This window comes from Cupressus sempervirens, chromosome 9, assembly GCF_028749045.1.
Source record: "Cupressus sempervirens isolate cs-2001-9-10 chromosome 9, ASM2874904v1, whole genome shotgun sequence".
In the NCBI taxonomy this organism is placed as follows: Eukaryota; Viridiplantae; Streptophyta; class Pinopsida; order Cupressales; family Cupressaceae; genus Cupressus; species Cupressus sempervirens.
Window position 1 is genome coordinate 121043288 of NC_143126.1, and position 144179 is coordinate 121187466.

At 35.9% G+C, this 144179-nt stretch overlaps 1 pseudogene across 1 annotated transcript; it reads left to right on the top strand.

The window, feature by feature from the left end:
* Nucleotides 1-13238: 13238 nt before the first annotated feature.
* LOC149537829 (F-box protein SKIP31-like) lies at nucleotides 13239-110331 on the top strand (annotated as a pseudogene). The gene is made up of 9 exons (XR_016355909.1): nucleotides 13239-13515; nucleotides 33489-33796; nucleotides 33979-34057; nucleotides 85832-85942; nucleotides 86083-86257; nucleotides 86415-86533; nucleotides 86751-86817; nucleotides 109798-109858; nucleotides 110008-110331. The product of XR_016355909.1 is annotated as an F-box protein SKIP31-like (transcript).
* The last annotated feature ends 33848 nt before the right edge of the window (nucleotides 110332-144179 follow it).

Genomic DNA, 144179 nt, shown 5'->3' on the forward strand with positions numbered 1-144179 from the left:
AAGGAACATATTTGAAGCAAATAAAAGTACTTGAAAATGGGATTCATTTCATCGATTATCAACCTAACAATAAGGTATATCAATATAGTAACCATGTTACTGCCACTGGTCTAACTCTTCATCCAGTCAAAGGACCTAGAATACGTAAGTGGAGGCTCCATATTGATGATCATGAGAAAATATTAAATGTTATCCAAGAACAAGCTGATCCACTTGATATGAGATAGAAACAACTCCTAATTTGAAATGTAACTCAAGAACAATTTGAAATTTGGTTCAAACTATTTGAAATTTGGTTGAACAATCATTTGATCAATTTGAAATTTGGTGGAATAACTAATTTTCTAAATTGAACTTTTACTCTTTCATTTTGAATTTTCTAAAGTAACTACTTATAGAAATTATGAACTTATATGTATGTGTGTACACTAATTACCTGACATGTGCACCTTGAGGGAAAGAAATTCAAACACCACTTGTCTTAAGGGGATGAAATTAGGAGTTTGTAAAATTAATTATATTATATTGAACTTTCTATTTCACTTAACTTGTCAATTTTAGGACACATGTACGCTTTCAATTTAACTAATTAGGATACATGTGCTTTCAATTTTAGGGCATGTGAGCTTTCAATTTTAGGACATGTGAGCTTTCAAGTTCAAATTGCAATTTGTTTAACTAAATTTTGAACATGTACATGTTTTAAGTTGGACTTGAATTAGAACATTGGGCTTAAGGGGATAAAATTCTGGGATACATGTGTACTTGAATTAAAATTTCACTATCATTAAAATTTGAAATGTAACTTAAGAACAATTTGAAATTTGGTTCAAACTATTTGAAATTTGGTGGAATAACTAATTTTCTAAATTGAACTTTTACTCTTTCATTTTGAACTTTCTGTTTCATTTAACTCAAGTCAATTTTAGAGCACATGTACACTTTCAATTTAACTAATTAGGACATGTGCTTTAAATTAAATTAGGACATGTGAGCTTTAGATTTAACTAATTACTTGACATGTGAGCTTTCAAGTTCAAATTGCAATTTGTTTAAACTAAATTTTGAACATGTACACATGTTTTAAGTTGGACTTGAATTTTAGAACATTGGGCTTAAGGGGATAAAATTCTAGGATATGTGTACAAATAAAATGGATGAGTTCTATAGATTTACTCGAGTTAGGAATTATGTACAACTAATTACCTGATACTTGAACATTTAATACATGCACGATATATTACCAGACATTTAAATTACATGAACTAGTTATATTTATATATATATCTAAATTTAATCAATATATTAAACATGCATGTACATATCTAAATAAATTACTTACATATCTTAGATAGAAACAATTTATAATATACTAGATCTAGATCTAGTATATATGTACATTAGATTCCACAACATAATGTAACATGTATCAATCATCTCGAGAACAAATAACAAAAACATGTATCTATCTAGAGATCTATCAGAAGCTAATATCAAATATAAATAGCGTGCACACATATAGACATGTAAATCCAAGTACATCTATATCAAATCAAATATAAATATAACATGCATCATGTGTGTATATAAAGTGTCTATCTAATATATATGAATGTCTCTCTAGATGAAAGTCTACAACAAATCATCTAGATTAAAAAAACTATAGATCATCAGGTGCAGGACTATCATCACCACGCCTCCTCACAACGCGCTCTAAAGATTGACTAGTATCAAGGTGCTCACTAGGATGTGCTGACCCCTATATATAAATTCAAGAGAAAGTGATATCAATACATGCATACATTTAATCAAGAGAAAGTGATATTGAAATTTACATGTACACATAATCAAAACATAAATAAACATTACCTATCCACTACTGACATCATCCAATGAGTCTCGACGACGTACACGATCTGGCATCAAAGCTGGAGTAAAAAGAGGCATGTCCCCCTACATTGTACATGTGCACATGCAACAAATCAAATTAAAATTTTTCTACATGTGATTACATTTGAATCTACGTGCATGATATACATACATGTGCACACATGCACATGTCTAAATTAAATTAGTTTGAAATGATTGAAATTTTAATAGGAACAAAAACAAATTTACCTGTGTAGATGGTGGCATCTGATAATACTCGGACTGCCTAGCATCAATCATGTCCACTAATGCATCCAGATTTCGCTGCGTTGCATCAAGGTCAATCTTTGGATCTACGCGGGCCCATGATTGGTGACTGGCACATGTCCTAATAATGACGAGCCAAGTGGACTATGTAGATGAGATGGCATAGAAGTAGACTCATCACGTGTCAACAAGTCCATCCATCCTGTGGTCGACAAGCTCAAATCAACATCATCAAGGCCCACACTTGAACTCTGAGCCTGCACTGTAACACTAGTTGAAGGGTCTATGGTATGTATATGTCTCTCTAGAGCGAAAGAGTGGTCAGTAGATGGATCATCACATGCACTACCACCATGACCACTACCTGATCGATGAGAGGAATATGGCTAAGGATGTGTCCTAGTACTGCCATGGACACGACCTTGAACATCTGATATGGGTATGCTAAGATGCTCTGATACAAATCTATATGTATCTAATAGATCCTCAACCAGACCAATCATAGTATCTCGTGCCAACACTCCAGTGAGACCCTCTAAGCTAGCCACTGAAGGGATGCCTGCTGCACTGTACAAGTCTCCTAAAGATGAAGCATAGGGTGATGATCTGGAACGCTGACGAGACATCAAATACTGACCAATCTCATCACTCGAAATAGATCTGACAACTATTGCAATCTCTCCAACTCCTTGAAGGACCCCACGTAACTGAGTGCTATGCATGGCCTCATCAGTTGATGGACCTAACACTAGGGAAATAATAGGAGCCCTCTCTTCGACAATTGATCTATGTGCCAGTGGGGGATGACCTGGCTGCCTATCAGCCAATCTACCATGCCCCTGCCCTAAATGTCTTGGTAAATCTGTGTAGTTCATCGCCCTGTGTAAGCGAACCTCTGCATAAAGATGTCGAGAAAAATAGAGTGGAATTTGGTTGTTATTTGGATAACGACCATGGGTAGCAAGGAAGCGTGGGTATATCAATGCAGCCATCTATGGATCTGTACACTTAAGGGGAGAATACCCCTTCACATATTTTTGTGAAAGATAATGAGGGAAACATTCCCTCTTCAGGACATCTTTGGGCACCAAGCCCTGTACCTCATGGAGTGAAAAACTAGAGGAGACCTCTTGTCTCTTACTGTTGAGGACAGTCTGTATAGTATGTGCAGAATATGGGGCAACGCCATGAATCTCATCTTGAATAAATGTCAAGCTGTGTAAGATACTCTGGCATGTACCACTATAAACATTGGAGCATGTGCCACTAGTCATGGATTCCTGAAGTCTATGAATCTCCTGGTTAGTGCGATCATAGAGCTCCTCAGGTGGGATAGGTAGCTGATCACGAGGGACATGCTGCTACTCAGGGCCTGGGCTAGGCTGCTCGGGCTCGGGTATGGGCTGCTGCTCAGGGCCTAGGATAGGCTGCTGGGGCCCGGGTATAGGCTGCTCAAGGGGGACAGGCTGCTCGGGGGGGATAGAAGGCTATTGATCAGCCATGTCAATGTATGTAGGTGCGTGTATAATGTGTAAACCTGAAAATTTAAATTAAAATGTATGACAATTAATAAACTTGAAATTTATATTAACATATGTATGTACAATTTGACAAAATTAAAAAACTTACATATCTAAATTGTTTTAATAAAATTAAACATGCACGTACATGTCTACATATATATAAAAGTCCTAAAACATAAATGAACATATACCTTAAAAGAAAACTAAATTTTCAAAACACATGTTGTTATATATAATGTTTGTAACTCAAGGACCTTTTAAGAACTACATGTGTGCAAGTTATATTTCTATCTAAGTTAGATTGAATGTTCAAAGGTTTTAGACATACATGTGTGCACATAAACTTGTCAAGTGTACAATTTAGGTCCACGAAGTAAATATGTGTGCATATATATGTATATATATATATCTATATATGCGTATATGTGCATGATATGTATATTTGCACATATAACTATCATGCACGTGTGTATATATGTGCATACATGTGCATATATATATACACACACGTGCACATGATATGTGCAAATATACATATCATGACACATATGCATGTATATATATATAATGCACACTATATCATTTTGAGACCTTGATATCAATGTTTAATTAGTTTTAGGATTAGGGTTCAATTTGGTTTGTACTGTTTGATTAGGTTTACATGCTTAGGTTTCAATTAGGACAAGAGTTAATAAATTGAATTAAGTTTTAAAGTGCTAAATTTGGTTTTAGATATAGAATTATAGTTAGAGCTTTTAGATTAATTCAAAAAAGTTAGGTTTGAATTTTGTTTTAATAAAGTGTTGAATATATTATTGAGTTCTAGTTTACCTAGGTGATTTGGTTTAGTCTTAAGGTCAACGTTTAACTTGGTTAAATCTTAGGGTAACGGTTCAATTTGGTTAATGATTGGGGAAAGAATTTAAGGTTAAATTCAAGGTTTCTACTATTAAGTTGGGATATATAATTAGGTTTATGATCATGGTTTAATTCAATTTGGTTTATAAGTATAATATTAATTAGTTAAGGGCCAGGGTTACCTTTCAATCTAGTTTGATATATTCAATTTGGTTTAGGGTTAACCCAGGGGTTAGTTTATTTTAGTGTTAAATATTAAGATATAATGCTTTCATATCACTCATTTTTTGATATGACGAACATGTCGTAAATGACATTTCTATATGATTCTTTTGATATGATATGATATGATATATATATATATATATATATATATATATATATATATATATATATATATATATATATATATATATATATATATATATATATATATATATATATATATATATATATATATATATATATATATATATGAAAAATTTAAATCCTTCCTATGTAATAAATGATGTAATTAGATATGTACAAATATTTTTAGATTCACATGTACATGACATGTGGATGTAGATATGATGCTCCTCTAGGATAATTTAGTTTAAATCATAAATAAGGTTACAATTTTAGGGTTTGACATTTATAAAATTAGTACTTAAGGTAAGATATAAAAGTTATTTAATTATTTATATATTACCTGGTGTAGGTTTTAGCAAATTAAGATTAAGGTTAAGATGATAGTAAGGGTTATAATTAGAGTTAAATTCAATACAAATTGACATTATAGTTAATCCTAAATGATGCTCAGCCAAGGGATCCAAAGCACTAATCAAAAGTTTTACTAAGCAAGCAATAACATACATACAATTTGATTTACATTTATAAAAAACATAAGTGATTGCATTCCTTAATGAGCACATTTACATTTCATTTTTAAATAATTATAAGTACTAAAAGTAAAATAAATCACACATCCACATGAAAGAATATTAACTACTTCAATTCAATCCATTTAAATAATTTATATACATTTGTTCTGAATGCCACTTGGCAAATTAATTCGGAATGCACAATCATCCACTGTACATGTCACAGGGTATGAAAGGCTGAAAGAATATACATTTATAAAATAGTTTACATCATCCATTTTCAATCCATGAAACAAAGTACAATACAATTTAAGTAAAATCATTTTAAATACTAGAAGTTTTTTGTTTGGATCCCTTGGCGAGTTGTTATGTGATTAAGTACTTAGTTATATATGTTTAGAGTTTTATTGTACATAACTATATGGTTAGGTCGAGATTATAGTTTAAATAATGAATTTAGGTCGAGCTTATATGGTTCTAGGTGAAAGTTATATTTATTTATAAAATTATATGTTTAAACAATGAATTTACATCTAATCTAATCATTCAACATTGTAATAAATACATAAATTAAACACATTTCAAAACATCTAAATAAACTTTAAATTAAAAGATAATATTATATATTTAGATCTAATATGGATGAATAATGATCTTATTTGTGTATTTAGAGATTCACAATGACATTAGATGCTTAAGCATGAATAGTAAAATAAAATATACAAAAAAAACATATATTTAAATACTAAAAACATATAAATTTTAACTAAAACAATAGAAAAAGGGAAAAAATAAATATTTCATACCCTTTTCGACTGTCAATAAGGCAGATGCCGGTCTCTCTCCAACTTTCGATCGAAATAATGAGGAGAGAATCGGCTTCACCCATATATATATTAGCAGCTTAACGTTTCGATCGAAACTTGATTCAAGTTTTGATCCAAACTTTGAGACCCGTAGGCAAACCTGCTTTCATTGTTTCGATCGAAACTTGACTTAAGTTTCGATCGAAACTTTGACCGGTACATACTTTCGATCGCAAGTTACTTTCGATAGAAAGTAAAAAAATTTGATCGAAACTTTCATGATAAGTTTTGATCGAAATTGTACGGATAATTTTTCGAGTCTAGACTTTTTTGGAGGAATTTCTTCCTCCGAAAAAGTGTAACCCACTATTGTGGGTTCACCCTAAAAGGCATTAAATGATAATCCATAATATTCATCGGTTCTCCATGAGCAACCAGAAAATATCTCAAAATAGTATTGATCAAAGACTCCAAAATGGTCAAGTCAAACATGTCACAACATGACATCATCAAGATAAAAAACAAACACTTCAGTCCCATCAAGGCGACCGAAAAGTAATCCAAGTATAATTGATCGATGACTCAAAAATGGTTAAGTCATGTATCTCAAATACATACACCTTAGCTTCACACAAGAAGACTAGAAAGCAATAACAATCAGTAAATACAAACATCTCATAGAGCACACCATCACATTACCATGGTTGGGTTTAGAAAGATTGAGATCAAATAACATCAACATGCCATCACAAACACATAACCCCTGAGCCTTTGGTAACAACCTAAGACTGGTCAACAATCTAGTCAACCCCAAAATCTCAAAACACAAACAATATACATACCACAATGTAAGTTTCATGTTTGAGTTTAGCTCTGAACACACAATGTCAATTTACAGTAAAGTTCTAATTTTCACTTCAGTGTGAGCTTTCAAATTTAAAGAGGTACATCTTACTTGATATGGTTTAACTCATTCGATTGCTCAAATATAATACAAAATTACCCCATTCAATTTCCAAAGATAATCAAGATGCAAATACATGATTATGCCAAGTAAGAGGTTTCAATTTTCATTTCAAAGTATATTCTAGGTAAAAGTATTCTTCGTTCACCCCAATAATAAAACTCATCTGGATATTCAAATAACAAACATCATAGAGGAACAAACACATGTTTTAGTTTGCTTTTGCAATCACATGGTTAAGCCAAACATGAGGTTTTCAGATTTAATTTCAAGTATATTTCAAGCGTATAAGATTCCTCGTTTAATCTCCAAGTCAACCCATTTATCTTTTCGAATAAAACATAGAATTATCCCTCCATTATTTTAAACAATTGCCTACAATAGTCAAAAGATAATTATTTACTTATTTAAATCATTAAACTAATTCCCATTGACTTTTAATAAAATCATTGCATTATTTTACTAAAATCAATGTTACTAATAATTAAATGAAATTCCCTTAATTCCAAGAGCATCTCCCATTATTCAAATCTCTAGAATAATACTTATCCTCTTTTAAATAATTAATTTGCAAATTCCTTAAAACACTCCAAGGCAATCATTTATTTAAAATAATCTTCATTGATTTTAAGTAAAATCAATTTCATTAATAATTCAATTATTTAATTCCACTAAACACTTATTAATATCTCTTTTCTATTACTTTGCCCTCATTTAAAAATCCATTTATTTAAATTGACTAATAATTAATTACACTTCTTCTACTATTAACTAATCTTAATTAAATTAAATTTAATTAGATTAGTTAATAAATCATATAAAACTAATGCATAATAATAAGATTCTATTTTAATTCGAACACAAACCCGAATCAATTTCCAAATCTTGATTCTACTAGGGGAGATTGCAATAATATTTTAAATTCCTATAACTGAATGAAACAATATGCGTGCCCAAATTCCAAATTACAAAATTAAAGATTCATTCATAGAGAATTATTTAGACACACATAACAGACACGATGAAGACAGGAAGAGAAAGAGTGTAGTAAAATATGAGAAATAATCACGAGTGCCTACTTGGACACTGATGTTAATTTGCTATGCCTCAGAAAATTGTAGAGAGGCTCCTCCTCTTAGAACCTTCTCCTTTCTGAAAATTCCTTCCTTCTCCAACATTCGCAATTCTTCCAAGAACCAAAACCTCACATGCTTCACCAAATTGGCACTCCAACAATATTTTTCACCTTAAATGCAACATATATGCAATGGCCTGATCTACATGCTCTCATGCCCAAAACATGCCCAACCAATACGCGAGAAGCTCAAAATTGGAGAAAACAAAATGTTATCAACTATCCTCATATAGTTGCACATTACATGCATTTAAGACATACAATATTTAGAAAAAAAATTCTAGAAAATGGAATGGATGTCAAAGATTTTTGGTGTAGGTATGAATGGCAACATAAAGGTTCTCCACATGTGCATGGATTTTTATGGATCAATGGTGCTCCCAATATGGACATTATTGATTGGTCAAATGAGAAGGAACGAAGAACAATTGAGCAATATTTTCATTGCATTATTCATGCATGGAATCCTAGAGAAGATCCACATCAAATAAATATATAGGTGTTTTTAAATTGTTTTTCTGTAAAAATATCTTGTTATTATATTACATATTGTTTCAAAACTATATTTATATAATGCACATATGTCTACTATGTTTATTTTCTTGTAGGCATTCCAAAATTTTGGTCAACATCTGTGTCTCAAAAATACAACACAACTTATTGATATGGATATTGATAATGACTATGAACAAATACTAAACTATGTTGAGCATCACACAGTTTGTAGAGAGGGTGCATGTCTACACAAAAAACAAGGAAAGATGGTTTGCATGTAACTATTATAGTTATTAATATTTTTATTGTAAAACATATAATTTATTTAATGAAATAATTATTCATTCACCTTCTTATAATATTTTTAGATATAATGCTCCTTGGCCATTGAATCCTACTGGATCTAAATGATACGAAGACATAGGAACAAGTGAAAAAAAAATTGAGACAACAAGAAATGATGATAGAGTTAACTCACATAATTGTCACATATTGCAATTATGGAGAGAAAATATGGATTGGCAACCTGTTTTGTCCAAACATGTAGTCATTAAGTACATAGCAAAGTATACATCAAAAGATGAGAAGAGCTCTAAAACATACCACTAGATGTTGATGTGTTTGTCAAACATGGAAAACCTTGATGATTTAGCTGCACATGCATATATAAGACTTCTAACAAAAACTATGATAGAAAGGGACATTGGAGCTCAAGAAACATGTCACATGTTGTTAGAGATTTCGCTCATGGAGAGTAGTAGAAGATTTGTCAATCTAAATGTCTTACATGAAGTGTTCAAATCTATAACTCTGAATAATGAGGAGAATAGTGATGACAATACAAAATGGTTCATTGATGGATATAAAGAAAGGCCTCTTTCTGTTGAAGGCATCACACTAATTGATGCAACAAAATCATGGATATACAATTCTAAAAGAAAAAGAGAAAATAAATGGGAGCCAAGGGAAAAAGCAACTATAGTTAGAGTTTTTCCAAGATTTACATCCATTCCTCCACGTGCTTCACAAAAATGGGCAGAATTCTATTTTACAGAGTTATTACTATACAAACCATTTCGTGACATAGAAGGGGATATTGGTGTGAATATTGACTCAATAATAAAAAAGTGGGACTCATTCAATTATAATGCTTGGCTTGTACAAAGAGAAACAATTATAGAGGAAAATAAAAATAGTAATGGTTCAGATATTGGAGAAGATGAAGTTGTTGAAAGTAATACTATAGAGAATGAATGGGAAATCATATCTAGACTTCATAATGGTCAAAATATGCAACTATCAAAAATAGATATGTTGAGAAGAAGAGACATTGATAACCATACAAATTGGTCTACTAAATATCAAGGTGAGGAGTGTACAATGGGAGCAGTTAATTTCATAAAAAATATGAAGGAAAATGGATGTCTCATATATGATGATATTCCTCAATGCTTCAATTATACGACCCTTAGCAATAAACAACAAAAGGCAATGAACATAATTATGACACACTACCATACCAATGAAGATAGAGGCCCATTGTTCATTATAATTCAAGGAACAACAGGAATATGAAAGTCATATTTGATTGGTGCCATTTGTGAAGCCCTTCAAAATGCATGTTTGTCGGGTCCTTCTCCCCTTCTTTTACTAGCACCAACAAGAGTTGCAACATTTAATATTGGAGCTTTCATTATTCATTCAAAGCTAAGAATACTAGTAAAAGATTTTTCACAACTAGAAGGATCACATCTTACAAGTTTTCAAGAGGAAATGGAACATATCAAATACATATTGATTGATAAAATGAGCTTCATTGGTCAGACTATGTTGGAAAACATAGATCCAAGATTAAGGCAAGCATTTCCACAAAGTTCAAACCAAAGCTTTGCAGGTGTATTTTTACTTCTATTAGTACATGTTATCATATTATGTCATATTTAATACAATATATAAATATTAAACACATTATAAAATCTAATCAACTTATTAGTTTTTTTATTTTAAATTTGTTTAGGTATATCTATGATTTTTGTTGGAGACTTGGGTCAATTGCCTCTAGTGAGTGACAGACCTGCGTATGATAGCAAAAGATGAGCAAAATTATTGTGGGAGGAATTCAAAACTGTGGTAACTTTAGATAAGATTTTTAGACAAGAGGGGGAAAACATTGAACAAAAAAGATTCCGTCAACTTCTAACAAATCTTAGAGATGCTGACCCACAAATTAAAGACTAGAAATTACTTATGATGAGAACTATCAATCTAAATGCTACCACAAATGAAGAGTTTCAAAATTGTGTCCATTTGTTCTCCACAAATGAATAATCTTCTATTGAATTCAATAGAAGATTATTCAAATGGAGAGCTTGACCTTGAATTATTAATCAGTAACAATTCAAGAGTGATGATGACTACAAATCTTTAGGTAGAGGCAAGTCTTGTCAATGGAGCATTGGGGTATATTAGAAAGATTATCCACAAGCCAAAAAGTAAACCGCTAGAGCCACCAAAATATGTTTTGGTTGAATTTGATAATGACTCTGGATTACCTTTTCAAGATGATCAACCAAATATAGTCCCAATAATACCAATACAAAGGGGTAGAACTCTTCAACTACCTTTAAGATTGGCATGGGCATTGACCATTCATAAATCACAAGGACTAACTCTCTCAAAAGCTACAATTGATATAGGTCCAAGAGAGAGAACAAGTTTGACATTTGTGGCAATATCTCGTGTGAAGTATTTACAAAGTCTTAGAATAACACCACCATTCACATATGACCATTATGAGAAAATGAAAAATGACATACAACTTTCCAAAAGAAAAGCTGAAGAAAATAGACTCAAATGTTTAGAAGAATATTGAAGTAATCATTTTATTTTCAAAATTGCTTCAATTATAGTATATTGGTACATTATATAATTTCAAAATATAATGACTTTAAAATGGTTGCATCCATATAAACTTGCATGTATATATATAAGTACACAAAATTGAAAAACTACAAATTGTTTTATCCTATTGATGTTCAAATTTATTATCTTAAATTATATATACTAACATTGATTTGATTTTGTTTGATTCTTAGCTAACACTTTTTTCTATGGATCTATCAGACAACATGAATCTGAAATTATTGATGCAAGTTCAAACATCTCAGCCAACTCTACTCTATATGATGAAACACTTATTGATAAGTGCACAACATCAATTTTACAGTGTTGCTCTAAAATTCTTTAGGATATTGAAAACACTGCATTGTCCATTGACTACGTTGAAGAGCTAGAAATAATGAGGATGAAAGATGTTGCACATAAGGTTAAGGAGACATATACAAAGGTTTTTGCCTTCACAAGTTTTATGGATCAAGTATATCGTGATCACTTGCATAATAAAGGTCATAATACTATTCTAATCACTGAAGAATATGTAATGTATTTGCACCATTACAATGAGGTGCTCTTTATGTAATTTCCACTTTGTTAGCACAAAACTTTTAAATAAGAGTTATTTGAGCAATTTATAAACTCTTCAATTGTGATATAAACTACAAGGTTTGACCTATGTTTTGTTATGCTCTATAATTTACATGCTACTGGTTGTAGAACTTTTTCAACTATTTTAAATTGAATAATTAGTTTGCCTTAAACTCCAAGCTTTGTGTAATGGTTTAGATTGATGATTGTGACTTGTAATATCACAAACTTTTAAATAACAATTATTTGAAACATTTATAAACTCTTGAATTGTATCAATACACTACATGGTTTGACGTATTAAATTTGTTATGGTTTATAATTGATATGATACCAATTATATGACTATTCCAAATTTTTTGTATCAAACAATTCATAAAAAAAAAAATGTATTCATATGTATTTCTTTTTACCGATGTCCAAAAAATGACAAAAAATAAATATTGTTTAATATACATTCTTTTTAAAATATGTACTTGTATTTAGTAATGACCAAAATATTGTAATAAATCTTATATATATAAATTATAGTTATCATACATGTATATCATGTGCGTGGTTGCTACTAGCTTATTTATATTTATTCAAATAATATCTATATTAAATACATCGATTGATATCTTTCCGAATGACCTATATTAAAATGAGATATCAATTCACGTATTTAATATAGATATTATCTGAATAAATATAAATAAACTAGTATTATGATTACCTATTAGATACGGCATTCCATTCTCTCCCCAAAAAACTACAAACCATAAAAAAAACTTAAAAAAACAAAACACCTAACCACCTTTCCTCCAAAATGGCTAATTAAACCATTTCCCCGTTAAATTTATAAGTATACCCATTAATTTTTCCCTCTCCCCATACTTTCAGAACCTAGGCAACTGACGACCACACCAGGTATTTTTATTATACAATCGAAACCCTCTCCAGAAAAGCATTCATCTTTACTTTGATTATGGGGTCTTAAAAATCATAAAATTACGATGAAATATCCCTAATCAAGCCAGCAATAAGAAAACAAGTGATGGTTGTCTTGCGCTCAGTCCACTCTCTATTTGCGGATCATTAGACGTCCACTTATACACGCTATCCTCGTATTGGGTATTTACAATGTCCTCGCTAGAAATTGATAAATATTATGTCGGAGGGCAGTGAAGATGATGAAGAATTACTTGCCCAGTTCCTCGAAGCTGAGGTGCTTGCCGAAGATGTCTGTGAAAGTTCTCAAGATTTAAACCAGGTTGGTATTTACATTCTTTTTAGTCACATAGTTTTCAGCCATAACGACATCTCGTTTGGTTTTCTTTTTATTTGCATTTAGAGTGTACATGAACAAAAATTTCGTTTCAGGAATTTCCACTTGCTTAAGCTATGGATGAACTAATTTTAACCCAATTTTGAATTACAGAAGTTTATCTATACTCCATTGTATTTTTCTTGTTTTCAGTTTGCATTGAGATTCTACTGAAACAAAAGTTAAAACGTTCTTTTCAGTAGTACTCACATGCTTGTACAGATCCAAGTTTCAGTGAAACCCACATTTTTGTACAGGCCCATACAGTAGGCTCTTAAGCTTCTGTCAAATTATAGTTTCAGTCTAAGTCACAAGGTTCGAGTTCGAGTTCGAGTTTGACAAGGATGAAGTTCGGATGAAGTTCGACAAGTCAAAAAACTTGAAAAAAAATTCGACATTAAATTCGCCTCATGTAATTCTCAAAAAAATATGTTATTTATCATTATTATTATATGTTTGAGTTTAATGCAAGGAACTTTTTAATTCATAACTACAATAGAAAACATCTCTTCATGTCTACCAATATATCCAACATATAATTAGAATAGTTTGAGATTACAAAATAGATTTGAAATCATTACAACAAAAGATATCACATTTATAAGATATAACCCATAAGGAACATGTGAAATCATGATTACAAAGTTCTTTTACTATTCAAAAGATAGATCAGCGTTTTATACTTTAAAGTTTAGAACTTCAAATAGCTCAAAGTTAGCAAAAGTACGAAGGTAGTTCTTGTCAAAATATTATAGTCAAAAGTCAATACTATTAAACTTCAAAAAAGCTCCAAGTTATTGAGAGCACTTGGTTGATCTACTGTAGAATCATCATCAATGTCACTACTTAGCTCATCATCCAAGAAGTCTGGTTCCTCTAGAGGTCCAGTTGCCATGTCTTCGGAAATTCCCTTTTGTGAAGAAGATGTGGAGTCCTTTGCTGATTGGTTCATGAGCAATTTCAAATTGCTGTGAACATAGACAAGATCTCCCAACTTTCCGGACAGCAGCTTGTTCCTCTTTTTAGAATGAATGTGGTCAAAACAACTCCAGTTCCTCTCACATGCTGATGAACTTGCTCCCTGACTCAATACTCTAATGGCAAAGCGCTGTAGTTCAGGAGTTTGCGCCCCATAGCTCATCCACCATCTATACCCAGTTACCTCAACTCGTGCCATGTCATATTGTGCTGCTTGCATTCCAAACATCCCTTCTACTTTCTTGTATCTCCAACATTGGTCCCTGATCAAAGCTGCAATGCTTTGATCCGGCTCATACTTGCTAATGGCATCATAAAGGCCTGCCATAATTTCACTATCACTTTGTCTATCGATACGAAATAACTTGGGCTCCAAATAGCAAGCTGCTGCATGTAGAGGTGTGTGCATCATTTTCCACCTGAAATCAACTGCCTCCCATATCTTCATGTACTCTGCTTCCACATTTTTCAATGCTCTCTGAATGGATTTTTTACAACGGTCCATGCTTTCATAAAGCATGCCAAGGCAAGGAGCGTCACCATCCACCATACGAAGAACATCAACAATTGGACCACATATGTTCAAAACCTTTGATCCACTTTCCCAAAAATTGCTGTTTAAAATGATTTGCTCTATGTTCTTCCCCTTAGCACTTTTAGAAAGTGCTGAACTTTCCCACTCATTAGAACAAATCACAGATCTCAAAGCTGCTTTTTCTTCAGTTACTCTCCTCAATGTGATATAGAATGAAGCAAACCTTGTGTCACAAGACTTCAACAACTCTCTCGATGCATGTTTCCTGTAAAGACTCAAGGTGAGACGATGGTTTCTAATGAAATTTGCAACTGATCTCCCCCTATAAATTGCTTCATATATCCATGGGAACTTGGCCAAGTCATGAAGCAACAAATCCAAACAATGGGCTGCACATGGGCTCCAATAAATCTGTGGGTACTTCTCTACAATCAGCTTCCCAGCTCCCACACAATTTGCTGCACTATCAATGACCACCTGAACCACATTTTCTACCCCCACTTCAATAATAGCTTCTTCTAATATTTGGAAAATATATGCTGAAGTTTTCTTTTGATTGGTTGTGTCAATCACTTTCAAGAACACAACGTCTTCAGGGGAAGCCACTAAAACATTAATCAAAGGCCTCTGACATATATCTAACCACCCATCACTCAATATAGTACAACCTGTTGCCTTCCAAGAAGCTTTAATCACATCTAACTTTCCTGTCACTCTGCCTTTGGACCTCTCTAAAAGAGTTGTTCTTAAAGCTTCTGAAGATGGAGGTGTGTAGCCTTTACCGAACTCTGTTGTTTTCACAACTGCATTACGAAAATGGAGATTCCTTGCCGTATTGAATGGGACAGCACTCGTAAAAAAAAAATCAGCCCATGCATCATCCACCTCTTGTCTCTCTATTGGTTTCCAAAAGCTATTTAATGTTCCACTCTGTTTTATTGCACCTGTGGATGAAGACTTGAGAACACTAGAGGATGACACAGATGTGAACCTAGACACATCCTCTTGAATTCTTTGTTTTTTTTGTATCTTTTTTTTGTCAGCTTCATTCATAAGGGCTAGTTCTCTCTCTATATTAGCTACCATTGCATCCGTCACTTTTGGACATGCTCTAACACCTCCTCCTGTACCCCCACTAATACCAAGTAAGTGGTCTCTTGCCCTTGTTAGGCTTCCTGTAAAATCTTTCTTACAATTAGTACAATAGAGTTTAGCACCATCTTTTGTCACATATTTCCATACTTCAAACTTTGATTTTTTGGCAGCCATTCAATTACAACCTGCATGATGCAAAAGAAAATTAATATTAAAAAGCATTCGATATTTTTTTGAAGACATTAAAAGGAAATATAAGAAGTAATTAATTCAAACTCTATAATGAAACATGAACAAATACGAAACTTCATTTTAATTAACTAGATACATAAAATAATCTTTTTAAACTCTTATAAAAAAATAAAAATATTCTAAAATTAAAAAATATTAAACTTTTAACAACTAAGTAAAATCTAAATCTAACAAAACAAAACCACTTGAGTAATCTATTTGTTTTAAAATATAAAGTAAGTACATAATACTTTTTCTATGTTTTAATATACATTAGTTTTTTATTTTATATACAAATAATAAATAATAAATAAAAATTACATAGTATAAATAAATAAATAATATTTATTATTAAAAATAAATAATGATATTAAGTCAAATTATTTTGCACTTTGCTTTAAAAATAAATAATACATACAAAATTAAATAATTATACAAAGGAAATATTAAAAGCTTATGAAAATAAATATAATATTTTAATTTAAATATTTATATAACAGTTTAATATATATAAAATCCTATTGTTTATTATTGTTTTATGATAAATATTGTTATATTAAAATATAAATCTAATATTACGTGATGTTTAAAATCTTAATATTTTATATTAAAATAATCTATTATTGTTTTACTTTTAATATTTATAGCTTAACTTTATGTATTATGATATTTTTAGAACTTTTAATAATAAAAAAAGTTGAAAACATAACATTATAAAATAATAATAATAAAAAACAATATTTTTAAAACATAACTTTAAAACTTTATAAGTAAAATCATACCATTTATAAAACTTAAAAAAGTTTAGCGAAAGGAGGCATAAAACATTTATCAAACCTAAAATACTTTGCAAGTTTGCTGAACATGATGAACAATGAACATTATCCGTTGCAGGCAACAAGTTACAGAACAATGAACATTATGTGGATGCCTACCTCTGTCGTCCACGTGAACGTCCGTCTGCCGTCCGCGTGAGCCTCCGTCTAAAGTTTGAAAGGGTTTCGGTCAGTCGCTCCAGCCTGTAGCTAGCCCCCAGCGATCTTCCTCCAGCCTCCAACGGTTACAAACGATTTTTCAACAGTGTTTCTGCCCTCCACAGTGGATGATGCCCTCAGGAATTCGCCTCAGAACTTCAGAAGCCTCAAAAACTTCGAAAGCGAACACCAAAAACACTCGTGATGTAGTTACAACGACCGGCAGTGTTTATTTATTACATTTTAAAGTCGAAAACCCTAAAACGACCCCACAATAAAATATTATTTTTGAAAAATGACAACAGAATATCGGCCATACGAACTTGAGGCGAATTTTATGAATTTTTTAATTTTTTTTTAGAGTTCGCCGAATTTTGAATTTCAAGCCGAAAATTCGGCGAACCCTGTGACATAGATTTCAGTTATACCCACATTTGATTTTTGTTGTTTATAATTTTCAGTCAGATTTTATAGACCCAAGACTCTTTGAGTAGCATCCACATCTTGTTAGGACAGATTCATGGGGTATATTTTGAAGTTAGTTAAAGTTTAGCTGTACTGGTATTTTATTTCTTTCTCTAATTTGCATACAAACTTCACGGATATAAAATCTCATGTGAGTAATGCCATATGTTATAACAGATCCGTTTCCATTGATTGGCTCAATTTAATATTTATTACATGCCAATCTTTATAAATTCTTGTTATTGTTTGGGCTGATTTTATTTGGAACTGCATTTTCCCTTGTCCTGTTTAAACCTTATTTAAAATTTCAGTTGTTGATATGATTCTTAATTTGTGAACCTATATTTCTAGATAATTTAGGGCAGCAGTCTTATATGGTCAAATTAAATAGTTAGTGCATACAAATCTTGAATGTACACTACCTCTGCAATATTGAAATGGCTTCCAGTTCCACACCTCTCAAGTCCTGGTCAACAACTTTTGCCCTTTTCCAATTTAAAAATGTACAGAACTTCATCAAGCTGTTTTATATTTCATACATTAAGCTATCTTTCTTGATAATTCTAGGCCTTCGAATTGACTGAGTCAGGACACATAAATTCTCAATTATACAAACACAACAAATGGGGATTAGCACAACCACAAGCAACTAAACCAGATTTTGACTGCATCACTAGTTATCCACATTAATTTATTTTTGTTGAACAATGGAACAAATCTAGAGCTAAGCACAGCGAAACTTAAAATCAAAGCAGGACAGATTTAACATCTAAAGACTAACATACAATATATAAATTAGATAGCAAGATTTAACAACAAACTTCATTTTTATATGGGAAGAAGCCCTTCATTTTTTCAATTCTTTCTGAACTCACTTTATTAAAATTTCCTCCGTTTATTTTCATTTTGTTATTTTGCTCCATTTTCTGCATACTTTTCATCTGATAATGTTTTCTATAGTCGTACTACAGGCTCTTGTTCCTCCAGAATTCCAATACATTTTATGCTTCATCTTTCATTTTATCACTTCATACTTTTACAGTTTATCACTTGATTTTTTAACTATATTCGACTTTAATATTATACATATGTACATTATTTACATTATTTACAGATATCTTTTCTTCGTTCATTCTCTTGCGCACAGAGGATCCTTCCTTTCCCTATATATTTTCAACTTTGATCCATTTACGACATCTGGTATTTCTTTTCCGTCCAGTGTCCACAATTTAATTGCTCCGTTATATCCAACTTCTCGTATCTTATACGGTCCAACCCATTTAACTTTAAATTTTCCAGGCCTTATTTCATTTCGTCTATTATTCTTTAGTACTAACTGACCAGGTTGAAATCTGTTTAATTTTAAACGTTTCTGACGCCATACCTTCCACCTATTTTGTGCAACTTCCACGGCCCATGCTGCATAGTTCTTATTCCTTCGGTACGGTCACTTCCGTACGGGTACCGCACCTTCAATTAATGGTATTCGGTGGACACGTAGCTCTGTTGGTACTCCTTTTAAGTCCTTATATGTCCAAGCAAAAACATCCTTGTACTCCATAAATATTCTGAATGCTGCTGCCTTTAATACTGGGTTCCAATCGTCTCCTACAAAAATGTTCTTCGGATTTTTCTCATCACACAAGTTCATTGCTTTCACTGTTGGCTCTTCATACTTTATCGGTTTATCTTTACTGAACGTATGGGCCAGTGTTTCATCCACCTGCGCTTCTCCTTCCTTCAATTCACTGTACTCCTTTGGAAACTTATGGCCTTCTTTTCCTTCCTCGATACTCAAAATATTGCAGCTCGGAAAGACCTCATAATCTCCCATTTGCCAATATAGCAGTCCATTCATGGAATCTAAGTCATCATCAGTTGACCCTCCTTCCAATCTTAGCTCCCCTTCATCATCTGGTTCCATCCTTTTTTTTCCTTCGTCATCATTCTTGCCTTCGCCTTCTGAGTCCAACGGCACTGCTTCTTCTCCTACCATCTGTGTATGCAAATCGATTATAAATCTCCTACCTCCTTTCTCCATTGACAGAGTATTCCTTTTCCAATCATGCTTTACCTTAGCTTGCACCAACCACCCCCGTCCCAGGATGGCGTCGTACCCTCTTCTCTTTAATGGAATAACTACAAAATCCAGTAAAAATGGTTGTGTCCCAATTGTTACCGGCTGCGCCATTAGAGTGCCCAAGGGTTTTATCCCATGTTAATCTGCTGTAACTGAAAGGTGGGTGGCCATAGTGTTGGTTGTCCAAGTTTTTTTTAGATATCTTCCAGCATCACATTCACTTCCGATCCTCCATCTACTATTGTATCCGTTAGCACTGTGCCTAGAATGCCCATCTCCACCATTGTTGGGTGTCTACCTGTCGTAAGTGCTAATAACATCGGTTTGTTGCTGCTGCTGTGGTTGTTTTCGTACTATCCTTTGCTTCCTCCTTTACTCTCGGGGACGGTGTCATATTTATAATAGCTGTACGCAATTGTGGCATGGTGAGAAGAAGATCATTTAATTTAATTGGCACTTTCGTTTGCATTATCTGTTTCACCATGTCTTGTTCCGCCAAGTTTCTTTTCGAAGTTTTAGCAGTGTCATTTACTTGTGACTTCTCCGCTCTCATTTGCTTCTCTATCTCTGTTCGGGCTTTTTGTAACCTCTCCTTCTCTTCTTCTGCATTCAGATATTTTGCCTTCCTCGCTTGCTCCCGCGTGATCGCCAACACGTTTTCATCACATGTTTCAATACTTAATAAATTTACGCCTTGCTTTGGACATTTTGAATCTTCATGGTCCCCCGGACCACACCATCTGCACAGTAGCTGCGGCGTCTCTTTCGTAGTACAATCCCTCGCGAAGTGACCTCAAAGATTACATGCCTGACACTGTATCATCGACCGTCCACTCGCATCATATTGTATTCTACTTTGGCCTCCATTGTTATTGTTATTGTTTCCACCCCTTCCGCCTCTATTATTATATCGATATCCACCTGAAGTTGCATCATTGCCCGTGTTGTTGCTATTGTTGCCCGGAATATAATCTATTATCCATATTGTTGTTTATTTGTTAAGTGGGTTCGTACTCTAAGATTTACATTTAAAGGGAAAACGGAAAAAATCGGATTCAGGACAGTATGGTGTTGGTTGGGTTTATTATAGTACTGGTACGGGTCATTACATAATATACTGGCAAGTTTTCTCTATTGTTCATTGGTGTGTTTTTGCACAGTGAATGGTTGTGATCTTGTTTGGAGTATTACATGGTAATGTACATCCTCAAAATAGATTATATTTCATGTTGTTAAGTAGAATTTGCTTTGAGTAATTTAGTTGGATAAGAGTAATTGCAAATGTAATCAAACAACCAAACCACTAGTTGCTTATTGATTGGAAGTGCCTTGCATGGTTGAACGACATTTGAATGCTCTTAACTTCATTTTTTTACTTGTTCTTTGATTTGCATCTGTAGATGGGATTAAGGAAATGTTATTGATTTGAAATCCATTTGAACACACCGTAGAAGCTTGACCTAGTTGAATGGTGTCGATGACAAGACTGCATCTAGTAGAGTCCAAGGGTATGCATTCTTTCTTGCATCCTTAGGTAGAAGTAGAAATAGTTTAGCTTCATAAGTTCAAGTTCAGTTCAAGTTGCATTTCACTAGTTGAAAGCTAAGTATGTCTTCGTTGCACATTGTGAAGCCAAATCAATCGGATCAAGTTGACAAGTCTTAGAGAACAACGTAAGTCCTCTTGTGATATCAGCATATCAGATTATTTTCACTGAATATCCACATTAAGAAGGAACCTTGGAGTCTATCTTTTGTTGCAGTCTTAGCATAAGCGGTGTCCTTGTTCAGGAGAGGATTCAATATTTAGTTTTTCATCCTGAGATATTGAGTGTTCGATCTTGTATGTTGTAAGGGATTAAAACTCACATCAATAGGCCCAATCTAGCCTTTATGTGCATTACAATCCAAATGGTTGTTTCAAATGGTCATACATGGCAAGGGTGGTGGCACAATGGGTTTGTCTGAAAAACTGAGATGGATTCACAAATGGGCCCCTTGGATCATATGGTGTTCTCCAGTTTTTCTGAAAGGATCAACATTAAGAGTGATGCTCATAGCGAGGATGGGAAACATTTGCACAAAACTAACCACAATCATCAAGAAGAATTTGGCATTAGAAGTAGCAGTTTCTATTTTTTCTTATTGTTTACTCTTCATTTTTTCGGTGAAACAAAGGGGATTGATTTGCACGCCTCTTGCACATAAACTAGTACGGTAGAAAGCATAGACAACTTATTTAATCATGATCGCTTGTGGTCTTGATTACCAAACTAAGAGGATAAGAATAGTTTCTCCATCTTTTGTTTTCTTAACATAAATCCATGCTTAAGAAACTAGAAGCTTGCTCATGTTTTAAATAATATACTTCCACCATAATCCCTTCAATAGGTCCAGAAATACTAAATGCAAAATAACCAAAAAATTTAAAAGACTTACCCCTAAATAGAGTTGTAAGTTGCCTTGGTACATGTATTGACATACCTGGTATGGATATAGATATGGTACGACGTTGATATAGCGTGAATATCATGTTTTCTTGTGACTAAAATTTCTTTTTTTGCTGCACTCAATTCATTGAGATACAACATTTATGCCCTTTGTGCTGTATATGTTGAAGAGAAAAGTAAGATTATAAATCACCGGTGTTTCTGGGAAAGGGGTTTAGAGATGAAACATCTCTTTGCCTTGGGGTGCAACCACAGGACCTGTGCCTGTAAAACCCCTACAAAGCAGGAGATTTCTTCTTTGGGGTGGTGCTTTGTTGCCCTTGGGTGACCAGTGGATTCACAAATGTCTCTTGCTGTAACATCAGGATACTCTACAACTACAATTAGCTGAATTTAATATTCTAATTATTAGATGAGATAAAAGCTAATCGAAAATTCTGAATCTATTTTGATTACTGAATATCAAAATTTGTTCTAATAGTTGAGAATACTGAATTTTAACTCTAGTCTAAATAATTGCAAGAAAACCTCAGCTAATATACTTAAAAGAATCATTTTATGTTACTTCTAATTTACAAGAAAGTATCTTTCAGATTATATAAAGAAACTTAAATAAACAAAGATACGTACTGATTTTCTTGAGAGACTCTTCCAATTAATTGACCAAGCTCTGACTTTGGTGAGGGGAGAAGCATTAACATGGGCTTAACCTCCCAACCGTGGACCATTTTACTTATCCCCACAAGTTCTAATTAAATAGAACGACCCTCCTTACCTTGAGGTCAGGCTTGGGATGTTCATCGATCCAATCATCGGAGTACTCAGGGGGTTGAGGTCCCAACAGCTATTCGATTGAATAGCTGAAGTATCAGGACAACAACGCGATCATTTTGTTGTGGCATGAATGCTCTTCTATCGCCCTGGCTAGGGATTTCAGAGGTGGGTTTTTGTAACCCGATCTCCACCGCTCAACTTGACAATCAAAGTGGATTTACATGAGCTAATCAGATTATTTTGAATTAAATAGTTATTGATATCCTTCTTGTTTTTCTTGTGTCAGGTTCATCTACACATCTCACCATTAACAGATCTACAGATCGGTGATTAATCAGTGCCTGAACCTTTTATATCTTATTCATAAGATTATGGTTCTGCTTTCTCAGATTTTCCTTGGTTTTTTTCAGAGTTGATCTTCATTAATGATTTTGGTTAGATGAAACGGATTTGTGACACAGGTTGATAATGATGCAGTTCTATATTCAAGTATTGTGGATTGGAAATGGTGTATAACAAAAGAATGAGATCAGAAATCTTAACATATCAGAAGCATCATATACTACATTGCTAGACAATGTTTGCAACTCTATTGTTTCCTACAGTTATGATGAGCTTCAAGATTAATATTATGACTGAATCCTTTCACTTAACTCTTCCTCACTGTTACAACCCGACTCAAAAAGAAAGAAGTCATAGAAGATGAAGAAACAAAATGTGAGTAAGGGAATGAAGTACGTTTAAACACACTCTTGTCCACAGTCTGCTGAACGATTTGCTTGTGAGTCTTCAACGCAACTGACTCCTGGCTCTTAGAATGTGCAAGATCGTCTTCATGTATGCTGTGATGAAAGGTTTCGTGGTTAGACAAATCGGGATTGCAAGCGTGAATGTTTGGCAAGAAATTCGGGTATCAAAAGAACAATCTAAAATGGATAACCCATGGCAGAGAAAGAAGGAGGCTTTTCCTCATCACCAATTTCAAATCATTGATAGACAATTTCTCAGACCATGGCGAGAGTATCAGCAAGCGGAAGACATTGGTTACTGTCATTTGAAAATGACAAAGGCAGAATTTAAAAGATATGAATCAACTTTTCATCTCCTGCCATTACAAGATTGAAATACAATTGGAATTCCCATCAATTGGAAATATAAAACGTTGGAACAATGGGTGAAAAGTTTTATTAATATAATTTAATGTTATATTATTATTTTGGTTAGATTATAGTTAAGTATATTCAAAGTGACATTATTGTATTATAGATTATTTTATAATAGTGCCACTTTGCAAATATTTAATTGTGATTCTAATCAAAATAATGATATAATATTAAATGATATTACTTATTTTTTTTAAAGGTAAGAATTTTATTATTTAATTTAATAATCTTGTATTATTATTTTTTTAGCTCATGTAACTTTCCACTTTGAACTTTTATTGTCAAGCTTTAACAACCTTGCCATGGCGTCTTTTTGATCAAACCTGATATTCCTGATAACTAGGTCACATGATCGTCCCATTTCCGGATGACCTCATTTCGTAATGCTTCCCCTCCTTCTCGAGTCTTTATCCTGCAACCTTCAAAACAATCATTCTCGCCAAAAACATCAATTTCATAATTCATAATTTGCTTAAATAATACCGTTAGGAATTTCATCATACATAATAACTGATTAAACAATGGTTAAAGAGAAATTATAATCTTTTCACATGAACACAACGGCTATAAACTATATTCATTTCACATTAACACAACGGCTATAAACTATATTCATTTCACCTGAACACAACGGCTATAAATTATATTCATTTCACATGATCACAACGGCTATCTTTTAACTAAAGAGAAATTAGGGCAAAAATTGGGATGTAACACTTGCCTGTGCTGAGGATGGCAAGTTGTTCCCATGTTCTGCAAAAGGTAACAGTACGTAAATTGCCAATTGCCAAAAAAAAACTAAACCTAAAATCTTAATCCTAAACTTAAGAGGGTGACCCCTACTTTAAAAGCCTATGAATATACTAGATCATGCTTTCTTACACTAAAAGAAGAGAGGAAGAGGAAGACCTCTGCAAACTGTAGAAAACTGTCATTTAACATTAAAAACAAAAGAAAATGGCATGAGCACCATGAAAGTCCCCATGTGCATGAAGGCTTTAACTTGGGCTTGATGGTTGGGTTTGCCCCTAAACCCCTGGACAGGAGGTACCCTTAAACTCCATGAGAGATGCTGCCTCTTACCCTGCTATCATTGCCTCCTAGATCCACTATGGTTTTTTAAAAGAAAAAAAAAATGTCTTTGGCTGCATTGGACTAAATTCTGATTAAATTGAATTCCATTATACTTTTGGTTTCCTGAGTTAGTCTTGGTTTTAACTTTAAGTTGTGATCTATGGTTACAGTCAAATGATTTAGAAAATAAACTTAGCGATCTTAGTGAAAATGCTTGGATTTCACACATATACATTGTCACTAGAACTTGTTGTGGACCTCTTTGTCTAGTTTTTAATCCCTTGGGAACATGCTGAATCTCCTGGTTGATATTATATGTTCCATTCCAGGCATTGGTGTATCTAATGGCCATATACCCGATTTTATTTCCCTAATATTGAATATTATCTAATTTTTAATGTTTAATTAATTAATTATTTTTGCTATTCGTCAAGTGAAGGCTAGGGCCTGCTCCCATTTATATATATATATATATATATATATTTAATATTAAAAAGATTACATTGATTAACCATGTAGTGGTGATAGAATTGACTGGTTGAATAGACTGTCACAAGAGCAGAAACCAAAATAGACAACTCTAGAATACCCACAAAATCAAACAGGGCTAGAAACATGTGGAGCACCCACACCAACAGGAAAACCATAAGTTTTCCAGTTACAGAAGACACTAGAAACTATCAGGAAAACCCCCAAAAGATACCATCTTAGGACCCAACAAAGATAGAAATGACTGGAATACTCTAAGCCATAAGGCCCATCTTTCAATTTTATTCTAGCAGCCCCCTTAACTATAAATTTAGCTGATAGCAACATAGATATTTCCCTCGACTTTCATTAGCAATAGAAATATATTTGTGTGGCTTGCATATCCATTTTAATACCATCAAACCAGAATCTAACAAACCTAAGAAATACAATAATCGGATTGCTGGCCATCTGTTTGACAAAATTACAGTAAGTGGGAAACGGGACAAAAAGTGTGAATAAGGGCAGACCCTCACAGTGGTATCAGAGCAGTGTATCCTGCCATCTTGGTGGGTACAAATGATGATTAGACTGTGATATGACAGATTAGAGTATGCAACCGTGGACTTATCATTATACATAACTAAGATAAGGTTAGAAGGACAATGTTGATGTGAGTTTTGTTCCACTACCTACAGAATCAAATACTCAGTATTCCAGGATGAAATAACAAATCTCCAACAATCTCTTGAATAAGGATGCTCATATGTTAAACAACGTAGATGAATTGTGTGATCACAACCTCCAGGTTCCTTCTTAATGTGGACTTTCTCTTAGTTATAATGATGTGATATGATGGTTATCACAAATGGACTTAATCTATTCATTTTCAGCTTGACTTTTGCAACTCCATTCCAACCAAATAACATGGAAAGATAAGGGCTCAGGAACTCTATCTTACTCTATGAATGCAAGACAATTGTAATGTCCCATTTCAAAATGAAATTTAATAATAACTAAATTTAAAATTTATATTTAATTCCTCATACAAACAAATACATTAATCAATGTTATTAATAAATAATTAATATAATATAATGTTACTAATAATTATATAAATATTTATATCGTATAATATAACTAATGATGCAATAATTTATCATAATTCTTTAGCAATCTCGATTAGGAAAGAATTATACTGATCGACTTTATAAAAATGAAAGAGGAATACAAAAATTAAGGCACTTGCCTTGACAAGTACTAAGTCGTTCAATAGTCTCTGGATACATATGCATACTCTATTATAACAAGAAACAAATAATTTATATCTCTAAATTAATTTGTACTATAATAACAACTAATTAAGTGCATTGTAGAACCAGGGGAATTGAATCTTGTCCCATCATAGGAGGAGTGCTTAGGAAGATATATTAAGGGAGCGATATCTATTTATTGATCTAGAATAAGATGCAAACTAGAGTGAGCATGAATTGACAAAGATTGATCAATGTAAAAAGTCCAATGCCATTACAAAGATGGCCTTGACTCTTGTCTCTATGAGGGAAAAACATGAAAATTTTCATTGTATTGGATAACATCAGAGTCACACACCAAAAACTACCTTAATTGAAATATTTATGTAAAATTTGTCATTGCACAAGGTCAAGCAATTTTGGGGAGGGAACGATTGTAATGTCCCGTTTCGAAGTGAAATTTAATAATAACTAATAAAAATGTCCTGTTTCTGGAAAGCTCTCGACAAGGTGCTCCTAGTCCCACCCTGAAATGCCAAGAATGATGAGTCTGCTTGCTTACTAAAAATAGTAAACTTTTGGAAACCCCACTAAAACAATGCCAATTAGCCAGAGACTGAAATTGCCGAGGCCAAAAACTACTGTCTGTATAGAAAACCTGGTTTGCCCATGGGACCAATGCAAAATGAGCTAATGGCGCAACAAAACTCACTAGCTAGAAAATGGGACATGACAACCAGTATCAGGATTGGCAAGTTAGATTAGTTTGATAGCCATCTGTCCCTGCCCTGTCATTCTCTAATTTTGGGAAAAATGCTGTCCCCTTAACTTATGCCCTTGCCTCTGTATCCCTATTCCTGGATTTTCCATGGAACACTGAATTCAGACTGCAAAACTTCTAAAGTTTGAAAACCTGAAGAAACCTAAACTGTTATAAATACACAGCACATCTGCTTCTAAAATGTTAAAAAAAGACATTTTAAGTTTGTGAGTAGCAGAAATCGTTCATGAATAGGAACAGTTACAGTCAGAAATAGGAGTATTTAATCTGCAACAACCGTTGGAGATTGAGCAGAAACAATGGATGCTGTTTGGCAGCAAGACTTTATAATCAGCAGCAGACTTTGCTGACCGTTCTGGCCATGGCCAACACTTGTGAGCAGCAGTAGTGTTGGCCATCGGCAGGAGGAGTTTGTGAGAAAAATAGTCATCAGTGATGAGTTTTGGGAGTTTGTGATGAGTGACAGTGTTTGGTGATTGATCAGTACCATGAGTTTGTGAGTAGCAGCAGTTCTTGGCGATCAGTACCAGTTTGTAATCAGCAGGAGTCATTTGTGATTGATCCACAATAGGAGTTCGTAAGCAACAGAAATTGTTGGTGATCTTCTCTTATATAGCTTATACTTGATTTGTCGTGTTCTATATCTTTGATATCCCGTCTTATACAGCTTATAGTTTGTGAGCAGCAGCAGTTGGCAGTGTTTGGCAGGAGTTTGCAGTCGGCAGTAGAGATTGGTGATTGGTCTACAATAATAGTTTGTGAGCATCAGTGATTGTTGGTGATCAGTGGTTGGAGTTCGAATTATTTGTGTTGTATGTCTTTTGCTATATATTTATGTACGAGTTTTTTATAAATGCCATACCTGGTTGTATCACTGGTAGGGACCTTGAAAAATAGCCATATCCATAGTTGATTCTGATATGTTTCTTATGTGTACCTGTGTCTATGTAACTCTGCTTCTGACCAAACAAAACTTTTGTTTGAACAGTCTTGAAAAACAATCTGAAATAAATGTTCAAAAGCAATGTTGAGTGCAGGTTCAGAGGACCCTATTACTTCTCTGCCTGCTTGAACTTCCCAATATTTTTTAGAGTTGAAGATATATTGGAGTGTTTAAACATGCACACAGGCACATGCGCGCGCACACACACACACACACACACACACACACACGCACTTATTTCCTAATTAATGAAATTAATTAAGCATTAAAGAAGGTCTTCTCAAGAAACTCCTGTGTCACAGTTGATTGGTTCTGTAACTTGTTCTTGTTTTATTGCTTAAAGGGGGCTTAATTTATAGAGCTTCTGCTATCCAATAGAAGAAATATTTATACACTTTATAAGAACTAAAACCTGCTGTGGCCTTCTGAAAAATGTGCTGCTGTCCCATGCAATGAACAATGTGCTACTGTACTAACAGGCAGAGGCATACTTATCTCTAATCAATTCTAGTCAGACAAGGGTACTAGCGCTTAGCAATACCAACAGTGCTAATCATAACAGGCAGCAAAAATCCCACTCTTGTAATTAAAATTAAAACAATATGCCAACTACCAAGATCCTCTCAAGCCTTTTATATAGATACTACTTAATAGAAGATAGTTTGTCAAATCTGAAACTCATGATTGCTCTCAGTCAAATTCCTAGCTAGTAACCTTGTTGGGACTCAAATCTGTTATGTTAATCTGAAACTCATGATTGCTCTCAGTCAAATTCTTAGCTAGAAACCTTGTTGGGACTCAAATCTGTTGTGTTATCCTTATCTTGAGCTCCTTCAATTTTTAGCCTTTGGTGACACATGGTTTATGAAATTATAAGTGATTGGAGATAAATTAGGTTGGCCTTCATGTTAACTTGCCGCCTCCTCTTGTCTTGTATCACCTTTAGCCTCATGTCAAACATCTAAATTAGCAAAATCTCAAATTGGCCAAGTGTTATGTAGTTTATATTGTTTCTGAAACTTGTGTTGGGCATTGACAAGGTTTTCATAACCTTGCCATTTCTTTGTTTAGGTGAAAAGTTTGAGTTTTTGTCATTGGCACTTTACCAAGATTCTAAAATCTGTTGTGGGAGCCGACAAGGTTTTCTTTACCTTGTTAGGGCTCAACATTTGTTTTCTAATTTCTTTATTTTCTTTTGAAAGGCTTATGACTATCCATGTCTAAGTTTAGCTGATCTAATCTCCAACAAGGAAAAATGGAGCAAATGTAGTATGCGGAGGTTAGGGGTGGTCCTAGAATCAAGACAAGTTGCGGACACAAGTTTTCTCATGAAAACCAAGTATCAACAAAGAGGAGTTTCCTTCTAATGGTTGCAGAATATTTTGGGTTGTTCTGTAGCCTTCCTTAAATCTTGACTTATAAAGAGCTTAGTGAGAGAATAGGGAAAGGTTGTTGAACTAGAGTAAAGGCTTGAGGCATTTGTCAGGAATCCTGTTTGAGTTGTGAACCTTGTCCATATTGTTGATAGGCTCTCATGGCATCAATGTGCATGGGCCAAAGCTTGCAAAGTGAAAAAATACTTGCAAAAGGGCAACCTATGTTACTTCAAAAAGCATTTCAAAAGGGTTTTTAGAGCCAAATACAATGGTGTTAAGTGCTTCGTGCTCACCTACATGGTGGTGTCTTATATCAACAACCTCACAATGATTTCAAATGCTTATTTTACAAGTTGTGGCATGTATTTAGGCAATATGGCATCTTCATCGTTGTTTTCCAAGACGTTATATTGTAGTGACTAGGGTATGATTGTGGTATTTAAAGAATATTTTTGGTTTGTTTTGAGAGAGCTTGGTTATTGAGTGGTCTCTAGGTGTTAGAAAGTGAAGGCCACCAAGATAATTGAAGAAGGGGGAAGGTGGGGGGGGGCAGGTGAATCAATTATCTAATGAATACAACTTTTATCAACATTGTTAAACCTTAAACATGTGATCAATATAAACAACAACCATAAGAAGATACACATACACAATAACTCCTAACCCTATTAAGAGTTGTTGAAGGCAGAAGGATCCATTGTCCAAATAGCTTCAGGGACAAGACCACTGAATTCACTGTCCAACTGGTCTTTGTATCATTCCTTTCAGAATAATAGAAATGCAATTGATCTCAGTATCTCAAACTCTTGCTCTGTCCTCTTACTATGCCAATATCGCACCAAATACCTTTCAGATCTCAATACCAAATCTCTAACTTCACATTACAATGATCCCTTTGATCGCTTACTCGCATTTACCAAATTCACATATTACTTTCACACTTCACACTTTATCATAAGGAAATAGCTTTCCTTTATATCAAGTCCTCAAAATTATATGTTAAGAAGATATAGATACATAATAACCCTTGATCAGAGGGAAAACTCCAGTGGGATGGTACCCACAAAATGATGTACTAATATAAATGTTCCTTGTAAGAGGATGGACTTTGTTAGGAGTCAATGAAATACATTTAGTATACATCAGTGCGTGTTAGGAGACTTTGAATCCATGTGAGGAGATTCCAACACTGTTAGGAGTTGTGCCAACCCTGTTGGGAGTTGTCGAAGGCAGAAGGACCCATTGTCCAAACAACTTCAGGGGCAAGACCACCGAACTCACTGTCCAACTAGTCTTTGTATTATTCCATTTAGAATAATAGAAATGCAATTGATCTCAGTATCTTGAACTCTTGCTCTGTTCTCTTATTGTGCCAATATTGCACCAAATACCTTTTAGATCTCAATATCAAATCTCCAACTTCACATTACAATGATCCCTTTGATCGCTTACTCGCATCTACCAAATTCGCATATTACTTTCACACTTCACACTTTATCATAAGGAAATAGCTTTCCTTTATATCAAATCCTCAAAATAATTCATCAAGTCGGCCTTGAGGCTTTCCCAATTAATTACAATATGACCTCAATAAGATAATACAATTCATTACATCTTTTTATAATTACAAAACACCGTTAGCTATGGTTTTTACAACTTCTCACATGTGTGACCTCAGACTTCGCGCACTCACTGACGTTATCATCAAACTGTCTACTATCTCTGTCTAACTTCACTCATCTAGATTCTATCCCTGTCAGGAGATACAATCCAATTACTAGAAATGACTTCTTAGATACTTTGTTTGCACATTGTCTTATGTAAATCACAAATAACTCTCACATGTCTTTGACTTTCTGCACACACACTTATCCATGTCATCAAGACATAGTGTAGAACATGTCCCCAGCTGCGCTTGACCTCATCTTCAATACTTAATCCTTATGACCTCAATCTCTATATGTTACTCTGCCAATCTTCATAGTATGTTGACATCAATGACAAACATAGTCATGAATGCAACACACAATCGTGCTAATTGTCTCTCCACTGCTCTGTCAATGCTAGAATACTCCCATAGGAATATCATTAGCATTCATGCTAGCACTAGGTGCCAAAGAATTGTTAGTGTGTTGCAAAGTAACCAGAATTACAATTCCAATTCTTTTGGGTTGAGTACAAGCCTATGGAATCAAATGAGAATGCCTTCATGATGGCAGGTATAAATCCTAGAGGATTTCTTAGTCACACCGATTTTTTTCTTTTCCATATCTCTCGGATAAATGTAATTTTGAATTAGATAAAGGTGTCGACATTCTAAGAACATCACAAGCTTTGCGGTCATCTTTGTCTTGTTATGCTTGTATTTGTGTGACTTTTTTATGGATTAATAAGTATGCTCTGTTACTATTCTTGTGATCATTGTTGAATGCAAACACATAGCTCAGTTGTCTTTTGGTTTCAGTTGCCCAAGGAATAGGCACAGCTCTAGAACCATTTTACCAATCTCACACCATAAGGTTAAAACATTAATCAGTAATTTAGGCGGTGGAGTTGTTCTGTGCATCTATGATTGTCAATATATGCAAGGAAATTATCTTTAGAGAGTCTCAAGTCAGTTTATTTCATGTGAATCATGCTTGCACAAATTCATCTGCTATATAGAGGTGTTATGCAGTCAATCTTCTTTAACCTGGTGACATTACTTTGGGTTAAGCATTCAATTGGGTTTGGTTGTAGTAATTTCTGACAGTCTATTTTGTTTGATTCAAATACATTTTAAGGTCCTCTAGCCTCCCATGGACACCTTCTTAAGTGTGAGTGGAGCTCAAAGCGTAGGAGAGATAACTCACTGTTGTAGATTTGACCTTTATCTCTCCATATTCTGTTGATGAGCAGACTTCATATGCTTGACGATAACCATAGCCTTGAACAATATTTTTTCAAGTGGAGCAACTGACCCAACAAATGCAATCGTCTTTTTTTCAGTTTGATTTTGTAAACTCTTTTACATTGTAATTTTCTTTTAATGCAAAGTTCTTTGTTTGAGCAATTCTGCTGATCATACCACTTGTGCGATTATTGTAAATATGATCTTATTATTTATCAAAATAACTATCATTTCCTGATGGTTTTCATTCCCAAGTGATAAAAAAATAGTTACTCATATATTTAAATAATTATTATTTCATTGCATTATGATGGCTTTGGTTATGTTTAATGGCTTATGCTTTCCATCTGCACTAAATATGATGGTTTCTGGTTTGTATTTGGGTTCCAGGAAGATATAACTTTGAGGCCCTCTAAGCAGGTTTGTCTAGGGAAAGAATGGAAAAGGGAGGTTGATGCAACTGAATTTGCAGAGAACCTTGATTTTGCGGAAAAAAGGGAGAATGCAGAAGCCTTGAGAAACTACTGTGCAGATTTGATGCCAAAGCGTTGTATACAGAATTGCCAATTTAGTACTGTACCTGCGGAATTATATCCAAATATTTTCAAGTTTCTTTCTCCAGCAGATCTGGTTAATTGTTCACTGGTGTGTAAGTTCATGAGGGTTGCAGCATCGGATGAATCTCTTTGGCATCGGTTGTAAGTTATTTTCTCTTCTTGATATTGGATGTATATTTTAGTGGGCTTCAACAATTCATTGCTGGCCTTAGGCCTCTTAAGTACAGATGATTGTAGCTGGGGTTCACTTTATCAGAATTTATCAGAACTTTGTTCTCATTTGTTTTAACCCTTCTGAACTTTGACTGCCTAAACTGTTGTAGGTATTATATGAGATGGGGTTTCCCTGAGACAGATAGTGGGAAGTTGCAATCATGTTCGTGGAAGAATCTCTATATTGAGGTATATGACATTGCCATACTTGTTGTTATTGAATTGTTATTAATTATTTCCACTATTTGCTTGAGATAAAATGGGTTACTGACTTAACAGTTGTGTTAGCATTAAAAGAATTCACACGATATTGTCTAGAATGCTTTCCAATATTACATTGCTTGAAATTTTATGATATAGGAAACCTTATATTTTTGTATAAAAGAAAGGAATTGAAAATAAATGCTTCCCAAAAACTAAACAAGAGCTTCGTATGCAATTGTATCCAAACACATGCTAACCAGATCTTGGTCTTTGATAGTGCCATGGAATGTTTACCCAGATATACTGCTAGCATTTACCTGGGAAATTATTAAATAATAAAAACAGTGTTTGTTCCTATGAAATTGACCTGTCAATCATCTAGTATTGCTTGAGATTTTTTAAGAACTGATATCCAAGCGATCATGCAACTGTCTAATTTCTGAACCAAGACAGAGATAAGAAACCTTGACTCAAAGCAATTAGTCTTTATTATCTGCAGTAGTATTCTTTTCAGCACTGTCCCCCATATGTGAGTAACACTCGTGATACAGATGGAGGGACACACTCTGTCATGCCCTCCACCTAAATCACAGCCTTCACAAAAATAAGTGCAGCCTTAAATAACAATTAAACCTGGGCGGCAGCAATTAAATGAAGGAGGGCCAACTAGTATTAGGGGCAATCTAAATATTTGAAAGAGGGACAACTGTTATCACGGAGAAATTAATTACTTGGAAGAAGGTCAACTGAGAGTGGTCAAGGCCAAACTAGTTTAAACCTTAGATACCGATGCACTCAGGATTGCCCTGGATGCTGGTGTTGGTGTGCACCGATGCTCTCTTGATCCAAATGCTCTTCCCTCATTTCAGAATGCAAGTCGTTACTTTCATACTATTTTACTGGGATCCAAAAGCTTTCAATTTGCAGAATACAAGTCCTTCCTTTTATAATATTGACTGGGTGTTTCTAGGTGCTAACGCATGAACCCAAATTGAAATTTAACATTGGAAACTGCATTGCTTGTAAATGTCTGAGTTCCTAGATAACTCTGCAGTGCTCAGACTCGCAAAATCCAGCAGTTCGTTTTAAATTTCAGAAATAATAACAAGTCATTGGGGAGGACACATGTATTGCTATGCTAGAGCTTGCAGATAAATTCCAGCGAGCAAGTTTAAAAAATAATTTGAGTATGATAATTGAGATACTTATCTGAATAAGCATTGCGAGTGCGGCTGATTTCTAGAAATAATGTTTTAATCACACAGAATTATAGTAAATATATAGTTAAAAATAAAATAAAAATGATATATAAACGCATCTAAACGCATCCAAAATCTCTAAAAAAAAAAAAATCACACATCTGCTCATTGGAACCTCGCACCAGTATGAGAACCAGAACCAGAATTGTTAACTTAGGTTTAAATAATATATAATCACCTACTATTATTTAAGTTTACTCGAGGGCCACACTTTAAGAATGTATCCCTTACAAAGGAGACGATGCCAATGAAAATATGTAACCTTTCCACAAACAAAGATATAGAAGGGGAGACTCTTGATTTGTAGAGGGCATCTAATGATCAAGGAAAATAAGGAGAAAAATAAATGACATCAGAACTGTGTTGATGTCAGTTTTGTACCACTACATAACCTATAGCAATTGAATACTTGATATGGAATATCAAACACTCAACCCTCTCTTTAAAAGTAAATATGCATGAAGGACATGAGAAAACTCCAAGGTTCCTTACACTTGTGGATACTAACTCAGCTATATTAATGTGATTCGCTGGTTAATCACGTAGGTGGGCTTACATTATTCATTCGAAGATAACTTGGACTTTTGCTGTGATGGTGATGAATCTAGCTTTGCAATGTATACTAGCGTCAAATGATGTTGATGGTGATGATGGAGGGAATGTCCACCAACAATGCTCCGATTTTCTAACTTTCTTCAAGAATGAATTCCAACTACTACATTACTTGCTGCTTTACTTCTACTCCTATGAATGGAAAGATTAGCAAATGGATAGGGATCAAATCTGATGAAAGCTTACCAGCGGCTCTACCTCCATAGATGCAATGATTCAAGAGGAAAAGACTAGATTACCATGCAAGGCTTCCTAACAAGCCACTAGGTTGCTAGTGGCCTAGTTTATAGATCCCTATCAAACATCCACTAATATCACCATGCAACTATCCATCTATTCTTACTCTTGCTTAACAACTTTCTTGAAATAAAATCTACTTTAACAACTTCAATGGAAATTTAACTCTAACTATTGGAAGTAGAAACCATGCAATAACACCAAGTGTTCTTAATCACCATGCAAGTCACAATAATGATAAAGAGAAGCAATTTTGGTATTATCTTAAGCAACAATTTTCTTCAACCTTTTACAAATGAGAGCAAATGGCCTTATATAGAGGCCAAAATATACAACTAACAGTAGAGTTTAAGAGGCAAAATCAATGATCTAGATCAAATCCTAGAAACCCTAATTAGGGTTGCCACTGCATTGGCCAATGAGAAGATGCCACCTCATCAATGGACCAATGAAAAAAAAGAAAAGTGGCAACCAATGAGAAGGCACCAAAATGGTAGCCAATCAGAATCAGACACCTATCCTACCCAAGAAGAAAGAAGAATTTGCCACTTAATCAAATGATCCTCTAATATAATTCTACCATTTTCTTTCATCTTCTTAGCCAAGGCAATGAACTTCGCTAGCTTGTCGTTGACTTCCTTCATGGGAGGGCAAGGCGTGTGCTTCATCTTGAGCTCAATTGAATTCATAATGTTGCTTCCAGTCTTGCCAGTCCCCTTCAAATGTTCTGAATTTGTCTCTAATAGGCACCAATGACTTGAATGTCGAGATAAAGGAAGGCAAGAAATTTTGCCCATCTTGAATTATATCACTGATCCAATCTTTGATTTCGTGCAGCTGAGCTGATATTTCTTTTATGTTGCTCCCCCTGTCTTTGAGGAAGGGCTGCCTAATGCAATTGTCGGATAGGTTGGCAATCTCTCCAATACTTGTTTTCAGCCTCCAACCTTACAATCCTCTCGTTCGCCTTCCTCAACCTTTCTCTAATTGAAACCATGCCTTCTTGGATCTCCTCACACTCCATGTCATTCGTGATTCTTCCCAAGTTATGCTCTTCTATCTCATACTCCTGGGCTACAATCTCATCCACTGCCTTGCTAACCTTTGGTATAGCAATCTGAACTTTTCGATGTCCCTCATCATTGCTTCTGATTACCTTTGCCACTGTATTTACAATTTGTTTCTGTTTTCCACTATCTTCATTTTCCACTAACCCTTGAATATCTTCGATTGTTCGGACAGTCACCACCTCACTTCTTGGCATAAGCATTTTCCTTTACCTTAGTGGTGCAACGCATCTCACCAAATTTGGATTCGGTTCAACTAGCAAAGCATCACCAACAGCCTCAGGCACCCCTCAATATCAATTGGCTTATCCTCTTCTTCACTAGTGACTGTCACACCATCTCTGTGTTGATTCTCCGAGAGAGGAGAGTACTTGGTACTATCACTGTAACCACTTGATTCCGAATCAAAGTTCAACTCTACTATGACCCTTTGTCCACTTGTATTAACCTCTTGGTTCTTAGCCTCAATTATGCTCCCTATTGATGGTGCCGCATTTTGTCTCTTTGCTAGAGGCTCCTAATGTTCTTTACTTTTCTTAACCTCCAAATTTCTCTTCTTGCTCTTAACGGCTCTTTGTTGTTGGCTACTGCCCCCACCTTTCTGTTCGACTATCTTTGTTGGACCTTCTTCCTCGGGCTTCATCTTCTCATAAATAAGGTATGCCTTCCGACTTTGTAATTGTCTTAACTTCTCATTGTACCATCATTGTGTAGATCAACTGCCCTTGTAACTGCCTCTAAGGAAGGATCCCTGATGATCATTCCAATCCACTAGACTCAATTCTGTTCCATCCATTGTATCATAATCTTCTCGTAGCACATTTTCATCATCCTCTAGCTGATTGGGAATATCAAGGCCTCTCCATCTGATTGCCCTCATCACGCCCGCTAATAACCTTGAGAAAGCTAGCTTTCTCACATGAAATTCATCTTGTGCATTGGCCCAAAAATCTTCTATAGTAGAAATATGTTTGAATGTGTTTTCATGAGATGCCTTGATAAGACCATTAGGATCGAATCCCTGTCTTGCTCTATACCATCCTAGATGATATCGCTCTAACTCCTCCTCCGCAGTTGCAAAGGTGACAAGATTGGGGCAAGTATCATTGCCTATTCCAAATGAGAAGGTAATCCCCGTCTCACCTTTAAGTTTCATTATCTTGTCATAATGCTCAAATTGCCTAACCAACTCCATCAAAACTATCTTGTCGGGTGGGTACCTTGGAAGTCTCTTTGGGCAAATTGTACTTTCTGCCACTCTAATGTATGTAAATTGCGAAAATTGGATGAACCAACTCCCATACTTCTTAACTTTTGCTTCCACTTCCAATGAGAGCCTCCTAGCAGGTGTCCCTTGTTATATCCTTACTATCTTCATGGCAAAGGCATCATAAAACATCTTATAGTCTTTGGTGTTGTGCAAATGAAGTTCTGGATAGCACTTATGCACCAAACATTGCCCTGGCCCATTGCCAAGCACTCTTAAGGCCTTAAGTCTAGGATTTTCATATAGTTTCGCAATCGGATAGAAAAGGTAGGTCCCCATGTAGAATTGCTTTTGATTTTGCACAATCCTAAGTTGCAACTCTAAATTTTCACTTATGATTCTAGCCCAATCAGATTTTCTCTTTCCATTTTCAATTTCATCAATAAAATAGTACATCTAGTTCTCGAATTGCATACCTTGAGCCACGCCCATGATTCGGCTGAGAAGCACAATAAGATCGCCATACTTTGATTCGAAATCTGATTTGGTGAGCTTTGACGACTTGGTAACTCCCTTCTTGCCTTCGTGTAACCAATTCTGCTTTAGATGAATGAAGTAGGCCTTCTGATTATCCTGAAATAACTTGACCGCTTGATCCATCATTACTACTATCATGCCTTTATACTATGGAATATTAAATACATCTTCGACCACTTGTCCGCTGATGTTAGCCGACACTCTTCCCTTCATCAAAATGATGGACTTGGTAACAATATCAAACCGGGATGCACACTTCATTACCAATTTTAGACAAGGCAAGGTAGGAGGGAAAGCCGTTGTGTGCACAATTCCACTCTTGTAGATCTTCTGCACCATGGGGGATTGTCCTTCAATCTATCCTTCAACTGTACCATGTTCACCGTGCCAATATTGGTATCACTTATTCACCTCACTTTCGAGAAGAAGGTAGTCTTAGGTGTCATGTCTTCCTTGTCTTTTTGGTATTCGTTCCCTTTGGGTTCTTGCTGGCACTAACATCTACCATCTGCTGTGAGGTTCTCACACCATCATCCCAAAATTTTGGGGACCCCCTTTTGCGGTCGCCTTGGCAAATTTTTCGAAGTTGTCCAAAAAATTTTGATTTGATTTTTGAAAACTTTAAGTCTTGAACACCTTCAGGCTAGAAGGGAGAGGGTTAGATCTATTTTCACCCGATTTCAATTTGATTTTTCAGGATGACCAATTTCATCCTTAGGCCGGACAAATTTAAAAGAACAACACTCGGCAGGATAAGATTGTAAATTTTGTACTTAAACTATTTTTTTTTGAAAATTTGGATATAATTGTGTAAATTTGAATAATTTTCAAAAAATTAAATTTTGTTAATTTAAGTTTTTTTTGGAAAATCTTGAATTTCTTCGGTGAGAAAATTAATTTTGTGAATGATGAAATCAAATTGCAAAATCAATTTTAGACTCTAGAGAAATGATTTTATTTGTGTTAGAAAATTAAAATTGCTTAGCAAAATCAATTTGAATCTATGTTACCCCAGGTTTTCGGGACGTGGGGAAGAGGAAACGGGTTTCCGGGACCGTTTTTTTTTCCTCGGAGTAGGGGAAGGTAGGGGATGGTAGTGGGAATAGCTATATAGAAAGTAGGGAAAATTTAAAATATACGGGAAAATTTTAAATATTCATACAAAAACATGGATAACACATGCTTATATAAATTATAGAACTTTAACATATAATGTTTGTGTTAAATAATTTAACTTTAGAGTTCACATGAGAGTGGAAATCAAACAAATTATCAAAATTGAAACATTACTTTAATGGGACAGCGAAGGGAAAGGTTTCCGGAAGTTTATGAGTTTCTGGGACGAGGGGATGTGGTGACAGGGTCAAATTTTGCCAGAAACGCGTCCCCGAGTAACATATATTTGAATTGAATTACAAAAATTGGCATTAAATGGATTAAATTTGCCTTGAAATTTTTAAGTTTTTAATGAAATTAGTAATTTAATATTGAAAAAATGGCTTTTGGCTAGCCAAAATCTGATTTTAATGACATATTAATTACTAAATCATCATTAAATGGAAACATTTAACATCTCCAAGGCATTATTTACTTTATTTTTGCAATCTTAGTCTAATTGGCAATTTAAAAAAGTAAATTTCATCTTGGCAAAGTTAATTTTTGGCTAAGCATTTAATTGGGGGCCAGTTTTATGTGCTAATTAATATTTTTTTTGCTCCTAAGGTCCCAGTCGGCTAGCTAGGAGGGATAAGCAAGTGGGGTATAAGAGGAAGTCCTTTTCCCTTTTCTCCTCACTTCTCATCCCTCTTCTTCATGGTGATTGGCGATTTTTGACTTGGAGCAGCTCTATGTGCTTTGGCGAATTCTCTTGGAAGAGCAAATTTTCATTGCTAGGCGATTTTGCTTGCAATTGTGGACATTTTCAAGCCTTGGTGATTTTTGTGGAGGCAGATTTTTGCATTGTTGGGTGATTTTTCTCCTATTAGGGCTGCGATTTTATGCCCTAGGTGACTTGAGGGGGGCAGATCTGAAACTTTTCATTGCTAGGCGATTTTAGCAAAGTCTGATTTTTGCTTGGGAGCTGTGATTTCTGCCCTAATTGAGGCTATTTTATTTGGAGGAGGTTATTGTGATCAAAGGCCTGATTTTTCTTGGGCAAATAGTGGATAGTTTCAAGGGATTAAAATTCTGATTTTTTCGGCTAGGGCATCAAGATTTGCAAGGGATTTGGAATTTTTAAGTTTGATCCTAAATTTCAAAAAGAAGACTCGACTATTGGTAAAGGTAACTTCAAATCATTTAGAGTTGAAAGGGGTCCTTAAGCGGATTTCTCTCTTTCGTTCTTGTCTAGTTTTGTTTCCCTTGGTTCTTCTTGCATTCATCATCCACTACTTCATCATTCCATTCTAGGTTGAAGATTGGAGATTGATAAAGGTAGAATCCATGATAGGACATTTGAAGAGGCAAAAATAAGCTAAACCACCCTAGGTATTGGAGAGGGAGATATAAGTGTAGTCCATCCCAAGGTAACGGCGAGGTAGAAATAAGTGGTAGTCCCACCCCTAGGTTGAAGATTGGAGATTGATAAGTGTAGTGATAGGACATTTGGCAAGACAAAAATATGTGTAGAATCTATCGATAGAAAGAAGATTGGAGATCAATAAGGGTAGTCCATATCACTTAGAAGGAAGGGGCAGAAATAAGTGTTTAGGATGGTAGATGTTAGTGCAAGCAAGAACTTTAAGGGAACAAACACTAAGAAAGACAGAGGATATGATGCCCAAAAAAACTTTCTTCTTGAAAATGAGGCGAATAATCGATACAAATGTCGGTACGGTAAATATGCTATAGATAAAGGATAGACTAAAGGAAGGACAATCCCCCTTGGCAAAGAAGATATACAGAAGTGGAATTGTACACGCAACAACTTTTCCTCCTAAATTGCCTTGTCCAGAATTGGTTATGGAGTGAGCATCCAGGTTTGATCTGATCAATAAATCCATCATTTTTGATGAAGGGAAGAGGGTGTTGGCCAATATTGGCGGACAAACAATCGAAAAAGCATTTAACATTCTCCAGTACAAGAGCATAATAGTGGTGATGATGGATTAGGATAACCAGGAAGCTTATTTCACACATCTAAAACAGGATTGGCTTCACGAGGGAAAGAAAGGAGTAACCAAATCATCAAGGTTCACAGTGGCAGATTTCAAATCAGAATATGGTGATATCATCGTGCTTCTTAGTCGGGTCATGGGCCTAGCTCAAGGTATGCAATTCGAAAATTGGATGTACTTCTTTATTGATGAAATTGAAAAAGGAAAAAGAAGATTTGATTGGGCTAGGATCATAAGCGAGAACTTAGAGTTGCAACTTAGAACTGTACAAAACCAAAAGCAATTCTACATGGGATCCTATCTGTTTTACCTAATTGCTAGATTGTATAAGAGTTCGAAACTTAAGGCCTTAGGAGAAGTTGGCAATGGGCCGGGGCAATATTTGGTTCATGAATGCTATCCTCAACTTCATTTGCACAACAACAAGGATTACAAAATGTTTTATGATGCCTTCACCATGAAGACAGTAAGGGTACTACACGAGACACCTGCTAAGAGACTTTCACTGGAAGCAAAAGCAAAGATAAAGAAGTATGGGAGTTGGTTTATCCAATTTTCGCATTTCACCTACATTAGAGTAGCAGGGAGTACAGTTTGTCCCAAGAGGCTTCCAAGATACCCACCCGACAAGGTAGTTTTGATGGAATTGGCCAGGCAACTTGAGCATTATGATAGAATAATGAGAAACGAAGGTAAGACAGAGATTACCTTCTCATTCAGAATTGGCAATGATAGTTGCCCCAATCGGGTCGCCTTTGCAGCTGTGGAGAAGAAATTGGAATGGTATCATCTAGGATGGTACAAAGCAAGGCAAGGATTCGATCCTAATGGTCTTATCAAGGTATCTCATGGAAATGCGTTTAAACATGTTCCCACTATAGAGAACTTTTGGGCCAATGCCAAAGATGACTTTCATGTGAGAAAGCTAGCTTTCTCAAGATTGTCGGTGAACATGATGAGAGATATCAAATGGAGAGGCCTTGATATTCCCGATCAATTGAAAGATGATGGAAATGTGTTGAGAGAGGATTATGATATAGTAGAAGGAGAGAGTTGAATCTAGTAGATTAGGATGACCATCAGGATCCTTCCTTGGAAGCAATCACAAGAGCAGTTGATTTGCATACCGAGTTGTGGTGTAATGAAAGATTAAGGAAGCTACAAAGTCAACGGATTCCCCTTACTTATGAGAAGATGAAGCCAAAAGAAGGTCTAACAGAATCAGTCGGACAGAAGGGTGAAGGAAGTAGTTGGCAACAAGAAACAGTTAGAAGCAAGAAAAGGGCTTTGGAGGTTGAGAAGAGCAAAGAACATCCGAAACCTCCAACCAAAAGACAGCATACAACACCATCAAGAGAAAGCATAATTGAGGCTAGAAGCCAAGAGGTCAACTGAAGTGATCAAGGGGCCGCGGTAGAGTTAAGCTTTGATTCAGAATCAAGTGGTTATAGTGAGAGCACCGAGTACTCCCCTCTCTCAGAAAACCAACAAGGAGATGACATGGTAGTTACTAGTGAAGAAGGAGATGGGCCGATTGATATTGAGGCAATAAGTCAGGCACCCGAGGCCGTTGGTGATGCTCTGTTAGTTGAACCAAATCCAGATTTAGGGAGATGCACCACACCACTATGGTTAAGGCAAATGCTTATGCCAAGAGGCGAGGTAGTAACTGCCCAAACAATTGAAGACATCCAAGCACTAATAGAAAAGGGTGATAGCTACAACCAAAAACAAATGGAAAACACGGTGGCAAAGGTAATCAGGAGCGACAATGATGGTCACCGAAAGGTTCAAATTGCTATACCGACAGTCAACAAGGCATTGGATGAGATTGCGGCCCAAGAATATGAGATAGTGGAGCATAATTTGGGAAGAAACACAGATGACATTGAGTGTGAGGAGATCCAGGAGGGTATAGCTTTAATCAGAGAAAGGTTGAGGAAGCCGAATGAAAAGATCATAAAGTTGGAGGCCGAGAACAAATATTGGAGAGATTGTCAGCCTATCCAATAGCTGCACCAGGCAGCCCTTCCTCAAGACAGCGGGAGCAATACAGAAAAGATAACAACTCAGCTACAGGAAGTCAGGTCATTGTTGACTGTTAGAAACAAATTCAGAATATTTGAAGAGGAGTGGAAGGATTTCCTTCCAGTCAAGGATTTGGCTATTCCCAGGCTACAGGCATTCATCGGGCTATTAGAGGCATATTTGGAAAGGGCCAAGTTGGTTGATGAAGGAGGATTGAGTACAGTTGAGTCTTGGTTTGTTGCCTTGACTGCCAGATTGAGAACACTTGAGAAGATACAGAAGGCAGTTGCATATCATAGCCCAGGCGTCGACACTTCCATTTCAACCATGATGAGCGACGTTGGGGCGGCACTTGATTTTGAAGACATCAAAGAAGAGGACATTGATGAGACAAGACTTGGATCAAGATTGGATGAGTTAGGTAAGGTTGCTATCAAGAAGAAACATTTGGGCACCCTTTCCTCCCTCAATGCCTTTATCGGATTTGCAAAAGAGTATGAGAGAGACCATGAGAAGACACTACAAGCAACATGATGAAATTAGCTGAGCTCAAGATAAAGCATACACCTTGCCCTCCCATGGAGGAAGTCAACAAAAGGCTAGCTAGGTTCATTGCCTTAGCTAAAAAAATGAAAGAAAAAGAGAGATTTATATTAGATCATTTGATGTAAGGCCAAGTGGCAATTTCTCTTTCTTTTAGGGTAGGACAAGTGTCTAATTCTGGTTGGCCACCATTTTGGGGCCTTCTCATTGGTTGCTACTTTTCCACTTTTTTCATTGGTCCATTAACGAGGTAGCGTCTTCTTATTGGCCAATGGGGTGGCAACCCTAATTAGGGTTTCTAGGATTCAATCTGGATTGTCAATTTTGCCTTTTTATCTCTACCGTTGATTGTACATTTTGGCCTCTATATAAGGCCATTGGCTCTCATTTGTAATGGTCGGAGAAAATTGTTGCAAAGATAATGCCAAAATTTGCTATTTCTTTCTCATTATTGTGACTTGCATGGTGATTAAGAGCCTTTGGTATTATTGCATGGTTTCTACTTCCAAATAGTTAGAATAAAATTTCTTTTCAAGTTTTAAAAGTTGATTGCATTTCAAGTTGCTAAGTAAGAGTAAAATAGATGAATAGTGGCATGGTAGAATTAGTAGATGTTTGATAGGGATCAATACTAGGCCACTAGCATCCTAGCGGCTTGTTGGGAAGCCTTGTGTGGTAAACTAGTTCATTTTCCTTTGAATCATTGCATCTATGAAGGTGGAGCAGCTGGTTAGCTTTCATTAGATTCGATCCCCATCCGTTTGCTAATCTTCCATTCATAGGAGTAATAGTAGGATAACAAGTAGTTTAGGAGTTAGAGTCTTGAAGAAGAGAGTTAGAAAGACACCAGTCATAAGAGCATTCACCCTCCATCACCATCACCCTCTCCATCAACATTATCTAGCATCCACCCTCCATCACCATCATCATCATTCCACCAAAGTCCAAGTCATCCTCAAACAAACAGCATAAGGCTGCCTGCGTAATTACCAACGAATCACATCGATATACTGAGTTAGTATCCACAGGTGTAAGGAACATTGGAGTTATTGCTTATGTCCCATGAGTATTAACTTTTCAAAAGAGGAATTGTGTGTTTGATACTCCGTATCAAATATTCAATTGCTAATATGTTATATGGTGCAAAAACTGACATCGACACCATCCTAAACACTTATTTTTGCCCTTTTGCTTTAAATGATATGGACTACACTTATCAATCTTCAAACTTTTTTCTATTGATGAAATCTAGCTTATTTTTGTCTCTCCAAATCCTATCTCTACACTTACCAATCTCCAAACTTCAATCCTAGGGTTGAGACTACCACTTATTTCTGCCTTTTCATTACCTTAGGATGGACTACACTTATATCTCACAACTTCAATCCTAGGGTGGTTTAGCTTATTTATGCCTCTCCAAGTGTCCTATCATGAAATCTACATTTATATCTTCCAACTTCAGCCTATCAATGGAAATGATGAAGTGGTGGATGAATAGTGCAAGAAGAAAATAAGGGAAGCGAACCAAGCAAGAACAAGGAATAAAATCTGCCTTCAAAACCAATCTTCACCTCTAAAAAAGAATGAAAATTTTACCTTAAATCTACCTTTACCAATAATCGGGCCTCTTTAAGTTCAGATTTGATCTCTGAAAATTCAGTCCCTCTCCAAAATATGATGTCCTAGCGAAAATCAGAATTCACCAACCTTGCAAAAAATGCCCTTCTGCTCCTCCAAATCGCCTTAGGGCAAAAATTGCCCATCGAAGGAAGAAGAAATTGCTGCCAAAATGCAAAATCAGAGCCTCGAAAAATTGCTGCCAAGGAGGAATTTGCTGAGCTGGAGGAAAAAATCGCACAACCAAGCAAGAGGACATGAAATGAATGAGGAAATAAGAGGGGGAAGCCCCTTCTTATATCCTCCAATTGATCTCTAGAGTGGGCCGACTTGCTTGGAGGGAAACAAAAAAATTAAATTAAACCACCAAAGATGGCCCAATTTTAAATGAAACATTAAAATAACTAAGTCCTATAATGAAATTGACCCATTTCATTGCCAGTTTGATCCATAATTGCAAAATAGAAATAAGGTAAGCCTAGAAGATGTCAAAATTTTTATTTAACAACATTTTGGTAATTAAAATTTCATTAAAATTGAATCTAGCAAGCCAAAATCAATTTTCAATTCCAAATTACCAATTTTCTTTAACATTTCAACCAAATTAATGAGATTTTGCAATTCAATTCAATTTCAATTTCGTAATACAATTTCAGTTTTTAACAAAATAAATCCTTTTCCTAGCACTGGAAATTCAAACTCTAAATCCAATTTCACTATCAAAATTTCTTTTCATCAAAAAATTTCAAGATTTTCCAAAACGACCAAATCTAAAATTCAATTTGAAAATGTTCAAGCTTGTTCAATTAAATCAAATTTTCAAAATCCGTCTACATCAAAAATTTGCTAAATTTATCCTGCCAGATATTATTTTAACCATCGAAAAAATGTTGTTGAATTCTGCTTGGCCTAAGGACAAAATTACATGTTCCAAAAAATCAAGTTTAGCACCAGGTGAAAATAAACCGAATCCCTCGTAGAGACCAAGACGTCCAAGGTGTAAAATTACCAATTCAAAACCTCTGGACAACTCCGAAAATCCACTAAGGCAAACAAAGATTTGCAACACTTGCAAAAAGTGCCAAGGCTTGCCTGAAAAAGGGGGTCCCCAAAAGTTTTGGGGCGATGGTGTGAAAACTATTAGAATATTTCTAATAATGCTCTATCTATCGTGTGTAGATAGTTTCTATTTTTTGTATATACATTTTGTATATATGAGCTTGTAAGCTTGTTGTATTTCATTCATTGTTTATTCAATACAAAATAATCTTTCGATTATTTTATGGTATCAGAGTTAATACTTAAATTTTTCTCTAAAATCCGCCTAGGGTTTTCTGTCTAGAGAAATTTGAAAATCACGAACTAGTTTTTTTTAACGAATCATAACTATGCTTGTGAAAATCACGGATTTGTGACCAATATCTTCAAATCGTGATTTTTTTTCTTGACCGAACTTCTCTACAAATCGCGTTTGGAAGGAACTCACAGATATTTCTTGGTCTTGCATTTTTTTTCCCATTCGGAAATCGTGATCGACTGGTATTTTTGCAGCGCCAAATTGCAGATTTTCTTTGGTGGTCTGTATTTATGGTATCTGTCGAATTCTGCGTTTTTTCAGAAAGGTCACCACTTCATGTTTTTTCTGGTGTAGTAACCCTATTTTGTGCATAGAAACTGACAAATTCCAAGCCACCTTAGATCGACGCCTCTCTCTACTAAGGAAAACATCCAGTTTTTTTCCAAATCTACATTATTCTATAAATCCAAGCTTTCATTGCTATCGACTATATTTTTGCCTGAAACCCTAATTTTTGAGTTCGTTTTTTTTTTTTTGATTTCAAATTCTTGGTGGGTTTTTCGAGGGCTCAATTGGGTTGTCATCCATTTTTCTGGGTACCTCGTTTTTCGTGCCTCAATTTTTGAGTCAGCAGATCTAGAAAATGACAACAGATTCCTTTTGGGTTTTCCGTCTACTCTTCTAGGTACTTGTCATTTTTTTTGGGTTAGCCTCAACATTGCCTCGAACTTAGTGCAAATGGCATCCTTGACCAACCTGATGCTGGAAAGTAGTCAACGGTTTAATAGCAGCAATTCCAACTAGTGGAAGGACCGCATGTTAACTATCTTTGAGTATTGTCGTTTGGATGGACTTGTTCTGGGCACAGAGACTTGTCTTGCTCCCACTAGTGCGCCTGGTGGGACCTCTGTTACCACAGATCAAGATAAGTTTGATCATCAGAATTGCGAAGCTGTTATGCTTCTCAAGCTCTCTGTCACAGATGATCAGCTACCTCAGATTCCCTCTGGCAAGTCAGTTGCAGACATTTGGAAATATTTAAAGGAGCTGCATGAAACATTCGACAAGAGTCAAGCATTCTTTCTGAAGAACCAATTGTTTTCTATTATAATGGATGAACTTATGTCCTTATAGGAACATCTCACGAAGATTAAGGACATTCGTGATCAGCTTGAAGCCATTGGTCGGACAATGGAGGAAGAAGATATGATAGTTATTACCCTGAAAAAGCTTGCCAACATCTTATGAGCATTTCATAGAGAATCTCAACATTACCTCAACTAATGTTGATTTGAAATTCCCAGAGTTGTGCACCAAACTCCTCCAGCAGGATCGTTGGAAGCAACAGTTTGGCAGCTGTGCTTCCTCACCCTCATCAAAACAAGCCTTTGCAGCTAAGTTTCAGCCATCTCAGTCATCTCCATAGGGTAGTTCCCATCAATCCTTAGGCAGTTTTCAGCAGAAGAGTATTTAGTGTCATTATTGCTGTAAGTACGACCACATGAAGAAAGATTGTTGTCAGCAACTCGCTTTCGAACAAAAGAAGCTGGGAGGGTCCAATCAGCACACTGGTATGGGAGGGTCCAATCAACAGGCCAATGTTGCTGAACATTCTGAGACAAAGGAGTCTGTGTTATATGCTTTTATGGCTCAAAGCCCTTCCGATTCAGCCCGATCCTTTGCTTGGTATATTGACTCAGGTGCTTCACGTCATTTCTCTCATCGGCGTGACCGGTTTACGGATTTCTACCCATACAACGATTCAGTTGTGTTTGACAAAGGAGAGGAGTTCAAAGTTATTGGTAGAGGAAATGTTCAGATACAATCTGGTGGGTGTCAACTCATCTTTCTCAATGTCTGCTATGTTCCTGGTATGACACTCAATCTTCTCTCTGTGAGTTAGATCATGAGAAATTCTCCTCAGTTGGATGTGGTGTTCAGTGTCCACAAATGCTCCGTTTTTGATCAAGAGACTTGTCTTACTGTTGCTACTGGTCTAGAGGATCATGGCCTATATCAGCTTACTGACACTGGTGATTCTCCTGAAATAGCTATGGCAGCTCGTGATTTATCTCTCAACCTTTGTGGCATCAGAGATATTGACATCTCAACATCCAATATCTCTCTCAGCTATCTCAGGAGGAACTTGTTTCTGGACTACCTTCGATTCAACCGTAACATCTTGGAGTATGTGACGCCTGTCAAGCTGGCAAACAACATCAAACTCCCTTCAAAGATGAATATTCTTGGCGTGCCTCTTAGATACTTCAATTACTTCATGCTGATATTTGTGGTCCTATGAATACATCTTCAGTTACTGGTTGCCAATATTTTTTGCTTATTGTTGATGATTTTAGTAGAAAAATGTGGGTGTACTTTCTTAAACAAAAATAAGATGCACTTAGTACATTTCAGAATTTTAAGTTGTTGGTTGAAAACGAGTTTGGCTGCAGTATCGTTTCGCTTAGAACAAATAATGGGGGGGAATTTTGTTCTCATGCATTCTCCAGCTTTTGTGTTGAACATGGCATCAAGTGCCAATTCACCACACCTTACACTCCTCAGCAAAACAATGTTGTTGAGCGTCACAATAGTACGATTGTTGAGATGGCTTGTTCTATGTTACAACATAGGAGTGTTCCTAATAAGTATTGGGCAGAAGCAGTGTTTATTGTTGTCTACCTTCTGAATTGTTCCCCTAATCAGGTTGTCAAGAACAAAACTTCTGAAGAATTGTGGTTTGGTTGTAAGCCCAAGATCAACCACCTGAAGATTCTTGGCTCTCTTGCCTATGTCTGGATTCCTGATACTAAACGTTCCAAATTAGATTCCAAGACTTAGAGACTCATGATGACAGGGTATAGTGACAACCATAAGGCCTACAAATTGATAGATAGCGACACTGATCATCTTATCTTTAGTCGTGATGTTGTTTTTGATGAAATTCAAGGACCATTTCTGTCCTCTTCTGAGCAATGTTCTGAGGAACAGTCTTACAGTGTTCCCCTTTAGCACCTTCTAATGGGCAGAATGATACAGATAATGCCTGCCCTAGGACACTTGATGTTGATCCTATTGAGACTCCTGAGAATGATCCTCCTCCCGTTGATGCTCCTAAAAATCTTCCAGCTCCTCCAAAGGTCAGCTCTTCTACTCTCCGACCCAAATGATGGGTTAAAACTATTAGTGATCTAAGGGATGATGAGCTCATCGAAGGTAGAGTTTCTCGAAATAAGTGTAAACAAATAGTTAACTTTGCTCTTATGGCTAACATTCATAGTGTTTATGAGCTCCACACTTATTCCGAGGCTAAAGGTATTCCTGAATAGGAATAGGCTATGGAAGTTGAATTTCAGAGCATTTAGAAAAATCAAAGTTGGGTTCTTTCTGATCTTCCTACAGGTAAGAAGCTCGTTAGTTGCAAATGGATATACAAGGTCAAATATAAAGCTGATGGCACCTTAGACAAGTATAAGGGTCATCTTGTTGCTCGAGGGTTCTCAAAAAGGGAAGATATTGACTATGAGGAGACTTTTGCTCCTACAGCGAAAATGAGTACCATACGGCTTGTTCTTTCTTTAGCAGCTTAGTTCAGTTGGAAAGTTCATCAAATGGATGTCAAGAGTGCTTTTTTGAATGGTGACTTACAGGAAGAGGTCTACATGACGCAACCTTTTGGATTTAAGGTTGCTGGTCAGGAAGACAAAGTCTGTAAAATTGTAAAAGCTCTCTATGGTCTGAAACAAGCTCCTCGGGCTTGGTACATGAAAATTGATAAATATTTAACTAACCGTGGTTTTCAGCAGAGTCCATCGGATTCAAACCTATATATCAAACATGTAGGTGATGATGTCTTGTTTATTGTTGTTTATGTCGATGATTTGATCATCACTGGAAGTTCAACACATTTGATCGCGAAAATCAAATAGGATTTGTGCAACACTTTTGATATGACAGATTTGGGACTCTTGCACTATTGTCTCGGAATTGAGGTTTGGCAGACTAAACACAGTATCTTTCTTTCTCAATCCAACTATGCTAGAAGTCTTCTGGATAGGTTCAGAATGCAGGATTGCAAAACTGCTCTTACTCCTATGGGACCCGGGCTCAAATTATTCGCTCAATTTGATTCACCTGTTGTAGATGAATCCTCATTTAGACAACTTGTGGGTAGTGTCATTTTTCTTACTACCACCAGGCCTGACATTAGTTTTGCTGTAAGCTATGTCTCCCGCTTTATGACAGTGCCCAAGACTCATCATTGGACAACTGCAAAGCGTGTCTTGCGCTATGTGAGTGGTACTCTTGATTATGGTCTTCTATACACTCAGAAGTTTGATTCTACACTATGTGGCTACACAGATTTAGATTGGGCCTGTTCTATTGATGATCGTAAGTCTACTACCAGATATGTGTTTAATTTAGGATCTGCTGCTGTGACATGGACTAGTAAGAAGCAACAGGCGGTGGCCCTATCTTCGACTGAAGCAGAGTATCGGGGAGTAGCTAAGGCAACTTGTGAGGCAGTTTGGCTTCGGCGGATGCTTGCAGATATGCATGTTCCTTAGTCAAGACTGACTCCTATATTCTGTGATAATTAGGAAGTACTCAACTAGCAAAGAATCTAGTCTTCCATGAACGAACCAAGCATGTCGAAACACATTGTCATTACATTCGTTAGCTGGTTGAAGACAAATCTATTCAATTGCTGTATGTTCCCACCTTAGAGCAGTCTGTTGATATCTTCACCAAGTCTCTCGGTTCTGATAAATTTGTAAAATTTAGGGAGGCTATTGGTGTTATTGATAGATTAAGCATTATGGGATGGTATTAGAATATTTCTAATAATGCTCTATCTATTGTGTGTAGATAGTTTCTATTTTTTGTTAGTTTCTATATTTTGTATATACGTTTTGTATATATGAGCTTGTAAGCTCGTTGTATTTCATTCATTGTTTATTCAATACAAAATAAATTGAATCCCTCCTAGAGACCAAGACTTCCAAGGTGTAAAATTACCAATTCGAAACCTCTGGACAACTCCGAAAATTCACTAAGGCAAACAAAGACTTACAACACTTGCGAAAATTGCCTAGGCCTGCCCAAAAAAGGGGGTCCCCAAAAGTTTTGGGGTGATGGTGTGAAAACCTCACAACAAATTGGAATTAATATTAGCTGCAATACCAATTAAGAGATAGCTCTGATCAAGAAGTAGAATTTTAGATCTATGCATGTGTTCACGCATTAGAGTTGCTAGCAAAACTTATCAATCTTTATGAGTAATCTAGATGCTTCTTTTATTATAAATGTGTAATGGAGTTGGTGGATAACGAGTTGGTGGAGTTGATTGTTCCACCTCCAATCACTGGTCTCCCAAATAAGGGCAAATCTATTTGTATCCCCCTATAATGGTTTTGGATGACCTCTTTGTTCCTATCCATAACCTCATAAATATTTCCCATTGCATTTTTCTCACAATCCATTGAGCATAAAACCCTCACCAAAAGTGTAGTTAGCTACTAAGTGCACAATAGAAGCAAATTTAAATTATGATTTACATTGAAACAATAATTTTAAAGTTTATAAAGAAAATAATCAATTTGAAATGAAATAAAGCTGAAGCTACCTTGATAATTTCTATAGCTCTAGTTACAAAATCACCTTCAAAAACTATTTTTGGGATCCTTTTTGCATTATCCTCCTTTTTATATAGTCTGCTCACAGTTTACTCACAAACATCTGCTTTAAGGGAGTCCATAAACTAGACATACTTTGCAATGTTTGAAAATTAGTTGCAATCCTTGTAGCACCCGATCGCACAATCTCTTTCTTCTACAATTGGTCTCACCTAATCAATTTTTCCTATAGCCTCTGAAAGGTCAAGGCAATGAATTGGACAAGGGGTCCAAAACATTGTTTGATGCCTTTCTTGAAACATTCTTTTAATTGGCACATATGCTTTTGCATTGTTAGTAGCAACTTGGACAACATTTGCTATGCACACCTTTAAAAGAACCTCCGTCAACATTAGGCTTAATTTTTTTGCTTAGTTATTGTGCTGGAGGCATCAAGTTACTTTTGAAAATCCAACTCACCATTTGAGGCCACTAAATATTTGGTAGTGTGGTTCCTTCCATTTGTCCACCCAATTGAAAGAATTGTGTATTCAAGCTTTAGCCATTGATTCTTTTGATCTTCCACAATTTATTTTACATCTAAAATAGCTTCTTGGAGCCACTTGCCACTTATATCTTTTGGAGTGAGATCCTTGTACCCTTTCCTTGCAACTATCAATGTTGTTACCAAACACTTTCAATATGGACTCCTTGCCATGTTCAAGGGAAAGTTGTTCTAATACCAAAAATTTCCACAAGCCTTGTTTGTTTAAGTTTGTCATTTCAGGCTGTGACCAACTTGGTGCTGGAACAGGTTTATCTTTCTCTTGCTCATATTGAGGATGTATGTGGTTGTTATTCTCATTTACTTGATTGGGGATTGAAAAGAGATTGCACTCTCTCATAAAGTCCAAGGACATCCTTGAGCACATCTTCCTTCTAGCTCCAAATTCATCAATAAGGTTTGCTTAAGATTTCTTAGTAGTCTTCTAGATCAATTCTGTGCTTGTACCTTTTTCCTTCAGCTGCAGGGAACTTATAGAAAGGATCAAAATGTGTTCTAGAATTGTATGTTCCGAGCTGATAGGATTGCAATTCTGTATTAGCTTTTTATGATGCCAAGGTTGTAGGGCATATCTTTGACATCTTCCCAAGTGTAATGAAAGTTTACGCCAGGCCTATGTTCCTTCTTCTAGATGGAGTCAAATGCAGACAATTGTCTCAATACCTCAAGTAATACCAATTTGTTAGTTGGATATTTGGAAGTCTATAAGGATAGCATATGCATGTTTACCGTACAAGTAAAGAAAATGAACGCATATAGACAATGAACACGAACAGCAGAATAGCAGAATTATATTATTATTCGCAATAGTAGATGAATGATGCTTTACAATGATCCCAGACGGGATATAAATACTACTGCCGAACCTTCCCAAAGGAGTCCGTCGGCCACAATTATTCTATCCGTTACAAACTATTTACCGCCGGACCGTCGGCTACAGAATACCGAAACACCGCCAGACCGTCGGCTACAGAATACAGAAACACCGCCGGACCGTCGGCTACAGAAACACCGCCGGACCGTCGGCTACAGAAACATCGCCGGACCGTCGGCTACAGGAACACCGTTGGACTGTCGGCTAACACCATCCCTCCCAAAAAGAAAAGTCGTCTCCTGACGACTGACAAAATATCTGAGACAAATTAACAAACAAAATACATTAACAGAGTGACTACAACAAGAGAAATCTGCTTCTATCACATCACTTCCACATTCATCCCGTTACATCTGTAGCCTCTGCTAACACAATACTGTCTCCTCAAGCTGATCTTGATAGCCACCTGTGCTGCTTTCTCTGTTTGCAATTCCTCGGTACCCTAAGCCAAGTGTTGCTGCACTGCCTCCAACTGGATGATCAACTCCTCCCGAGCTCTCTACGCATCCACCAAGACAGCCTTACAGCCAACACCTGCTCCCACTCCCTCTGGTACACAGAAAGTCCATGCCTGCAGCAACTTCAACTCTTCTGAATTGGTCAGACTCCCACGACTGATATCCGCCACGATTGGGGGTCCAGGGGGCAATGCCCCCGGCGGGGTCTTGGGGCAGCGCCCCGGGTGCGCTCCCTGTCGCAGTACAGGGTGTGACAGGCGGGAATACTCACCACTATACTACAACGACCAAATGTTTACCATACAAGTAAAGAAAATGAATGCATATAGACAATGAACACGAACAACAGAATAGCAGAATTATATTATTATTCGCAATAGTAGATGAATGATGCTTTATAATGATCCCAGATGGGATATAAATACTACTGCCGAACCTTCCCGAAGGAGTCTGTCGGCCACAATTATTCTATCCGTTACAAACTATTTACTGTCGGACCGTCGGCTACAGAATACCGAAACACCGCCGGACCGTCGGCTACAGAATACAGAAACACCGCCGGACCGTCGGCTACAGAAACATCGCCGGACCGTCGGCTACAGGAACACCGCCGGACCGTCGGCTAACAATGCATCCTTGAATCCTTATATATGTGGATGTTGGGAATTGGATAAACCATGACTCGTACTTTTCTATGAATGCGATAACTTCCTTTCATAGTCTTTTGTGCAACACACGTAGTAAATGAGCGAGATACCTTCAGAATGCATTGATTACCCTTCTATACTGTCCTTTCTCATGTCGTTGCAACTGGGAATAACAATCATATACCCTGGGTTGAATTTTCTTATTTCTTACTCCTTTGCATGTTAACTCCTTATATTCCTAGCCAACATGTGTACCATATAGGAACTGATATAAAATGTCTTTGTCCTTTCCAAGTTCCCCAATTGTATATCCAAGTTGTCACTTATCATCTTCGCCCAATTTATCACATTAGCTTGTCTGAATACATTTGTAGCATCAAAACATTCTTCCAGCCATGACGACACTGAGCTAAAGACCAACACAACTGTGGCATTGTGAGAGTGACCTATTTGCCATTCCTAGTAAAGACATTTGAAATATTGATTTGATTGCACTCTGAATTTGATGGAAAACCCCCAAAAATTTGATACTTTGCACATACAAGAAACCGGAGACTAAAAACGGGGCAATGTGTGATAATCTCACAACACCCCTCTGTTAGTTTGTGGTGACTGATCAGGGAAGTACTGTACATACTTCATAAATTCTTTGGTTATCAAGTTGTTTGGCAAAATCTAGCAATTTTTTTTTGGTACTATTCGCCGATTCGCCACTAAAGTTGTGGCTAATATTTGCCAATTTATGGCCGATATGTTGCAACCCTAAAGTGGCAAAAATACTTGTATAAAAGGGCTTAGGGTTAGGGATTGTTTCAGTGTGAGTGATGTGAAAATTGGTTCTTGCGGCGGTATTGAGCTGTAAGGGATTACGGATTGTAATCAGGTTGTAATCACTGGATTGTAACAATATCAGACTTGCTGTTTGGTGGACGTAGCCTAGGGATTGGGTGAACCACGTTAAATCTTGGTGTCTTGTGTTCTTTTCTGTGATCTATTCTTTTCTGATATTGTTTATATTTGCATGTAATTGTTATTTTTGTCCCTGGTTTAATCCTAACACCCTCTTGTCCTTGATGAGCAAGAATTGGCCAAAATGGCAGAAAATACAACCTGCTGTTTGGGACGGCTAGTGGACGTCAGAAACCTCCCTTGGCCATTACTGAAGTGTGTGGCTGTCCCCAAACTGCAGGAAATGCTTCTAATGTTCAGAAACATAAGAAAACTTGTTATTAAAAGTTGCATGTTCAAACCGGGTTGGAACAAGTTTAACGAACCTGTAAACATTTTATTTTTGGTTAAATTTTCCAATGACCCAAATGTGTGAATCTCAAATATGAATCACACTTTGAACTTCTTCAGCAGACCTTGAACAGTTTTACTCAATAAAAGATGTTTTTCTATAAGTAATCATCAAGAAATGCTACTTTGTTAGTCAAAATCTAAAAAACCAACACGAGTTAATGTTTTTCTTTTTTTTCGATAGGCGCAAGGCAATTTTTTTTAAGACAGCAAAGTAGAAAGAAATCCAAGTGGGCTTTGACATTAATTAATGGTACTAAGCTGGCAAATAAGTTCAATCTATATTTCATGCATGCATCAAAGTGTTATTTATATTAATGATATATCTTCCACTATATGAGCTGCTATCTATTTCTTTGCAAGCTTGTGTGGCAGTGTAATTGCTAAAGCTCACTGTTTTGTCATGTTGGAATCAACTATTTGGTGATCAAAGCTGTCCTTGCTGAGAGGGAGTATCTGTTTAGAGAGAATCTCAGCCATTCTTATTAATGTTGCTAATGAGTTCTTCTCTGTGAAAGAGAAGTTCGAGCTGAAATCCCTCGTTAATGAGTTCTTTGTGAGAGAAATTCGAGGTAAAATCCCTTGTTTATGAGTTTTTATTTGTGAGACAATTTCGAGGTGAAATCCTTTGTTCCACCCTCTGCGATGAGGCATGGTGGAAATGCATTTTTCTCAGGGAGAAGACTGAGGTGAAAGCTCTCCTTCCACCCTTTACGATGATGCATGGTGGAAATGCGTTATTCTCAGGGAGAAGTCTGAGGTGAAAGCCCTTGTTCCACCTTTTGCGATGAGGCATGGTGGAAATATATTCTTATTAGAGAGAAGTTTGAGGTGAAATCCCTCGTTACACCCTTTGCGAGTAGGCATGATGGAAGACATGCATGTGACTCCAGAATTTTATTTTTATGCTACTATGATGAATTGTGTTATGTTGAGATAACATGTTTAAATGAGAATCTATGTGATGAGAATTTATAATTGACATCTTTGAAGATTGTAGCTGCAATAGAGATCTTTATATTTGATTTTTCTATATATATTGAAACTGAGATAATACCTTGGATTGTGTTTACAGCTAGAGAAGATATTTTTTCATAATATTTGAGATAATATTATATGAAGAGACATGTCATGCTTTGGAAACATGAAGAATCTTGTATTTGGAAATTGAAGAGACCTTTGGGTGTACTATTAAGAGTCTCTCATTTCAATTTATATGTGTGATTGCTTGTAATAGCACGATATCAAGTGGAAAACACTGTACTTGAACATTTTTATTAATAAAAGTGACTTTTTTCTGCTGTGGCTGCGTTATTCCCTCTAGATTGGAGGGTTTTCCCAGGATAAATGTCTTGCCACTTCTGTACTTTTTTTTGTTCTTCTTTATTGTTATTTTTCATTATTTCTAGGCAAACATTAGCAAGTGTAACTTCCTGTACTCGGCAGTTTGTGCACCATTTCTACGTATTTTGCATAGGGGAGAGTTGGTATCTGTTTTAAACTTGGATTGATTCCTAGAGCTAGAAGTACTTTCCATTCTATGAACAACATTCATAAGCATTGAACCACACACCAAAATGAAAGAATACAAAACTAGAGAGTTCATTTCAATCTGTAAAAAAGTGCAAGGAAAAATTAAAAACAAATCAATTCAATTATCTACCTCTTTTGTTGAAATTTTCCTCTTCAATGTCTTTGAGAAGTTCTCAACACTTTTAACCACATAGGAATAGCTAACAAATCGGCTTAGAACAGGCAACAATTAGTCTTTAACTGTCCTTGAGCAATGACAAGCAAAAAGAAAGCTCAATGATGGAAACAAATAGTTTGGTGTTTCATTAAGACTTGCATAAATGGAATAGGTTTCACATTCTTAAAGTTTTTAGTGATCAAAGTTAGGGTTGGGGGGTTGATTTGACCTTTTAGGCAAAAATGCAAAAACAACCTAGTTCTACCATGGACCTCCAAATTCTTCCTGGGTTCATCTCAGGTTTGGCAAGGTCAAATCAATAGTCTGTTGGCTAAACTCTGTCTGAATCCATAGAGAACTGGACCTGGACTTGGACTTGGTTCTGACCAGATTGGGACTCAGGATTCCAGGGGTGGACCTAGCTTTGTAGATGATGATCAAGCATAATTTTTAGTTGCTCTTTTTAAGTGTTTGGAATTTGATAAATCGGCAACCTTTTGTAAAAAAATCTTATTTTCAATGCTTACAATTTTTTTGTCACAATGAAAAGTTACACTTTAAAAATTTAGATTTTTTAAGTATTTTAAAAAAGGAAAAACAAAATCAAAACTTATATGGAAAAATTGTCATAAAAATCATTGAAAAATTCACCATGTGTTGAAGAGGGGTTGAATGCGAGTTTTTATGTTGGCCTCGGAATTGCGTCCGTCTCATATTTTAACTGCATTGTGCTTTTATAATGATTTTAAATTGCATTCTGACTTGGGTTTTTGCCTTTTTCAGGGGGATCATGTGATTTCCTAGAAGTTGGGCAAGTTCGATGAGTCATGGTGGGTTCCATGATGAGTTTTCTATTGTAGGTTCTGACAAGTTAATTCGTGAGTTATGGTTTTTCAAACCTGCGATTACTTTGCAACTTGGCAAGGGCTTATTGGGTTTTCCTTCCATGATCCACATGATCCAGCTGCCCAACATTTGCATTATTAGATTGGGTGAATGAATGACACAAGGTGTCCAAAATATATGACCATATCTTGTTGTAGTGAGCAGTCTTGCTAGTTTTCAATTTTCAGCATTGTTCATCTTGAATTGCACAATGTTTAAGGTCCCACCAACTCAATGTATTCTATGAGGATGTTAGTGATGACTAGTTCATCTTCCCACATTAAAATTTAAAACACAATGTTCTCTTAGGATACATCGAATTCACATAAATTATAGGCCTACTTTTGTAATTTTTGTATCCATCAGAAGTTATAGATATCCCTGATTTGACCTGAAAATCCCTGATGGGTTGCAAAGAATTATGCACATCTTTTTCTTTGGTTAATAATTTTCTGCACCTTTTTCATATCTAATGCCTGTATCGGGTAGTGGCTTCATTGATTTCCTTCATCATTTCTCACTAGTGTGGTAAACTTCAAGGTTGAGTGAGGTGCCTATTAGTGTAAATATGTTGGCCAAAGAGCTCATTAACATTATATCTCAACTGGTTTTCTAAGGCTCTTTCCAATGGGCCTGCATCTTTTGTTCTGTGGTAGGTAAGAGAGAGATCTTATTTTTTTTTAAAAAAGATGTGTGGTGACCACAATTGGAGAAAAGGTTGGCTCTATAGGTGACTTGCAGAATAGGGATCATTTCTTCGATGAAAGATTAGATTTGATTGCTTTGTTTCAGTAGCTTTTCTGCTTTCTGCTGTTCTTTTGCAGGCCCAAGAGTCAATGCTATTTTCAACACCTTTTTGGTTGGCCCATGCAAGCTTTGTTTCCTTGGCTAAGAGTTGTACACAATTGGCTGTCATGGGACTAGATGAACTCTTGCACTCTATATGGCACTTGCTGCAATGGACAACAAAACTGGATCTTCTTGGAACTCGTTCAAAAGTGTTCACCTCTTTAAAGCAGCAAAAGGGGATAATTTTTTGTTGTCGCCTTTTGATGCTTTGCCCACAAAGTCAGAGGAAATATCTGTAGCTACAAGTTTTAAAATAAACACGATATCAGGGTCAAAAGTAAATCCTGGGCAGCTATTGTTTATTGATTTTTTTTAATAAAAAGTAAAACATTAGGGGAAAAATTAACCCATGTGGAGGTTGAAAACAAAATAACAACCACAATTCAACCACAGATGAAAGATTATTCACTTTTGCAAGCTCGTGAGTTTTCTTGGCAGAAAATGAGCACTTGTAGACTTGTGGTGCATGAAAGGCATAATAATCAAGTATGAACTTTAGCCTGGTGAGGTTCAGACCCAAGTATCAATGAAAGATGAGTATAAAATGAGAGGCCATTTTGTATTTTCTTCTTGATTTTGTACCCATAGTGTTGTTAATTTTTGTTAGGCTTTAATTTTTCCTTATTTTTCTTCTTGATTTAATCTGCCAGGCCCTTTGCCAAAAGACCTGGAGACTTTGACACCTCTGAAATGCTTATCAGTGCCACTATGAGACTCTACGAGACAACTCTTGGTCGTATCAGGTCCCCTACTGGCTTCTTTGATTTCACTAGCAACACCATTGGGATTAAGTAGGGATGCCTGCTCTTCCCTAATTTGTTTGGGATCTATTGATGAGCTTGAGATTTTCATTCGTGATCGCCTTCCCAATGACGATGGTTGCTTTCTTCACCATGTTTTGGTTCAGATTTTGCTCTTTGCAGAGGACATGGTCCTTTTAGCTTCCTCCAGCGAGGGCTTACAAAGACAGCTGGACTACTTGGCCTCCTTTTGTGATTTGAGATGACTATTTGTGAACATGGGTAAGACTAAAGTAATGGTCTTTATTTTCCTTAAGACTTCCCATCTTTGCTTCACTTTTGATGGTTCTGAGATTTAGATTGTTTTTTCTTACACCTACTTTGGGTTCTTGTTCTGTGGTCCCCACTTCAGCTTGAGACCAGCTATTCAACCACACATATGCAAATGGTTTGGTTCCCTTGCTCTTCTCAAGAGACGGTGCTTTAGGCATCAATGCCAAGATACCCTGTCCAAGATGACACTTCTTGACATTCGTGTGTGTCCAATGGTTCTCTATGGGTCTGCGGTTTGGGGGCCTTCTCTTTTGGAGTCCGATTGGTCCTCTTTTGAGTGGGTTCATATCCTTCTCCTCCAACATTTTATTAGATGTAGATGTACCCACCCTTTTATGCTTGAGATAACTTTCAACCTTGTCTGGATCCTCCACCATCTCGGTTTTGTGGACTCCCGAGAGGGTTGTTAGAGAAATCCCTACCTCGCTTAGTGTTCATCTAAGTCTCTTGCAATTGTTCCCTCCAGTCGGTCTCATGGATGGCTTGTTGGGGTTTCTTCCCCTTTGAATACTTTCAAGATCTCGATTGACCATGTTCCCCTATTTCAATACTCTCTTGGTGCCCCTCCCCATCTTTTCCCCTCCAAACAAGATCTGAACAGATGTGTTAGAGATGATATTTACAAACGGTAAATTCACACTAGTTGGGTTAACACCCATAAGGGCTCTGACCAAAGATGGCTTTCTATGTTGAACACTTTTTAGAGATTTAGAATGACATTATCATTCGTCACTCGTACACATCTTGACACTAGCAACATTCTCTTAGAATTCCTCTTGGATTTTTTGTAGTGGGTTGCTACCAGCTCCGCTTCAAGATCGACCACTTTTTGGATAGGGACGACAGGATCTGCCAGTAGTGTACTCTTAAGAAGGTTGAGTCAGAGAGTCTCGCTCCATCTCGTACTTTTTCAAGTACATGGATCAGTGTTGTGTAGTACTATATCTTCAGGATGCAACTTGCTTACGTGACCACAGCTTCTAACGCCCCCAGCACCCCTTATCGAATCAGCTGATTACATCTTTCTTTTTTGGGATTGCTTTCTTTTTTAGGGATTGTTCTTGGCACCAAAAGGCGTTTGGAAATGCCGTTTCTACCCTAGATTCATGAGGTATAGGGGATCTTGAAGGTGAAGGTGAAGGTATTTTAATGTAGACCAACCAGCCTATGGGACCCTTTTCATGTTCTTTTCAATGTCAGCCCACCTGTTATGAATCTGCTTTAAGAATCTCGTTGTTTTATGTAGTCTTGTTTCCTCAAAAATCTGGTGTAACTGGCCCTCCTTCAAATTGTCCTCGAATTGCTCTCGGATATCTTGGTATGCTATACACTCAAAGATGAAGTGTAATTCCGTTTCAAAACATCCTTTACTATAGTAGATGCATTTTCCTTCTTTCAATCCTCCTTGGGCATTGTCCACCTCCCTGTCTCACATCGTAAATGATGGGATCCCGTCTGTAACTGCGCCACTAACAACCTATTTTTATCTTTCATATCTTCACGAAGGTAATCTTTAATCTCATGACACCACATGGGGTTGAGCTCTTTCACATAGTGGACCTTTTTCTTTTCTAAATGTTTTGTCCACATTACCGCTTTAAATTTTTCCAGCACAAACCTTTTTATCTCTTCATTGGTGTTGGGGCACATTTTAGTATGTTAATGTCCACTTAATTAACCATTTTTCATTTTGCTTCATCCATGTTTTCTTTCTTTGGGCTAGCCCCTCTTCAACCACCAGTTTGGGCCATCGCTGCTTGTCCATATTTTCCACCTTGTGTAAATAGCTCAATAGATGTATAACCGTAGAGGCTTCCATTAGGAACACCCTTGCTTCATCCAAGAGGGTCTCGTATGGTATGGTTGATTTGACTTTAAGGTTAGTAGTGATGAGGTTCTTTTGTATTCTTTCTATTTGCTTCCATTTGTAGTTGGATAAGGTGCTTCCCCAAACCTCGCACCCATATAACACAACAGGGGTGACCAGCAGTCCAAAAAGAATCTTTTTGGTTTTCCAATCCCAAAGCTCGACCTGTCTACATCCGTTTTGTAGCAAAACGGAAGCCCTCCAACCCCCTTGTATCCGCTTAGCTCTACAAGTTTCCCAATTGAGCTTGTTGTTAAAGTCTATGCCCAAGTATTTATACTCTTCCACAATTTCAAGTGTATTTCCTTCAAATTGGAAGTCAACTTGTTTTTTCCTTAGAGAGAACACCATAACTTTAGTCTTGCTAGCATTCACTTGCATCCCAACTTCGTGGAAAAAACTCTCGAAAGTTTTCAAGTGTTCTCTTAGATCCTTGGTTGTTTGCGCAATTAGAATAAGATCATTTGCATAAAGAAGCAACTTCATCACATATTTGGCAAGTTGGACTCCTCCGTCTGAAGTTTTATCTAACCATTCGTCCAATTTATCAATATATAATCCAAATAGGGTAGGCAAGAGAGGGCAGCCCTGCTTAACCCCAATGTCACTACCAAAACATTCTGGCATGCCATCTTTCGTTATGCTTCTAGCTCTAACATTCTCATAAAGTCTATGAACGACCGCTCTAAGCTTATTTGGAATTTTAAGTTCCTCCATCTGTTTCCAAAGTTTGTCTCTAGGGACAATGTCAAAAGATTTTTTGCAATGCACAAAACAACAAAAAGCCTCTTTGCCTTGGATATCCCAAACCTTCTCAATAAGGTATCTAAGAGTGATAGTGATGCAATGGTCAATCGTAGAATATTTAGGTCTAAACCCAGCCTGCCCTTTTGATCTCTTTTCTTCTTTCTCAGCCCAACAACTGGTTGTGCTCTTTGTCATGCCCCCAAATAATTTGCCAAGGAGGGGATTAACCATAATTGTGTGGTAGTTAGACGGATTGTTGATATCTCCACTCTTGTGTAGAGGTATGACCACACTGGTGGTCCAATTTGTCCAAAAGCCGTTTTGATTAACTTTGTTGAAAATATCTAGAATGTGCGGAGCGAGAAGTTCCATGCCCCATTTTAAATTTTCAGCTTGCAGCCCATCAATAGCCTTTGCTTTATTACTTGCTAGATTCTTTATTCCTTGCTTAATATCCTCTACCGAGAAAAGTTCAATAGAGGTGCTAATTCAGGGAGGTATATTTCTATCTTGGATTCTCTCATAAAGGAGTTTTGCATACTCAAACCATTGGCTGTCCGTAATATTGTTTCTAATTTGCTGCTTGTTTTGTTGTAGTTCTTTCCAAAACCTCCTAGGGTTGTGCTTTTCCAAAGAGATTAGCTCTTCTCTTCTTGATGTGACATATCTCCTTTTTAACTCTAATCAGCTTCTCATATGATATTTTCTTTTGCTTGTTTGATTCATCCTTTTTGAGTGCTTTTTTTGCAGCCTTGCACTCTTCATCATACCAAGGGTTGGAAGGGAGAGTGTTGTTGTTCCTCTTTTTTGACCGAGATCTTTTACATGTTTCTAAAGTGTTATGGATTACAGGGATGAGCTGGCTGTTGCAAATATGCTCCTTGTTTGCTTGTGAGATTCGAAGATGATGCTCCAATGCGGTCACAAATAGCTCTTGATTTTCCCTTAAGAATTATTGTTCTTATGCAAGATGTTATCTGCTTCCTGCAATCTCTGATTTTGAATATACAATTTCTCTAAGAGTGGCACGTGATCAGACTTCAACTCAATAGGACATGCTCCAACATTACATTCCAGCAGTCTAGAAATAGAAGTTTGAGAACAAAAGATGTAGCCCACCACGATGTGACCATTGTAGGTCTTACATGTGATACCTCCCGAGCTCGGCCACGTTGTCATCCCATTACAAATGGTTAATCCATGCAAGCTGCAAACTCCAAGTAGTTCAGCCCCAAAGTGGGACACAATACCCTGCCCATCTTTTGAGATCCTTTTCCATGTATGATCCCCATTTTCCCCTAACCAAATAGGGTTATTCTTTGCTCCCTCCCTGCTGTCCAGCTGAATGGCCTGATTGTTTGCAGTCCTTGCATTAAAATCACCCATTAGAACTATCTCTCCTGAAGAGCCGTAATTCAAGATGTCTTTTGTTGAAGTGGCATAAGGGTGTTCACTGTCAAGACCATTCTTCTTGTAGAAATTAGAATTTTTTGGGGCAAAATACCAAGTAGCCATCCATATTATAGTACCTTTTTCTACTAATTTGAGCCACATATATTGCTTGTTTGGTCCTTTTTCTACTTTTATGGTGCTCTCCCAATCTTTCTTGATTAACACTGCAATCCCCCCATGTACATTCCCTATTTCGAATCCTTGTTTCATACCGAGATTTTATTGTAGCCTTCAAAGTTTGGTATTTTGCAACCCTCATGTTCATGCGTCTCTGTGAGAATAATGATGTCTTTCCCTTCTGCTATGGGCCCCAAACCTGGTCCTTTCCTCCATGGGAAACCTCTACAATTCCAGCTCACCATATGTAGAAGATTCCAGGGGCCCCGCATCCCTATTTACTGAAAGTAGATCGTCGCTGATTTGAGCTTTGCCATTTCTCAGCCCAGCCCAAAGTCCCCTTTCTCTTGCAACCTTTACCTTCTCCCATTCTTTCCTCCGTTCTTCTTGTTGTGCTAACATAAGATCCTCGTCAAAGTAAAATTGTGTGCCTTAAAGCATTCCTCTCAGCTTTAAGATTGTGTTTTTGTCTTCGACATCTTTTAGTGTAACCCTTACGTGCCTAGATTTGTTATTATCCGGTTTCCTCCCTATCCTGACTACCTGTTGAATATTACCTGACCACCTTATTTGATCTTTCAAAAAGTCTCTTACTAAGATATCTATCCTTTCTTTTTCCCCAAATTTTTTTAAACCCTTGATTATAAAATTTGCTGCTTTACTTTGTCTTTTTCTTCTATTAATTGTTTCCTGATCTATTTTTCTATAGTTTCTATCTGTGCATTTAACAGGGTCCCATTCACAACTTGAACCCAAGATTTGGTTGCCTATATCTGCTCCCTTAAACTGTTTTCTCTCACTCTCAAGTCCTCCAATGCTGATTGTATTTCTTCTATTTGTTTTGTATCCCCCTTATCCAATTACTCTGCAGTCTCCTTTGCTGGTCTTTTTTTGTGTAACTCTTGTCTCAAAACGAGTAGCTCTTCTTGCCCTCTCTCCATATTGTTTTTCAACTTTGCAACTTCCTCTCTAAGCATCTTGTTTTCCTCTTCTAATCTCCTTTAGCTTTTGTGATTTCATTCATCCATGAATCTCTGATTTGATCTTTTGTTTCTATATTGTTGACTTGTTCTTTCAACAACATCAATTCGTTAACATACAACTTAGAGGACCAAAGAAGTGGGGAGGTTTTAGGGTTGTATGTGTGTTGATGGTCATGGTATCTAGTTCGTTCCTATCTTTAGAGATCAAGGTCCAACTCTCCCACCTCCTTGGGTGTGAGACACACACTCATCCAAAGATAGAGACAACAACAAAATCAACCTTGACATTGACATTACTCCATTATCACTTCTATGGATTATCATTTTGTTTAGGGGTTTTTCTCTGCCCCCTTGACTTTTCCTAGTCTAGTTTTGTTGGTGTGGTGGGGTTGCCTTTCCCCCCACCCCTAGCATTTCGGGGTCTTTGCTTGTTCTTTACTTCTCCCTTTTCTTTTTGTTTTTTGTCACTTTTTGGTGTTCTTGTTGTTGGGTTTCTCTCTTGTTGTCTTCTCAGTCCCTTTGATTCATTTTGTGGTCATTTCTTGGTCATTTGTAAATCAAATCTTATCCATAAGAAAACTATTTTTCAATCCAAATATTTCTCTAGATTTGACATAGCATGCAGAACTAGATGTACTTGGACATTTTCTAAATGCAATAAAGCCTGAGATCAAGACCAACTTTTGAACAAGCTCATTGGTAGAACCCAACAACCTAGGACTTAACCATCATATGCCTTTGGTTAGAAAGTCGAAGAGATTTCAATAGATTATGCTACTTGGAGACTCTTACACTTACCCTTGATATCCATCTTGCTGTAGTGGAAACACATCTTTGTTTAGAGACTCATGCCTCTAAACATCATAACACTCCAAGTGAAGCTTCTAAATCTATGTATGAGTCCTATAAGTTCCCTCGAATAATGGAGAATTTTGTAATGAGGATTATATATAACACACAAGCTAAATTGGGTTTTCCAAAAGTGTTAATATGTCATTGACAGAAACTAAAATAATTAAAGAAAAACACTAATAGGATTTGCAATTTGCAATTTTCATTTTTTTTCCATAAAAAATTACTAGTTCTTCATAGCAGAATGTAATGTCTCCACTAATAGGGTTAGTTAGGGACAAGTAATACCTGCAAAATAAATGTTAGAATCACAATAATAACAAAACTAACTATATTACTCTACCCTCTAATTTAACCTCAATCTTAAGGACGTCTCCAAGTCGGGCTTCTTAGCTCATAGCTACCTTGCTGTCTTCCTGGGAGCGCACCCCTTAAGATTTTTTTTGGACGGGCATCCTCTATCCAAGGCTACTCACATATGCATATGTTGATAACTTTAGAATATTTTGGTAGGTTGATTATTGACCATGGTGGACTATGGAGATCTTAAATATCTCACATACTCCATGCTACCATATCGACACTCGGCCATGGTAGACAATGGAGATCTTAAATATGTCACATGCTCCATGCTACAATATCGACAATCGGCCATGATAGACAATGGAGATCTTAAATATCTCTCATGCTCCATGTTACGAGTAACATTGGTAACCATGATATTAACCTCATAGGTTAACACAGTATTATCCACAAGTATGATTCATTAATATAAATAAATTCATAAGTATAATTAAACAAATATAATTCACATACATACCTTTCTTACCTTCTTCTTTTCCAAGAGTCACACCCTTTCATAATACAAATCCTTTGAAAATTCACAACACTTCATAATTATAATCCTTTTGAAAAGTCATGACACTTCATAACTAAAATCCTTTGGAAAAGTCCAAATACTTTATAATCAAAATATTTTTGAAGAGTCACAACTATTCATAATTATGACCCTTTCAAAGATTCACATCCTTTCAATACCATTGATACCTCTTTAGAAAGTCACTTCCTTATTTTCTTCATATTACTTTCCTCTTCCATTTTTCCTCTTTGAACTCCTCTCTTCTCCTCTTTTTTTTGTCCTCTCTAAATTAAACTCTCCTCCCTTTTATATCTTAATTTTAAAGGGTCATGTCTATTTGTTAAACATCTCTTGACTTTTTATTAGATTTAGTTAATTTATATTATTTTATGTTATATTATTTATTTACTTATTTATGTTTATTTTATTTATTATTAATTTTATTTAGAAAGTTAACATACTTTCTACAATATTGTCTCTTGTATTTAATTTTATTTATTTCTTTACTCATTGAAATTTTATTATTTTTTAATTATTTAAAATATCATATTGAATATTGTTTTATTAATAATATAGATTAAATAAATATTATTTTCTTGTTCTATATTTTAGTATTAGTTCTATATAACTTTATTATTTATTTAATAACATTGTATTATCTAATAATTATTAACTTTCTATTTTAAAATGGGGATATGATAATCCACCCTTCCTTAAATTGCTTGTCCTCAAGCAATTAGATAATTTCAGTTAAAATATACACTTATTTTAGTCCAAATTATTAGGTTGCTATCATAGATATATTTGAAGCAGTTCTAATAGTCATTAACTTTCTTCATTAGTCTTTCATATTAATTATTTTTCTAGATCCTCTTTAGCCCTACAGGATGGCAAGATCATGCTCTGATACCATTGTAATATCCCCACTAATAGGGTTAGTTAGGGACAAATAATACCTGCAAAATAAATGTTAGAATCACAATAATAACAAAACTAACTATATTATTCTACCCTCTAATTTAACCTCAATCTTAAGGACGTCTCCTAGTTGGGCTTCCTAGCTCATAGCTACCTTGCTGTCTTCCCAGGAGCGCACCCCTTAAGATTTTTCTTGGACGGGCATCCTCTATCCAAGGCTACTCACATATGCGTATGTTGACAACTTCAGAATATTCTGGTAGGTTGATTATCAGCCATGGCGGATTATGGAGATCTTAAATATCTCACATGCTCCATGCTACGATATTGACACTTGGCCATGGTAGACAATGAAGATTTTAAATATCTCACATACTCCATGCTACAGTATCGACAATCGGCCATGGTAGACAATGGAGATCTTAAATATCTCTCATGCTCCATGCTACGAGTAACATTGGTAACCATGATATTAACCTCATAGGTTAACAGAGTATTATCCACAAGTATGATTCATTAATATAATTAAACAAATATAATTCAAACATACCTTTTTTATTTTCTTCTTTTCCAAGAGTCACACCCTTTCATAATACAAATCCTTTGAAAAGTCACAACACTTCATAATTATAATCCTTTCGAAAAGTCATGACACTTCATAACTAAAATCCTTTGGAAAAGTCCAAATACTTTATAATCAAAACATTTTTGAAGAGTCACAACTATTCATAATTATGACCCTTTCAAAGATTCTCATCCTTTCAATACCATTGATACCTTTTTAGAAAGTCACTTCCTTATTTTCTTCATATTACTTTTCTCTTCCATTTTTTCTCTTTAAACCAAAGTAACAAGAATCGGAATCGGATCAAAATCGGCAAGGCTGAATCAAATCGTGAATTGGCCATGAATCGGAATCGAATCGGCCATGAATCGGAAAATTTAAAAAACCCTTGAAATTTAGTGAGTAACTTATTTCATAAACCCTTTATCGCTGATTCGATTCACCGATTCACAAAAAATCGTTTGGCTTGAATCGAATCGCGTGAATCGCATGAATCGCCGTGATTCTTGGAACTATGCTTTAAACTCCTCTCTTCTCGTCCTTTTTTCTCCTCTTTAAAATAAACTCTCATTCCTTTTATATCTTAATTTTAAGGAGTCATGTCTATTTGTTAAACATCTCTTGACTTTTTATTAGATTTAGTTAATTTATATTATTTTATGTTATATTATTTATTTACTTATTTATGTTTATTTTATTTATTATTAAATTCTATTTAGAAAGTTAACATACTTTCTACAATATTGTCTCTTGTATTTAATTTTATTTATTTCTTTACTCATTGAAATTTTATTAGTTTTTAATTATTTAAAATATCATATTGAATATTGTTTTATTAATAATATAGATTAAATAAATATTATTTTCTTGTTTTATATTTTAGTATTAGTTTTATGTAACTTTATTTTTTATTTAATAACATTATATTATCTAATAATTATTAAAATTCTATTTTAAAATGGGGATATGACACAGAAATCTCTTAACAATTTCCAAAGACGTAATTGTATGAAGAGCAACAATAATAAGGCTTAAGATTTACGTGCATTGAAGTTTTATGAATTGGTTGAAATTTTTGTCATCTTAGAGGATCTTGTACCATTCAAAAAATAAAATAATGGCATAACCTTCCTAGATTCTATATGCCATCTTCAGGTGATTATGGTTTACATTTAGGTGTTTTTATCATGATGGTGATTATAAAATATAAATGCAATTAAATTATTTATCTTTGCTTTAATCAAGTTCTATGATAAATTGTTAGTCCCTGCCTATATATAGGCAGGGTACTAATGTTTTTGTTTACCCCCCCTTGCTAATTTGTGCAACCCCAAAAAAATACTATGTTCTAAAGTTCAACAAACTTTATATTTTTAAATTAATTTATATTGATTTATTACCTTTTTCTAATTGGTCTGTTGCATTTTTGGTGGGGTTTATTTTATTTTCCCACTTCAAAAAATACAATATTTTCTAACATGCATTAATGAATTCATTAATTACAACTCTATCTTTTCCATATTTGTGACAAGTTCATTATTGATTACAACTTTATCTTTTGCATATTTGTCAAAAGTTCATTAAATTTCTAAAAAAGTCATGTTTTTATCTTCCACAACAAAAATAATGTCTTATCAATATTAATATCACAATTTTTAGTTTTCAAAATAGTTTTTAAAAATGTTAATGTATTTTAAATTATTTTAAAAATTAGTTTTATATAAATCAATAATTATTAAATTTAATTTTTTATTAAAATATATTATTGCTATTAAGAGTTGTATTGCTTTATATATATAGACTTTAGTATATATTAATTAAAAAAATTAAAAACAATTAATTTCTAAATTTAACTTATGTAATAAAATTCTAAATTTTTTAAATTTCTTGGTTAAAAATCTATTAATTCAAATCTCGTGATTTTACAATGCATTACATTAAGTTGTATATTTTTAGACAATGGCTAGTCGCCACATTATTCTATAAAACTAAAATTTAAAATATTAATTAAAAATCTAAATTAAATTTGCTAAAATTTGTAACTTCTCTTTTCAAAACCATAATTTTAAATATTACGTCCAATTTGTTTCCCTAGAGGCAGGGACTCTAGCTCTCAAAGAGCTCTTGTTATTTTTTATTTTTAAGCATTTTAGTATTTTACATTCTTTAGAGTTGTATGTCTGTTGTATAATTCTTTATTGTACAATTAAATTATGTATAATTTTTTGTTAATATTTCTCCATTTCCAAATACCCTTTTGTAAAATTTGTTGAAAATGGCAGACTGGTGCTCTTTTCCATCCATTGTACCAGTTCCATCCCTATCTCTAGGTAAATATTGATTATACTAATGTGCTACTTGTGTTTAAACCTTAATGTGTAAAATAAGTGTTTTGTATTATATTGCTTAACTAAGTATGGTTATTTTATGAAAATGTAGAAACCATATGATCCTAATGATAATAATGTTGTGAAAAAAGCTTATGAATTGGAATGTCTTTAACACTAAGTTATATTTAGCTGATAGGCTATATGGTGGGCATACTGGTTCTCTTACACCAACGAATTTTCTCTTGATGCATTTCCATTCTTGTATTTTTGCTGAATTCTTTTCATCATTGCATTTATATTTACACACCCGTTATCATTTAATAGCATAATGTTAGAGGTATGCTCCCATGATATTAAATGATTTCTATGTAATCCAACAAGGATATGTGCATAGTTTTACTTCGAAATTCCTATTTTTTTCCCTCTTAGGCATGGTGGATTATTATTATAATTGTATTTATAATATTTTTATACATAATAAATACATACTATAATATATAATTAATTTATAGTGTAATTTTTACTGTTATAAACTTTAAAATATATGTAATATAATTTTTGCTCGGTAATAATGAATTTTATTAAGATTAAAAAAGTAGTACATTGCATATAAACATTGATGTCATTTGAAGACCCCTTTACAAACTCTAATATCATACAATAACCCCTACAATGGTATTACTGCCTGGACCCTACTGTCCCAAACCACCCATTACATATTGTTCACCCGAAAACACTGCTTAACCAAAGATTTTTTCCTTTCTAACAAAATTTACCATTAGTTCTACTGGTGAATACATTTGAACAAAATCTAAAATCCATCTTGCCTTGGAGCGCATTTGCTTTTTCATGACCTCATAGAGCGAGGCAAAAATGACTTCACCATTCATGTCTATAGACGATCATTAGGCAAACTGCCCATTGACAAGTCACCATTCCTCTGCAATTTCAAGATGTAGGTGACCATATCCCTATCTGGCCACAAGCACACCACTAGCAAACCACACACCTATTCCACTCCATTTTTGATACCAACAACACACCTCACATCAACTCTCTCTAAGGCTTGTTGACTGTTGCTTATGTAGTACTACTAGATGAGCTAGATTACTTGTAATGTCCCCATTTTTTAGCAGGCTCCTACAGTTGGCTTGGTCAATTCACCATTGCGACCCCCGTGAGTTGATAGTGGGATTTGAGGGTCTCAGTTGTGGGGTTATAGGATTTTCAACAACTTATGATGTGTTTTGGTTTTGTTTGAGGGACTTACTATTTATAGTAAGTAAAACTATTGGTTTCGATGAGTTCAATTGAGTTAGAGGAGTTGAGTGATGCTCTTAGTTTTTATTTCGAGCTTCTGGTTTGGGCTTCAAGAATCTTGGAGGGAGTGTCTATTCGTAGTCACCCTGTCAGGTTCTTTCATCGTCTTTCTTCATTAGGATCACTCTGGTGTTGTTAGATTTCAATTCTAATGCTTCTTCAGTTGTTTTCACAAGACAGGTGAATTATTATTGTTATTCATCTAAATATGTTGAGGTTGTTATTTTTGTTGGTGTTGTCTATTGGTCACCTTTGTATCATAGCTCGATGGAACTGGGTTGAAAAGTTTTAAATCGTGGGCACACGAAACAGAAAGAGCACTATTGTGGAGCATTCTTCTTGAGAGGAAGATTGGTTTCTTGGCTAAGCAAGAAATTTGATTGCATTTCATAGAGTACAGCATAAGCAAAGTATGTAGCAGCAACAAACAATTGTAATCATATTATTTGGATGAAGCAAATGTTGAAAGACATTGGGATAGAGCTCACTGAACTTGTTATTGTACATTGTGACAACACATGTACAATAAGTTTGTCAAAGAATCCAGTATTACATTCAAAGGCAAAGCATATATCTACTAAGTATCACTTTTGGAGAGAGAAACTTGTAGAAAAAGAGATCAGATTGGAATATGTCAGCACAAAGGAGCATATAGAAGATATATTTACAAAACCTTTGGCAAAGGACACATTTGAGTATTTGAGAGGTATGCTTGGGATTATGCCCAACCTACATTAGAGTAGATGATGTAGAGATTGCGTCAGTCTAGATTCCAGTAGAGCACTATTTTCTTTACCTAGACTGGATGCTTGATGCTTCCTCTATGGGGGAGCATTTGTGTTTGAGTTGAGTTATTAAAGACTCTTTGTATTGGTATTCTATAGTGCCTTTGGAATTGGAGCTTATTGCAGATTGTTTTGGAAATGATTGAACTTAGAGAATTGGCACAATGATACCTTTTCTTGATGGGGGAGAGATGAGTACATGAAAAACATTACATGAGAAGAGATGAGTACATAAGAAATATAATATTTGATACATCCTTTAGGGAAGAGATGTGTATTTGGAAGCAAGATTGTTGATTGATGAAGAAGATTTATAGATAGATGCTGATGTATGAGGGAGATTAACACCTTCCTTATGCATGTTGGTTACTTGGTGACATGACATTCATGACCAGCATAAATGGGGTAGCAAAGGCAGATGAGGAACTTAGATGTTTTTCATATATGTTGCCATTAATGCCAAAGGGGGAGATTGTTAGCATGAATGTTGCTGGTATTCTAGTGGGGGAGTATATTAGCATTGTTGGACACAATTCAAAACTTATGTGTTACATTCATGATAGAGTTTGTCATTGATGTCAACATACTGGTTATTCTGTAAAGACTGGTAGAACAACAAAGAGAGATTGGCTTTGCGCGGTTCGAGTATTGAAGATCAGCTTATGCGCACTTGGAATTATGTTCTAGAGTATGTCTAGATGCCACAGTTAAGACCGTGTAAGAAAAGATGAAAATTGGATAGAATTATGTAGATTTTAGTGAAGACAACTTTAAGACAACGTTTCTAGAAAGCGGGTACTGTTGTTTGGATTTTATCTCCTAATAGAAATGGAATTTGGTTGAGTGAGCTGAGACTGAGGTTGAAGACATGTTGAAGATGATTTGGTTAAGTTAGCATGATCAAATGTTCATCTCATGGAAAGTTATAATGATTGTGAGCCAACAGATTGATTGTAATCTTGAAAAACTGTAATATTGTAATGTAACGTATATTGTAATATCTTAAGGTGGTCTTATATTATTATTGTAATTTGGGAAAGCCTCAAGGTCAACTCAATAATTTGTTTTAGGACTTGGTATAAAAGAAATATGTTTTCCTTGGTTGTAATCATTAGTGAGATCATTTTCATGTTATGCGAACTTGAGAGTGAGATCCAATTTGGATATTTTGTAATCAATGAGAATATCTTTGTAATATCTATTGTGTGAGCTTGGTATGTGAAGTTGTGAAGATCAGAGCAGAGTTTGTTGCAATTAAGGCACGATGAGCTGAAAAGGAACTGTATTTGACAAGATAAGTTGTTGCTTGGATAGTTGTTGTATCACACTGTATTATTCGGAAGGAATAGTACATAGACTATTTGGACAGTGGGTTCAGCGGTCTTCTTTTCAACTCGTAATAGGGTTGGAATCTCCTAACAGGGACTCATATGTACTGATTGTATTTCATTGACTTCTAACAGGGTCTATCCTTTTACAAGGAACTTTTATATTAGTACATCATTTTGTGGGTTCCATCCCCACCAGGGTTTTCCCTCTAATCAAGGGTTTCCCTTGTTAACAACTCTGGTGTCATTGTGCACGGTTATCTTTCTATGGTTGTTGCATCTACTGTTTACATGTTTTAGAATTAATAAAGATATTGAGAGTTTTTTTAATTGCATAACTGATTCACCCCCCTCCCTGTCCCCCCTTCCCCAATTATCTTGGTGAACTTTACTTTCTAACAATGCGTCTCCCCCAAAATCATCTTCTGAATCTCTAGATCCTTAGGTATATACATCCTACCTTTATATCTTAAGAGTCCATCTCTTTCCAGTTGGTATCCTTTATACTGGGGATCTTGACGATCCCTAAGGAGTGCTTGACGAACCTCATTGAAAAAGTCATCTCTTGGCAGACACCGCAATACTTGTTCTCTGAGCCCAATATTTATTGCTGCTATGGCTGAAATATGTCTTCACCGACTTTAGGCATCATCTACTCTATCCTCTTTTCCCTTGATGTAACTGATCTTAAAATTGTAATCTACTAAGAATTCTACCCACCTCCCCTGGCGAGCGTTGAGGTTGGGTTGAGTGAATAAGTACTTCAATCCATGATGGTCTGATCTGAGTTCAAATGGTTATCATTTCATAAAACATTATAATGACAATCCACCATTTCCCTTGCCATGAATTTATAACACGAGTAACCAACTTTTTATGATAACAAATAATCATAATAATATCATAATGATTAACTAACATGTCGTCTTCATATGAAATTATAACGAACAACCATATTTCTATTTCACATGATCATATTGTTTAACAAATTTTACTAGTCAACTGACTTTACATGAAATCTCAACAGCTATAAGAACATTTTTAAATTAGGCAAAATTTGGAATGTAACAAATTCCTCCCATGCCTCCCCGACTTTGGCAATATAGGCACCCTTGTTCAACGCCCTAGACCATTGAATTAAGGGTACAATGCCAAATTCCATTGCCAAAGTCTTTGATTCCTTCAGAGACATCAAAATCCACCCTTAGGACCAACCATTCGAACACATGGTCCAAACCTAGTTAAATATCGTTAGTCACAAGAACCCTTAGCATCCATTTCACCACTTCAACATCTTCTCCAATCTCTAGTGCCCAACATAGGACAATAGTGAGGATGTCCACATTAATTTGATATCGATGCTTTACGTTCATGAATTGCACCACCCGCCCCCCCCCCCCCTTAGGACCACCTTTAGTGCTTTCAAGTCTTTGCATCAACTCATCCTTTGCAGCCTCCTTAACTTCACCACCTCAAAAATCACTTGTCGTTGCCTTGTTGTCAATAAGATAAAATTGGCATCCATCGCGATAACATCAGAACTGAGACTCACAGGAAAAAATGTGTCTTCACTGATAGGCCTGCCAACTTTAAAGCCCACCACGCGTCTTCCTTAATACACTTGATTAAGCCTGATAAATTTTGTTTCATCAATTTCCAACATTAATGTGCCTTGAGGGAGCTAATGCAGTCATCACCAAATGCCAAATTCAAATTACAAAAATCTTGAAATCGTACTTCCCCCACTGGAAACACCACCTCCAACTTTGATATGATGTCCACTACCTCATTACCCTCTCTTTTGATGTGTGAAGTTTTAAAATGCTCAAAATTTGGTAAGTCATGTGTGATTGCATTGACATACTTCTGTAGGTCCTGTGCCTGACAAGCTCCAGCCATAATTGCCTTAGTCACAACAAGGGAGTTGCCTTCTAAGTGCAAAGTCCTTACTCCTAATCTTTTTCCCAATCTGTTAGCCTGTAATGCTGTCACTGACTCCTCTACATTATTCGTTCTGTCATTGATCCTCCTAGCTTCCAGACTTAGAATGTTTCCATCATAGTCTTTGGCCACACATTCGATCCCTGATGGTTTTGGGTTGCCCTTCGAGGCCCCATCAAAGTTAATCTTAAACCATCCTTCATCAAGTTTAGTCCAAGCCACCACCACCTTCTTCTTGGCGGATGGATGAACTCAAACCTGCCCATTAACGGGCCTGATTTTAATTCCTGGTCACTGCTCCTGAAAGTGTTTGTCCTGATCATTATACATTACTGTTGGCTAGAAGTACTTAGGTGCTGCAGAACCAAGTACTTCTATCGAGTGGTTAATCTTTTGGGACAATCTATCCATAGGTTCTCTTTTTTCTTGAAAAATCTGCCTGTCCTGCTCTTTCCAAATTTCCCAAATACTTAGTGCTGAACAGACCTTCCATATGCATGATAAAATTGATTTGTGCTGCATTTTTAGCCAGCATTTAAATGTACTTTGCAATCTGTTCAACATTTTGATGCCACTGCACAATTTTACTGTAAATGGTCAATGGAATCCTCATCTTGATTACACATAACACACCACGATGGCCCTATGACTCCCAATCTTTTTTTTCTTCCCCCCATCAGAATACACCCTGTAAAGGCTAACCATGCAATGGTACCCTCTTTCGTTGGACACTTCTTACTCCAAAAGAGAGTTGGACCAGCCACACTTCATCATTCCTTCTTGTGCCCAAGAGTTGGTACCCTAGCTTCACTGAATATTTTCCATTTGATGCCCCACACCATACTACTTTAACAGCTTTACTTGAAAGCATATTATGCTTGCTACCAAAGATTTCTTGCATGATTCTTTGTTGCTCTGAAGAAATACCTGTATTCTCCAAACTCTTCCAAGACCAAGTCTCTCCAGCCTCATTCTGCCTACACTCCACATAATCCCTGATTTTCCTACTCCACCTCTGTTTTAAAAGCAATCTAATATGCAAAAACTGATTATTTCTGTTAGTACCAGAAAGCCCTCCTAAGAGTCTTCCCAGAAATTTGCCAACCTCCCATCACCAACCTGCCAAGTAACATGATCCTTTATCACAGGCCTGCAATCAACTGCAAACTTCCAGATGGCCGAGCCTTGAGGAGGATCAGGAATTGTGAAGATCCTACGTGTCCCCTTTGAGTCCAAATACTTTGCCTTACAAATTTTCACCCAAAGGTGACCCAGACTTTCATAAATGCCCCATACAAGTTCTGCCACATTGCTGTATTCATCAGTTGCCAAACACTCTCACTCCGGTCTGTAGATCTTATCCCAGGCTAGCAACGATATTCTATATTACTTCCTGGTCCCATTCCGAAAAAAATTCCTCTTTTTTTGCCCAATAAAATTGACCACTTTCAATGGTAACCTAATACATATCATGGAAAAGTTTGGAATAGCAGAGATGACTGATTTTTCACAGCATTGTCCTACCAGCCACTTACTTTTCCTACCTTCCACCAGACAAAGGTGTACCCAAATATCTGCTAGAGGGGTGTTAAAAAAGATCTTAGATTTCTGCAAGTTAACAAACTGTCCTGATATCCTGCTATACTGATCAATGATTTGCTTCATCACTCGAGCTTCTCTTAGAGAAGCCTCTGCCAATGAAAGAGTGTCATATGCAAATTGTAGATTAGAGATTAGGTCAACACCTTTGGCCACTTTAATCCCTTTCCACTATCCTGCCCATTCGAAAATAGTCTTCCCAAAGCCTCCATGATTATAATGAAAAGGAAGGCAGAAACAGGATCTCACTGCCTAATACCTTTGTGTCTTTCAAAAAACCTCTGTGGACTACCATTAATGAAAATTGAAAATCTAGGTGGTTCAAAATAGCCAAGCCTGCTACCCAAGCAATCCACTTTCTCTGCAAAACCATACCTGCTAAGCATTTTTAAAAGGAAAGTGGTATCAACTTCATCATATGCTTTATGGATATCCTGTTTCACAATTATTTTTGGGTTTTAGCTAACCTTGCTGAGTGGATAGTTTCATGTGCATTTATAATGCCTTCAACAATATACCAGTTTGGACAAAATCCACTTTGTTCCTCAGATATTACAAAAGGTAAAACATTCATTAATCTACAAGCAATCACCTTTGATATGACTTTATACACAGTTTTGCAGAGAGAAATAGGGTGGAAATCAGCAAAAGAGCTTACCTCATTCTTTGTAGTTTGTACGGACCCAGGCAATAAATGTAATATTAAGGTCCTTCAAAACAAAGCCACCTACATGTGACTCAGCCACCCCCAACATATCAGCATCAAATATATCCCACAATTGCTGAAAGAAAACTGCAGGAAAGCCGCCTGGGTCCGGTGCTTTATCTACTCTAATGGAGAACAAAGCCTTCTTTACCTCCTCTATGGAAAGTGGTGCCATTAAATACTGATTTTGGTCCTCAGAGATACATTTAAGGATCACATTATGAAAGTCATCATCTTCATTCCTTGACTGTTGCATTTGAACATTTCCAGTGAAAAAATTAACAGCTTCCTTATTGATTGCCTCTGGTTACCTTCAGGCCACACCATCCTGAGTTGTTATGGGAAAAATTCTATTCCAGCTTCTCCTCTCTTTTATTGAATTATGAAAATATTCCATATTACAATCGCCTTCCATTAGACATGTTTCTCTAGATTTCTGACGCCAAAAGATTTCCACCTTTAATAAATCTGCATTCTCTTTATTCAGCACTTTTTCTTCCTCAAATCCATTGCAGTCATTCCATGTTCAATTACCCTAGAATGTAGCTTGCTCAGAGTTTCTCCACCCTTAGTTTTTCAACAAAAATATTTGACTTTTTCTCTATTTCACCATTTAAGGTCACTCCCTTAGATACTGTAACTTTTAAAAAATGATGAAAGCGTTATTCCCCCCTCTAACTGGGGCGAAATCCACAAGTTCTTCACCATATCTTTAAATCCATCAGCTGTGTGTCACATCTTTTCAAACTTGAACGGGCACCTAAGAGGAGTCCACATCTTTTCAAACTTGAAGGGGCACCTACGATGAGTTGCATCAACCTGAAAGATTAAGCTAATCAGACAGTGGTCTGATCCTGTCATTGGAAGAACTTCAGCCTCGTGTACCCAGTCCGAACTCCCCCAATCACCAGCTAGAAAACACCTATCCAGTTTCTCAGCAATATTCTAAAAATCACTGCACCTAGTAGTCCAGGTGAATTCCCACTGCTTAAAGAGAACTTCCATCAAACCACTATCCAACACAAAATCGCTAATTTTTTTTTTGTGATCTACTACCTCATCCTAAATCATCTGTCTTGTCGTTAGGATGTAGGATTGCATTAAAATCACCACCCAAAATGCACAAAGAATTGCTCTCGGAAATAAAATCTTTAAGATCTGCCAATAGCACTTTTTTACCATCAATACTATTAGGTCCATACACATATGTTGCCACAATGGAGGCATTAAGGATTTTAGAGAAAACTTTACACCCCTGCCAATTGTTTCCATTACGAACAACCTGCAAGTCCACTTTAGTCTCATCACATTGTACACGTAAACCACCGGAATCCTCTACTGCATCCACAAAAACCCATTTCCACCAGCTAGCATATTTTGTGAAGATCTGCGAATCATCATTTGAGCTTTGTTTCTTGCAACATCACATTGGGCCACATTTGATCAAGAACTCAAACACTTTTTGTTAGAGGCATTGCAACTCTTATCATTCCATGAAAGGAGCATCATCTCTCCTTTGAAAAGGCATAGTCTTTTCTCGACCTTAGTTTGCTCTGGCCTGCCACATAACCAACCATTTCAAGAAGCTTCCTAGCAGTTGTAGCACCCTTTCTTTTCTTTTCCTCCACTCTAACCTTTTCCATACAAGCAATAGACTTGCCAAGACATATCTTTTCCATGATCCTGATGGTAGCATTATCTTAAGTTGTATCCCCATCCTCAAATTCAGAGCTACTGTCTTCATCGCTATAATGCAAATCCCCTATTCCTGCCTTCTCAAAGGATTTTCCAAGTTTTTGATAGTGAGATTGGAATATCTTTGAAGACTACCGGTTCAGGTTCTATAACAGCAGCCCTGTAGTTGTCTGTTCTGTTAATACACTCATTCTGTCAAGCCTTACGAGAATCAAAATGTCTGCTATCTTGATTATCCACCTTTGCATTCATATTTACATCTTTCCCCCTGCTTACAATCCTTTGATGAGCTTTGTATGACATTACAACCCATATCCAAAACTGCAGCTTTCAAAGCCATCACATTCGCATTATCTCTATCATGGGGCTCATTACAGATAGCCCCAGACAGAGCACCATCGACCCCCTTACTGCCATCACTGTACTCATCTCCGAATAATGTATCAATAACCTCTTTTTGCCTCCTAGCATCAGTAAACACCTCCTTACTACCTCCCATCTTCAAAAAAGGCGACACATTTTCTTTCTGACCTTCCAGACTTGACTGGAGTCCATTCTCCATTTCCTTACTATGGGAGGGATTAATTTCTGTTAAGACATTTTGAACCTGACTTTTATCCTGAGGGTTTGGTGTTCATTCCTTATTTGCGTGGCTCCCACCTTTACACTGACTACAAACCTCATTCTAAAGAATCTAAACATCCATCTCAAATTTCTGTTGCCATAGACCTTTGCTGGTTTTTAGTTCAATCATCTCCACAAGAGGGTGTGCATCTTTGCACAAAATACGCATTCTAGCATACATACTAAAGTCTCCATATTCTAACACTTCATCCATCATTATAAAGGATCCTAGGCTATTTCCTATCCTCTTAAGGATTTCTATGTACATTCCTCATTTGCGTGGCTACCACCTTTACACTGACTACAAACCTCATTCGAAACCTCCACCTCAAGTTTTTGTTGCCATACACCTTTGCTGGTTTTTATTCAATCATCCCTGGAAGAGGGTGTGCATCTTTGCACAAAATACATATTCTAGCATACATGCTAAATTCTCCATATTCTAACACTTCATCCATCATTACAAAGGATCCCAGGCTATTTCCTATCCTCTTAAGGATTTCTATATACCGGCATTCATGCGGCAATTGTATAAACATATCCATAAGTGTACATCCTTAATAGACTCTTTATTTGGGTCAAAATTTGGGACCCATTCTTTCAGGTAAAACCCTTTATCTCCCATCATGTACGATCCACTGTTAGTATCGATTTGTTGTTTCGGGCTGATGGAAAATCAACCAGATAAAACCCATTTAGAAGTGTTTTTGAAAGAAAATCTTTTCCCCAATGTTTATCACACCACTCCACTTATGAAAAAGCAAGTAATCTTTCCCCCAATGTTTATCACACCACCCCTTCGCTTATGAAAAAGCAAGCCATTGCCCACACCATATCATGAAAAACACTTTCTCTTTAACAACATTAATTGATTCAAACCATTCCTTTTGGTCTACAACCACAATAACTGATGTTGTATGAGTCATGTTAGGGCTTACCTTCAATTCCTATGGGATTGTTAGCGGGTTTTTTGGCCTCCAGAACACTTTCCTTATCTTTTTGAAATCAAAGGGCTGTGCCAGACATAGAGGAGCATAACCCCATGTATTATGTTGTGTCTTCATTACATCTAGTTCACCATTTTTTTGAGCTAGACTATAATACATAGGCTTTGTCAGAGTCTTCCATGCACTAGTTGAGAGATATCCATTAGAGGATTGAGGTGGTTGACTGGCATATTTTGAAGAGGCACCATTAGAATCACTACTTCACACACCCCATGTTCACCTTCCTCTGAAAGCTAGTCTGAAAGCATCTGTTATATGGCCATTTTCGTTGTGCATCTCCATTGTATCACATACTAGAATGTTTGAGAAACCCTAGCCCCGCCGACTGTTGTCGCTTCACCATCCCACTATGGAGAACTACAACACTTATCATACATAATATAATTATATTTATGATTGCATTTGATAAATATAAATAATATTATTATATTTTTATTAAATCTAAATTAAAATTAAATGTGCTTCCAAAATTATTATAATAAAATTTATTGTTACATATTTTAGAATATATAATATTATTTTTTAAGTATAAATTAAGAAATATTAAGTAAATATTATGTTTATATTTAATTAATATAAATTTATGTTTGTAGTTTAAATTATATTATATAAGTTATATATTAAATTGTATTTATATTTAATAATATATCTTATATAGAGCATAATCTATATTAATTAATATACTATAGATATTAATAATATATAAAAGAAACACAATTAAATATTAAACATATAATATATCTAATATAAATAAAATATAATGTTCAATAAAATCTAAATCATTTAGACGGCCTACTATTTACCATGTTTGACTGCAATGTAATAAATATTCAGTTTGTATTGAGTTATATTAATAATCTAAATAGAAGCTACACATAAACTCATCCCTTTTTAATGCTTTGGTAGATATTAATCATGCTCATTGACCAAAAAAATGAACTTAGCTGTTAAGGACGAAAAAAACCTTTCCCCGTCTATTAAAAATATCAACAATAAAGAACAGCCATCTCTATCTCTGTTTCTATCTCTATTTTCCTCTATATCGCTTTCTCTCATCTCTATCTCCTCATTTATCTCTCAATCTTGCCCCATATATCCATCTTCCCATCTCATTATCTTTAGCCCTCTGCTATTTTCCATGTCTCTCCATATGTCTCTTCAAGAAACACATTCGCAGATATACTTTTAAATTTGGAGTTGTTTACTCATATTTTATGATACAATCTATTGCGAGTATTGTAGGTGAAATTCTGCCGGGAAAATACTCGTGTATATAATGGTATTAAAAAGCTGGAAACACTTATTTTCAATGAGTAATGGAGATGTTGGTAAAGTCTTTATTTTTGTAACCTTGTCACATCATTAGCTTTTTCCAGTTTGAGAAATTATGCTTTTAGGGTATAGTGGAATTATTAGATTTCTCAAAACTGAAATCTGAGAGTCAACATGTAAACTCATTAGGGTATCATATTATGTGTTAGGGTTGCATTCACTCAAAGTTTGATGTAGTGTGCATCTCAAAACAGAAATCAGAGGGTCAACATGTAAACAAGCATTGAGTTATTGTATGAGAGGAAATTTTCAAACTAGTAGGTTTGGGTCTTATAGATAAAGGCTTTCAGATATATTTTGGAAATTCTGCATGAGGTTGCAGAGCTATTTCAGGTCAAACAGCTCTATTTGTGTTGATATTTTTGTGAAATTTTGAATGCTACTTTCAAATTTGGGAGATGGTCTATATAAAATTAAAATCAACATAACCAATGCACCTTCAAAACTGTCAAGTTGTTAACCAAAGCAAATAGACCACTAAAAGCATAAAGAAAAATTCATACAGACAAATGATAGCTTGAAGACAAATCATTAGGCTAAATAAAGTCAAGATTGCATTTCAAAATCGTAGACAGTAAAAATAGTAAAGTTCATACAGAGAAATGATAGCTTGAAGACAAATCATGAGGCTAAGGTATCTTTTAGACATGTAAATTGTACTCTCTAACATATTAACTTAGATAATATTGGCACAACCCTTGCATCTCCTTCTGAAGCAAGTGACATACATCATCTGTTTGACATTGTCAGACTGAGATTGTAAATGAGGTTGATAATACTGATGTGCTTCTTGTTTTTTATTAGGTAAGCTATTTTTTTGGTATTATATTGCTTTAGCAAGTAGGACCATTTTTTAAAATGATGAAATAATATGATCCTCAGATATGGTGAATGATATTTTGAAAAATGTTATATTTATCATCTGTTTGCCATTGTCAAAGTGAGGTTGTAAATAAGTTCTAGAATTATATTTGCAATGTTTTCCCTTTGATATACAAAGCCAGTGGTTTAATTGGTGGCATCTTGTGGAATGAGATTGTCATACTACTAACCATACATCTGCAATGATGATCATTCACTGTCCTCTACGTATATGAGAAGCCAAATCTTTTCCCCTTACTAATTAAAGTCATAGCAGTCGGGAATTTTCTATATAGATGTAAAAGATAATTTGCATCCTTAAGGAAAAAATGATTTGTACACTTTTGAAGCAATTGTAGACTACCTAACATTTTAGCTTATTTTTCTTACAATCAGCGTGACAGTGCTGACATGAATGATTTTGTTCGGGATTCACCGATTGAGTATCAGAAGTATTATATACAAATTCAAGCTGCCAAGCGTAGTGAAGCTCCAAGTCCCACAAAGGTTTACAGAAAACTATTTTTTATTTATTTCAGTTTTCAAATTTTGAATAAGTTGACAAAATATCACAGCTGTTACTAGCTCTAAAATTAGGACCTTGTTTTTTCATTTTGGTAATATATTGTGTCATCATTACCTTGCAGCTAGAGGAAGATCTGTCACTTGCTGGTACAACAGTGGATGACCGAATAAGTCAATGGAAGCAGAGTCGTGGTTTTCCTGATGTTTTTACAGGCGATCATGTGTGCTCTGGTAGCACCTGTACATACTCTCAAACTGGCAATTTTTTCCTGTGTGAAAACACTGGATGTGTGCATGGTATGCCAGGGCCTTGCTTTTGAGTTGATTCATATTGCAGATTGTACTGATTTTTAAATAGTATTTTTGAATTGGGAGAGATGTCTGCTGTATTATTCAATGTGGTACATGCAAGTTGTTTTGGGGTTAAAAAATTTATCTATCTTTACTGCTGCAGTCTGTGACCACACTTGCCAAGAAACAGTGTACGATACATCAAATCAACTTCTAGTGTGCACCATATCTGGTCGTTGTTCACAACAGTGGATCTCTACATCAGAAGAGGAAGTGGACCCTGTAAGGAAATGAGTATTTGATTTTCTGTGATAATTTGACAAGTTGATTGGATGATTTCTTTACTATTAAGCTCTGTAAGTACAAGGGTCAAAGTAAAATTGATGAAGATTGCGAGGTGTAGCTCTGAAGGAAACATTATATTTTAAAGATTCAAATTGATATGCTCTTGTTGAATCTTTTTTTTAATTGGCTTATTGACTTGGTTTTTGAACGCCAGGGACACCATCAAGATGATATTGCTGCCAGTGATGAAGCAGAGCCTCTGACAACAGCTGCACAACTTAGTAAGACACACTTAACTAATATGTCAGTTGCTTGCATTGAGTTCAAAAACATTGGAATTTTTTATTACTATTATATGCTTTAGTCGTAGAAATATCAAATTTTATGCTATTATGTAAGTTTGAGCAAATTTATTTTCTTTACTTCTTTTTCTCAACTTTTTAAATTTCCTTTCTAACTTCAATCTGTATTTGAAAAATTATTGAATTGTTTTTAATCCATAAACCGCTGAAGGGAGTAATTTTATTTTAGCATTATAAAAGATTACCAAATTTACATAGTGCAGTCATCTATTTCTTCCCTAGCAGAAAATACAGTTCATCCATATTCCTGTACGTCGATATGCAAGATGAAGCTTGGACTTTCCAGGCCCATAGTACCCTAACCAGAGTGGGGCAAAAAGAGAGATTGCCATCCTCCAAAAATTGAATATATCACCCAATGAGGAACTGACGCAGGCAGAGCAAAATCTGACCAACTGAATACGTACAGTTTGAAGTTGAACCAGAGTCTGAGATTAAAGTTCAAAAAGTTCTTCGAAAAACCATAGGATCAACTGCCATCATGCAACTTCCCACTCATATGGCGAATTCACCCACAAAAACCTCTCAAGCCATGAGGTATCTGCTTCATTGTCGATTCCCACCAGACGTCAGAGGAAATCCCGACCAATTGCAGCCCAATGCCGGTGGCAGGTGAGGGCTGATGCATCAAGATTGAGCAGAAAAGGTTGTTTCTGCAGCTTCAACACTATGATGTTGATATCTTCCACTAAAAAGTCTCTCTTTGAGATTTCCTGGAGCAGCAACAGTATGTTAATCTTCAGCTCCCCCAAGTCAAAAAGTGAAGCCAGAAACCTCGATGAGATGCCCGTATTTACCCGGTAGCTGTGACCAATTTTAAAAAGTCTCTGCCTAAGACCATATGAATGGCCTACATCACCAAATACTAGGGTATTTACTGACCATATGAGATGGCATTTGTCTCTTCTCACATCTTAGCCTAATTGGAGTCCGATTTACCTGTTCTTCATTTCCATCATTTTTTCCTTTTAGTTTGATCCTCGTGATTCTTTTTTTCATGATTTTATGAACTCTTTTTAATTGCCCCTCGTGAATTTTCCTTTACTGATCATGAATTGTCATCCATGCATCAATTTTTCATGAATCTCAAATACCAATGACCATGAATTTTAATCAAATCAACCTTCATGATTTTTAAAAATTGCATTTATTTTTCTCCACAAAGGAGTGGAAATTTGAGGTTTATTAGGAAGGGTTGGAATTCTTAGTTGTAATGGACACCCCTGGATGTCCCATAAAACTAAACCAATTTGCTGAAATGAATTTTGTCAAACAGTTTGCATGCAACCTCTTAAAACCCCTTATAACTCTGGAAATCAAACGTTTATTTGTTTGTTGTGTTTCGTGCATGGAATTGGTATCATACAACATAAACAAGAGAGAAACTACAACAATATGCAAAGTGGAAATGAACTGCTGCTAATAAAATGTTATTTTCAGAATTCATAAAACCAAATACATGGCAGATTTATCAACTTACTAATTACTTCAGCAATATTGTCATAATACTCCAGCCCATGCTTACGAACTTTCTGCTACAATACTTTGTCCTCCAATCAGTCCACTACCTTCATAATACCATTCCCTCCAAGCGGCATAAGCGTCGGACAAGTAGTGAAGAAGATATGAGCAAAATATCAAATCTGCCCGTAGCCGGAAATGCAACTAAACTGCCTGATACTAAAGCCAATAAGAAAGAATTTCAAAGGCCAAACCCCAAGGGAATGACGTCTAGAATGTTACAAGAGAGGATAGACGTCCTCAAATGCCAAGAACAAAACTGTAACTCACACACCAATTTTTTCTCATATTCAACCTGTCTAATGAAGCCACAAATGCTTCCTTTTATTCTATTCCCACGGGTCCCCTCAACTCATATGGGCAATGTGGGATAAAAGATGTGTAATATAAAACATATATTAAAATACCCCTTATGTCTCCCTTGGGTACACATCACCATAAAATAAATATTAAAGTAACACTTTAATATTTTACAATTAAATTAGATGTTACTTTAATAAAACTTCAGGCATTAAAATGTATTAGCAATCGGACTCCGAATAATGCGAGTGATAGCTCATCGGAAAGCTCTCACCGAGGAGTATCGAATCCAATCCCCAAAATTGACCTGCACTGTGTCCTGCCGACTTACTAAAAATAGTAAGTATGCCTGAAACTGAGTAAATCAACTTCGTTTTGGCCCAAACTGGAAATGACTAGGCCAAAACACTCCAAGATCCCATTAAACCCTTCGTTAGCCCTCGGGACCATGTAGAACAAGGCTAATGCGCACACACTTGGTCAACTGCTAAAATGGGGACATTACAGTCCGCCCCCCTTGAAATTGCTTGTCCTCAAGCAATCTCAGTCCAGCCTGCTGAATAACCTGCTCACTCTCCCATGTAGAATCTTCCTCCGGCAGGTCTTTCCATTTGACCAAATACTCCTTCACTATCCTGTTTCTAAGCTTCCTCTCTCTGGTATCCACAATAGCCTCAGGTACTAACACAAGCTTCCCCTCCTCATCCAAAGGGGGTAAATCTGCAGAAGGCACTACACTCTGACCAATGGCTTTCTTAAGCCTAGACACATGAAACACATTGTGCACTCGATTGCCCTCTGGAAGCTCAAGCTCATAGGCGACTTTGCCCACTTTGCGAATCACCCTGTAGGGACCATAAAATCTAGGTTTCAACTTTTCAGCTCCACTCTTCTTGAGCGATGACTGTCTATATGGTTGTAGCCTCAAGTAAACCATATCCCCTACCTCGAAGCTAAGCTCTATTCGGTGCTGATCAGCATACAATTTCTGTTGATTCTGGGCCTGTTGTATATTCTCTTTGAGCACTTTCAGGATGTCCTGACTATCCTGCAATAAGTTTTTGGCTTTGGGCACTCTACTGTCCCCCAAAACTAAATCCATGAAGCTAGGTGCTTCATAACCATAGAGTGCCATGAAAGGAGTCATCTTGATGGACATATGATAAGTGGTGTTATAACAATACTCTCCCATATGCAACCATCTGATCCAAGCCTTTTGTTGTGTAGTTACATAGTTCCTCAAATATCCTTCCGCCCATTTATTCACAATCTCTGTTTGCCCATCTGTTTGCGGATGATAACTAGTGCTAGGTGTAAGATCTGTACCACACAACCTAAACAACTCTTGCCAAAAAACACTCATAAACTTACTATCCCGGTCGCTGACAATGAATCTGGGCAGCCCATGTAACCTGAATATCTCTTTAAAGAAAAGATCTGCCACCTGTGCTGCTGTGTAAGTGGACGGAATAGCAAAGAAGTGAGCAAACTTCGTCAAGCGGTCCACCACCACATAGATGCAATCCCTTCCCTGCACTCGTGGTAAACCAGTGATGAAGTCCATCGAAATACTTTCCCATTTCCTATCAGGAATGGGCAAGGGCTGTAATAAACCTGCAGGAAATGTGTGTTCTCCCTTATTCTGTTGACAAACCATACACTCCCTGACATACCTCTGAACATCATCCTTGAGCCCTTTCCATGAAAACCGCTCTCGGATCTGCCTGTAGGTCTTGAAGACCCCCGGATGTCCTGCTGTGGGTGCATCATGAAATGCCTTCAATATCGCCTCTCTCAAATGTGATGACGGAATCAAATAAACCCTGTCCTGAACTCTGATCAATCCATCTATCATCTCATAGCGATCATCCTGTATGGTACCTGAAATCAATCCAGAAGCCCAAGCATCTCCGACATACTCTGCTATAATCCGATCTCTCCAATCTCCTGAAATCTCTGCCAGAGCACATAAGTGAGGTCTCCGAGATAAGGCATCAGCCACCACATTTTTCTTACCTTTGACAAACTCTATGTCAAAGTCATAAGCCTGCAATTTAGTCACCCATTTTTGTTGCCGGTCATTAAGATCACGCTGGCTCATGAAGTATTTAATACTGTTGTGATCAGTCTTGATCACAAAACGTCCACCTACCAAATATGATCGAAATTTGGCCAATGCATGCATTATGGCCAACATCTCCCGGTCATAGACAGAATAACTTTTCTCAACTCCTCGGAGCTTCCTACTCTCGAATGCAATGGGATGCTTCTCCTGCATCAATACTGCTCCAATCCCATCACCTGATGCATCACAATGAAGCTCAAAAGGCTTTGTGAAATCCGGTAGAGCTAGAACTGGACATGAAGACATTACCTGCTTGAAATGCTCAAAACACCTCTGTGCTGCCCCTGTCCACACAAAGGCTCCTTTCCTGGTAAGATCTGTCAAGGGTGTAGCAATCTGTGAGAATCCCTTAACAAACCTTCTATAAAAACCACATAAACCAAAGAATCCCTTAAGCTGTGTAAGGTTTGTGGGAGTAGGCCACTCTACAATAGCTCTAATCTTTTCGAGATCAACCCGAACGCCATCTGCACTAATGATATGCCCCAGGTAAAGGAGCTCAGTCATGCCAAACTCACATTTAGATTCCTTGGCATACAATGACTCTCTCTCCAGAATAGATAACACCTCCTCCAGATGATGTAAGTGCTCCTCCCAGGTCTTACTGAAGACCAAGATGTCATCAAAGAAGATCAAGACAAATCTCCTCAGCTGCTTCCTGAATACCTGGTTCATACAACTTTGAAATGTAGCAGGTGCATTGGTTAGACCAAATGGCATAACCATGAACTCAAAGTGGCCATAGTGACATCGGAAGGCTGTTTTCTCAATGTCCTTTGCTCTCATCCTGATCTGATGGTATCCGGATCGCAAATCAATTTTGGTGAAGAAGCATGCCCCATGCAACTCATCAATCAGCTCATCAATCCTAGGAATGGGATACCTGTTTTTAATTGTTTTCTTATTCAGTGCCCTGTAATCGATGCACATGCGCATTGTCCCATCCTTCTTCTTTACCAATACTACTGCTGAAGCAAAAGGGCTCTTACTGGGCCTGATATGCCCCATCTCCAACAAATCCTTAATCGCCTTCTCTATCTCATCCTTGTGTTTCTTAGGATGACGATAGGGAGTAATCATAACTGGTTTGGCTCCCTCCTCGAGCTCAATAACATGTTCCATCCCTCTGTCAGGAGGAACCCCATGAGGAATATCGCTAAATACTTTAGCGTGTCTATCAAGTATCTTCTGGACATCTAGTGGATGACTCTTTTCTTGTGGCTCTGGTGAAGTTGGCATAATGTGGCACTCTGCTGCCCACTATATGTCATCATGACGAAAAAGTCTCTGCATTCTCCTCAAGGACACTATTCTGCAACCTCCATCTGAAAGCCCTCTAAGTACCACAGTTCTCCCCTCATGCTGGAATCTCATCTCCAATTTCGCTAGATTGAGTGTGAACTCAACTAGTGAAGCCATCCATGTCATGCCGAGGATGACATCATAATCTCCCATGTCCACAACATAGAACTCATCTTCCAACTCTTAGCCATCTCCAAACCTGATGCGAAGATTAGATATCTTCCGAGTGCATAATAACTTATCACCGTTAGCCACCATGACTCTAAACCCATCATGCTCCTCTGTCTGTAACCCTCTCCTGGCTACCAACTGTACATCTATGAAGTTATGTGTAGCCCCAGTGTCAATAAGAGATATCACTTTCTGCCCTTGGATAGTACCCCTGACCTTAAATGTGATTGCCTTTTGGGCCCCTGTCAAGCGTGCCAACGATCTATCATCCTTAGGAATGTTGCTCTCCTCTATAGTGTTACCCTCATCTGAATCGGAGTGCTGATCCTCCCCTTCTGACTCTGACTCTTCTGCTGAAAAATACTCCATTTGATTTGCCTTAGCCTTGAGAGAGCATTTATGAGATAAGTCCCAAGGCTCTCTACAATGGAAGCACAACTTCTTCTTTCGAAGTTCATTCAAGGTTTCATTGTCTAGTCCTTTTGATCCTTCTTTGGGTTTGCTATACTCTTTCTGAAATGATTTTTTGTCTTTGTCCTTGCGGTAGGAAGAATCTGTTGAATGGTTTTTTCCTTTGTATACCGAAGGGGCTAAATCTCGTGCCTTTTTAGTTGCTTCAGCTAACGTGAGTGGATCATGTCCCTTCACCCAACCTCGTAATGGATCAGCAAGACCATCACAAAATAACACCACCAATCTCCTAGGAGAGATATCAGTAACAAGTACAGACAAGCGCTGAAACTCGGCAATGTAAGCATCCACAGAACCTGACTGTTTTAACTGTGCTAGCTCCTTGAAATGTAACTCGGGATCCTTAGTGTCAAATCTCCCAATCAATGTTTCGGTGAATTCCTCATAGGATGTAATCTGATTATGCCCCAAAGTCACCATGCCATGATGCCACCATTCATGTGCAACGCCATCCAAGTGCATAGCCGCATACTTGATAGCCTCCTCCTCAGGCATAGGATTAAGCTGCAAGTATGTATCTACCTTCTGCACCCAAGCTCGTGCAGTCATCTTCCCTGAAGCATCATAATAAGGTAAAGAAAGTTTTCCAACTTTCTTCCTCAGCTCAAAGTTTTGATTCCTCCCTCCTGCTTTAGGCATGTGTCTCATCCTCAAGTCCATATAATCTCTAAGAGAAATATCTGCCTGAAACTCTAGTCCACTAGCCTCCCAGTCCCTCCTGAACTGATCCTGTAACTCGGTAATCTGCGGTTCGTTTACTGGATGAACCAGATCTCTGGGTGGAAAAGTGGGTAGAAGAGGTCTCGAGCTCACAGTCCGTGCTGGGCGTGCAACGTGTCTAAAGTTATCAGCCTCATTCCCATTGTTGCCGTGTCCATTATTACCATTAATGTTATTCTCAGGACCATTGTTGTTGCCTTGGCCTTCATGGTTATTGTTTCCCCCGTTGTTATTGTTTCCCTCGTTGTTATTGTTTCTGTTGTTGGCATCACCTGGATTAATATTGACACCCATCTGTCTAGCCATGAGCTGCAACATCATGTCCATTCGCCTATTCTGCTCCTGCTGCATACGCTGCCCCTGCTCTAATGTATCCAGTAACTGTCGGAACAGTACCTCCCCTTGATCTGGACCAGCATTTCTGCCTCCGCCTAATCCTGTATTCCTGTCATCTCGATCACCCATATTATTGTCCTGATCACAGAATATCTCCTCTGTGTCTGTATGGTTGAATTCAATGTCCCCCTGCACGGATGTACTAGACTGTTTGCTTTGCAAGTCTGAAATCCTATTTTGTCTTGCTCTGGTATCGCGGAAATTATAAGACCCCTGTCGCATGCTCAAACATAAATGCTTAGCCTGTGTTTTTTTTACTTACTTTTTCCCTCTATCCGGCTGTTCCAAATTCCCTATAAGACCTCCACAGGATGGCAGGACTTATAGCTCTGATACCACTGTAATGGACACCCCTGGATGTCCCATAAAACTAAACCAATTTGCTGAAATGAATTTTGTCAAACAGTTTGCATGCAACCTCTTAAAACCCCTTATAACTCTGGAAATCAAACGTTTATTTGTTTGTTGTGTTTCGTGCATGGAATTGGTATCATACAACATAAACAAGAGAGAAACTACAACAATATGCAAAGTGGAAATAAACTGCTGCTAATAAAATGTTATTTTCAGAATTCATAAAACCAAATACATGGCAGATTTATCAACTCACTAATTACTTCAGCAATATTGTCATAATACTCCAGCCCATGCTTACGAACTTGCTGCTACAATACTTTGTCCTCCAATCAGTCCACTACCTTCATAATACCATTCCCTCCAAGCGGCATAAGCGTCGGACAAGTAGTGAAGAAGATATGAGCAAAATATCAAATCTGCTTGTAGCCGGAAATGCAACTAAACTGCCTGATACTAAAGCCAATAAGAAAGAATTCCAAAGGCCAAACCCCAAGGGAATGACATCTAGAATGTTACAAGAGAGGATAGACGTCCTCAAATGCCAAGAACAAAACTGTAACTCACACACCAATTTCTTCTCATATTCAACCTGTCTAATGAAGCCACAAATGCTTCCTTTTATTCTATTCCCACGGGTCCCCTCAACTCATATGGGCAATGTGGGATAAAAGATGTGTAATATAAAACATATATTAAAATACCCCTTATGTCTCCCTTGGGTACACATCACCATAAAATAAATATTAAAGTAACACTTTAATATTTTACAATTAAATTAGACGTTACTTTAATAAAACTTCAGGCATTAAAATGTATTAGCAATCGGACTCCGAATAATGCGAGTGATAGCTCATCGGAAAGCTCTCACCGAGGAGTATCGAATCCAATCCCCAAAATTGACCTGCACTATGTCCTGCCGACTTACTAAAAATAGTAAGTATGCCTGAAACTGAGTAAATCAACTTCGTTTTGGCCCAAACTGGAAATGACTAGGCCAAAACACTCCAAGATCCCATTAAACCCTTCGTTAGCCCTCGGGACCATGTAGAACAAGGCTAACGCGCACACACTTGGTCAACTGCTAAAATGGGGACATTACATTAGTGGACAAGGAAGTTCCACACTTCCTTCATTATTTACTTTGCAAATTCTTCAAGAGTAGAGATTTGACCTCCACAAGGAAAATCTCAGTTTTACATGCTCGATATGGTGGTTTTGCTTTTCATTTCAAGACTTGCCCAAGATGGCAAATCAACTAGCACTAAGGAGAGTGGAAATTTGCACATAACAAGGAAGAGTGGAAAATTGCACCTTACAAGGAAGGGTGGAAATTCCTAGTAGACAAGGAAATTCCACTCTTTTATTTTTAACTTTGTGAATCTGATCTTGGAGCAGAAAATTGACCGCCACAAGGAAGGGTGGAAATTCGTAGTGGACAAGGGAATTTTTCTTTATCTTTCATTTTTCATCAACTTTCAATCTCTAGGAGTGGAAATTCAAGGGGTACAAAGAAGGGCGGAAATTCCTAGTGGATGAGGAAATTCAATTCTTCATTCATCTTTTCAATTTCACTTGACTTTCTCTCAGTTCAAAAGGGTGGAAAATCAATCATGGCAAGGAAATTTTCTTTCATTTTTCATCAACTTTTCAATCTCCAGGAGTGGAATTTTGAGGCTTTTAAGGAATATAATTTTCAAAGGGAGGAGATTCCTAGTGTACAATGTAATTCCACTGTTTTTTACAATTTTTCTTGCAAATTTTCCTCTAGGATTGGCAAATCAACCTTCACAAACGAGTGTGGAAATTCCTAGTGGACAAGGAAATTCCAGTCTTCATTTTCCTTTAATATTTGTGAGAACCCCAACAAGTTCTAACTTCACCCTTGGCAAAATGTGATCTTGTTGATTTCAGACTCAAGGAATATTGTCAAACACTTGCATACGTTCCGAATAACCAAGATTATACATAAATTCTCTTCAATTTTTTTATCAAAAACTTGCAAGACTATGACAATCAAATATAGATGCGAGTTCCTGGCAATAATATTTTGAAATTGATCATTCATTCTGTATTGGCATTATGACAAACACTTTGCATGAATTCAACATTCAGCTGCTGTCATTACATAGTAATAACATTTTTAAAAGACATTCAGCTGCTGTCATTACAAAGTCATACAGAAGTGTCATTTTTTCAAACGAATTGCCATGAAATATAAACTAGAAATAGCTATTTCATCAAACATTTGTCTTGCTGCTTGCATTCTTTACACAACCAAACACACTGAAATTATCTGCTAATCAATTGCAGATGTTCACGATCTAATTTTATGCATCAACTTTATTTGTAATCAAACTATGGATCCTGAAACTGATTTGTATGCAGTCATAGATGACCAAAATAATGTCAAAGTCCTCTGTTGATGCCCTTCAGTGACGTTGTAGCATGTAATTCAGTTTGGTCACATTCAATAGCACAAACATGCCCTGAGTCATACATATGCTGCCAAGAATTCAGGATGTCATATAACTCCTTTAAGGTATCAAACATCTCTTCAGCCGATTCTAAATTGGAGATGACTGGAATCAGATTATCTTTAACAAAATATGTCATGATCTTTCTGGCCAACACTTTGTTTTTCTTCCACTGAGCTTGAGTAGCCTCATCAGAAAGTTCCAAAACAGTAGAGTTAACATTCTCCAATAAATCATTTTCTTCAAGAGCAACTAGGATTCTTGGTTTCCAAGATGTAAAGTTTGAGGAACCTTCCAATCTCTCCCTTTAAGTCCATTCACCATCTTTAAATACTAAGAGGATTAAAGAGATAAAAGAAGAAAAAACTAGTTCAAAATCAGAACTTCAGCAACCTGGCTCTGATACCATGTTAAATTTTGAACCAGATTATGAAAAACAACAAAACTTAAACACACAAAGAACCTTTTTACCCTAGAAAAACCCTCATCTACGAGGCAAACAACCCAACCCCACAAAATGGTACCCTTTGTTGAGTAACATGGATCCTTTTCTGCAAATGTAATAATATGGCCATTGTAATTGATATGTTTCAAATGCAGATTTGGATCTCATATAAATATGAGAGGAGACATGTCTCATGAAGAGACATGTCTCTAAGGTTTAATCATCATTTAATTTATATAATTAATAATAAAAGTTGTATAATAAATATATAAATATATGTGTGGGTGTGTGTATTATATAATAATATAATATATATATTATATACTATAACATATATTATTATGACATGAATATGTATATATAGAATATGATGATTTACCAATAACAACAATGTATCTCAGATCGAATTTATCCGACTGAAGCTACAACTTTAACACTCCCTCTTAGCTAGGGAGGATTTGCAAAACACCTTGTGCTCTCAAGTATATGAAGAGATATCGTCTCAGTATGATATTCCTAGAATGACATATATAAGGATATCAACACACATGTATATTAACATATATTACATATGGAATTTGCTTCAATTCACTATGAGGCTAAATTTCTCAACGCTCCCTCTTTAGCAAGGAGAGAATTACAACAATTATAATACAAGATTTGAACACAACCGTAAGTGTGGTCTATGATAGATTTAAGCTATGGTGTTTGGAAAAGATCTGGCCCAAAGAACCATAAAAATTTGATTTTCATGGTGCTCGACAAAATCCAGCCTGAAGAACCATGATGAGTTGGTTATCAAGGTGTCTGGCAAAATCTGGCCTGAAGAACCATGATAACACTTGCTCCAACACATTTTGGTGTTAGGAGATAGGTCAACTATTGATAAGGTCATCACCTTACAATGGTTACCTTCTGGTTGATACACTTGTTATCATGACTTCCAACACTCTGGGACAACAACTAAATGAAGTTTGTTATGCTAACAGGTCCACCATTTATAAGATTGTCACCTTACAATGATTACCTTCTGTTTATATATGTCAATGAAAGATCATCACCTTTCATTACATATCATATGTGAAATAGTAACCACCATGAACCCAGTCAAAGGGTGGTGCAAAGGCTTTCACCTTAATTTTTTCTCACACAGAAGATTGCATTACAAGGAGTTTCTCTTAGAACTTCTCATAGAGAAGATATCATTCACAAAGGATTGCACCTAAAAAATTCTCCCTCTGGATAATGATCTGGGAAGTCAGGTCCTCTAGTTACTCCATTAGAAGCTCTCTTCACCCAAGGATGCCTTTCAAACTCCCTCTAAATCTAATATCAATCTTCCGAATTTCTAGTGATAAGTCAATACTTCCTCATGGTGCACTCAAGAGAAGGCCCATCAAAATCATGCAGTCACACGCATGTATTTCTAGACTCCCTCTGGGTATCAATCTTCTAAGCTCTTGCATTGCCTTCGAAGAAGTGTCATACTTCCTCTTAATATAGAAGGATACTCATAATCTCAATCATCAAGGGTATTTGCTTCAAGAGCCTCGTTGATCTTTAGACGACTAACGGATTCTAGATCACACCTTTTTTTGAGCTACTAGCATAAGATTGAATTTGCACAATATTTGGTAGCATGTGTAAGGTACCATCCTTCTTTTCTTGCAAGATCATCCCTACACATAAAGGAAAAGATCAAGGCAAATACTTATATAGAATGTATAGAATTACAAATAGGAGAGAGACTACGATGAGTAGACAACTGTAAAAGATAATAAATACTTATTTGCACATGAGGGTCCATAGACATTTGAGAATGAAACATCTCCTTTCTAAAGATGGTTCAAGTGGGAATGGAACATTGTTTATTATTCCCTCCCACAATGTAGAATTCCCTCTCTTATATTGTTTAACAACTTTGTGTTACATGGAATGCGTTTATATTTATGCTTCCTCTCTTTATTGAATAATCAAATTGACTCTCTTCATTTGTGAAGAGAGATAATTTGCTTGGTGATGATAGGCACTATGCCTCTTTTATGATTAAATGGAACTCCTTGTATTGGTTTTGTTTAATTCAGATGATTCTACCAACCTATAACCGTATGAAGTTTGCTTCAAGTAATATATGTGGAAATTGATGATTCTACTTGATAAACTGGAAAGTAGGGATCCTAGTTGATCATTACTTTCTTCTTATTAAAGGAAACTGCTCCCTGATAAGAGGGATCCTAGACACATCTGATACTCCAACCTTGGTGTCATCCTGATTGGACAGGAGATCATAAACACAGTTTGGAGCAAAACAACAGTGGATGAAGTTGTACTGTTGATTTTATGAACAGACAGATCAAGTTGCATTTAATATTATCATATTTCTGTCCATGCGATCTGTACGAACAATTTCCATTAACTGACTCATTCCAGTAATACTAAAGTCCAGACCAAATCTCCAACCACATGTCATAGCAAAATTCCAGACGGTATTAAACATTCAGAAGCAATCCACATGTACAAGTGTCTCTGATATCTGCTGGAAGTGATGTTTCTTTCAACAAGTGCCTTTGAAATTTCTTTAATAGCTTTCTCAAACTCTTAGTATCCTCATACCTTGCAGGATGAATCTGAAATAACAACTAATATCATGTTGCTGCAAATATGTCTCGGACTCTGTCAATACTTCTAGTTACAGGAGCATCAGCGGCCTCAGAAGAATACGACAGTGCTGATAATACTGATGTCTGGGAGATATTTGAGACTTAAGTCCAAAATCACACACAGTGTACCAATACAGGGACCCGTGCTGGAATTTTCACTATCTGGGGTGTTATCTCTGGTATTTGTTTTGTGCATGTAGGTTTGAGTAGTCACTGAACTCTGCTATATTACACTGAACTCTCCGCATGATTATGTACTATTTGAATCTTCTCTTCTAGCAATAATAGGAATAACACTTCTGATACAGTCCTGATTTGCAGGCTTACTTTGTATTAGCAACCTATGGAGAATTAATACCACAAACTGGAAATATCTACGTGTCTATCAAATGTAACACTGCACTCTAGAATGATCCAGTCATTTATTATCCACGTCGCATCAAATCATACCACCATAATGGACTTACAATTCTCTGTCACCAGTGAATACAAATACTGTGTTTTTGAGAATAATTTTTGCATGCACTAAAGAAGAATACAATGATACATACAAAAACAAAAGTCTATGACCCGAACACTCAACAGGTAGTCATTCGAATTGACAACACTTATGAGCAATGTAGCTTTGAATCCTCACAAGATGCAAACGGATGTGCTACACATACACAAGTCATTATGAACTGCACACAATCATCAACTCAACTGACTCCCATTCTAAGTAAGGCAACATGATAATATGATAAATTCAGCTCCTGCAAATTAATCTTTGGCAACAGAGTTTGTGAATGTTCAGGCCCATTCATACCCTCCAATTCAACCAAATCAACACACTCAATATGCAAATTCCATTTGGTCCATTTGTGCACCCTATCAGCGTGTTGGTTTTGTCAAGCTCATAACCATCAACATCTTGTGGGGAGCTTAAAAATTGTTCAGTCAGCCATTTCAATAGATACTGCAAACTACAACATCTTTATAATTCTCACTCTCTCATATATGATCACAAATGTCATGCGACTTCAAACTCCATGGTCAAGAAAAAAGAAACATTCAGCAATCAACACCGTAAATATAGTGCAACTCTTTCAATTTTATAGTATTACGTCTCCAAAGACTGCCATTATCAAAGCCACGGATTGTGTATGGCTCTCACACGACACGACCTCTAGATACTGTCAAGTATGGAGTGTTGGCGATGTGTCTTGAATTCATCTTGATTGGAACAAGATCATCTGTTTCTTGAGTTGAACATGGATATGAAGTATGTCAAAACAGTGACCTTGATATGAGATCCCTAGCCATCTGAAAGCATGAATATGGCTTATGCAAATTGCAAATTTCGTGTCCAGGACAATATACACTTGATATATAACTTGTATATTTTTATTTCGTTCTCCGCAGTTATTTTCTAATGACTTTGCACACCTATACATAGGCCCAATTTGGCTTCAGTTACTAACAGTTCTGAAAAATGAACATATTATTTTAAGAATTGTGCTTAAGTGCTTCAGTGGTTGTAGTGTAGAAGTCATGATGTTTGATTACACTGTTTCAAATTGTTTTTGACCGCTGAGTCATCTGGATCTGTTTGAGTGCCTACCTGTAAAAGACAAATTCAATATTATAATCAAAATTATTCCTGCGACGACATGTTTTTCACAGATTATCATCTGTACATCAACACTTCAGATTTTGCCCAAATATAATTAATGTTTGTAAAATATTCATGACTCCAGACGAGTGTCTTAACGGGTCCATTTTGTCTCATATACACACTTTAAAAAAAAATTATTTGTGACCTGCATGCTGGTCTGTCTGCCTCCCCTCCTGATAATCTCTTTGATGTCTGCACAAGAAAAACTTCAATACAAACAATTTATTCATTGCAGGCAGCGATATCGTGGCAATGCTTTCAAAAATCTGATGAAAAACATGTTTGTAGATGATCTGCATTAAATACAAAGTTGTCAACTTGGTAATATTAAATAGATATATGTGACCTCTAGAGTTATCGCACTCAACCCGTTCAAATTAACAGCAAAGAAATGGAATTGTGCTGCTGCTTCCGTACATTTGCCAGCCTTGCCTGCCGACACCTCTCCATACATTCTTGGAGTGCCTTCAAGTGGTTGTCCTGTCCATTGAAGATGGACCAATCATCCAAAAATGCTTCGAAGTTGCCTACTGACATTTTGTCAAAGATGTGTAAAATGATTCTCTACAACATGGCAAGTGCGTTACATAATCCGAAGGGCATCCGGTTGTAAGCATATACTCCATCCTCCACCACAAAGGTAGTTTTCAATTTATCTTCTTCAGCGATAGAGATCTAGTTATAGCCAGAGAATCCATCCATGAAGGAGTACATCTTGTGTCCTGCCACTTCTTCTAGAATTGTGTCCATGAACGGGATGGGGAAGGGATCTTTTATTGTGACAACATTCGGGCATTGGAAGTCCACACATATCCGGGTTTGGTTCCATTCCTTCATGGATATCACTATTGGTGACACCCACTCACTTATTTGTACTTTGAATATTATGTCGGCTTCCAATATTTGTTGTATTTCCTCATCTACGCATGCCGCGTAATTTTCATTCATTCTGTACGGTTGCTTCCACACAGGTATGGCTCCAAGCACCAAAGGTATGTGGTGAATGCACATCTCTGGCGGGACGCTTTTTAAATCCTTATAAGTCTAGGCAAATATATCCTTATACTCCATGAACATTTTAAATGCTGCAGCCTTCAGTACAGGGTTCTAGTCGTCCCCGACAAGTAGCTTCCTCGGGTTTTCCGTATCGTTAAGATTGATGGCCTCCACTGACGGCTCTTCGTATCTAATGGCTTTCCCTTCAAAGCAATGGGCAGGACTCTCGTTGATCTCTGCATTGCCTTTGTATTCCACAAACTCTGGTGGGAATACCTCCTTCTCATCTTTAGGTTCCTCAATGCCAAGCATGTAAGAATGGAAGAACTCATAGTCCTCCATCTGCCAATAGAAAAGTCTAATCATTGAACTAGTCTCATCTCTTGAACATTCCTCCAATTCCAAAATGCCCTCGTCGTTCAGATCCATGCGAGCTCTTCCCTCATCCATCTGATGTTCTCCATTTGACTCGGACTTTGACGACGATGCCATTTCTTCACTTACTATCTGTGTTCGGAAGTCAATGGCGAACTTCCACCCTCCACTTTCCATTGACAGAATATTCATTTTCCAATTGTGATTCACCTTGGTTGCCACCAACCATCCTCTTCCAAGATTGGTGTCATATCCCTTTTTCTTCAAGGGAATCATGATGAAATCAAGTACAAAGGGTTGTGTCCTGATGGTTACCTGTTGAGCCACTAGGGCCCCAATGATTTTATCCCCTGCTGGTCGGCGTTGTGCAGGTTGAATGCGGTCGGCCATAGAGTAGGTTTGCTGAGTTTCTTCCATGTCTCTTTGGGAAGGACGTTCACCCTAGACCCACCATCCACAATGGTGTCTGTCAGGATGGTTTTGAGGATTCCCATCTTGACCATTGCCGAGTGACGATCATTGCTTACTGTCAGCAATGTGGGGTTTGTGGTCGACCCTCCTGGTCAATTTGGTTGTTCATGCATCTTCGGTACCGTTGGTGGGTTTGTGTAAGTGTTTAATAATGTTGTCCTTAATTGTGGTTTTGTTTGTAAGAGGTCTTGAAGTGTGACGGGCACCTCCATTTGCAACATCTGGTCCAATAAGTTGTTCTCCCCCTTTGTTCATTCAGGAGTAGTTTCGTTGATATCTTTTTTACCCTTCATTGCCCTTTCTATTTCTTCTCGTGCCTCCTGCAGTCTCTGCTTCTCGGTGCGGGGATCTGGATATGTTGCCTGCTTGGCCTGGTTGTGGGTGAGGACCAAGACCTTCTCCTCATCAATGTTAAGGAGGTTTACTTGTTTTGGGCAGTTGGCATCTTCGTGGTTCCCTGGACCACACCATCAACACAATTTTTGAGGAGTGTCACCCTTTGGGCAATCTCTAGCAAAGTGGCCCCATTGGCTACATGCACGGCATTGGATGATGAGCCTTCCCTTGGAGTCATACTGTATCCTATTCTTGTTGTCATTTTCACCCCATCCCCCTTGGTGGTTGTTTCTGTAGCTGCCAGAGTTGGCATTGTTGTTGTTCCCCTGTGTCTCATTATTAATGCCAGAGGTGGATGGTTGTTCCTATGTGAAGAGTATTTGTTGGCTTCTTGTTTTCATGTTATAGGGGCACTCCTTTGTAGAATGGCCCAAACCTTACAAATATCGCACATTGCCTTCTTAGGACATTCTCCCTTTGTATGTCCTTTATCTTTACAATCGATACACCATATTTCTCCCTCTATACGGCTAGTGGTTCCCTTCATGGACTTGAACTCCTTCCTCATCCGCTCCATGTCCTTTTGGAGGGCCCGTACCTTCTTGTTAGGTTCTTCGTTGCTGTCGGCATTGCTTTCCTCTTTAGAGGACTCATTGCTCTCAAAGGAGGATGAGGATTTACTCTTCTTCTTTTTCTTTTTCTTTGTTGTCTTGCCCTCACTTTCCAAGTTCATGGCATGGTCGTAGGCGTTTGTGTACGATGTGGGTGGGACTATCTTCATCTTCCTTCTTAGTGCCTCACGGAGTCCTTCTATGAACTATAGTTTCTTTAATTCATCGGCGGGTTGAGTACCCATCCTGCTAAGAAGATCCTTGAGCCTTCGATTTTAGGCTCATATGGTTTCCTTTTTCCCTTGTTTGCAATTGTAGATCTTGCAACGACCTCATTGTCATCCTGTAGTAGTTGAAATTCTTTCTTTAGATCGTCCCATGTGATGATCTTTGCCTTGTCCATATCAGAAAACCAATCCACTGCCACTCCCCGTAGGTTGGTTGGAAACTGGTGCAACCACTCGTCTGCGTCTGTGACGGAGTTGGCGGTCCATATGAAGATCCGTTAGCCTTCGATTTTAGGCTCTTATGGTTTCCTTTTTCCCTTGTTTGCAATTGTAGATCTTGTCGACGAGCTCATTGTCATCCTATAGTAATCAAAATTGTGCTCGAAATTCTTTCTTTAGATCGTCCCATGTGATGATCTTTGCCTTGTCCATATCAGAAAACCAATCCATTGCCACTCCCTGTAGGCTGGTTGGAAACTGGTGCAACCACTCATCCGCTTCTGTGACGGAGTTGGTGGTCCATATGGTTTCACATGTACGACATTGCCGTATTGGGTCTTCCTTCCCGTTGCCTGTGAACTTAAAAAGTTTTTGTTTTTGAGACATTGTGTTTCTTGTCCTTTGATGACCAGTTGTGTGCGTACCACTTGATTGTGTCCCGAAATTGTTAGGAATTGGTCTCGACGGGTTACCTTGACCACCGTGCAGTGTTCCTTCGACACTTTCTTGTGCCCTAGTGTCCTTTGTTGGCCTCACCTCCTTTCCCACTTATTCACGGGTTCCCTCTCGTAGTGGTGTATGGGATGAATGTAGAAATTGTTCCCTTGTCTCCTCGAGCATAGTTAATCTATGTCGTGTTTCCTTGAACAACTCCTCGTTGCTCCGTGCCTGCCGTTCAAGCGAACTATGGCACCCTTCGATGGTTCCTGTGCCCCTGCGTAGTTGCCTTCTACCACACTTGGTGATTCTTCTGACTGCCCCACAGTTCGTTCTTCAGCAAGTTGTCTTTGTTGCCGCCTTCGTTCGGCTTGGATTAAATCTCCACGCACAAATTGTAATCCATCAATATCCTTCCTCAAGTTCCTATTTTTATTTAAGAGATTGGGCATTTGACATATACCACGATATTAAAAAATAAAACAAAACACTCTTTTATTTATTTAATCTACATACATCATGTGGTCGACTCATGCGACAGTTAGACTCTTGAGTGCTCTTGGTACCATGGCTCAAAAGCTCATGGTTCAGTTCTGCGACATCGTGCATCTCTCTCCTCATCGAAACGCTTCAGGGTTTGTTGACAATGTTCCTCTTGTTCCACTTCTTGCTGATGTCTCTTCTGGGACAGGAATGCTTGTGCAATTAAACGGGGGAGTTGGTCTAGGAACCTGTTCGTTGTTGGGCTTGCATGCATGGCATCCCACACAATATCCGGTGCAACCTCGTTTTTTGCGACTTCTCTCCGTATGAAGGTTTCAAGGCTTATGCGGTACAAGATGTGGAAGTTTTGGGTCGCCTTGTGCTTGCCTTCTAGGAGTTTTGTCTCATCCTCATTAGTTTTCTGGTCGCTTGGTATGGGTATTTCTATTTATTTTCGGCATTCCATTCGCGACCACTCCGGATTCGAACTGGCAATGATGCCAAATGTTCAACTCGTAGGTGAACAAGAAAGAAACATATAACTTAACAAAGTAAAATATTATTTATTCATCAAATGCTTCCGTACATAACAATAATGTTCAATACCGATGATCCAAATACATAAGTGTAAGCCACATTTATAACATGCAACATGGTGCCAATGAAATGACACAACCATGCCCGTACCGGTAACCATCTAACTACCCAGTTTGCCAAACAACATGTATATATATATGTATGTATGTATGTATGTATGTATAATATAATATATATATTATATACTATAATATATATTATTATGACATGAATACGTATATATAGAATATGATGATTTACCAATAACAACAATGTATCTCAGATCGAATTTATCTGACTGAAGCTACAACTTTAACACCTTTATTATGATTAAAAGTTAAAAGACAGTCTTCAATCTCTCAAACAATTCTTCACAATCTCAGATACAACTCAATGACATATGTCAAACACAATCTGCAACTAAGACACTCAACATAAAGTCTCCTCTGAGCATAACTGTATATACAACCAATACTGAAAACCAAAAGCTAGGCAGGCTGATCTGCAATTTACAATAACTTCACAGGCTAACTCACAATACTGCAACCTGATTGAGAAACATGATTTCTTACAGAAATATATATATGCATGAGAGTTGAAAACCACACAACCTCCTTTTGATAAACCGTGACCTCTTCCACATATATGAAAGCACGGAACTTCCAGATATGCAATAGATGACAAAATTCAGATATAAAGAAGCATCAGACTTGAAGAGATCTATAGAAACGATCTTCTTCAGATATAAATATGCATGGGACTCAAGAAGTCTATTTAAATGAACACCTCCAGACAAAGTAACAAGAATCGGAATCGGATCGGAATCGGCAAGGCCGAATCAAATCGTGAATCGGCCATGAATCGGAATCGAATCGGCCATGAATCGGAAAATTTAAAAAACCCTTGAAATTTAGTGAGTAACTTATTTCATAAACCCTTTATCGCTGATTCAATTCACCGATTCACAAAAAATCGTTTGGCTTGAATCGAATCGCCAAATCGCGTGAATCGCATGAATCGCCGTGATTCTTGGAACTATGCCTCCAGATATCAATATGCATTGGGCTTGAATCTCATTAGCTCTGTTTATTAAAAACGAACTCCTCAAATGATTAAATGCTGCAACCAATCTCTGAGCAACTAAAATGCTACACTCCGCCCTGTGTATCTCATATGCGTGAAGAACAGGCCTTTTACGGTGAGAAGCAACTGGAAAGACAACACCGTTTTCTTTGGATGGATGTGTGTAACCAAGAAGAGTCACTCCCAGCAAACAAAAGCCACCTGGAATTCCAAAAAGGTGGATGGCTTCTATATGCAAACAACATATAAGAATAACTAATATTTGCGGTAGAGGAGGAAAAAGTTCATAACTGCTGAGAGATAACTGTCGCACACTTTCTCTCAACTGACATTCAACAGTTGTCTTTAGCAGAGCACAACCAAAAACTGAAGCTCATCAACTGATGAAAAAAGCAAACATCCTGACAACCAGTGACTCAAGTGAGAGTGAAACAGTTGCACTTTTGAAGAAGTCAAATGACAAGATCTGATTGAAGAACTGCAACAAACAGAGAGAAGATCTTTCTTGAAGCTACACTAGAACGTCAACAAGTATCCTACTTGTTTTCTAGTTTTTCATTTTCTCTGTCTTCACACCTTGGAGTGTCTTCTTTCATTTCTTTGGCCATGAAGAGAACTTCTTCTCTTCCACTTTCCGAGAAGCTTTCTTCACTTTCAGGTGAGCTTTTACTTCCTTGGTCATATAGGGCCTTCTTGTGTCTTTGAAAACTCTTCTTGAATTTTCCTGGATTGCACTTTTTTTGCTACAAAGATTCTTCTTGTTTTTTCTTTTGTCATAATATACCTTATCTTCTTCTCTGCTCTCACTTCCAACCTGTGGACATTTTGTAACATAATGACCTATATCACCACAGTTGAAGCATATAAGTGTATACTTACCTTTGCACGTGTGGATCCTTATTGAACTCTGGGCTTCTTCCTCATTGCTTGAGCTTTCGCTCAATGTTGGAACTTTGTTCTTCTTCCTTGATGCCTTGAAGGTGACTTCTTGCTTTGATGTTGTTCCATTCTTTGTCCTCATTTCATATGCTTTAAGAATGCCATGAGACTCATCCATCTTTGAGGTATTTAAGTTCTTCATTTATTTGATAGCCAAAACCTTTGCATCAAATCTCATAGGAAGAGATCTTAATATCGTTTGCACAATATATAATAGCCAATGGGCTTAATTAGTTCACAATGAAGTCAGTCGAAAACCAAAAGGTTATATGTCAATCACTACAGGATAAAGCTAGAAGGCTAAGGAATCCTAGTAGTGTGGACATCATTTCATTTTAACTGGATATAATTATTAAGTTAATTAAGAGTATTGTTTACCTTTCAGAGTGGCAATAATTAAATGTTTGTAAGGTATCCATCTAATAGAGTAAAGCTTAATGGCAATCCTCACATTTTTCTCTTTTCTTTCCATGACCCATGCTATTTCATCCATAAATACACACTTAATCAAACATTCTACTGAATTCAAGGTTGTTTTATTCAAGAATGCTATCATAACAGAGGAGTAATACCTCACAACTCTCATGCTTCAGGTGCCTCTGCAAGGACCAAGGAATTCCTAACTTGTGTTATTGTATTCAAAAGGGTTGAAATGATGAGACTGTAATATGGTCAAATATAAAGTCAACATCATATCTGATTCCCATGTTTCCAATCAGGACATGTTCTAGAGCTCTATCCCTTCATAAATTTAAAACCTAGTTTTTGAAAGCTGGAGTCAGATACCACATCAATGAAAACACAATCATATATACAGCAAGTTAAGTATATAGTTGTAATAGTGATTCCCAACCTTAAAAATCATTTTCTGTAACACACAGCAAGGGAATTCAAAAGTAGATACTCTGACCTGGCAGTGAGCAAGTTACAGAGGCAAGCAAGCAAACTAAAGATTTTTGCCAATTCTCTAATCAAGCAATCAATCATTGGCATGTCATCTTCCACATTGTAAAGCCTTTTTTTATAAGAATTAGAGTGTCATCAGCCAATTCCAGTGGTGGATATGGAAGCTTCAGAATCCAGGAGTTTTCTTCTTCCATGCTATATCCATTTCTTCGCTAGGCCACTACCAGTCAGAGTTTTATCCTCCATTCTCTACAAAACATCTCTAGTCCCACGATGTTCGAAAATCAAAAAGAGAGTTGGTGTTTTGGGTGACAGAGAGATCCTCTCAAAATTTCTGTATGTAGTGGAATTACTCTCTTGGCATTCATTCACAAAAAAATTCTTTCAAATTTTTATCATCAATTTAAATTCAAAATTTTTGTTTTTGGATAGGCTGTATTCAAAACAAGTAGTCAAACAAATACTTGAGTGTATGTTCTTGATTAAGAGTTTCATACTTATTTGGAGAGTCAACCAAATTTCCTTTTATCATTGTTTATATTGTTCACTTGTGTTAATATTTGTAATGTTGCAGTTAACTCCTGTTGCTTTGTTGTTTTATTTTTTTTGGCTAATCACTTTTATTACTCCTGATATTGTGCAGCACGAGCATACTTGTTGGGATATAATTGTAATGATGAAGAAGAGCTTGAATTGGCATTAAGGTAAGGTTTTGTCTACTTTATCACATCTTTTTCTTCTTTTCTGAATGTTGTGACTACTGCCCAATTACTTTGTCAATGCTAGCCTTTATAGTGATTTTTTTAATTGGTTATGCACAAAGTTCAATGATTGATATGATTAACTTAATCAGGGAGGTGATATATCCCGGCTCAAACAAATTGTGAGGGATCATTAAGAAGTGAAAATTCACTAGCATGTAACATGGCTGGCGGAAATATCTTTGGCAAGATTTTTTCAATGCCAGTTATATTTATAAAGCTCAAGTTGTTTTTAGCTGCCTGAATTTAGGTTTGTATTATTACCTTGGATATCCAAGAGCAGTTCGATAAACCAGGTTGTAATCTATTGTCATCTGTTGATATTTCATAGCAGTTCTCTTTTTGAAAATTTAATTATGTATATTTCACCATATGGATGCTTTGTTAATACTTAAAAATGTTATAGTTGGAATGCATTTAGCCTTGCATGTTTTGACTAGTATCACACTTTTGTACTGTTGTTAGTTATCAAAGACTCTTCACTTTTTGTGCCATTAGAGCCTTTGAAATTCTAAGAAATAAAAATGACTTGAATTCCTATATATATATACTCACAATTTCTGCTGACTACACTTGTATAGAATATAGCCATCTCTTTATACATTTATTCACACATCCCACTGGTACCATTTCTCATGTCTTCTGGTAGCTATTTGCAGAATAGGTTTATTAAATTATTTTGATTATGCTTGATAATAGCTTTTCTGTATCTCCAATTATTTAAGGCTACACTAAATGACAAAACCATGGCCTTTGGTAATGCGGTTTCATTTTTTAATTTATTGTTAGAAACATTTAGAAGTAATCGGAAAAAGGCTTCAATGTGAGGTAAAAGAATCACCGGACCCTTGGTAAGGTTTATCTATTGAAATAATAAATGTAAAATAACATCATAGCAATTTATAGTTTTCAAACTTTAATAGGTTGGACTTACATAATAACAATGGTGTTGGAATAGTTGCTGATCCTTGTGCATATTCCCATGGAGTTGTATTGCATTATATGCACAGAGCACTTTGCAAAACTATTTATTTAGCTTTGACAAATTGTTAGTTACAATAGAATATTTTGTAATGATATTTTCAATGTTATTTATTTCATGAATCAGCTGGATCTCCCATTTGCTGTTGGGTGAGCTCTTCTGTAGAGGTATTTCTTTTTGGTGGCCAGTACATCTTTGGTTTGGGCGTGGTTCATTTTCCAACACCGCAACATGTAAAGGCGATTTTTTTTGGCAATAATGCAAGTCTTCTGTATTTTTTATGACATTAGCTCCGAGGGAAGTGATTGCAATAACTAATTAAAGGGTTGCTATTGTTGGCAGTTGTGGTCATTAATGACAATTCTTTGCTTGCTTGAAGATGAGAGCTTGCTGATATGTGTTGTGGTGTTGAGCTTTTATGTCAACCATTTGCTTGGTGTGATGTTGTAGTCACGGGACTATGAGATGTATTGACTTGTGTAACCATTTGGTTGAAAGTAGGGTGCATATTAGGTGTGTTGCTACTCTTGTATTGATATGAAGTAGAAGGTAAAACGTTGTGCTAATGATTGATGGTTGATGGTGACTGATCGTTGATGATATCTTCTTTTGTAGATATTCACCTATTTGATGTGTACACCATGTTGTGTTGCTATTCATAATAAAGATGTGTTAATGATGTTGCATGATGTGTGAGATTTTGCTATTGTGTTGATAAATAAAATTCTTAGTAAGATTGGATGTCAACCATCCTTTGTTGATAATGATTCATGTTAGTGATGAGGCTTGAAATTGAAAGATTATGTAGTGATGATATTATAAGGAGATGATAATTAGAAGCATGCCATTATCGAGATGAGGATTAGAAGCATGACACTATTGAGACGAGGATTAAAATATGGTATTGTTGAAATGTGGATTAGAAGCGTGACACTATTGAGATAAGGATTAATAACATGACATTGTTGAAATGAGGATTAGGAGTTTGACGTTATTATGAACAATTGTATGGTGTTACTGGCTATTGTAATAGTATCTCTTTTGTTGCTCTCAATAAGCAAGTGTTATCACCAAAGGTGTTGTGATCAATGAAGAATGTTGAGAAGTGATTTGGTAGTTGCCTAGAAGAATGCTCCACATTCTTTTGTGTTTGATGTTACGGCCTTGTGGCTTGAACTATAGATTGTGTGTTATGTGGATGTGCGCTTCTATCTTTTCAGGTCCTTGGTGTGGCTACATTGTGTTGGTGTTTTGGGTGTGTTAGGATAGTTCTAGAAAAAGCTTTGCATTTCTTTGCATTTATCTGTCATGTGTTGGGCCTTGGATGGAAGGCTTACAATGGTTGTGCAACATCTCCATTCATTTTTTTTGGTAAAGGTCTACTGCAAGCATATTTTTGATGATATGCTTCAACTTGTATTTTTTTTACCTTTTAGTGTTGGCAAGAGTGATCAACTGAGCATGGTTGTGAGCCAAAAAGTGTTGCAACTTCTATAAACCCTACCATCCTTTGTTGACAATGATTTGTGTTAGTGATGAGGCTTGAAATTGAAAGATTATGTAGTGATGATATTATAAGGAGATGATAATTAGAAGCATGCCATTATTGAGATGAGGATTAGAAGCATGACACTATTGAGACGAGGATTAAAAATATGGTATTGTTGAAATGAGGATTCGAAGCGTGACACTATTGAGATAAGGATTAATAACATGACATTGTTGAAATGAGTATTAGGAGCTTGACATTAGTATGAACAATTGTATGGTGTTACTGGTTGTTGTAATAGTATCTATTTTGCGCTCTCAATATGCAATTGTTATCACCAAAGGTGTTGTGATTAGTGAAGAATGTTGAGAAATGATTTGGTAGTTGCCTAGAAGAATGCTCCACATTCTTTTGTGTTTGATGTTATGACCTTGCGGCTTGAACTATAGGTTGTGTGTTATGCGGATGTTGTGCTCCTATCTTTTTAGGTCCTTGGTGTTGCTACGTTGTGTTGGTGATTTGGGTGTGTTAGGATAGGTCCAGATAAAGCTTCGCATTTATGTGTCATGTATTGGGCCTTGGATGGAAGGCTTACAATGGTTGTGCAATGTCTCTATTCAATTTTTTTGGTAAAGGTGTATTGCAAGCATATTTTTGATGATATGCTTTAACTTGTATTTTTTTGACCTTTTAGTGTTGGCAATAGTGATCAACTAAGCATGGTTGTGAGCCAAAAGGTGTGGCAACTTCTATAAACCCTACCATCCTTTGTTGACAATGATTCATGTTAGTGATGAGGCTTGAAATTGAAAGATTATGTAGTGATCATATTATAAGGAGATGATAATTAGAAGCATGCCATTATCAACACGAGGATTAGAAGCATGACACTATTGAGACGAGGATTAAAATATGGTATTATTGAAATGAGGATTAGAAGCGTGACACTATTGAGATAAGGATTAATAATATGACATTGTTGAAATGAGGATTAGGAGCTTGACGTTAGTATGGACAATTGTATGGTGTGACTGGTTGTTATAACAATATCTCTTTTGTTGCTCTCAATATGCAATTGTTATTACCAAAGGTGTTGTGATCAGTGAAGAATGTTGAGAAGTGATTTGGTAGTTGCCTAGAAGAATGCTCCCCATTCTTTTGTGTTTGAAGTTACGGCCTTGCAGCTTGAACTATAGATTGTGTGTTGTGGATGTTGTGCTCCTATCTTTTTAAGTCCTAGGTGTTGCTACATTGTGTTGGTGATTTGGGTGTGTTAAGATAGGTCCAGAAAAAACTTTGCATTTCTTTGCATTTATGTGTCATGTGTTGGGCCTTGGATGAAAGGATTACAATGGTTGTGCAATGTCTCCATTCAATTGTTTTGGTAAAGGTGTATTGCAAGCATATTTTTGATGATATGCTTCAACTTGTGTTTTTTGACCTTTTAGTGTTGGCAAGAGTGATCAACTGAGTTGTGAGCCAAAAAGTGTGGCAACTTCTATAAACCCTTATATTCAAAAGATCCAATGAGCTTGAATCCTTAAATGGTGGCTTATGGCTTCCTAGTCACAACGTGCAAGAATCCAATGATGATGAAGATTGCTTTCAGATAGAGCAAACAAGACTCTTGTAAGGTGCACTATGCAAGGAGGATGCAAGAATTCAAAGATCTCCATGGATTCATGCATGATAAAGAACAAGTAAAGCTAAGCAAAATGCAAGTAAGATCTAAGCTAACATAGATGAAAGATTACTATGCCATATTAATTATGCTAAGGTCTCTATGCTAGATGTAAGAAAATAAATAACAAAGCTAAGCTAAATGATGATGCAAGATCTCCACTAGTGCTCAAGAAATCAAATGACAAAGTAACACCACCACCTTAACACAAATTAAGATGACCTATCACGGATGCAAGATGCAAGATGAGAACTCCTAAATGCAAGATTCCAAGATGAGAGAATAGGGAGAGAGCCTCTTTTTAAAGAATTTGGAAATGAGTAGACAATTGAGATTAAGAGGCAAAATAATGAGCAATGATGGAGATTTAAGTCTTGGTTGATCCATGTACTCATGTTTTTAAGAGCCAAAAGAAAAAAATAGATTAAGTGGCAAAATAATGGATGGTTGAGATAGAAGGAAAAAAAACCTTTTGCAAAAGTCAAACACTTTATCTCATTGGAAAGTGCACTCTTAATTGGTGGGAATTTTTTGTTTGTAAAAAAACACCTTTCTTAGGTGCACTTAGGATAAAGGGGATTTTTCCTTTAACTAAAAGGGGTCATGTTCTTTTAATTAAAAAACATAGGATAACATGGTCAAGCTTTATGATATAATCAAATAAATGATTATGTGATAATTTGATAAAAGATTACTAATTAATCATGCAAAATTGATTTAATACATAAAAAGATCTAGTATTTAGATTTAATTAATCAGAAAGAGCTTATAGTTGGCTAGAACAAAAATGGGTGATTACAATAGTAATGTAATTATCTTCTAGAATTAGGTAAGAGCCTACAACACAATGGTAAATTCTGAGCCTCTCATCTGGGAGCTCTTGGGTTCAAATATACTCAAGCTTACGACATAATAAAAGTATTTTCAAAAAATAATAAATACTCTAGACTTCAACCCATTACCTATATATATATATATATATATCTTTTAAAATTAAACCAAACTCATTAACTTATCTTTTAATTAATTATTAAAATTTTATATTTTTATTTTATTAATTATATAGCATCTTTTCATTATAATCTTGTTGCCTTGGTTCTTGTACCTGCTAATTGTGAATTTTTAAAACAAATCTTTTTTCGATCAAAACAAGTTAAGTGTGTCAAACTTCAAATTTTAAAAGAGTTTGTAATACATTGCAATTTTAATGATTTTATGGTTTTGATGCCTTTGGCTCATCTCTAGCTCCGTCCAACATTTTGAATTTTTGAACTCCGTTTCGCAAGTCAAAAGTTATGCTAGGTTAATGAAAGCTCTCAAAATGTATGTTTTCGATCGAAACATTAACCTTTAAATACCAAGAGATGGGTTTGAAACAAGTAATTGCATTCTAATTCTTAACCTCCCTAACCAAAAAGAAGGTTAAGAAAAGCATTTTGGAACATTGACCTCCAAAAACCTAAAGCGGTTAGGCCTAAAATCTAGAAAACATTTTGTGATAGAAATATTTAACTTCCCAAAAAGCTAGAAGTTAAGCGGGAATCCAAATCTTAATCTCATTTGTGAAATGAAGGAAAGAGGTTAATAAACTTATATAAAAGTTTGTTAATTTGTGGGCTCATACCCATCTAGAGAAGGTTTGGTTGAAATTCTCCCTCTGAAGGCATTTTGGTGCAAAGTATGGAATCTTAGTTAGAGCAAACAAATTTTATTAGATATGGAACTCCATTCGAAGCGCACTGTTTAATTGTTTAGTAGTATGTTGGGTGGCATTGTTCCAAGGAAAGAAAGGGAAGTTATTGTGGTGTGTAACAAATATCACATGGGGAACCATAAATAATGGTTGAATGAGATGTAAGTTTGAGTACATTGAAGTGCTCACAGGTGAAGTGTTTTGAAGAAGTTTTTTAAAGTATGAAATGTGCCCTATTGGTTAGTGTAGAGCCAAATTCTAGAGACTTCAAATGAAAGATTACATGGATTCTAAAAGAAGATTTGGAGCATCGTACTAACATCTACCAATATATTTAGTTGTAGAGGTTTAAGTCATAAACAATAGTTTCTTAAGCAATGTAAAATATGAAGGAGGGCATTGGATTGCTTACTAAAATGCATCGGGATTTTTTTTAAATCTTTGAAAATGCTTAAGCATCACACATAGCATTTTGATACACAAAAAAAGAGGTCTAATTTAATTAAAATCCAAAATACAATTTGTTTTGGAGATTTGGTAGACGTGCGCCAAGTGGAAATGATGTAAGGACAAGTCTTGCTCTTCAACCCTACCTTCTTTTAGGGTCTTCATCGAGCCACTTCTCTAGCCTATTAGGGTTTTTACTAACCCTAACTCAAGAGGATTCTATCCCCAATCCTCCACCTCTTCAACTTGTCCACACGAATGGTGAAATCCACTCAACCCCTAACATGCTCCATGGATGCCTTCTTGCTTTACCCACACCAAGAGATCAAATATGACCAAAACCAATCAAGAATGGAGAGGAAGGTTTGCCTCTAGATCATTGGGTCCATTACAATGTTCATCAACCCAAAATACATTCAAATCCTTATCGATTTCAAGAAATTGCTTGAAACTAGGCCTAATAGGGCTACAAGGAATTAGGCCTTAAAACTCCCTTTTTGGCCTATAACTCACAAACTTTCTTAACAAGGTGAAAAACAAATACCATATTCTAACACCCTTTTGGAAGACCTTTCAAATTTACCTAGTCTCACTTCACCAACCTGTCCGTACAGTGGGTTGCTATATTTAAGCCTAAATTCAAGGGTTTTGCATTAGTCAGTCAGCAATCACAAGGGTTTGTTCACACACATAGAAAAACTCATCATCATAACTTATCCATTGGCACAGGGCTTCTTCACACTCATATCCTCCTCACCATCCACTTGGATTGAAGCAATCAATGCATTCAATTCCATCAAATGCTATTGTAACCACTGTGATCCTTAACCATGCTCCTCTGGCTTGCCTAGTGCATGGTTGCAAAAATGCTACGCTTGCTTTATAGGGCCCAAGATCTTGCACAACTATAGTCAGGGAGTCATCTCACACATCCCAAGGAACCATATAGATGCCACGTTGGGAAGGTGAGTTATTACCCCATAATAAAAAACCACCTGGTTTAAACCAACGACAATGTTAAAAACAAAAGATTTTACAAAATGTAATGAAATGAAAACAAACAACCTATCTAATCACACATAGAATCTAGTATTTACATTCACCAACTCATGCATAGGTCACAATGCAGAGATCAATCCATCAAGTGACCTAATGAAAGCAAAATGCACTGACTATGATAAAATTGCTCAGAAAATTGCTTGTTCACTAATCAAACTTACTTAAAAATGTCATCCAACCCTTCTCATAGGTCAAGGGAATCCTTAAATAGGTGCAACACACGTCCCAACCGTTTGAGGCAGTTATTCAACTCCTTGCTCAAAGGTGCACTCAAAGCAACAAAAGTTGTCATGACAACTTTTGCAACTTTGCAAAGTTGTCATGCAATTTGACAATACCTAGCATAGTCAGACCAAACTTGGTCCAAACCTCTTGAAACTCTCCCAAATGCTTAAATATGAATCCTAGGACATGAAAACACTATTTCGCCATTTGTTTGTCCAATTTAGCCCCTTGAATGCACAAATGTCATGTTTGACAACAATGACAACATTTGCACAATATTTAACAATTTCGAACAAACAAGCAACATTGCATGTTTGAAATGACCTAATTAGGCTTCCTAATCATTAACTCACACTCTAGGACTAACCCACCCCCTTTTATTGCACTAATGGTTTGGGTAAGACCACTACAAGTCGAAACTTATCCAAGAACCCTAGGTTACAATGTAGCCTCACCTAGGTGCTCCTGCACCAAGAAACTAGTAGATCAAGCATGATAACTGCTTGACATAATGCTCTAAGGAAGTGCGAGTATGGTGAAATCATAGTCATCGGCCTCAAGTTCAATGATATTTCATGGATGGACATTATTGAGGTTTGTCAACTGTTTGTCCAAATGCATACACCTTTGTCAACATTCTATTGGCTTGTACTAGAACATGGTTGAATAGGATATGGACCTCTATGAATGCATAATGGATGAAGGAATTTTTGTTGAATGTTGTAATTGCCATTGCACTGGTAGACATGCTTGAAAAATATACAAGCATAAACAGAGTGCATGAATTGTTTGTTATAATGTTCGAAAGAGAAACATCATCACTCCATGTAAAGGCTGATAGGATCCAATGTCCTCTGCATCTTGTTATAACACACATGCCGAGTCAAATTCCATTATATTTCAGACCAACCAATTCATAGAGATTAGAAGTAATTTGACTTGAGTATAAAGGTAGAAGTTTGGCTATCCCTTCTTGGAGTATATAGCTTAAACAACTCAAGAGAAATAAAGAAATAAACACAAAACTAGAATGTGAATCCAAAAGTTTGTAGACATGCCTGTTAAATGCAGAGTTATATGAAACGCTCCGGAGGAGTTGCTTTGTGATTTTTCTCAAATACCTCTGTGAAATTTGATCACAAATATATGTGCTCGCTAATGGTGGAGTCATTGAGAAGTAATTTATCATGATTTCTAATACCCTGAAAAGTTGACATGTTGGATGCATGTGAGTTGTTCGATAGAATGCCCATGAAAAGGTAATGAGGCTTCGATTCTGTCTACATATAAGGAGAATATCCACAATACCGATATGAAATGAAATGAATTTTTTTAATGATGTCTATGAGACTAAAGCAGTCTAAGGGGTCGAAGAAAAATCACACTAGATAATTTCCAAATTCCTTTCCATTTCTAATCTTTTGATATGGATCTTAATCAAAAAAATCTTTTGATATGAATCTTAATAAAAAAACCAGTTGTCATATTGATAGACAATCTCACATAGATAGAGTCTTTGCGTTGGCATATTGCAACCACATAGCCAGTTTTACATTGATGTAATATACGGGAATGAATTCAAGCATGCAAGGAGGTCCACTCATCAGTTGAAGTTATTGTTATGACTGCATTCATATGAGCAAATGTGATCAATGGGAACATAGGACATCACACCAATGTGGAATAGAGTAAGCTCAGAGCACGTACCATAGTGAAAACCTTCTACATCTGATTGGTTATCAAAGGATGGCAAAGGCATTGAAGCGTTTGACAAAGTGTCATGATGTGTGGAAATCTAATGATCTTGAAATTTAACATCACATGATTCTCATTAATAGATATATTGAAGAAGTTCTAAAAGATTTCATGTAGCTGGAAAGGAAAAATCAAAGACCAAATCATGGTCACACTATCCTTTTTCATGCCAAAATGGAAGCTCGAACAACAAACATATGCAAAGATATTTTTGTCAAAGTTGTTTGGTAGTAAAATCTGAATTACATGAACCATGTAAAAATTGAAGTCAGAAGCATTGCATGTGAATTGATTAACACAATGCTTGAACACAATCTGACTTTATGAGCTACTAGGATTGCAAGACATGCATGATATTGGCCATGGGTTGCAATCACATATGAAACGATGAATGCAACATATGAGGAACACACACATGACTCGTAATAGGACAGTGAATTGTTCAACCAAGTGGATGGAACATAAAACTCTCCAAATTGTTCAAATTAAATCCTTCAAGGACTGATAATGGTGAACAAAGTGCTTATCATGTGTACATACTTCAAGTTCAAATTCTTCATTAGGAAGTGATCCATGAATTGGAAGAAATCTACGCTCTCATGTCAACAAGGTTGTTATCTGATGGTTCTTTTCTCAAAATTCATATCTTTCAAGTATGACCTTGCAAACAATGCTTTCTATCAATTTTGGGTTAATATTGTAGAGGTTAATTAATCTCTCCCAAAACGCGTAAAATGGAGTTAGTTATTAACGCAAAGAGAAGCTAGTTATCTCATGAGGCCTATAAATGGACTTTTGTAATGTAAAAAAGGATGAGGGAGGGGTGACTTTTTGCAAAGGGGAAACTCTGTTGAAATACAGAGAAACTTTTTTGATAAATGGGGTTGGTACTTTCTCAGAAATAACAAGGAATGCATTTGTTCATATGTCCAAATGTCTTCATGAGTTATGATTGCTAATTTATCGTACATTAAATTAGTAGCTCCTTTACGCATGTGTGTGAATTATGTAATTGATGCAAAGGAATGAATTTATCTCTTGGTATCTTGATGTGAATCCACTAGGATAGTTCATCTTTTTGTATATTAGGGTCTACTATCTATTCTATGGCATTGTTACATTTCGTGCTCAAAACTCTTTGCAAATTGATGTCTTTTAGGAATCCAATCAAATGTTCATACACATCTTTTGGGTTTCTGTCATTCGCCATATTTAGTTTCATATTTTATCCTTTCATACTTTGAGGTGAAAAGTGCATAAAATTACAAATACACTCATCATGCGAGGGAGTCACACCTCTCAAACACAAAGGAACATTGCAAGTTGATATTGATCAATTGTAGTCTCTCCAATTTTTGGCGTAGTTGTTCAATTTAAGAGATAATTGCAGAGTGACAAAACTGTTTACCAACAAATCTAGACTCCTTTTTCTATATTAAGTTTTTAATGTTAAACTAGCATAAATGATTTATTTGTGTGATATAGAAATATTTTAAAACTATAACGATTAATTGATATAATCAATTTTGACTATTTGATTTTTTTTTTTTTAAATGTTATAATTAGATTTAATAATATTAAATTATATTTTTAAAATTTTTAATATGAATATGGATATCTTAAATACATCTATCTAAGATACATGTAGATATTATTAAATTGATATATTTAGGATATTTATACTAGTGTGTAGACAAGAATAAGGATTCAATAAAATCTATTCATTTTTTTTTGTTTGGTAAGAGGTCAAAGTCAACATTAATTATTATTATGTGTTGTGATTAATTATTACTATTATTTATCAAGTTCAAATAGATTTGAATCCAAAACCTTCTAGATAAGAGGTTCATTATTTACCATTGTATTGTAGGTTCTTGCCTTAAATTATTGCATCTTTAATAACTGAGTTGAATGTAGTTGAATAATATGTATGAATCATATTTAAAAAAAATATATTATGATGTTTTTCTAAAAGAATTCAAAAAAAGTGCATATAATGTGTCTCTCTATAACTATACATTTTTATGGTAGAATTGTGATCTTGAAAACCATTCTCTTAAACTAAAGACCAAATATAATGCATTAAATACATGAGTTAGTGTAATAAATGAGGGAAATTCTAGGCAACCTCATAGTTTTAAGTGGAGCCAATCTTATATGAGGGCATGGTTGTATTATATTTTGGCATCAATTTATAAGATTCCTATTTTTATTTGTCACTAAAATTTATTCTTAAGAATATGAATGTGGTTTTTTAGTTACTACAATGGTGGATTTTTGGTGTTATGTTGTCATCTAAATAGTTACGAGAATTGTGATTATATGGTGTCATTCAAAGGAGTCCCAATAGATTAGAGTCTAATATTTAGACATTTCTAAACAATGTAAAAAAAATCTATTGTTTTCCATGGAGATAATGTGGAAAATTATTTTTGATTGTATGTGATGTTTAAGTAAAGTGATTCCAACCATTTTAATGAATAGTTGCAATAAATGAGGGAAGATCTTTATAAGACATTTGGAAATCTCATGTTTTTAAAGTGGAGCAGTCCTATTTTTACTTTTGACACAAATGTTTTTAAGATTCTCATTTTTTTTTTTTTTACTATAATTCATTCTTAATATTTTGAATGGGTTTTTATAACCCTCCAATGGTAATTTTGTTGTGTTATGTCATCATCTAAATAGTTACAACAATTCTAATAATATGGTGTAGTTTAAAGGAGTTCAAATTGTTAAAGAGTCTAATATTTAGATGTATTTTATTCAATATAAAAAATATCCATTATTTTCCATGGAGATATGGTGCAAAAACATTATTGATGATTAGAGCATGCAACATTTAGGTATACTGATTCCAACCATTCTATTCAAATATGGAAGCCATCAATAACACTTTTTTTATACAATTTTTTTGGTCGTATAAAGAGACATGAATACCAATAAAACTAAAACATGAGAATAATAAACATAAACATAAATTGACGTTTAATACATATTCTTATAAATTAGGGAAAAAAATAACAGTTTCATAATTTCTTCTACACAACAAGAGTAATGGCTAGATAGGAGTTTGAATCTCAGTGACAATATCAATAATTCTGCAAATAACCCTCACATTATGGAATGAACCCCTATTTCATACCTTGTTTCTTTTGCAAGTGTTATGTATTTTATATTATTGTCTTGGGTTTTTTTAATGATATCAAGGTATGGGTCTGCTTAGCTTATTTTGGCTATCATCATTGCTCAATTTCTTTAGAAACAATTTATGGACTTGATGGACATATAATTATAGAATTTTGGTTCTTATTTTCAGCAGTCATTGCTATCTTGAAACACAATTATTAATAATTGTTTTCTTAGTAGCCAAACTACAACATTGATCATAAGGTGTGCCAATTACATTAATATTTGTACCATGAAAATTACAGACACTATCAACCCTAATCCTATATATTGTTGAAGCAATATATAAATAAGATTACAAGTACCTAATAGAAAAACAACTCAACAAGAGCTTAAAAAATATCATATCCTAAACTTTAACATTTTTTGAGAATGTTTTGAACATAAAGTATCATACTTTTGAAGCTGCAAAAGTTGTGACTTGAGCCTATCAAAGTGATTTATGATCTTCAATGATTCTATGGGCTCTTCCTACAACATAGAACACAAAATAATATTCTAAAATATGATCTCAAAGTAAAATGTTAATGTTTGACCTCCTTTATGAATATCATGATTAGAAAACACAAAGATACATTTGATTTTCCATATATTAGATAAAATAATATGCATCATAGAATTGATTACATTGTTCTTTTGAAGATTCAACCCCAAAATAGCCTCCTTTTTACGTGAGTCATCTTCAAAGATGGGAAAATATATTTAAAGACAACATTTGATTTCCTTTTGGTCCACACACAATCCCAAAAAACACCCTTAATAATTTAATTTTGATGAAAAAATGGGCATTTTCCTAGTTGAACTCTCGTCAATTTAACTTATTACTAACTAATAGTTTAAAATATAGACTTTTCCAACCTAAAATCTAGGCATTAGTTTCAACATTAGACCTCTAAATTTGAGTACTTAATTTTCTCCTAGTGCTCTCCTTAATTCTACTTTTCCATTTTTTATTAAGCTTGTGACTTAATGGAAAGACATGTAAGAGATGTGAAATATGTCTTTTAGTGGAAACAAGCCAAAATGATGCTTCGACAACCAACACCAATACATGGAAAAGTTACATTTTAAAGTAGTACAAATTTTCATTTTTAAATAATGGGAGAGCAAGGGTTTCATAAAGATTATAAACCCTTTAAACATATTGCATAAACCAAAATTTCTCTTAATTTTTAACCAGTTACCCACTCTATGAAGGAGAATTCTCAAAACCCTCCAAACACTCAAACTCTCTCTTGAATAAAAGGTAGGATTGAATCAACCTAGTCCACCAAAGAACCAAAACTAAAAACATGTTGTAGTGAGAAGTCTTTCCAATTCAAAAACATGCACACTTGTTGTCATGCCTTCCAAATAGACTATAAGGAGCATGATGCTTTGATTTAAAAAAATGAATTTATCAAAAACTTTTCTTCCCATCTCACGTTTTACCATTTTATTTTGATTAAGGCCCACATAATGCAAAAAAACGCCAAGACTTTACATGGTCCATTTCCATAAATTCATGGAATTATCCATTTTGTTGCTAGACAAATTTCTTGGGTTTTAGGATTGAGTAGGCTAAACCACCTTTAATTTTGGTCTAAGTGTGGTGTAGCTAAGAAGTGCAGTTGAACTCAACCTCATCACTATAATTATAGAATAAAATATTGAAAAACTAGATTGATAAGGTCATCATAGCCTTTCTTGGAAGGGATTCAACAAGATGAGAAATAAAGATATAAAGCCAATATTATGTGATTCACATCTTGAATCTTGTTGGCTAAAGATAGTGTACAATATAAAAATAGAAGGGAGTTGATCTTATTTCCTATTGCACATTAGGAGGGAAAATGACCCTCTAGGATAAACCATGACTTAATTGCTAAGGAAGTGTAGTGATTCTTTATTCTAGATAATATCTTGAGTTAATTTAGGGGAATGTTATGGGGTGATACTAGGTAAAAGGCTAAGTATGCAAAAATGACAAATTTTAGCATAAATAGAGTGACCAAAATAAATAGAAAGATGCATGGACTTGAAATAGTAATCAAACAACATTGACTTGTGGTTTCAATTTGGGTTGATTTCCATGGTATAGATCACCCTGAGTTCTTTGTACTTAGATAAATATAAACATGGTCATTTGTATATTATGATATCCCAATATTTGAAAATGAGATGAATTCTAATAATTTTGACAAGGAGTAAATATATAGCTTTTCCCTTATACATAACCTAAATTAATTTAACAAAGCAGTAAAGTGATAATTAATAGAGCTTGACAATCACCATGCCATTCATCTAGCATGTATACAACTTGACTATGATGTCATTAATAAGTGACCTAAGAGATCACTTGTGTATGCCACTATAACATATTGGCTATATGAGGGATAAATGGCTTGACATTAGGTTAAAGTCACCCATCATCTTGCAATCACCTTCATAATATGTACTTCATTTAAGATAGTAACCAAGTTGCAACAATCACCTTGCATACATGCATCCATGATAGGTCATATCATTCTACCATATACATGTGCACTATAATCATTTCATTTTCATGCATATATGTACAGTAGTGGTATCAAACCATCATACATACATGCATACAAACTAACATTTAAAACTACACTTACATTCCACCATAGTGATAATGAATTATCTTTAATACCATCATGTCACCATATAAATTACATATTACTTGCATATAATTGCATCATATCATTATTGCATCACAACTGCATTGTAATAAATTCCTTGCATGCAATTGCATTATTTTATTATTTCATTATACTTGTGATTGTCTTTAATATATATATATATATATATATATATATATATATATATATATATATATATATATAACTAAACACATTACATGATTAGTATTGTAATTGGTTAATAATATATTACCATAATAATCATGTTAGAAGTAGTAGTTGTCATTGCACCAAAAGATTGACCTATCAATACACAATACAATCACTAGATTTATAGAAGACATAGGAGGTTTTTAACCCATGTCGCTAATTCCTATGAGAGATACTAGTGCACAACCAACAATCTCCCTCCCAACATTACCCTTCGTGGACTACATGAATTCAAACATGTGGCCAAGCTTTGATACCACTTGTTAGAAGCAGTTGTCATTGTACCAAAGATTGACCTGCCAATGCTCAATATAACCACTAGACATAGAGAATACATGAGAAGATGTTAAATCATGTTGTGAATCCTTGTGAGGGACATTGGCATATTGCCAACAAATCATTACATGGTTATTATGGTAACTATTCAAATTGGAGATAAATCTCTTCATGCACATCACTTCCCCTCGTATTGCACATATATTAAAAGGATCACATCATTTGTTGAAGGCATGTTATGAGAATTTATTATATTTCATATCTTTTAAGGATCACTCTTTAACATAGCATATTGTGTTGATCCTAAAGGAAAATTGTTTATTAGTACAAAATACTTTGTCATTTACTAGGTAGAGTTGGTTGGTCACCATTGCGACCAAGCCACCATACATGTCGAGCTACAAAGTGAAGAAGTAAACAAGTTTAGTATGTCTCGAGGCGGATATAGTTACTGAGTGTACATAAGCATCATTGAGAAATCCAGTTGTTGCTAAGAAGTTCACAGGGAAACACATAGACCGAGTTATGCAGAAGGAACAAATAGTGTATGCCAAGTGCTACGCAAGCTAAGAAAAGTAAAGATGAACAATTTATGCTAAGTGAAGTTCATGCCGAGGCAAAACATGAATAAAAAGCATAACTGAGCATTAGAAGTTATGTGTGTTGAGTTACATAATTTTTGTATAAGTTTGGAATGGCACAAAATCATATGTAAACCATTTTTGTCAAGTTGAATAAATGAGGTAATTATGCATGTGACTACACATCATTAATCCCTATTTTGTATGACTAATCAGTCCGAAAATAGGAAAGACTAAGCGTCAATAAGGATGAATCCAAATCATTGATCAAGATCTAGAAGTTTCTTTGGATGGTTATAAAGAACGGGTTTAAGAAAGAATTTTTTGTTGTTGAAGTTGTTAGTGAGAAGATTACAAAGTTGAAGGTGAATTAGAGGTTGAAGTACTAAGGTGACCAAGATGTGTAGAGAGGAGATATTGCATATTAGTCACATTGAGGTGATTACATATTGGATAGAGAATATTTGTAATTGGCAATCAAGTGCAAATCAAAGGATCATGGTACTGATTACATTCTAACCAATGTATCAAGTGAATCTCTTAACAGAGTGGTTCTAACAGGCCTATTGTAAATCTTCTAATAGAGTACTCACTCAATTGTGATGTATAAATCATTTAATCAAGGTAGACCTAATAGTCTTGAATTTTTTTAATAGAGCATTGCCCATCATAGGGTAGATCATCAGAAGTGATCAAAATTGTAGCCCTAACAAGTACACTTTATTGTTGCAATAGTGAAGATTGTATGTGTCATCCCCACCACAATTTTACCTTCTCATTAGAGGGTTTATGCATTATAAATCTTGTGTTATGTGTTTGTTACTTTTTTAAGTTTTTTATTCATGCAAGTAGATGCTAGATTTGATATTACATATTAAGTGATGGTGCATGGTTAAGGTTAAGGTTGAGATGTATGGTGAATCAAGTTTGTAGTTTATGTTTGAAGTGGTAAAAGTTTTAGAGATCCTAATTCACCCCCCCCCCCCACTCAGCATCTCAATTTCCCATTAGATTTCCAAGAATCAGTATAAGAGATGATGAAGACAACATAATGGTTGATGAAGACAAGAGGCAAATGACTACAAGACTCAATGAAAGGATCAATGAAGTAAAAAGGCTTAAACACAATCAATTCGACATGGTCAATTAACTATTAAGTGCCAATCGTGAAATTGCAAGGAAGGTAGAAGAGATTGTAGGTATGCGATTAGAGAATAATCAATTGATAAATGAATTGAGAGTTGAAAAAGAAATCATTGAAAGAATGAACAGATTTGGCGAGGCTGTGAGACAACTTGATGAACAATTAAAGGAACTTGAAGATCCCATGATAATATTGGATTAGGTTATACTGAGTTAATATCATCCACCAAGCAAGAAGAGTCATCAAAGCATGGAGAACAAACCAATGTAAAATCAAAGAACAAGAAGTCTACATCCTATCACTGTGGAAAACTAAGTCATACAACAAATATTTGTATGGAACAAAGCTCGTAAGTCCAACCCTAAGACTAAATTATATGGATATTATTTTAATTTAAGTGTAGATCAAATACACCAGTTGCATCTAGATTTTAAGGTTATTGCTACACATGTCATAAGTATGGTCAGAAGGCACAAGATTGTAGGTCTAATGTAAAATAGGTTTGGACACCTAAAGGTCAAGGAAATGCAACTAGAAAGGCAATGCAATAAATTAGGATTACAATACTTGGGTGAATTGTCAATTATGTGGAAAGCATGGATGTATTGTAACAAATTGTGCAAAGGATACATCTTAGAGGAAGATCTGGAAACTAGAGAAACTTTGGTCCAATATGTATTAACTATTAGAAGGTTAGTCACCTAAGTAGAGATTGTATGAACCAAGCACTAACATCCAATAATGAAGATAAAAATGAAAAAACAAAGGTTAATGCTGAAGAAGTGAGAGGCCAGATGAATCAAACTTGGAAGAAGAAATCTGATGGAGGCAACTATGCAAATGATGAAGTTATGATCACCCAATCCAATGGACCAAGTGATTCCAACACCTCAAAATAAATAAAGAGGTATGTAAGGAATTGTATTTCAAATTTCTAAATCATACATCCGCTCCTAAATTTGAAAGTGCAAAAGTCCAAATTAGCATAATATTAGATGCATAATGACAAAAATTTAGTATGAAGAATGGATGTGTTTGGATGCCAAGTTGGAAATTTAGTGATGGTTGAGTATTAGTATTGAGAATGAAAGTGTTATGTGACTGAGCAAAGATTTTTTAGTAATGACCGAGTTATTGTATTAGCTAAGTTGATGAAATTTGAATTGTTATAGCTGAGCATTGTAGTAATGGCCGAGACAATTTGTATTGCACCAATTATGTGTACGGAACATTTAGGAGGCCCTAATTTTTTTGACTTATATAGCTAACTTTGTTAATCATTTTAGTCATAGGGCATTTGAGTTTTCAAGAACTAACAAAGTTTGAGCGATTTTTGAGCAATGTTGAGTGATTCTGTGAGATTTGCATGCATATTGTTGATATTTGAAGTGAATTTTGGAGGAGTTGTATTGATACCAAGAAAAATAGAGCTTTTGTGATTAAACCCTAAATGCAAAAATGACATCAAGTTCATTTTTTGCAGATAAGGTAGAGTCATCAAAGGTTAGTAATGTGCAATTGATTAGAAGTGAGGCATGTAATCCACCTAAGTTTATGGAATATCCAGAAATTGTGGTTAAAGGAGATTCATCAAATGCCCTATCTTTGATCCCACTGATGGTAATTTTAATTTGTGATGTAAGATGTTATACATGTCAAATTGGTGAAGTCAGTGATTTTGAATTGAGGAGTGTGTATGAAAAGTTGTGCATTGATGGGAAATTGAAGGAAGAATATAAATATATTGTCAAGATTGGACTCACGTGTGCCCTAGATTTTCTGAAGGTTTTGAAAAAGAGTGGATAAAGATCATTTTGAGCAATGTAAATGAGATGAAATTATGGCTAGTAGGTGGACTAGTTGAGATCAAAAGACATTGTTCACCGAGTTATTGGACACCCTATTATAGATAAAGTGAAAAAAATTCATTGCCAAAGTAAAGAGGTGATTGAGGCAAAAACTTTGGCACAATAGAACAAGTGTGGAATGACTATTTCCACCTTTGAAGATGCCAAGATAGACTTTTCAATGAGGGTTATTTCTCATAAGTTATATCAGTCAAGCCGACTAGATAGTGTCCCATGTTTGGCTATAGATGTGGCATGGAAGATTGTGAAGAAGGGTCATGCCTATGATCTTGAGGAATTGTAATTAGCACAATTGGATGAGAATTTGGAAAGCTTCAAAAAAAAAAAGAACATAATGTTTAAGTTTGGATCCTTACTAGTTTTCATATTCTTTTATGTACAAAATTATTTCCTACTATAGTTGATATCACATGGAAAAAAGAAGCCAATAAAACAACAGATTAATGAGTTCATTAGTCAATTGGGAGACAATTTTGAGATAGTAATGGATGGTTACTTTGAGGAGTTCAAACAAAAGATGTAGAGTATGTGAAGGATACCTAAATCTTTACTGGATAAGTACTATGGAAACATTTATTTTCTAGTGGATACATATAGGACCTATATTCAGGAAATTATCCCTAAAATTGCATGGCCAAATCCATTAGATTATGAAATCAATATTGATAAAGCTATAAAAGCTATTACAATATTTCTAGATGATATTATTGATAAGGATTTTGAGCCATTAAGTACATACGAGATTGCAAAAGTGAAAATTATGATGCAAATAAAAGTTCCAAAGCTAGAGAGGAAAATAAAATTTATGATAAAGAATTTGGAAAGGACATTTAGAGAAGGTACCAAATAGGAACTGCCATTAGAGATCACTCAAGGAAAAGGTGAAGACTTATCAAGTGATGAAGAAGAAGTAGGCAGGGAAGCAGAGGAAGCCAAAGGAAAAGGAAAAGATATAATTGTAGCTAATCCACATAGTAGAAAAGGGAAGAAGAAAGATACTAAGCCTACCTCTTCTACACAAAAAGGAATTATGAAGAAAACAAGGGCAACTAATACTACAATATTTGAACCATTTAAGAATGGAGTTGTAATAGTGACAAAACCAACACAAGGCAAGAGCTTAACTAAGAGGATGAATACCCCAAATAAGATTGATGTGATAAAACCTTTAAAGAAGCAAAGGAGAAAGTTCATAATCTCAAAGGATGGTGATGTTGAAGAAATAATTGAATTAGAGGACACATGTCAATTCAGGGTTGTAGTTCGTATGAAACCCCATAATATTGATGAGGTATATGAGAACTTTAGGGGGAGTGTAGGCTTATCTGGATGTTTCTTTATAAAGTTTGACAAATTGAATAATGTTGATAAAAATAAAGTAGAAGAAACATTAATTGACATGGTGGAAAACTTCAAGTATACTCCATTAGAGATAGGAAACATGATACCTAATGAGCTATATTGAAGAATAGATGAAAAATGTAAGTTTGCACTAATGATTGAAAGGTAAATAAGGAAAGGCACACTTGCCATAGTGGTGCTAGAATTGAATAATAAATAAATTTCCAAAGCTATGAAGGACTACAATGATAGATTTATAACTAAGAGAAGGGAATTCCTAATTTTAAAGAGAAAAGTAGAAAATGTTGTAGATGAAAGAAAAGTAACATGGAAGAAGATATTTGGTTTAATTTATGATGATGAGCATACAAATGAGGAAGAAAAATGTGAGAGTGAACAGGTTGAATTGGAAAACAAAGAAGATTATATGATGACACTGAACAACTTCTAAACACTATTCATGAGATCTAATTCTTCTTTTATGGCTTTGATCCAAAAATCATCTTTACTAGCTTCATCTGCACTTTTAGGTTCTACTTGTGAAATTGAACACAATTTTTCTATTTGTACCTTATTTCTTATCATTACTCCTTTGTCCTTACTTCCAATGATCTGATGAGTCGAATGATTCTTTATCAAATTCCAATTAGGTGTCACTATCTCAACTTTAACTTCAGCTCTAGGTTTACTCCTTGGTTCTTCTCTCTATTCCACAATTTGTAAGTCATTCTAAAATTTTTTATCAGTCTCATAAAATAAATCAATATTATCTTTTGGATTAGTGTCTTCAGCCGAATTATAATCAAGCATTCTTTCATGAACTCTAAGCCTCTTGTCAACTTTAATGTTTGCACTCTCAACAATAGTCTTAGTTCTCTTATTAAAATATCTATATGGTTTCATTTTCAATGAATAACCAAGAAATATACCTTCACCCCTCCTTGAATCAAACTTACCAATATCATCTTCTCTCTTAATTTAACACTTACTTCCAAAGATTCTAAAATACTTAATTGAGGGTGCATGTCCAAACCAAAGCTCATAGGGAGTCTTACCAGTAACTTGTCTAATTTGTACTTTGTTTATGGTGTATACTATTGTATTTACTACTTCTCTTCATAATATATTCACCACATTATTCTTAAAAATCATAGCTCTTACTGCCTCTGTTATTGATCTATTTCTACTCTCTTTTTGTAATGCCCCGCCAAGGGATCCAAAAGAATTAACCTAAATTTTTACTAAGTTTTCCAACATTTTTTTTTTTAAAATCATGAAAAATAAACCATTGACATCAACACATAGTAGCAGAAGCAATAACATATAATCAACTATAAGCATACATAACAGGTTCCATTCCTTAAGGATCCCAAGATGTTGAGTCACATTTAATTTAATTAATACTAAGTCTAACCACTACCACATCCACATGAAAGAATAAATAGAAAGTCCAATGTCCATATTACACATTTGTTCTGAATGCCTCATGGCAATTAAATTCAGAATGCTCAATCATCCACTGTACATGACACAAGGTACAAAAGGCTTAAAAGAATGTACATGTGTGAAAATGAAGTACATCATCCTATTCTAATCCATGATGCAAGTGCAATAAAGTAAATGAAACCAAATACCATACATGAACATCATCATAGAAAATATAAACATCCATCGTAAAGTATAACCATACATCACAAACACAACTAACTAAGTGCACGGTTCCTCCCAATCGTAAATAGCATCATTAGACCATCGTGGGCCCTAGCCATCCCTCCATGTGTAACATCCCAAGTCACCAAAGAGATCATCAACATTATCATATTAGGGATGTCACTCCTAAAAAAATCTACAACATATGTAGAAGGAAATCTAGCATGCTACAACATATGCATAAAGAAATCTAACATGCAAGAATAAAGTATAAGATGATCCTACAAAGTAGATAACATCATCTATCACATGCTAAACATCAATATAAAGAAACGTACCAGTAAATAACATCCATCATGATGATCCAAGAATAGAAAGAAGGTAAATACCAACCAAGAATGCTTTAGCCACAGTGTCTCAAACAGATCGCAAATGGTAAGAGTGAAAAAGCACTACCACCCGACTGCGTGGAACCTAAATGGTCCACTCCCACCACGCTGAGGAGATAATCTCAAGTCCCAAACAGGTTATCAAATCACATAGCACAAATACTCTCTAAGTCCATGAATCCTAAAAGTATACTAACTCAAAGGTTCCATCATAAAAGGGTCGACACCTATACCCAGAGGCACACAAGACACGTAGGAAACCTACTATGTAAGTGGAAAAGTGTCATCACACAAATCACGCTAGAGTTACCCTGGTAGTCTCTCAATAGACCCCGACCCCCTAGTGATCCTTATGCGGCCACTAGTATTCTCTCATACTAACGAGACATATTACAGAATGCAAGGTCACAACCAAGTGTTCTCTCTACTCCCATCCTAGTTTGTACTAGCACTCAAGGCATGGGAGAGAACATAAAATTATCTTATTAGGTTCATTTTAATCCCTATTTAGCATAAATTTTTTCACTTATTAAAACAACTTACAATGAGTTTCCCTGATAGCCACTTAGGGCCCCGACGCCCATTGCAAGCCACTTCTCAACACTACAAGTAGATAATCCACCCTAGGCTCAAGAAATCACAAATCACAAAAGCACCTCAATCCTATGCAAGTGACTGAAAAAACACCAAAAGATAATCCATAGTAAGAACATCAAATCTCCATGAGCAACTTAAAAGCATCCATTGATAATCATGACCACAACAGTTCTCTATTGGCAACTTGATGACGGGGCACCACCCGTACCAACTCACAACCAAAAATGCAATAATATGGAGACAAGAGAGATGACAAAATGCTTCATAAAAATTCCATTAATATTTGAAATTCATTAGTATATTCTCCAAATGGAAAAACTCCAAATTCTTACAATAAAAGAGAGATTGCTCGCTAAGAGCTTCTACAAGAAATTACATCCGAAGAGCTTCTACTTGAAGAGCTTCCATTTCTTCAACTTCCATTAGAAGAGCTTCCATTTCTTGCACTTCCCTACAAATGATAATAGGCCTTTCTTAAATAGGCACTTACCACCCAAGGCATGATTTATCCACAACATTCTAGAATCTCCACAACCTTCTATAATATCTACAACCTTCTAGAATTTCCACCTAAATACAACTAAGCACCACTATGTGGCCCAATTAGAAAATTACATTTCTTTTGTGGATCATAACAAATATTAAATGCATGATTTAAGGAACTTTCTTCAAACTTCTAAGATGCCACCTACACACCTCGATTAATGGAATAACAACTATTTTTATTATTTTTCTATTTACGCCACCTATGCATCTTGAAAATAGAAATTCCTCTTTTCTCCTTTTTCCCTTATTTTATTTTTAAATTATTTTTCCTTATATTTTCATCACTTTCTCTCTCCTCCACAATTTTTTTTTTTTTTTCTAATAATTTAATTTTCCCACGTAAGATGCTCCTGCATCGAGCATCATGCATCACAACTGAAAGTATCAATGATAATCACAATATCTATCGGTTCTCAACGAGCAACTGTAAAAAATCTCAAAATAAATCACAATATCCATTGGTTCTCAACAAGCAACTAAAAAAGCATCTCAAAGTAAATAATACTGATCGAAGACTCCAAAATGGTCGAGTCAAAACATGTCACAACATGACAACATCAAGAAATAAATCAACACTTCAGTCCCATCATGGCGACTAGAAAGTAGTCCAGGGATAACTGATCGATGACTCAAAAATTGTTAAGTCAAGTGTTTCAAATACATACACCTCAGCTTCACACAAGAAGACTGGAAATCAATAATAATCAGTAAATACAAACATCTCATAGAGCATACCATCACATTACCATGGTTGGGTTTAGAAAGATCGAGATCAAATAACATCAACATGCCATCACATTTGCATAACTCCCAAGCCTCTGGTAGACATCCTAACTAGTCAACACTCTAGGACCACCCAAACCCCAAACATAGATAGCATAAAGAACAAGATACAAACAATATTTTAGTTTTCTTTCGTAATCACATGGTTAAGCCAAATATTAGGTTTCAGTTTTCATTTTCAACTACATTTCAAGTGTATAAGATTCTTCATTTAATCTCCAAGTCAACCCATTTATCTTTTCGAATAAAACATAGAATTATCCCTCCATTATTTTAAAACAATTTCTTAAAATAATCAGAAGATAATTATTTACTCATTGAACTAGTTCCCATTGACTTTTAATAAAATCAATCAATTAAATGAAACTCCATTAATTCTAAGAGCATCTCCCATTATTCAAATCATAAGAAAAATACTTATCAACTTTCAAATAATTAGTTTACAATTTCTTTAAAACACTTCAAGGACAATCATTTATAATCTTCATTGATTTTGAGTAAAATCAATCTCATTAATTATTTAATTCCACTAAACACTTATTAATATCTCTTTTCTTTTAATTTTCCCTCATTTAAAAATTCATTTACTTAACTTGACTAATAATTAATTACACTTCTTCTACTATTAACTAATCTTAATTAAATTAAATTAAATTAGATTAGTTAATAAATCATAATAAGATTCTATTTTAATTCGAACCCAAACCTGAATCAAATTTTCAAATCTTGATTCTACTAAAGGAAGATTGCAATAATATTTTTAATTGCCATAATTGGATGAAACAATATGCATGCCCAAATTCCAAATTACAAAATTAAAGATTCATTCATAAAGAATTATTCAGACACACATAATAGACACGATGAAGACGAGAAAAGAAAGAGCGTAATAAAATATGCAAAATAATCATGAGTGCCTACCTGGACACTGATGCTAATTCGCTATGCCTCAGAAAATTGTAGAGAAGCTCCTCCTCTTAGAACCTTCTCCTTTCCAAAAATTCCTTCCTTCTCCAACATTCACAATTCCTCCAAGAACTGAAACCCCCAAATGACTAGAAGCATGTAGAAGCATATAAAAGCATGTAGAAGCATACGAGCTTGTAGAAGCATACCAGCAGAGCCTCTATATAAAGGTCTCTAAGATGCATCTAGAATGTGTCTAGAAAGAATTAGGAGATAAGCATGACAATTAAGCACATAACTTCCACAATAAGAAGATAAACATGATGAGGTCTCTAGAATGTTGTAGACAACATGTGCTCAAATAATGTGCTAACTCCTAAGTGTAGACAACATGTGCATAATTAGAGTGCAAACTCCTGTGTTGTCAACATGACAACTCCCAAGAGCTCGCATACTCCTATGAATATTAAAATAATGCACATTAATTTATTTGATTAAATTTATTTATTTAATATTCACTTGACTCCTTTTAAAATTAATTTATTAATTTTAAATCTCATGCACTCACTTTATTAAATCCACTTGTTTTATCTTAATATATTTTAATCACATGCACGCATCATGCGATCTAGAATCTTTTAATAATTTTAATATCTTTTTCTCCTTTTAAATTTATTTTTGAAACTTAATTGATAAAATATTTATTAACTTAAATAATAATATTATTTAGCATTTATTTAAAAATGAACTCTAAATATATTATTATTAAATTAAATAAATATTATCACATTCCAACTTTAAAATTATAACTTTTATTTTCAAATTTAACAATTTTATTTAATTAATTTCCCAATTAATTAAATAAAATAAATATTAAAATATCATATTAATTTTCAATTAAATTAAATCATTAATTAAATCTTTTAATTAAGCTTAATTAATAGAAAATACACTAAAGACTCATAAAGTAAAATATCAAAACCCATCATAGCAAAACACATACAAAATCATACCAAAAGGGTTAATATCACGAATTACATCATTTAACGTATTCAAAGGGTACCCGAATTAGATACTTGTCATAATTTTCAATTAGGACAAATGGCTTAAAGGGTTGGGATTTGGACTTGAGAATTTATCTCCCCTCTCTTACCATTAAGATAATGCGATAGGGTATGCTCATCCTAGCAATTCAAGGAAGTCAATACCCAGTACCTGCAACCTGCATAAAATCCATGCATGTACATACATAATATGTATTGTTATGGTCTCCACAACACACGCCATCATTCCTTACTAGGAATGGGGACCCCCCACCTCTTTTCGACTCCTAGACTCATAGTTCGAGAGTTGGGAGAAGAAAACTTGGTTAAATAAGGTAGAATTTTAAAGTCAAAAAATCATAAAAAAAGAAAAAAAGAAAAACAATTTAATATATATATATAAATCTTGCGCATGCATATCGAGGCATGCGCGCATGCAAAGGAAAAGAAGGAAGAGAGGTTATAAAACCCCCCTTCTCCTTCTTGCTACTTCATTTTGTTTTGAAGTGCTAGAGGGAAAGGTATGGAACCCTTCCCCCCCCCTTTTTTTTACCTCCACGCAGCTAAGCGTGTGTGCGCGACCATGAGAGGAAGCGCACAGTGCGTGCCGAGCATGGCAGCTGCTGCCGCACCCTTTTGGGTGGCACACGGCTGCCGCCGTGGAACCCTTTTGGGCATGCGGTGCGGCGTTGTGCGAGCCCTTTGGACTGTGCGTGGCGGCAGCTACCGCACCCTTCTGGGCCACGCATGGCCGTCACCGCACGCCCTTTTCGATGTGTGTGCGCGGCCGTCGCTACGCCGCCACGCCCTTTGGGCCGCCGCTGTCGTGCCTTAAACCTTTATTTTTTAATTTAATTTTTTTTTAGTAAAGTCAAAACCCAAAAAAAAAAAGATTGAAATTTTTTTTTTAATTAAGTTTTTTAGAAGGATTTTTTTTATTACATTTTATATATATCCAATATTTAATCATTCTTTTTTCTCTTTTGTGATGTGCAGGTAATATAATCAGATGGTGTCCACATCCGGATCAACAACAAAACCAGTTGTGTACAAGTTCCAAGGCATAACCCCGAAGTCACGGTTGCATGATGAATACTCTGAGATCAAAGACATAGAACTTGGACACAAGGACTTGGGAGAGTTTTTGAGGGTTTGTAACAACCCAACTAAAAGATCTTCTTTGAGATCCACCTTAATTTGTTCTGAATTGGTAAATGCAGCATCACATCCTGGGACCATTCAGTTAGCTGAATTGATTATGACCCTATCTCAACATTTTGTTCCAAAGGAAAGGATGGTAAAGAGCGTCACTGGGGAAGTGGTCTTAGATCTATGACCTGATAATATCTAGAGGGTTTTTCACCTACCTAGAGCTGATAAGTTTATCAGGCTTTCATATGAAGCAACTGAGAGGTGGCATAAGGATCATTACCAGGAGGCCATCAACATCATTTATTCTTCATACTTCATTGAGAAGCCATCTTGGGGGAAGACAATCAGTAAAGTAGATATGACTCGAGGATACATGAAGGATGACATTGAATATTCAATCATTCTCCTGAGCAAAGTTATGGGATTGCATGCAGCAGGTCATCTTGCTCCATTCATGGTTAACTTCATTGAGACCATCAGACATGCAAAGATGCCATTGGATTGGGCCACCACACTTAGTGAGAACTTGTGTGACTAGTTGCGGATAGTAAATGACAAAAAGAAGTTCTATATGACTTCGTATGTGGTATATCTACTTGCAGCGAGAGCCACTGATTATCTCAGGTTGTACAAGAAGGGTAGTATGCAGGATCCTAATGCATGGCCATATATAGTTTATCCTCAGCTAGTTAAGAAGAAGCTCTCGCTGCAAAGCAAAGAGTACAGGATTGTGAATGATGCCTTCATCTTTGCTATCATTTGATTCATCGAAGGGGATTATGGGAAGAGATTGTCTGACGAGGCCAAAGCACAGATCACAGCTCTCGGTACATATTTCATCTAGTTCTAGACATTCACATACATTCAGAGTGATGGTGCATCCATCCATCCAAAGAATCTCCCAAGATATCCAAGTGACAAGTTGGTTTTAATGGAAATTTCTTGGTAGATTGAGTCAGCTTATGAGAGGATCAAGAAACAATGAAGGCCTTGTTGGGATTGGTCTTTTGTAATAGGAGCATACCAGGTAAAGAGAAAGCAAGATATCTCAACTTTCGAGTGAGAATGGGAGAATTATCCTCTTGAAGAATATAACTCTCCCCAGCCATTCTTTGACAATGTTGGTAAAGTGGAAAATCTGGCAGGAAAAGAGTTCTACCACAAGGACGCCATTGAAGATCATTGGATGAATGCCATAAATGACTATGATGTTCGTATCAGAGACTATTGTAGAATGACTTTGTATTTAGCAGAGAAGGCTCTCCATTTGACTGTCCTGGATGAGATAAGCCTATAGGATTCATAGGAGCTACTGGATCCCTTATTCAATATAGATAAAGTTGGCGAAAGGCCCATCCTAAATGCAAAAATTGATAGAGAAGAAGGAGATTATATTAATAATCGAACGAGACATGTCATCAGAATGACAAAGATTTGGATCAAGAAACCCTTTCCACTTGATCCAATTTCGGATACAGTGATATTCCATGCACATGCTCACCCAGAAAGGGTAAAGGGGAGGAAAGTCACAGTTCCTATCTTTGCACTCTAGTCTCCTATTAGGCCAGAAACAATCTACCATCTTGATTGTCTAGTGGGATACTACCATCCTTCAGAGAAGAAGGAAAAGATGAAGAGAGCCTCTCCTCAGAGGATCTAGACAGAGCATGTTGAAGAACATGCCCCTTCGCTGCAACACGAATCTACTCCCCAGGACCCTCGAGACCCTAGAATTTCTCATATCCAGGTTGATTTTCCATTGCCTCCTATTTTTTCAAGCCAACAAGAAGAGGGAGAGACTCCAAAGACATCCATTCATCTGATGCATGAAGAGCCCGCTTCTCCTATGGTTCCACAGAAGCAAAGGCGGGTCAAGGTTAGAATGAACAAGAGGCAAAGAGTTCGTAAAATATTAGTGCCTAATCCATCTATTCCTAAAAGCATTCCCAAGGAAGAATTAGATGAGGATGAAATAGAGTCAAATGAGGAGGAAGAGCAAGTGCCTCTACAAAGGAAAACTTGACTGGCCAAAGCCACAGAATTGGAAAGAAAGAAGAATGTCACAAATACCCCACCACCCACCCAAGCTGAAATGGTAGAACTCTCTTCTTCGAAAGACAAAGTACAATGATGGGTGAATGAGAAAAGGGAGCTAGGTGATGATATTCTCTCCATTCCAAATTTTGATTTCATGCCAGTGGTTACAGAATTGGTTGGAGATAAGATTAGAGATACTCCTATAGGTGAATTTCAATAGCAAGATTGGACGCAGATGCCACCTGAGACACAATGTCCTCATCCAACTCCCCCATATTCACCTCAAGTTATGATGGTAGATAAGGTTTCAGTGACACCTCCACCTCTGAGTTCAAAAGAACATGTTCAGAAGGAATTGTCATTACAAGGAGAACTAGAACCAAGGGTTATTGATGAGCCATCAAAAGAGGCACAGGTAGTAGAATGTATACAACAACCTCCCCTAGAAGTTGAGGATCAAACTATGGGATCTACAGAAACTGAGACTATATAAGAAGAATCCTCACAACAAGAGACTTCGAGCAAGAGTGACAAAGGGAAGGAGGTAGTTGAACACATCCCTTCATCATCTAGAGCCAAGGTTACAAAAAGACATATCCCGAGATGGTTCCAGAAGGAAATAATGAGAAGTGCTAAGAATAAATTCCATGCTTCAAAGGATGATATTTGTGACATTGCAGAGATTTTGAACAAGGCTGACTCTCCATTACATGATGCAACACCATTTGCATTCATTACTACTACTCGAAACCAAGACCTATTTGTACAGGTGGCTCACCCTCCAAAAGGTATAGATGAAGAAGTTGTCAGCCTTCAGGACTATGAAGTGAAGGATATCATGTTAGGAAAGCCTACATAGGATACTTCTCGACAGATGATGACTATCGGAGTCAAGGAGGTTCTTAACCATATGGAACAGGATGAGATTGAAATCAGAACACTTCGAAGGAAAGTTGAGATCTTGAAAGGATATTTAGCTGAAGTTATTGGTCCTCTTGATTCTGAACACCTCGAGGAGACTTTGATTACCATTCTTAAAGAAGGGGAAGGTGTATGACTCAGTCCATTTTTGAGAGCTTGTCAGGATTGGTGAGACAACCTTGAGGATAGGGGTGTCACTATAATTATAGGAAGTCTGAAGTTATTACATGCTACACAAGAGAATATTGATAAGATTGTGGCAATTTTGAGGCAAGACTTCAGTATTATGGACGAGGTACAGGATTGGAGCAAGGATTTACTAACTCTACAGGCCATAAAAGGACAAAGGTACCACATTCTAATTGATGTATATATCTGAGAAGATTTAGACATGATAGATGATTGGATAGAAAAGATTGCAGAGGGAAATAAAGTGATGGAAACATTGCATGATGAGATACATAGGCTCAAGGACCAAGCCCGAGGGCAAATTTTGGAAGCAAAAAAGTTGTACAGTGATGCATGCTTAGATATTTTTGAAGATGAAGAATGAGAGAAGCTTTTACCAGTTGAGGTAGTTGTGGAGAATTTTAGAAAGACTTTAAAGGAAGCATCCAGTGATGAAGACATCAGACAAGCCTTCTGGATAGAAGAAGCATTGTTAGAGTTGTACACCAAACTTGAAGATTTTGCAGAAACTCGAATTGAGGTGGACAACTACAGATAGAAGGTTAAAGATAAGTATGAGGCTTTGGATCTTCTCGATGCTGCTAAGATTACTGAGATTATAGAGAAATTCAAGGGCAAACATCCAAACATATCTTTAGGATAAAGATGAGCAAAACCCAAATGCCAGAATTTCAATTTTGACACTTAGTAAAATTTTGAGATTTTGACCCAGCCAAGGTTCGTAGCTCTGCAACTCCACAGGTCCGTAATTCAGAGGTGTGCCGACAGTTGATTGCCAGTTCTAAAAATAGCACTTTCCATGCATTGGAAACGCATTTTGATGGCAAGTTAGCTCCGACACATATCAAGTGAAGGGCCAAATTCTATTTTTGGTGTCTCCATGCACTTCTACTTCGACTGATGGCTTCCTCCTACTTTCTCTCTCATGCTTTCATTGTTTTTGACATGTAAAGGGATCATGCATCCAATTAATGAATAAAATGTGGATGAAGTCCCTCTAAGCACTAGTTAGATTGTCAGTTTGTATATATTTAGTTTGTTTAAATGTTTTAAAAGCATTTTATTGCATTAAGATATCTCTCTCTCAACACAAATTGAGGAGACAATTTCTTATAAATACCCCATTGTAAAATGTAACAAGGGCCGCCGTTATTATGCAATAAAGTTATGCTTTTGGTGCTAGCATTTAGAGTGTAGTTATTCTTGCTTGAATGTGTCATTGTTTTGTGGATTTTATTTATGAGATTGTGATTGAGCCAAAGGTTTATTGCGTTGTTTCTGGTTGTGCAATCTTTTAGTTATAGTTTTTGCTACAGATATATGAATTTTGTTGGCGTAACGAGCTTGAGAAGAGATCACCTGATTGTGTCTACATATCTTTTTGTCTCGCATGAGCGCACTTTCTGTGGCCTTGCGATTTGATGAAGAGTGAAACATCATTCAATTTGTTAAAGATTCTCACCAACGATTGCATCAATGGATTCTAGGAAGTGCTATTCCTATTTTCATTAGTTTCCTACCGATTTCTTCAAAGGTTTAACTTGCAATGTGTTGTGTTCTGTAGCTTATGTCTGTTTAGGAATTTCAATTTCAAATTATTTGATTTCATGTTATTTGCTTTCAGTTTCATTATTTGCTTTGCTAACCCCCTGTTAGAATAGGACCTCATAGTAACTGCATTGTTAGAGTTGCATTCATTGAAAAATAGAAAATACAAAAACATTGTTCTTTTGGTGTGATATTTTTGAGATAGCAAACAAACTTTACGTTGATTCCAAGACAAAAATAGTTTTTTGAACTAGCAAAGGCCTCCTTGTGAACACTCACATTTATCTTCTATTGAGCGGATTTTGGTACGTTGCAAGACAAACATTGAACCTTGGAGCGGATCCTTAAAAGGATTTTCTTTTCAAGAGAGGAATTACACTATGGATTCCTGTCATTGACCTCGTGCAAAATGAACACCCAACATATACTAAGCTAAGTAGGCAATGGTAGGAAGTGGTGCATCATGTAGATCTCGACTAGCAGGTGACTACAACTCCCTTCCTTAACCACATCAGAAATGCCATACAGAAAGAAAACAAACACACACACCATACACATGCAAGTATGGGGTAAGTATTCATAAGAAAACACATATGATAATAAATCATTTGTCTAATCATCATCAATAATTGAAATTGCTTAAATAATCATCATGCATACATGAACTATAAAGTACCAAGTAATCTCATCATATAATAAACTGAATCTGAAACAATATTTGATAATCTCAAAATAATGTTACTAATAATCATCAACATAAAACTAGCCCTAAAAGAGTTTGACAATGATAACAAAAATGCGACCTAGGGGTAGGCACTACACTTTTATATCATTATGTTTAAGTGTTTTAGGGGTTGGACGCTATCTTTTAATGCCATTCACTTCACAAAAAATGTTAAACTCATTTGAAGTAAACTCTCCACCTCTATTAGATCTCAAACGTTTAATCTTCAAACCAAATTCATTTTCAACTATATTCATAAATACCTTAAACTTCTCAAATTATTTGGATTTCTCTCTAAGAAATGATACCCACATAATCCTAGTAAAACATTCAACAAGAATCATGAAGTACCTTTCATCATAGAAAGATTTTATCTTTATAGGACCACTCAAGTTTGTGTGCACTATCTCCAACTTCTCTAATGTAGTAAACTTATTGCTTAGAAAGAAACTTTTCTTCTACTTCGCCATAAAAAATTCCTTGCATAACATGTTAGTAAGATTCACTATTTTAGGAAAATATCTAACAAGTGTAGTATTGATCTTCACAATGTTAACAAAATCTATGTGATAAATCCTTCTATGCAATAATTGACTAGCATCAAGTTTTGCAACTAAACATGTCATCTCAGTAGGATCTAACTAAACACCATTACCTCTTGTTCTTGTACTAGTACCAATCATCTTACCATATTTATCCTTGATAATGCATGTCTTCTTTATGAACTGTAACTTATATCCCTTGTCAACTAGTTGTCCAACACTCAAGGGATTATGTTTTAGACCATCAATAGAATAAACATCAATAGTGTTAGTTTTCTCATCAATAGTAATAAATCTTATTCCTTTTATGTGACATGATGCATTGTTTCCACCTCTAACAATTACTCAATCACATCTTTTGAATTAAATAAACTTGTTCATATCTCCATTCATATGGTGAGAACAACTACTATCTATAATCCAATTAGATTTCTTGTTTTCCACTTGTGATGCTAAGGGTCTTTCTTCTCTAATTTTTTTTTTTATGACTTTCCTCCTTAGTAGAAACAAATCCTATTTCATCACTTTCACTAATATTTCTACACTAGTGTCCAAATCTTCATCATTTGTATAAAGACATTCTCTAGTCTTCCTAGGCTTGAAATTCATTTTATACTTGTTTACTCGTTTAGGGCACTTAGAAGCATAATGA